A 144,179-nucleotide genomic window follows, 5' to 3' on the forward strand; every position below is an offset into this window, starting at 1 on the left:
AGTATCCCTCCCTAGAGTTGTTGACTGCTCGCGGATGATGGTAGCTCTCTAGCGCCCGACTATCCATCTGTATGTTACACACATCACAGCGTCCTATAGCTGTGCCTGCCAGTACGGCGCCGTGCGCTTGCCTTGCGCTTCCCATACCCAAGCCTGGGTGGTTAGTGGCGTCCGTCAGTGCGGCATCGCACGCACTCTTGTGCTCATTTATTACTAATAAGGTTCATTACACACACAGTTGCGGTGTTGTGCCAGCAAGGGTCTAATCGGACTTCAATCCCTTTCGGGGTTAAGTTCGCTGACTACTTGCTCGCGCTCTATGTGCGGTACCGCGGTCCTGTGACTTAACAGGATCGCTTTCTTCACGTTGGGTGAGGTTTAACCCACGTGTTTATACTTTTAGTACCGCCATATAGTCTGTCATTCACTAGCAGCGGGTTTCGCCTGCACGGTGGACCCCGGACTGCGAACGCATCTATATCATCTTACTTGGTGCGTTCCACCAGTCCTAACAACGTATGCCTGCGGAAATACGATTTTTCAAAAACAGATACACCAGCACTCAGCCTGACAGAACAGACTGTATTAATGTGTTTTTTGCTTTGGTGAGTTTAATGAAAAAAAAATTGACCAAGGCTAGCACACAGAACTATGCTACGTATGCCTTCCGAAATGCGATTTTTCAAACACAGAAACACCAGCCCTCAGTGTTAGGACTGGCGGAACGCACCCAATAATAATTTGAGATGATGTAAGGTGCGTTTGCAGTCCGGGGTCCACAGTGCAGCTAAGACACCTGCTGCTTGGCAATGACGGACTATATGGCGGTATTATGTGAGTACACACTGGCAGGGCCGGTTTTAGGCAAAGTGGGGCCCTAGGCAAAAGTTTAAAATGGGGCCCCAAATACTAACATATTGCACATCACACAGAAACATTTTGGTTGTAGCTACATGCGCTGATTTCAGGCCACTAAACGAGTGTGATCAACAATATTGAGGTCATTTGACACTTATTTCCCAGCCTCTGTACACCGGCTGAGGAATAATGATGGGGACCAATGTGGAATTGCATATTGTTCCAGAACATTTTATGGTAAAGTTAATATCATTCAAATCTACAATTCAATGGAACAATCAAAATGTTATGGCTCTTGGATAAAAAAATCAAAGTGCAAAAACAGAAAATTGCCAAGTCCTCTAAAGAGGTTTTCTGGTTTCAAAAATCCATGTCTCCAGGCGTTTTTTTTTTTTTTTTTTAATTTTGCCTTTCTCGCCGTAATCGGGTCCAGTGCTGAGTTTCTGCGGCTTCTCCCAGTGTCTGTTATTGCCGGCAGCACTGTGACATCACCTTGAAAGTAAAAACAATTTACCAAAAACCCTAGGTTACTCACCATATATAATAAGTTCTACTGTGCTGCCCATTATCTGGCAATCCTTATAGGCAGCTTTGCATTTATAATATAAATTAGTTCTTCTCCAGAAGTTGGCACTTCGATATGTGGCAACAGAGAGAAAGCTCTCATTCTTCTAATGTGCATACCTTTTTCCACGGATCATGACCCATCAGTCTCCCTTGAGCTGCACCAGGCAGTTCAGGACAAGAGACTGCTTTGGTAAAGTGCCAGAGTTTTGGTTTCCCTCCATGGTTATTCCGGGTGGCACAGCTCCTGTATTGTGTCCTGACACAGGCAGCTGCTGTGCAGCGTCAGGTTAACGTCAGTGGTCAGGTGTCACATAGGAAGTTCCTGCCGCTGAACAGCAGCTGCCAGCCCAGGACACAGTATAAATTATAACCCTGAAGCCTGCTGCAGAGTGAGGATGGACGGCCATAGCGGAAGAACACGAGATCATGCAGAGCGCAGGTCAGGTCAGTAGAACACGCCTGACTGCTTCTGCCTCGGGGATTGCAACCGACATTACAATAGATAACACAAGGCAGTGCAGGCTGCAGCACCACCAGGAAATGCTCACATTGCAGAACAGATAAGACAGATGCACTTATGTCCGCCCCTTCTGCAAAGCGAAGCACTGCCTTGTGCTATTTTAATTGTAAGCAAGCTCCATTGTAGAACCAGCAGGGGGCCCTTGGAGGAGCGGGGGCCCCAGGCAGCTGCCTGGTCTGCCTGTGCTTAACACCGGCCCTGCACACTGGTTAGCTTCACCCGTTATGAAGGAAGCAAACCCTGTTGCGTCACAGGGCTGCGATACCGCACAGAGATCGCAAGCAAGGTGACACACAACTCTGCGCCAAGACTCAGGGTAAGGGCTGTTTTCCACTTGCGAGATACACGTCCGTGTCTCGCATGTGGAAACGAAGCTCTGGCGCCGGCAATCCAGAGCGGAGTGTGCGGCTGCATAGCAACACATGGAGCCACACGATCCGCTCTGGATTACCGGCGCCAGAGCTTCGTTTCCACATGCAAGACACGGACGTGTATCTCGCAAGTGGAAAACAGCCCTAAGAGTCCCTCTAGATCTCTTGCGCTTGACACCACTACTGTGGTGCCAGGGAATCAATTAAACTAAACATTTACCGCACAAGAGTGCATGCAGCGCCGCTCTGGCGGACGCCACTAACCACCCTAACAAGGGCCGGGAAAGCGCACTATCTGCACACAGCGCCGCTCTGACAATCGCTGCTAGCTAGATTCAGTATCTTGTGCTAAGGGCCCCTTTCCACTTCAGAGATAAATGTCCGTGTCTCGCATGTGAAAACCAAGCTCTGGCGGTGGCACTTGGGAGCGGAGCATGCGGCTGCATGTGTTGCTATGCAGCTGCACTCTCAGCTCTGTAGTGCCGGCCCCACAGCTTGGATTTCACATGCAAGACACGGACGTAGGGTTGAGCGACTTTGACCTTTTTAGAGTCGAGTCGTATTTCGCGAAACCCGACTATCTTAGAAGTCGAGTCGAGTGGAATCGGCCGATTATGGCGAAAAGTCGGGTATCGCCTGAAACACGAAACCCAATGCAAGTCAATGGGGGAGCATAGTCGGCAGTGAGTGGAGGCCAGGAAAACACCTACACTGCCCAAAAACATCCATTCTTGTTACAGAAGCTTGTCAATCGTAATTTAGCTTATAATAATTGGAAGGCATTTGAAATTGGGGGTCATTTGGCTAAAGTTGTGGGGGATAGGGCTGGTTCAAGTAATTAGTGGGCCCAGTAAATCTGGACCACGTCACGGCAGTGGAGCAGGGAGAGGTAAGTATTTCAACTTTGCAAGTGCTGCGATCCTGAGCAAGCAGGGGGGGCCCACTCGTTGGCATTGGCACTGGCACAGGGCCCCTCAAAGTACAGCGGTGTGTTTGCACGGCGGGGGCGCCTCCCACCGGCAGCAACACTTTTGCGTACTATGAGAGGCCCTGTGCCAGTGACGTCGCCAACTAGTATTCCTCCCCCCACCTGATGTAGGAACCTGCACTTTCATCTGCACCTTCCTCTTTGTCCCCGTGTAAGGTGGTATGGTATGCGGGAAGAGGAACCTGACTTTCAGCAGGGTCACAATCTTGCTGTGTAGCGTGCACGGGGAATTTTGCGTTATGGGTCAATGTACCAGCAGACTCATCTATCACTGGCTGGGCAATGGGCAGGATGAGGAGGAAACACAGATATAGGCCCAAAGAATAAAGTTGGCTAAATGCAGTTCAAAATTGGTAACACAGGACTAACCAGGGGGCATTGCAGTGGAGGACAACTGGAATGAGAGGCTGACACAGAGAGTAGGCCCAAATCAGTAAGTAGTCGAAATGCAGTTCAAAATTGGCAACCGTAGTAAACAGGCGGCACAGCTTTGTTCAGTGGAGGAGAACAGCAAGGAGTGGCAGACACCGATAGTAGGCCCCAACCCAACTAGTAAGCCAAATGCAGTCTCACATTAACAACTACTTAACGAGAGCCTGAAAATGGAATTTCAGGACAGGAAACCAGGAGAACAGCAAGGAGTGGCAGACACCGATAGTAGGCCCCAAACCAACTAGTACGCCAAATGCAGTTGTTCCATTTAACCACAATTTAATGAGAGCCTGAAGATAGAAGTTCAGGAAAGGCAACCTGGAGAACACCTTGGAGTGTAACACACCATCTCTCTACACCCCATACCCAATTTGTAGGCCTAATGCAGTGTAGTTTTCAACAACTACTAAACGAGAGTCGGAAGATCGAAGCAATGTGGACGAAACCTGGGGAACACCTTGGAGTGTAACACACCGTCTCTCTACACCCCATACCCAATTTGTAGGCCTAATGCAGTGTAGTTTTCTACAACTACTAAACGAGAGTCGGAAGACCGAAGCAATGTGGACGAAACCTGGGGAACACCTTGGAGTGGAACACACCATCTCTCTACACCCCATACCCAATTTGTAGGCCTAATGCAGTGTAGTTTCCAACAACTACTAAACGAGAGCATGAAGATCGAAGCAATGGACAGGAAACCTGGGGAACACCTTGGAGTGGAACACACCATCTCTCTACACCCCATACCCAATTTGTAGGCCTAATGCAGTGTAGTTTCCAACAACTACTAAACGAGAGCATGAAGATCGAAGCAATGGAGAGGAAACCTGGGGAACACCTTGGAGTGGAACACACCATCTCTCTACACCCCATACCCAATTTGTAGGCCTAATGCAGTGTAGTTTCCAACAAATACTAAAAGAGAGCCGGAAGATCGAAGCTCAGGAAAGGCAACCTGGAGAACACCTTGGAGTGGAACACACCATCTCTCTACACCCTATACCCAATTTGAAGGCCTAATGCAGCGTAGTTTCCAACAACTACTAAACGAGAGCATGAAGATCGAAGCAATGGAGAGGAAACCTGGGGAACACCTTGGAGTGTAACACACCATCTCTCTACACCCCATACCCAATTTGTAGGCCTAATGCAGTGTAGTTTCCAACAACTACTAAACGAGAGCCGGAAGATCGAAGCTCAGGAAAGGCAACCTGGAGAATACCTTGGAGTGGAACACACCATCTCTCTACACCCCATACCCAATTTGTAAGCCTAATGCAGCGTAGTTTCCAACAACTACTAAACGAGAGCATGAAGATCGAAGCAATGGAGAGGAAACCTGGGGAACACCTTGGAGTGTAACACACCATCTCTCTACACCCCATACCCAATTTGTAGGCCTAATGCAGTGTAGTTTCCAACAACTACTAAACGAGAGCCGGAAGATCGAAGCTCAGGAAAGGCAACCTGGAGAACACCTTGGAGTGGAACACACCATCTCTCTACACCCCATACCCAATTTGTAGGCCTAATGCAGTGTAGTTTCCAACAACTACTAAACGAGTGCATAAAGATCGAAGCATTGGCGAGGAAACCTGGGGAACACCTTGGAGTGGAACACACCATCTCTCTACACCCCATACCCAATTTGTAGGCCTAATGCAGTGTAGTTTCCAACAACTACTAAACGAGTGCATGAAGATCGAAGCATTGGCGAGGAAACCTGGGGAACACCTTGGAGTGGAACACACCATCTCTCTACACCCCATACCCAATTTGTAGGCCTCATGCAGTGTAGTTTCCAACAACTACTAAACGAGAGCATGAAGATCGAAGCAATGGAGAGGAAACCTGGGGAACACCTTGGAGTGGAACACACCATCTCTCTACACCCCATACCCAATTTGTAGGCCTAATGCAGCGTAGTTTCCAACAACTACTAAACGAGAGCATGAAGATCGAAGCAATGGAGAGGAAACCTGGGGAACACCTTGGAGTGTAACACACCATCTCTCTACACCCCATACCCAATTTGTAGGCCTAATGCAGCATAGTTTCCAACAACTACTAAACGAGAGCATGAAGATCGAAGCAATGGAGAGGAAACCTGGGGAACACCTTGGAGTGTAACACACCATCTCTCTACACCCCATACCCAATTTGTAGGCCTAATGCAGTGTAGTTTCCAACAACTACTAAACGAGAGCCGGAAGATCGAAGCTCAGGAAAGGCAACCTGGAGAACACCTTGGAGTGGAACACACCATCTCTCTACACCCCATACCCAATTTGTAGGCCTAATACAGCGTAGTTTCCAACAACTACTAAACGAGAGCATGAAGATCGAAGCAATGGAGAGGAAACCTGGGGAACACCTTAAGGTGTAACACACCATCTCTCCACACCCCATACCCAATTTGTAGGCCTAATGCAGTGTAGTTTCCAACAACTAGTAAACGAGAGCATGAAGATCGAAGCAATGGAGAGGAAACCTGGGGATCACCTTGGAGTGTAACACACCATCTCTCTACACCCCATACCCAATTTGTAGGCCTAATGCAGTGTAGTTTCCAACAACTACTAAACGAGAGCATGAAGATCGAAGCAATGGAGAGGAAACCTGGGGAACACCTTGGAGGGGAACACACCATCTCTCTACACCCCATACCCAATTTGTAGGCCTAATGCAGTGTAGTTTCCAACAACTACTAAACGAGAGCCGGAAGATCGAAGCTCAGGAAAGGCAACCTGGAGAACACCTTGGAGTGGAACACACCATCTCTCTACACCCCATACCCAATTTGTAGGCCTAATGCAGTGTAGTTTCCAACAACTACTAAACGAGAGCATGAAGATCGAAGCAATGGAGAGGAAACCTGGGGAACACCTTGGAGTGGAACACACCATCTCTCTACACCCCATACCCAATTTGTAGGCCTAATGCAGTGTAGTTTCCAACAACTACTAAACGAGAGCCAGAAGATCGAAGCTCAGGAAAGGCAACCTGGAGAACACCTTGGAGTGGAACACACCATCTCTCTACACCCCATACCCAATTTGTAGGCCTAATGCAGCGTAGTTTCCAACAACTACTAAACGAGAGCATGAAGATCGAAGCAATGGAGAGGAAACCTGGGGAACACCTTGGAGTGTAACACACCATCTCTCTACAACCCATACCCAATTTGTAGGCCTAATGCAGTGTAGTTTCCAACAACTACTAAACGAGAGCCGGAAGATCGAAGCTCAGGAAAGGCAACCTGGAGAACACCTTGGAGTGGAACACACCATCTCTCTACACCCTATACCCAATTTGTAGGCCTAATGCAGCGTAGTTTCCAACAACTACTAAACGAGAGCATGAAGATCGAAGCAATGGAGAGGAAACCTGGGGAACACCTTGGAGTGGAACACACCATCTCTCTACAACCCATACCCAATTTGTAGGCCTAATGCAGTGTAGTTTCCAACAACTACTAAACGAGAGCATGAAGATCGAAGCAATGGAGAGGAAACCTGGGGAACACCTTGGAGTGGAACACACCATCTCTCTACACCCCATACCCAATTTGTAGGCCTAATGCAATGTAGTTTCCAACAACTACTAAACGAGAGCATGAAGATCGAAGCATTGGCGAGGAAACCTGGGGAACACCTTGGAGTGGAACACACCATCTCTCTACACCCCATACCCAATTTGTAGGCCTAATGCAGTGTAGTTTCCAACAACTAGTAAACGAGAGCATGAAGATCGAAGCAATGGAGAGGAAACCTGTGGAACACCTTGGAGTGTAACACACCATCTCTCTACACCCCATACCCAATTTGTAGGCCTAATGCAGTGTAGTTTCCAACAACTACTAAACGAGAGCATGAAGATCGAAGCAATGGAGAGGAATCCTGGGGAACACCTTGGAGTGGAGCACACCATCTCTCTACACCCCATACCCAATTTGTAGGCCTAATGCAGTGTAGTTTCCAACAACTACTAAACGAGAGCATGAAGATCGAAGCATTGGCGAGGAAACCTGGGGAACACCTTGGAGTGGAACACACCATCTCTCTACACCCCATACCCAATTTGTAGGCCTAATGCAGCGTAGTTTCCAACAACTACTAAACGAGAGCATGAAGATTGAAGCAATGGAGAGGAAACCTGGGGAACACCTTGGAGTGGAACACACCATCTCTCTACACCCCATACCCAATTTGTAGGCCTAATGCAGCATAGTTTCCAACAACTACTAAACGAGAGCATGAAGATCGAAGCAATGGAGAGGAAACCTGGGGAACACCTTGGAGTGTAACACACCATCTCTCTACACCCCATACCCAATTTGTAGGCCTAATGCAGTGTAGTTTCCAACAACTACTAAACGAGAGCCGGAAGATCGAAGCTCAGGAAAGGCAACCTGGAGAACACTTTGTAGTGGAACACACCATCTCTCTACACCCCATACCCAATTTGTAAGCCTAATGCAGCGTAGTTTCCAACAACTACTAAACGAGAGCATGAAGATCGAAGCAATGGAGAGGAAACCTGGGGAACACCTTGGAGTGTAACACACCATCTCTCCACACCCCATACCCAATTTGTAGGCCTAATGCAGTGTAGTTTCCAACAACTAGTAAACGAGAACATGAAGATCGAAGCAATGGAGAGGAAACCTGGGGAACACCTTGGAGTGTAACACACCATCTCTCTACACCCCATACCCAATTTGTAGGCCTAATGCAGTGTAGTTTCCAACAACTACTAAACGAGAGCATGAAGATCGAAGCAATGGAGAGGAAACCTGGGGAACACCTTGGAGTGGAACACACCATCTCTCTACACCCCATACCCAATTTGTAGGCCTAATGCAGTGTAGTTTCCAACAACTACTAAACGAGAGCCGGAAGATCGAAGCTCAGGAAAGGCAACCTGGAGAACACCTTGGAGTGGAACACACCATCTCTCTACACCCCATACCCAATTTGTAGGCCTAATGCAGTGTAGTTTCCAACAACTACTAAACGAGAGCATGAAGATTGAAGCGATGGAGAGGAAACCTGGGGAACACCTTGGAGTGGAACACACCATCTCTCTACACCCCATACCCAATTTGTAGGCCTAATGCAGTGTAGTTTCCAACAACTACTAAACGAGAGCATTAAGATCGAAGCAATGGCGAGGAAACCTGGGGCATACCTTGGGGAGGCAGACACCGTTAGTAGGCCCTACCAAAGTTGTACCCCCAATGCAGTTTTAAAATTCCTAGAGGCTGAAAACAATACTATTGACGCTCAGCTTTTTTCAAAGGAACACAGCTGAATTGAGTGGCGCAGACAGACACAGGTAGTAGGACTTAAACCAAAAATGTGGCTCACTGCAGCTTAAAAAAGTTACAGGGGTACACAAGCAGCAGTGCTCTGGGCAGTGGAGGACAATTTCAATAGTGGACCGCAGACAGACTTTGTACGCCTACTATTAAAAAAAGGATGCTCTACGCAATTAAAAATAGGTTCCAGGGGTCCACGGGCAGCAGTGGTGTGGTCAGTCGACGAGTATTGGAAGGAGGGACCGCAGACAGGCGTAGTAGGCCTAACATAACAAAATTAGGCTGTAGACACTGTAAAATTGGTTCCAGGGGTACACGGGCAGCAGTGGTGTGGTCAGCGGAGGATAATTGGAATTAGGGACTGCAGACAGACTTTGTAGGCTGTCCCCTGTGGACCATGCATCCAACACATTAACCCAGTGCGCCATAATGGACACGTAACTTTTTGTGGACATGCCTACTGGTCCATGCGTCTCTTGTCAGGTGCACCTTTCTACTGTTTGATTGCCTGAGTGCTATGACATTGCAGACTTTTTCATGCCGCTGGAGGGCTGGGATGGCTTTTCTCACAAAAGAAATGTCGACTGGGTAGCTTGAACCGTTGCAAAGCGTAGTTCATCTGGGCTTTCTAAATATAAAACAAAGAAAAAAAGGAGGCTACATGCACTTTCAGCTGGGTTCCAGGGGTACACGGCCAGCATTGGTCTGGTCAGTGGAGAACTATTGGAAGGAAGGACCGCAGACAGGCTTCGAAGGCCTAACATAATAACAGATGGCTGTAGGCAATTTTAAATTGGTTCCAGGGGTACACGGGCAGCAGTGGTGTGGTCAGTGGAGGCCTAGTGGAAGGAGTGACCGCAGACAGGCATCGAAGGCCTAACATAATAACAGATGGCTGTAGACAATTTTAAATTGGTTCCAGGGGAACACGGGCAGCAGTGGCCTGGTCACTGTAGTAGTAGTAGAAAGAACGGACCGCAGACAGGCTTCGAAGGCCTAACATAATAAAATTGGACTGGCTATAGGCAATTTTAAATTGGTTCCAGTGGTACAAGGGCAGCAGTACAATGGTCAGTGGAGGCCTAGTGGAAGGAGGGACCGCAGACAGGCTTCGAAGGCCTAACATAACAAAAATGTCAATACAATGGTATTGTCAGTGCCAGGCATTGAAGGATGTCAGCGCATAGACTAAACATTGGTGAAGCTGTGAGAGATAATTTTGCAAGTGGTAGAGCACTGTTTGAGCTGGGGGGGGGGGAACTGTCTTGTGGCCGGCGGTAAAGGCCCAGGGCCCCTCATATTACAACGGTGTGTCTGACGTTGGGTGCGCACCACCACCGCCAGAGACACTTTATTGTACTATGAGGGACCCAGTGGCAGTGCCGTCGACCAAAAGCGGGCACACCCACCTCTTCAGACAAACAGCACTCTCACGGGTGCTGGCGCCAAGTGGCGATACCACGGCCCCGTGTGGGGAGTTTGGCCATTTAGTGAGGTGTAAACAAGTCGTATGCTGGACAATCAGGTGCAGAAAATTACGAGATTGGAAAAGTCATTCAGAATAGTCCACAGGCAAGACCTTTTCATAGGAAAGCTAGGTGTCAGCCGGGCAAGGTGGGGCAAAAGATTTCGTAATCCAGTTGTGGTTCATTTTAATGAAGGTTAGATCATCTACATTTTGGGTAGCCAGACGAGTCCTTTTTTCTGTTAGTATTGAACCTGCAGCACTGAATACTCTTTCTGATAGGACACTAGCTGCCGGGCAAGCAAGCTCCTGCAATGCATATTCTGCCAATTCTGGCCAGGTGTCTAATTTGGATGCCCAGTAATCAAATGGGAATGACGGTTGAGGGAGAACGTCGATAAGGGATGAAAAATAGTTTGTAACCATACTGGACAAATGTTGTCTCCTGTCACTTTGAATTGATGCTGCAGTACCTGTCCTGTCTGCGGTCATAGCAAAATCACTCCACAACCTGGTCAGAAAACCCCTCTGGCCAACGCCACTTCTGATTTCTGCCCCTCTAACACCTCTGGTCTGCTGGCCCCTGCAGCTCGTGTGAGAACGATCACGGGTGCTGTGTGCAGGGAATGCCAGAAGCAAACGGTCAACAAGAGTTGATTGTTTGGTTGCTAATATTATTTCCAAGTTGTCATGTGGCATTATATTTTGCAATTTGCCTTTATAGCGAGGATCAAGGAGGCAGGCCAACCAGTAATCGTCATCGTTCATCATTTTAGTAATGCGTGTGTCCCTTTTGAGGATACGTAAGGCATAATCCACCATGTGGGCCAAAGTTCCAGTTCTCAAATCTGCGGTTGTGCTTGGTTGAGGGGCAGTTTAAAGCAAATCCACGTCACTTGTGTCCCTCCAAAAACCAGAACCCAGCCTTGCCGCACCAACAATTTCCAGTGGCCCCGGAAAAGCTTCCTCATTAAAAATATAATCATCCCCATCATCCTCCTCGTCCTCCTCCTCCTCTTCGCCCGCTACCTCGTCCTGTACACTGCCCTGGCCAGACAATGGCTGACTGTCATCAAGGCTTTCCTCTTCCTCAGCTGCAGACGCCTGATCCTTTATGTGCGTCAAACTTTGCATCAGCAGACGCATTAGGGGGATGCTCATGCTTATTATGGCGTTGTCTGCACTAACCAGCCGTGTGCATTCCTCAAAACACTGAAGGACTTGACACATGTCTTGAATCTTCGACCACTGCACACCTGACAACTCCATGTCTGCCATCCTACTGCCTGCCCGTGTATGTGTATCCTCCCACAAAAACATAACAGCCCGCCTCTGTTCGCACAGTCTCTGAAGCATGTGCAGTGTTGAGTTCCACCTTGTTGCAACGTCTATGATTAGGCGATGCTGGGGAAGGTTCAAAGAACGCTGATAGGTCTGCATACGGCTGGAGTGTACGGGCGAACGGCGGATATGTGAGCAAAGTCCACGCACTTTGAGGAGCAGGTCAGATAACCCTGGATAACTTTTCAGGAAGCACTGCACCACCAGGTTTAAGGTGTGAGCCAGGCAAGGAATGTGTTTCAGTTGGGAAAGGGAGATGGCAGCCATGAAATTCCTTCCGTTATCACTCACTACCTTGCCTGCCTCAAGATCTACAGTGCCCAGCCACGACTGCGTTTCTTTCTGCAAGAACTCGGACAGAACTTCTGCGGTGTGTCTGTTGTCGCCCAAACACTTCATAGCCAATACAGCCTGCTGACGTTTGCCAGTAGCTGCCCCATAATGGGAGACCTGGTGTGCAACAGTGGCAGCTGCGGATGGAGTGGTTGTGCGACTGCGGTCTGTGGACGAGCTCTCGCTTCTGCAGGAGGACGAGGAGGAGGAGGAGGGGGTGCGAACGGCTACAGCCAACTGTTTCCTAGACCGTGGGCTAGGCAGAACTGTCCCAAACTTGCTGTCCCCTGTGGACCCTGCATCCACAACATTCACCCAGTGTGCCGTGATGGACACGTAACGTCCCTGGCCATGCCTACTGGTCCATGCATCTGTTGTCAGGTGCACCTTTGTGCTCACAGATTGCCTGAGTGCATGAACGATGCGCTGTTTAACATGCTGGTGGAGGGCTGGGATGGCTTTTCTGGAAAAGTGTCGACTGGGTAGCTCGTAGCGTGGTACAGCGTAGTCCATCAGGGCTTTGAAAGCTTCGCTTTCAACTAACCGGTAGGGCATCATCTCTAACGAGATTAGTCTAGCTATGTGGGCGTTCAAACCCTGTATACGCGGATGCGAGGCTAAGTACTTCCTTTTTCTAACCATAGTCTCATGTAGGGTGAGCTGGACTGGAGAGCTGGAGATCGTGGAACTAGCGGGGGTGCCGATGGACATGGCAGACTGAGAGACGGTGGGAGATGGTATTGTTGCCGCCGGTGCCCTAGATGCAGTGTTTCCTACTACAAAACTGGTGATTCCCTGACCATGACTGCTTTGGCCTGGCAAAGAAACCTGCACAGATACTGCAGGTGGTGCGGAAAATGGTGGCCCTGCACTGCCGGAAGGGATGTTGCGTTGATGACTAGCTTCATTGGCCGAGGGTGCTACAACCTTAAGGGACGTTTGGTAGTTAGTCCAAGCTTGCAAATGCATGGTGGTTAAATGTCTATGCATGCAACTTGTATTGAGACTTTTCAGATTCTGCCCTCTGCTAAAGGTAGTTGAACATTTTTGACAGATGACTTTGCGCTGATCAATTGGATGTTGTTTAAAAAAATGCCAGACTGCACTCTTTCTAGCATCGGATACCTTTTCAGGCATTGCAGACTGAGCTTTAACCGGATGGCCACGCTGTCCTCCAACAGGTTTTGGCTTTGCCACGCGTTTTGGGCAAGATACGGGCCCGGCAGATGGAACCTGTTGCGATGTTGATGCCTGCTGCGGCCCCTCCTCCTCCGCTTCAGAACTGCTGCCGCCTGCACCCTGTTCCCCCAATGGCTGCCAATCGGGGTCAAGAACTGGGTCATCTATTACCTCTTCTTGTAGCTCGTGTGCAACTTCGTCTGTGTCACCGTGTCGGTCGGTGGTATAGCGTTCGTGATGGGGCAACATAGTCTCATCAGGGTCTGATTCTTGATCATTACACTGCGAGGGCAATGTTGTGGTCTGAGTCAAAGGACCAGCATAGTAGTCTGGCTGTGGCTGTGCATCAGTGCACTCCATGTCAGATTCAACTTGTAATGGGCATGGACTGTTAACTGCTTCACTTTCTAAGCCAGGGATGGTATGTGTAAAGAGCTCCATGGAGTAACCCGTTGTGTCGCCTGCTGCATTCTTCTCTGTTGTTGTTTTTGCTGAAGAGGACAAGGAAGCGACTTGTCCCTAACCGTGAACATCCACTAACGACGCGCTGCTTTTACATTTACCAGTTTCACGAGAGGAGGCAAAAGAGCTAGAGGCTGAGTCAGCAAGATAAGCCAAAACTTGCTCTTGCTGCTCCGGCTTTAAAAGCGGTTTTCCTACTCCCAGAAAAGGGAGCGTTCGAGGCCTTGTGTAGCCAGACGACGAACCTGGCTCCACAGCTCCAGACTTAGGTGCAATATTTTTTTTCCCACGACCACCTGATGCTCCACCACTACCACTACCCTCATTACCAGCTGACAATGATCGCCCCCGGCCACGACCTCTTCCACCAGACTTCCTCATTGTTTTAAAAACTTAACCAAACTAACGGTATTTGTTGCTGTCACACAACTTACACGGTGAGCTATAACTTCAGTATGATTTAGCTACCCCTTTACAGGTGGGTGAGACCACAACGAAAATCAGGCACAATGTTACACACTCTGTTTTTGGTGGCACCAAATGAGAGAGATGCCACACACGCAGGACTGTCACTGAAGCACAAATGTTAATATTAATCTCCCACTGTTTTTTTTTATTTTTTATTTTTTTTTTCAGAGAGACTTTAGAAACAAAATAAAATAAAATGATTTTTTCAGGAAGAATTTAGAAACCAAATAACATAAAATGATTTTTCCAATGACAATTTAGAAACCAAAAAAAAAAAAAAAAAGGCGTTCTATGCCCCACTGAGTGAGAGATGCCACACACAGGAGTCAGGAGTGGCACACAAGCCCAGAGGCCAAATATTTTTCTCCCAATGATTGATGTAGTGATTTTTTCAGGTAGATTTTGGAACCCAAATCAAGCAAAAAAAATAATAGGCTTTCTATGGCCCACAATTGGAGAGAGAGAGAGAGAGATGGCACACCCAGGAGTCAAGACTGGCACACAAGCAGAAAGGGCAATATTAATCTCCCACTGATTTTTTTTTTTTTTTTTTCAGGGAGACTTTAGAAAAAAAAAATAATAGAATAAAATGATTTTTTCAGGAAGAATTTAGAAACCAAATAAAATAAAATGATTTTTTCAGGGAGAATTTAGAAAACAAATAAAACAAAAAATAGGCTTTCTATGGCCCACTGAGTGAGAGATGACGCACACAGGAGTCAGGAGTGGCACACAAGCCCAGAGGCCAATATTGTTCTCCCAATGATTGATGTAGTGATTTTTTCAGGAAGATTTTGGAACCCAAATCAAGCTAAAAAAATAATAGGCTTTCTATGGCCCACAATTGGAGAGAGAGAGAGAGATGGCACACCCAGGAGTCAAGACTGGCACACAAGCAGAAAGGGCAATATTAATCTCCCACTGATTTTTTTTTTTTTTCAGGGAGACTTTAGAAAAAAAAAATAATAGAATAAAATGATTTTTTCAGGAAGAATTTAGAAACCAAATAAAATAAAATGATTTCTTCAGGGAGAATTTAGAAAACAAATAAAACAAAAAATATGCTTTCTATGGCCCACTAAGTGAGAGATGACGCACACAGGAGTCAGGAGTGGCACACAAGCCCAGAGGCCAATATTTATCTCCCACTGATTGATTTAGTGATTTTTTCAGGTAGATTTTGGAACCTAAATCAAGCAAAAAAAATAATAGGCTTTCTATGGCCCACAATTGGAGAGAGAGAGAGAGATGGCACACCCAGGAGTCAAGACTGGCACACAAGCAGAAAGGGCAATATTGATCTCCCACTGATTTGTTTTTTTTTTTTTTTCAGGGAGACTTTAGAAAAAAAAAATAATTAAAAAAAATGATTTTTTTCAGGAAGAATTTAGAAACCAAATAAAATAAAATGATTTTTTCAGGGAGAATTTAGAAAACAAATAAAACAAAAAATAGGCTTTCTATGGCCCACTGAGTGAGAGATGACGCACACAGGAGTCAGGAGTGGCACACAAGCCCAGAGGCCAATATTGTTCTCCCAATGATTGATGTAGTGATTTTTTCAGGTAGATTTTGGAACCCAAATCAAGCTAAAAAAATAATAGGCTTTCTATGGCCCACAATTGGAGAGAGAGAGAGAGAGATGGCACACCCAGGAGTCAAGACTGGCACACAAGCAGAAAGGGCAATATTAATCTCCCACTGATTTGATTTTTTTTTTTTCAGGGAGACTTTATAAAAAAAAAATAATAAAAAAAAAATGATTTTTTTCAGGAAGAATTTAGAAACCAAATAAAATAAAATGATTTTTTCAGGGAGAATTTAGAAAACAAATAAAACAAAAAATAGGCTTTCTATGGCCCACTGACTGAGAGATGGCACACACAGGAGTCAGGAGTGGCACACAAGCCCAGAGGCCAATAGTAATCTCCCACTTTTTTTTTTTTTTTCAGGGAAAATTTATAAACCCAATAAAAAAAATTATAAATAGGCTTTCTATGGCCCACTATCTGAGAGAGAGAGATGGCACGCTTAGGACTGGCACACAAGCCCAAAGGCCAATATTAATCTCCCTTTTTTTTTCAGGGAGAATTTATAAAACCAAAAAAAATAAATAAATAGGCTTTCTATGGCCCACTATTTGTGAGAGAGATGGCACGCTCAGGACTGGCACACAAGCCCAGAGGCCAATATTAATCTCCCACTTTTTTTTTTTTTTTTTTCAGGGAAAATTTATAAACCCAATAAAAAAAATTATAAATAGGCTTTCTATGGCCCACTATCTGAGAGAGAGAGATGGCACGCTTAGGACTGGCACACAAGCCCAAAGGCCAATATTAATCTCCCTTTTTTTTTCAGGGAGAATTTATAAAACCAAAAAAAATAAATAAATAGGCTTTCTATGGCCCACTATTTGTGAGAGAGATGGCACGCTCAGGACTGGCACACAAGCCCAAAGGCCAATATTAATCTCCCACTGATTGATTTATTGATTTTTTCAGGTAGAATTTAGAACCCAAATAAAGCAAAAAAAAAAAAAAAGGCTTTCTATGGCCCACTGAGTGAGTGATGATGCACACAGGAGTCAGGAGTGGCACACAAGCCCTGAGGCCAATATTTTTCTCCCACTGATTGATGTAGTGATTTTTTCAGGTAGATTTTGGAACCCAAATCAAGCAAAAAAATAAATAGGCTTTCTATGGCCCACTGACTGAGAGATGGCACACACAGGAGTCAGGAGTGGCACACAAGCCCTGGGGCCAATATTTTTCTCCCACTGATTGATGTAGTGATTTTTTCAGGTAGATTTTAGAACCCAAATCAAGCAAAAAAATAAATAGGCTTTCTATGGCCCACTGAGTGAGAGATGGCACAGACAGGGATGGCACTCTAGCAGAAATGCCAATCTTAATCTCCCACAAAAAAAAAAAAAAAAAAGCAACTGTCCTTCAATTACTATCTCCCTGCAGTAATCTCAGCCAGGTATGGCAGGCAGCAATAAGGAGTGGACTGATGCAGAAATTAAATAAAAAGTGTGGACAAACAAACAAGATAGCTGTGCAGAAAGGAAGGAACAAGAGGATTTGTGCTTTGAAAAAAGCAGTTGGTTTGCACAGCGGCGTATACACAGCAATGCAGCTATCAGGGAGCCTTCTAGGGCAGCCCAATGAGCTACAGCGCTGAGGAAAAAAAAAAGTAGCTTCCACTGTCCCTGCAAACAAAGGTGGTGTTGGACAGTGGAAATCGCTACAGCACAAGCGGTTTGGTGGTTAATGGACCCTGCCTAACGCTATCCCTGCTTCTGACGAAGCGGCAGCAACCTCTCCCTAAGCTCAGATCAGCAGCAGTAACATGGCGGTCGGCGGGAACGCCCCTTTATAGCCCCTGTGACGCCGCAGACAGCAAGCCAATCACTGCAATGCCCTTCTCTAAGATGGTGGGGACCAGGACCTATGTCATCACACTGCCCACACTCTGCGTTTACCTTCATTAGCTGAGAAATGGCGCTTTTCGCGTCATTGAAACGCGACTTTGGCGCGAAAGTCGCGTACCGCATGGCCGACCCCGCACAGGGGTCGGATCGGGTTTCATGAAACCCGACTTTGCCAAAAGTCGGCGACTTTTGAAAATGAACGACCCGTTTCGCTCAACCCTACACGGACGTTTAACTCGCAAGTGGAGGAGCCCTAATGTGCAGGATAGCACTGTCGGGCGCTAGGTAGCTCCACCATTTGCGAGCAGGCAACAAGACTAGGGATGGGAATAATTCGGAGCTTTCATCCATCGACAGGCATACATTCACACACACAAGTTTACACTAGCGCATGGCCGAGCGGCCATGCGAACCTTTTATAGTAGCAGGGGACCTTCCTGATGGTCCAATAGGAGTGGGAAAAGCAGAACTTAGTCGCTGAAATGCCTGATTGCTACTGATCAGTGCTGGCTACAGAGGCAGAGCCTGGAAAGCCAGCAGTAACCAAGCGCACAGTATCAGCCTGAGCCAGATGCTGGGATCGATGTCTTTGCTGAGCAGGTACCACTGTGGCTGGAGGAGAATGGGAAACCGCAGCGGACATGGTTCGAGATTCCCCCTATGCAGCGTTGGGACCTTGACACCTAACACTCAGACTGACATAACAGATTGTATTCAATTTTTTTTAACTTTTGGGTGAATTTAAAAAAGAGTGCCACAAGGCTAGCACCACCAAACTATGCTACGTATGTGTGAGGAAATACAATTTTTCAAAAACAGAAACACCAGCCCTCAGCCTGACATATTGGACTTTGTTACATTTTTTTGGCTTTTGGGTAAATCTAAAAAAAAAAAATAGTGGCAAAAGGCTAGTGGAGCGCCCCCACGTAAGGGCAATGGGGTACTCGGCACCGGGTCCTTCGGTTCAGGGGATGTCACGGTGGCCTGACCCGGTCCGTGGCCCTTTGAGGGACGTCCAGTAAAGAAAAGATTCTTTTATGGTTTTGGGAAAGGTCTTTAAAGGGTTAGTTCGTGACGCCACCTGTGGTATTCAGTCAGGGTGACCAACGCTGCTTAGGGGTCCGCTGGGGTGATGTGATTGCAGCTAGATGATATACCTTCCCACAGGTGAAGTGTATCTCCAGGGCTTCCCAGAAGTGTAGATGGTGGTGATTGGATGATGTAAGATGCAGTGAATAACAAGGACACAAGGTTGCAGTTTCTTTACCTCTTCAGCATCCACAGTCCAGGGTACAGACCACAGGGTAGGCAGAGTCCGAAGGCAAATCCAGAGTCCCCTTATCCAGGTGGAAATCAGTAGTCTTCCTCTAGCACCTGTGTGTTGTAGTACCTCCCTGCTGAGCTTCTCGGTAAGGTCCTCACAACTATTGTAGATGTTCTAGGTGTTATTTCTTCCTCTCTGTCCCCCAGATGGTGTGGATAGGACAAACCCGTGTGACTGGTGGCCTGAGGCTTTTTACAGGGACTCTAGAGATGCCCCAGCCCCCACAAGTTGCCACCGTGCCTCCTGGGTATATGGTCGGGCAGCCAACGTGGAATTGACTGTCCTGCTAGTCTCTGGAGCAAGGCTTGGAGACGATTGCTCCCTCGGTGTTCCGGCCACCGGATTCTGCGCCTCAGAAGGAGGCAGCCTTTTGCAGGGCAGAACTCCCTCTGGTTTTCTCTCCTTGTGCTATGACTTTGTTTCTCACCCGCTACAATATAATTCTCTTCGTGTCCTTTCTTAGGATGCTGCCGCACGTGGGGCAGGTGCAGCTCCTTGTCCCTCTATCTAGGCCTCTGACAGGATCCCACCCCTGTCAGGGACCCTCTGTCTGCAGCTCAGATGTTCCTCCTTTCCCCTGTCTGCCTGACAGGATCTTGCCTGGGCAAAGCCCAGTCAGCTTCTCCCTCACTTTCTATCCAGCCCACCAGTTTTACCTAATTGTGAGGAGTGCCCTAGTAGATAGGAGCAAGGCTCCCCCTGGTGGACTGGAGTGTGAAGTGTGGTGTATGGTTTGTGATACCTGGTAGGAAGATCTCCTTTATTGCCTTCAGACGTAACATCACTCCCCCTGGTGGAAGAACAACATTTCTGCAACGACCAGAACTCTGGGGCGCTGCACTAGCATACAGAACTATGCAACGTATGCCTGCAGAAATACAATTTTTCAAAAACAGAAATACCAGCGCTAAGCCCTTTTTTTGCCTTTGGGTGAATATATATATATATATATATATATATATATATATATAGTAGAGTAGAACAAGGCTAGCACACAGAACTATGCTACGAATGCCTGCAAAACTACGATTTTTAAACAGATACACCAGGCCTCAGTCTGGCATAACAGACTGTATTAAAAAAAATTTGGGTGAATTTTTGAAAAAAAAAAAACTGCAGCTAGGTATATAGTAAATAAGCAGCAGCAGCAGATAGTTATGGAGCTTTGGGAGGGATGCAGTGGGAGCTATGACAGTGCCTGCAGGCCTTGCAATGATGTGGATATGCTGTGACCTGCCTACCTAGTGCTGAAATCTCGGGACCCACGAATTAGCCCTAAAAAGGACTGTTGATTTCTCAGGAGTTGTGGACTGAACAGTTGCATACCTACACTAACTGTAAGGGCTCCTTTTCACTTGCGAGACATACGTCCGTGTCTCGCAGGTTAAAACCCTCCTCTGGCGCAGGCACTCCAGAGCGGAGCGTGCAGCCGCATAGCAACACATGGAGCTGAACGCTCCACTCCCAAGTGCCGGCTCCAGAGGAGGGTTTTAACCTGGGAGACACGGCCTTATGTCTCGCAAGTGAAAAGGAGCCCTTAAAAGCACGATTCTGACCCTATCTCGGCAGCAGCTCTCCCTACACTCGCTGAATCCGCAGCTGAATGCTGCGAGCAGGGCGGCACCAGGTCTCTTATACTCGTGATGATGCTGTGCAGCCAAGCCAATCACTGCCACAACCACAACAAAGATGGCTGCGGCCTTTCATGGCCCGGTAGACAATCCCTGCAGTGTGATTGGGTCTATAAAGTCTGCCAAAAATGCTGGGTGGAGACACCAGTTACCGCCGAGTAATCCCGGAAATGCTCAGTGCTCGCTGAGTTTGACGAGTACCGTGATACTCAGGCGAATAATGAGTAGTGGCGAGCGTGTTCGCTCATCACTAATAATACCTGTATGGGCAGGATTCAGAAAGGTATAGTGATAGACGCCGGTATAGTTGAATGCGACGGCAGGGGGGTGACTCGGCGGCGGCGGGGGGAGGCGGATCGAGCGGCCCATGACTGGCACCGGCCCTTCTGGTATTTGCAAGAAGTGCCCGATGGCCAGTCCGGCCCTGCTTGTATGTAGCTCAGTTTTAATTTATCACATTCATGACATTAATGTATGATATTTAAATATCCTTGTAATATTGTGTTTTTAAAATATTAACCCCTTTCTGCCATCGGACGGAATAGTACGTCCGATGGCAGATCCCCTGCTTTGATGCGAGCTCCGGTGGTGAGCCCACATCAAAGCTGGAACATGTCAACTGTTTTGAACAGCTGACATATGCCTGCAATAGCAGCGGATGCAATCACGATCCGTTCACCGCTATTAAAGGGACACTGTCACCTGAATTTGGAGGGAACAATCTTCAGCCATGGAGGCGGGGTTTTTTGGGTGTTTGATTCACCCTTTCCTTACCTGCTGGCTGCATGCTGGCTGCAATATTGGATTGAAGTTCATCCTCTGTCCTCCGTAGTACATGCCTGCACAAGGCAAGATTGCCTTGCGCAGGCGAGTACTATGGAGGACAGAGAATGAACTTCAATCCAATATTGCAGCCAGCATGCAGCCAGCAGGTAAGGAAAGGGTGAATCAAACACCCAAAAACCCCGCCTCCATGGCTGAAGATTGTTCCCTCCAAATTCAGGTGACAGTGTGCCTTTAACTAGTTAAATGCAGCTGACAGCAGCATTTAACAAGTGCTTCCGGCCATCCGACTGAAAATGAGCGCACCGGTGACCCCCGTCACATGGTCGGGGGTCATCGGTGAGTTGGCATAACAACCAGAGGTCTATTGAAGACCTCTATGGTTGTTGATGCCAGATTGCTGTGAGCGCCACCTTGTGGTCGGCGCTCATAGCAATGCAGTAAATCTGCTACATAGGAGCGATCTGAGCATCGCTCCTATGTAGCAGAGCTATTGAAGCATGGTAAAAGTAAAAAAAAAAAGTTTTAAAAAATGTGAAAAAAATATAAAAAATAAAAGTTTAAATCACCCCCTTTTGCCCCTTCAAAAATAACAATAAAAAAACAAACATACACATATTTGGTATCACTGCGTTCAGAATCGCCCGATCTTTCAAAAAAGGATTAACCTGATCACTAAACGGCATAGCGAGAAAAAATTCCAAATGCCAGAATTATGCATTTGTGTTCGCCATGACAGTGCATTAAAATGCAATAAGGGCCGATCAAAAGAACGTATCTGCACCAAAATGGTTTCATTAAAAACATCAGCTCGGCACACAAAAAATAAGCCTTCACCCGACCCGAGATCCCGAAAAATGGAGACTCTACGGATCTTGGGAAGTTGCACAATTTTTTTTTTTTTTAGCAAAGTTTGGAATTTTTTCACCACTTACATAAAAAAATAACCTATACATGTTTGGTGTCTATGAACTCGTAATGACTTGTAGAATCATAATGACAGGTCAGTTTTTGCATTTACTGAACCTGGCAAAAAGGCCAAAGAAAAAACAATTGTGGGATTGTTTTTTTTTTGCTTTTTCACCGCATTTGAAATTTTTTTCCCGCTTTCTAGTACACGACATGGTAAAACAATGGCGTAGTTCAAAAGTACAACTCACCCCACAAAAAATAAGCCCTCACATGGCCATATTGGCTGAAACATAAAAAAAAATTATGGCTTTGAAAAGGAAGGGAGCCAAAAACAAAAATGCAAAACCGAAAAAAGCTCCGGGGTTAAGGGAGTTTGCATCTCGGCTTTGGGAAAATGGCCGCCGCGATCTCTTCTGCGCACGCGCGGCATCCCGCGGCCATTTTCCTGAAGCCCCGTGCAGCAGAGCACTCCATCTGCGCACGCGCAGCCCCAGGAAGATGGCCGCCCCCACCGATGAAAGGGATGACAGCGCAGATCGCGCGCTGTGTCTTCACGTGGGCGCAGGGAATTCGGACCTTGGACATGCGCACACCACTACGCCACCAACGGAAAGCTGGGGAAGAAAAGAGCGCTGTGAACACGCCCACCCGACCTGACCAGCCTGATTGACAGGCGAAAACGGCGACTTTGGTAATGTATTTCTCAGCATACATGGGGAATCAGGGTACACTACATACACTATAGTAACACACAGCGCAGGCCCTATTTAACAGTATTTATAGCTCAATCTGAAAAAACGGGGTGACAGGTTCCCTTTAAAGTGTGAACATGTAAGCTTAATCAGAGCTGTATGATGCAAGCTGAATATACTAGCAATCCCATGCCACTTTCGTTTCAATGCTTCCTGGTCCCCAACCTGTCTCTGTTCTGTTGGGTCTATCGTTGAAGTTCTGAGACATAAATAACTACTGCTACCAATCACTTGCTGTGTGGGTAATGTAAAACCCAAGAGAAAAGCTGTCATGAACCAGGGGTGTTTGGTTGCCCCTAGTTTGTTCTGCAGGGATTTATTTAGATCCCACTTCCCAGTTCCAGTTTGGAACTTGCAGCTCTCTGGTGCCCCCCTTACCCTAAGGACAGTCAGGGAACTGCACCTAGGATAATTAGTCGCAAGAAACGCTGCCTGCTCATGTACTGGCTATAGGGCTCACTGCCATGTAGTAATATAATTATTCCCAGCCGCAGCTGAGCAATACACTTATAAACCCCGTGTTAGGGCTAGCGGAACGCACCGAGTAAATAGATGAAGTTATTGGTGCAATCGCAGCCTGGGGTCCACCATGCAGGAGGAACCTGCTGCTAGCAAATGGCACTATATGGCGGTATAAGTGAACTCTGTTACTTCACAGAGTCGCCGACAAAAGAAAGCACTGTGCCCTGTTAGACTCACAGGAGTACACAGGTAACTGCTAAGCTGATAGCAGTCAGTGGTCTTGCACACACACAAACTCCTCACTGGAGGTGCCGGTATACTAGGGGCTTATTTCAGCCAGGACCCTGAATACATACACACAAAACTTCTCACTGGAGGTGCCGGTATTCTAGGGGCTTATTTCAGCTAGGACCCTGAATACATACGCACAAAACTCCTCACCGGAGGTGCCGGTATTCTAGGGGCTTATTTCAGCTGCGGCCCTAAATACATACACACAAGACCACACTGGCGCAAGGCACATAGCATAGATTGATACTAGCACATGGCCGTGCGGCCATGCGAACCTTTTATAGCTGCAGCAACCTTAGAACCTTCCCAGAAGGACCAATGGGAGGCTGCCACAGAACTTGAGCAACTTCAGGACCTTCCTAGAGGACCTATGGGAGTTGCTGCAGTACCTGAGCATCTGACCCTTGATCTCCAATGAGAGATCTTACCCTAGGCATGCTCAGAAGGGGAAAAGTAGGACTTAGTCCCAAAGACATCTGCTCACCACTGACCAGTACTGGCTACAATGGCAGAAGCAGGAAACACAGCAGTAACCCTTTGCACAGTATTAGACTGAACGAGACGCTGGGACTGACACCTCCGCTGAGCAGGCTCCACTGCGGCAGGAGAAGAATGGGAGACTGCAGTGGAGATGGCTTGAGATTCCCCCTGTGCAGAGGCAGGAACTTGACCCCTAATAGGACCCCCCTCCTTGGACTTCGCTATTCTCGAAGGCAGCAATGAGCTGCGGAGCCTGAATGTGCTCAGCAGGCTCTCAGGACCATAACCCTTGCAGTTCATCAAGAAAAATGTATTGCCATGTACCACCTTGCACAACAAAATAGCGTTCCCCTCTTAATCATCCGTAGACGAACCCGATGTCCCAGTAGATGACTCGGAAAACCGGAACATGTATACGGGCTTCAGGAGGGACATATGAAAGGTGGCAGAAGGGCCAGACGGTAGACCACAGGGTCAACCTGTTCTAGGACCTTGAAGGGACCCAATTAGCGAGGTGCAAACTTAGTGGACTCAACTCGCAGCTTGATGTTACAGGCGGAGAGCCACACTAAGATGTCAGGAGCAAAGGTCGTAGTGGGGCACCGATATGCATCGGCGGAGAACCTCATTCTCTCGCTGGAGGCCCGAATGGCATCCTGAGTGCGGTCCCAAAAGTCCTGTGCCTCCACAGCCCAGTCTGCCACCCTGGAGTTGGCGGAAGACATGGGCATAGGCACAGGAACCCGCGGATGCTGACTGTAGTTAACCCCTTTACCCCCAAGGGTGGTTTGCACGTTAATGACCGGGCCAATTTTTCAATTCTGACCACTGTCCCTTTATGAGGTTATAACTCTGGAACGCTTCAACAGATCCCAGTGATTCTGACATTGTTTTCTCGTGACATATTGTACTTCATGACAATGGTAAAATTCTTTGATAGTACCTGCGTTTATTTGTGAAAAATTGGAAATTTGGCGAAAATTATGAAAATTTTGCCATTTTCCAACTTTGAATTTTTATGCAATTAAATCACAGAGATATGTCACACAAAATACTTAATAAGTAACATTTCCCACATGTCTACTTTACATCAGCACAATTTTGGAACCAAAATTTTTTTTTGTTAGGGAGTTATAAGGGTGAAAAGTTGACCAGCAATTTCTCATTTCTACAACACCATTTTTTTTTAGGGACCACATCTCATTTGAAGTCATTTTGAGGGGTCTATATGATAGAAAATACCCAAGTGTGACACCATTCTAAAAACTACACCCCTCAAGGTGCTCAAAACCATATTCAAGAAGTTTATTAACCCTTCTGGTGCTTCACAGGAATTTTTTGAATGTTTAAATAAAAATGAACATTTAACTTTTTTCACAAAAAATTTAATTCAGCTCCAATTTGTTTTATTTTACCAAGGGTAACAGGAGAAAATGGACCCCAAACATTGTTGTACAGTTTGTCCTGAGTACGCCAATACCCCACATGTGGGGGTAAACCACTGTTTGGGCGGATGGGAGAGCTCGGAAGGGAAGGAGCGCCGTTTGACTTTTCACTGCAAAATTGACAGGAATTGAGATGGGACGCCATGTTGCGTTTGGAGAGCCCCTGATGTGCCTAAACATTGAAACCCCCCACAAGTGACACCATTTTGGAAAGTAGACCCCCTAAGGAACTTATCTAGAGGTGTGGTGAGCACTTTGACCCACCAACTGCTTCACAGAAGTTTATAATGTAGAACCGTAAAAATTAAAAATCATATTTTTTCACAAAAATTATCTTTTTGCCCCCAATTTTTTATTTTCCCAATGGTAAAAGAAGAAATTGGACTGCAAAAGTTGTTGCACAATTTGTCCTGAGTACGCTTATACCCCATATGTGGGGGTAAACCACTGTTTGGGCGGATGGGAGAGCTCGGAAGGGAAGGAGCGCCGTTTGACTTTTCAATGCAAAATTGACAGGAATTGAGATGGGACGCCATGTTGCGTTTGGAGAGCCACTGATGTGCCTAAATATTGAAACCCCGCACAAGTGACACCATATTGGAAAGTAGACCCCCTAAGGAACTTATCTAGATGTGTGGTGAGCGCTTTGACCCACCAAGGGCTTCACAGAAGTTTATAATGGAGAGCCGTAAAAATAAAACAAAAATGTTTTCCCACAAAAATTATTTTTTAGCCCCCAGTTTTGTATTTTCCCGAGGGTAACAGGAGAAATTGGACCCCAAAAGTTGTTGTACAATTTGTCCTGAGTGCGCTGATACCCCATATGTGGGGGGGAACCACTGTTTGGGCGCATGGGAAGGCTCGGAAGGGAAGGAGTGCCATTTGGAATGCAGACTTAGATGGAATGGTCTGCAGGTGTCACATTGCATTTGCAGTGCCCCTAATGTACCTAAACAGTAGAAACCCCCCATAAGTGACACCATTTTGGAAACTAGACCCCCTAAGGAACTCATCTAGATGTGTTGTGAGAGCTTTGAACCCCCAAGTGTTTCACTACAGTTTGTAACGCAGAGCCGTGAAAATTAAAAAAAAAAATCTTTCCCCAAAAAATTATTTTTTAGCCCCCAGTTTTGTATTTTCCCGAGGGTAGGAGGAGAAATTCGACCCCAAAAGTTGTTGTCCAATTTGTCCTGAGTACGCTTTTATGTTGGGGGGAACCACCGTTTGGGCGCATGGGAGGGCTCGGAAGGGAAGGAGTGCCATTTGGAATGCAGACTTAGATGGAATGGTCTGCAGGCGTCACATTGCGTTTGCAGAACCCCTAATGTATCTAAACAGTAGAAACCCCCCACAATTGACCCCATATTGGAAACTAGACCCCCATGGAACTTATCTAGATGTGATGTGAGAACTTTGAACCCCCAAGTGTTTCACTACAGTTTATAACGCAGAGCCGTGAAAATAAAAAATCTTTTTTTTTCCCACAAAAATTATTTTTTAGCCCCCAGTTTTGTATTTTCCCAAGGGTAACAGGAGAAATTGGACCCCAAATGTTGTTGTCCTATTTGTCCTGAGTACGCTGATACCCCATATGTTGGGGTAAACCCCTGTTTGGGCACACGGGAGAGCTCGGAAGGGAAGAAGCACTGTTTTACTTTTTCAAAGCAGAATTGGCTGGAATTGAGATCGGACGCCATGTCGCGTTTGGAGAGCCCCTGATGTGCCTAAACAGTGGAAACCCCCCAATTATAACTGAAACCCTAATCCAAACACACCCCTAACCCTAATCCCAACAGCAACCCTAACCACACCTCTAACCCTGACACACCCCTAACCCTAATCCCAACCCTATTCCCAACTGTAAATGTAATCTAAACCCTAACTGTAACTTTAGCCCCAACCCTAACCCTAACTTTAGCCCCAACCCAAACTGTAGCCCCAACCCTAACCTTAACCCTAGCCCTAACCCTAGCCCTAGCCCTAGCCCTAACCCTAGCCCTAGCCCTAACCCTAGCCCTAACCCTAGCCCTAACCCTAACCCTAACCCTAGCCCTAACCCCAGCCCTAACCCTAACCCTAGCCCTAACCCTAGCCCTAACCCTAGCCCTAGCCCTAATGGGAAAATGGAAATAAATACATTTTTTTAATTTTTCCCTAACTAAAGGGGTGATGAAGGGGGGTTTGATTTACTTTTATAGCAGGTTTTTTAGCGGATTTTTATGATTGGCAGCCGTCACACACTGAGAGACGCATTTTATTGCAAAAAATATTTTTTGCATTACCACATTTTGAGAGCTATAATTTTTCCATATTTTGGTCCACAGAGTCATGTGAGGTCTTGATTTTTGCGGGACGAGTTGACGTTTTTATTGGTAACATTTTTGGGCACGTGACATTTTTTTATCGCTTTTTATTCCGATTTTTGTGAGGCAGAATGACCAAAAACCAGCTATTCATTAATTTCTTTTGGGGGAGGCGTTTATACCGTTCCGCGTTTGGTAAAATTGATAAAGCAGTTTTATTCTTTGGGTCAGTACGATTACAGCGATACCTCATTTATATCATTTTTTTTACGTTTTGGCGCTTTTATACGATAAAAACTATTTTATAGAAAAAATAATTGTTTTTGCATCGCTTTATTCTCAGGACTATAACTTTTTTATTTTTCTGCTGATGATGCTGTATGACAGCTCGTTTTTTGCGGGACAAGATGATGTTTTCAGCGGTACCATGGTTATTTATATCTATCTTTTTGATCACGTGTTATTCCACTTTTTGTTCGGCGGTATGATAATAAAGGGTTGCTTTTTGCCTCTTTTTTTTTTTTTTTCTTACGGTGTTTACTGAAGGGGTTAACTAGTGGGCCAGTTTTACAGGTCGGGCCGTTACGGATGCGGCGATACTAAATATGTGTACTTTTATAGTTTTTTTTTAAATTTAGATAAAGAAATGAATTTATGGGAATAATATATATTTTTTTTTCATTATTTAGGAATATTTTTTTTAATTTTTTTTCACACATTTGGAAAAATGTTTTTTTACTTTTTTACTTTGTCCTGGGGGGACATTACAGATCGGTGGTCTGACAGTTTGCACAGCACTCTGTCAGATCACCGATCTGATAGCAGTGCAGGCTGCTTCACAGTGCCTGCTCTGAACAGGCTCTGTGAAGCCACCTCCCTCCCTGCAGGACCCGGATCCGTGGCCATCTTGGATCCGGGTCTGGAGCAGGCAGGGAGGGAGGTATGACCCTCGCAGTAACGCGATCACATCGCGTTGCTGCGGGGGGCTCAGGGAAGCCCGCAGGGAGCCCCCTCCCTAAGCGACGCTTCCTTGCACCGCCGGCACATCGCGATCATGTTTGATCGCGATGTGCCGGGGGTTAATGTGCCGGGAGTGGTCCGTGACCGCTCCTGGCACATAGTGCCGGATGTCAGCTGCGATAGGCAGCTGACACCCGGCCGCGATCGGCCGCGCTCCCCCCGTGAGCGCCGCCGATCGCGCTGGACGTACTATCCCGTCGGTGGTCATAGGGGCCCACCCCACCTCGATGGGATAGTACGTCCAATGTCAGAAAGGGGTTAAGGAGGAATGGGGTCTGTCCAGTGGAGTCAGCTATGGTGTTGTTCAGCGCAAACTCCGCCCACGATAGGAAGGATGCCCAGTCATCCTGCCTGGTTGAGTCAAAATGTTGCAGATATGTGACCAAGGTCTGGTTGGCCCTCTCTACCAACCCATTCGTCTCGGGATGATATGCAGAAGAGAGATTCAACTCAATGCTGAGAAGACGACAAAGCTCTCTCCAGAACCGAGATGCAAACTGGGGACCCCGGTCACTGACAATTTTGTCCGGCATACCGTGTAGGCAGAAGATGTGTTTTATAAACAATGCTGCCAAGGCCCGTGGAGAAGGTAGCCGTGGAAGGCGCACCAAGTACACCATTTTAGAAAAATGGTCGGTGATAACCCAAATGATGGTGCAGCCATGAGACTTGGGTAAGCCCACCACAAAGTCCATCCCAACCATCTCCCAGGGCCTGTCTGCCACCGGAAAGGGATAAAGCAACCCAGCTGGCCGTTGTCAAGGAGACTTATTTTTGGCGCAGGAGACACATGCCCGAATATAATCTCCAATGTCCGGTTTCGCTAGAGTCAGTGCCTCCGGGCAAGACTTTTATACCTACTAATTTGCGACCAGAGGTTCTCTCTTGGGCTCATTCGTCCAGGGTGGTTGGACATTTTGGGACAAAGAGGACATCTGAGCTGCTGGCGAGGACATACTGGTGGCCGCATATGCTCCGAGATGTCAGAGATTACGTTCTGGCGTGTGCCTCATGCGCCAAAAATAAGTCTCCTCGACAACGGCCGGCTGGGTTACTCTATCCCTTGCCTGTGGCAGAAAGGCCCCGGGAGATGGTCGGGATGGACTTTGTAGTGGGTTTGCCCAAGTCTCGCGGCTGTACCATCATTTGGGTTATTACCGATGATTTCTCGAAAATGGTGCATTTGGTGCCGCTTCCACGGTTACCTTCTGCACGGGCCTTGGCAGCGTTGTTCATAAGACACATCTTTCGCCTACTCAGCATGCCAGACAAAATTGTCAGTGACCGGGGTCTCCAGTTTGCATCTCGGTTCTGGAGAGAGCTTTGTCGTCTTCTCAGCATTGAGTTAAATCTCTCTTCCGCATATCATCCCGAGATGAATGGGTTGGTAGAGAGGGCCAATCAGACTCTGGTCACATATTTGCGACATTTTGTTTCTGCCAGGCAGGATGACTGGGAATCTTTATTACCATGGGCAGAGTTCACCCTTAACAACGCTGTAGCCGACTCCACTGGTCAGACTCCTTTCCTCCTTAATTATGGCCAGCATCCGCGTGTTCTCTGTGCCTATGCCCGAGTCCTCTGCTGACTCCTGGGTGGCAGGCTGGGCAGTGGAGGCACGGGACATTTGGGACCGCACTCAGGATGCCATTCGGGCCTCCAAGGAGAGAATGAGGTCCTCCACCGATGCACATCGGTGCCCTGCCCTGACTTTTGCTCCTGGCGATTTAGTGTGGCTCTCCGCCCGTAACATCAAGCTACGTGTAGAGTCCACTAAGTTTGCACCTCGCTACTTGGGTCCCTTCAAGGTCCTTGAACAGGTTAATCCTGTGGTCTACCGTTTAGCCCTTCCTCCATGCCTTGGTATCACCAACACCTTTCATGTGTCCCTCTTTAAGCCCGTATACATGTCCCCGTTTTCTGAGTCATCTGCCGGAACATCAGGTTCGTCTACGGACGATTTCAAGGTGAATGCTATTTTGGGGTGCAAGGTGGTACGTGGCAAAAAATTTTATTTGGTGGACTGGAAGGATTATGGCCCTGAGGATAGGTCCTGGGAGCCTGCTGAGCCCATTCGGGCTCCGTAGCTCATTGCTGCCTTCGAACGTAGCGAGGCCCAAGGCGGGGGTCCTAGGAAGTGGGGTAATGTTAGGGGTCGAGTTCTTGCCTCTGCACAGGGGGAATCTTGGGCCATCTCCGCTGCAGTCTCCCATTCTTCTCCTGCCGCAGTGGAGCCTGCTCAGCGGAGACGTCCATACTAGCGTCTCGCTCAGTCTGACTCTGTGCTGAGAGTTACTGCTGCATTTCCTGCTTCTGCCATTGAAGTCAGTGCTGGACAGCGGCGAGCAGACGTTTCTGGGTCTGAGTCCTGCTTTTCACGTTCTGAGCATGCCCAGAGTAAGATCTCTCAGTGGAGATCGAGGGTCACATGATCAGATACTGTAGCTAAGGTCCTTGTAGGTGCTAGGACTAAATCCTTCTTTGCACTCTGAACATGCCCAGGGTAAGATCTCTCAGTGGAGATCTGGGGTCACATGCTCAGGTACTGCGGCAACTCCATTGGTCCTTCTTTGGAAGGTCCTAAACGTGCTGCAGCTATTTAAGGCTCGCATGGCCGCACGGCCATGCGCCAGTATCAATTCTAATATGTGCTTTGCGCCAGTGTGGTTATGTATGTTTGTGTTCAGGGACCTGGCTGAAATAAGCCCCTAGAATGCTGGCACCTCCGGCGAGGAGATTGTGTGAACGTGATTCAGAGACCAGGCTGAAATAAGCCCCTAGAATACTCACCTCCGGTGACGAGATTGCGTGTGTGCATAACCACTGACTGCTATCAGTCCGGCAGTAAGCTTGTGCTCCCGTGAGGCTAACAGGGCGCAGTGCTTTCCTCTCGAGGCTCCTCTGTGAGGTAACAGAGCTAGTCTATACCGCCATACAGTGCCGCCATTCACTAGCAGCAGGTTCCTCCTGCACGGTGGACCCCAGGCTGCGAACGCACCATTCATAATAAACATCTATTTTACTCGTGCGTTTCGCTAGCCCTAACACAATTGCTCCTGTTACCTTTGGGAAAATAAAAAAAAATAGGGGGTTAAAAAAATCATTTTTTGTGGAAGAAATTTTTTATTTTATTTTCACAACTCTGCATTATAAACTTCTGTGAAGCACTTGGGCATTCAAAGTGCTCACCACACATCTACATAAGTTCCTTAATGAGTCTAGTTTCCAAAATGGTGTCACTTGTTGGGGGGTTTCCACTGTTTACTCACATCAGGGGCTCTTCAAACGCGACATGGTGTCCGATCTCAATTCCAGCCAATTCTGCATTGACAAAGTCAAACGGAACTCCTTCTCTTCCAAGCTCTGCCATGCGCCCAAACTGTGGTTTACCCCAACATAAGGGGTATCAGCGTATTCAAAACAAACTGGACAACACATTTTGGAGTCCAATTTCTCCTGTTACTCTTGAGAAAATAACAAATTGCGAGCTAAAAAATAATTTTTGAGGAAAAAAAAGTATTTTTATTTTCACAACTTTGCATTATAAAGTTCTGTGAAGCACTTGGGCGTTCAAAGTGCTCACCACACATCTAGATAAGTTCCTTGGGAGGTCTAATTTCCAAAATGTGGGGTCACTTGTAGGGGGATTCTACTGTTTAGGTACATCAGGGGCTCTGCAAATGCAACATAATGCCCGCAGACCATTCTATCAAAGTCTGCATTCCAAAACGGCGCTCCTTCCTTTCTGAGCTCTGCCATACGCCCAAACAGTAGTCCCCCCAACATATGGGGTATCACCGTATTCAGCATAAATTGCACAATACATTTTGTGGTCCAATTTCTCCTGTTACCCTTGTGAAAGTCAACATTTGGGGGTGATAAGATCATTTTTGTGGAAAAAATATGATTTTTTATTTTCATTGCTTTACATTATAAACTTCTGTGAAGCAGTTGGGGGTTCATAGTACTCACCACACATGTAGATAAGCTCTTTTGGGGGTCTAGTTTCCAAAATGGGGTCACTTGTGGGGGTTTCTACTGCTTAGGTACATCAGGAGCTCTGCAAATGCAACATGATGCCCACAGACCATCCCATCAAAGTCTGCATTTTAAAACATCATTACTCCCCTTCCGAGTCTTGATGTGTGTCCAAACAGTGGTCCCCCCCACATATGAGGTATCAGCATACTCAGGACAAACTGTACAACAGATTTTGGGGTCCAATTTCAACTGTTACCCTTGAGAAAATAACAAATTGCGAACTAAAAAAAATCATTTTTGGGGAAAAAAAAGGATTTTTTATTTTCACGGCTCTGCATTGTAAAGTTCTGTGGAGCACTTGGGCGTTCAAAGTGCTCACCACACATCTAGATAAGTTCCATGGGGGGTCTAGTTTCTAAAATGGGGTCACTTTTGTGGGGTTTCTAGTGTTTAGGTAAATCAGGAGCTCTGCAAATGAAACATGATGCCCGCAAACCATTCCATCAAAGTCTGCATTTTAAAACGTCACTACTTCCCTTCCGAGCCCCAATGTGTGCCAAAACAGTGGTCCCCCCACATATGAGGTATCAGCATACTCAGGACAAACTGGACAACAAATTTTGGGGTCCAATATCTCCTGTTACCCTTGAGAAAATAAAAAATTGCCAGCTAAAAAATCATTTTTGAGGAAAAAAAAGGATTTTTTATTTTCACGGCTCTACGCTATAAATTTCTGTGAAGCACTTGGGGTTTCACAGTGCTCACCACACATCTAGATAAGTTCCTTAATGGGTCTAGTTTCCAAAATGGTGTCATTTGTGGGGGGTTTCCACTGTTTAGGCGCATGAGGGGTTCTCCAAACGAGACATGGCGTCCAATCTCAATTCCAGCCAATTTTGCATTGAAAAGGTCAAACGGAACTCCTTCTCTTCCAAGCTCTGCTTTGTGCCCAAACTGTGGTTTACCCCAACATATGGGGTATCGGCATACTCAGAACAAATTGTACAACAACTTTTGGGGTCTAATTTCTCCTGTTACTCTTGTGAAAATAAAAATTTGGGGGCGAAAATATCATTTTTGTGGAAAAAATGCGATTTTTTATTTTCATGGCTCTACATTATAAACTTCTGGGAAGCACCTGGGGCTTTAAAGTGCTCACCACACATCTGGACAAGTTCCATAAAGAGTCTAGTTTCCAAAATGGTGTCATTTGTGGGGGGTTTCTACTGTTTAGGCATATCAGGGGCTCTCCAAACGCGACATGGCGTCAGATCTCAATTCCAGCCAATTCTTCATTGAAAAAGTCAAACTGTGCTCCTTCTCCTCCAAGCCCTGCCGTGTGCCCAAACAGTGGTTCACCCCCACAGGACAAATTGCACAATAAATTTTGTGGTTCACTTTCTATTTTTACACTAGTGAAAATAAAAAAATATTGGTTCTGAAGTAAAATTTTTGCAAAAAAAAGATAAATGTTCATTTTATCCTTCCACATTGTTTCAGTTCCTGTGAATCACGTAAACAGTTAATAAACTTCTTGAATGTGGTTTTGAGCATCTTGAGGGGTGTTGTTTTTAGAATGGTGTCAAGTTTGGGTATTTTCTGTCATGTACACCCCTCAAAGTGACTTTAAATGTGAGATGGTCCCTAAAAAAATGGTTTTGTAAATTTTGTTGTAAAAATGAGAAATCGCTGGTCAACTTTTAACCGTTATAACTTCCTAACAAAAAAAAATGTTGCTTCTAAAATTGTGCTGATATAAAGTAGACATGTGGGAAATGTTATTTATTAACTATTTAGTGTGACATATCTCTCTGATTTAAGGGCATAAAAATTCAAAGTTTGAAAATTGCAAAATTTTAAACATTTTCGCCATATTTCCGTTTTTTCATAAATAATCTCAAGTAATATCGAAAAAATGTTACCACTGACATGAAGTCCAATATGTCATGAAAAAACAATCTCAGAATCAGCAGGATCCGTTAAAGCATTCCAGAGTTATAACCTCATAAAGTGAGAGTGGTAGAATTTAGTGGTAGTAAAGTGACAGAATTGTAAAAATTAGCTCGGTCATTAGGGGTTAAACCAAGCTCAATTTTTGTGATTTTTCTTAATTTATTTGCTTATTATGCTTGGAGATCTCCTGATACCATAATAAAAGTAGGTAACAAATTAAACAATTAGATCCACCTTATTCCACTCCCCACATATTGAGTGGACCTCTGGGAGGATATTGGGTTGGAGTGAATCCTGTAAGGGTAACAGGAGAAACTTGACCCCAGAAGTTGTCCAATTAGTTCTGAGTATGCTGATGGCCCATATGTGGGGGTAAACCACTGTTTGGGCGCACGGCAGAGCTCAGAAGGGAGGGAGCACCATTTGTTTTGAGCGCAAAATTGGCTGTCGCGCTTGGAGACCCCTGATGTTCCTAAACAGTGGAAACCCCCAATTCTTACTTCCTAACCCCAAAACACCCCAAACCCTAATCCCAACCCTAACCCTAATCAAAACCCTAACCCCAACAAACCCCTAATCATAATCTCAACCCTAACCTCAAACCTAACCCTAATCCCAACCCTAATCCCAACCCTAATCCCAATACACCCCTAACACTAATCCCAACCCTAACCTTAACCCTAATCCCAATCCTAACCCTTATCCCAAACGTAACCCTAATGCCAAACCTAACCCTAATTCCAACCCTAACCCTAATTCCAACCCTAACCCTAATACCAACCCTAACCCTAATCCAAACCCTAATTCCAACCCTAACCCTAATCCCAATTCTAACCCTAACTTTAGCCTGAACCCTAAGCCTAACTTTAAGCCCCAACCCTAACTTTAGCCCCAACCTTAACCATAACTTTAGCACCAACTCTAACCCTAATCCTAGCCCTAACCCTAACCCTAGCCCTAACCCTAACTCTAACTTTAGCCCCAACCCTAACCCTAACCCTAATTTTAGCCCCAACCCTAACCCTAACTTTAGCACCAACACTAACCCTAGCCCTAACCCTAACTCTAACTTTAGCCCCAACCCTAACCCTAACTTTAGCACCAACCCTAATCCTATCTTAACCCTAGCCCTAACACTAACTTTAGCCCCAACCCTAACCTTAACTTTAGCACCAACCCTACCTTTAGCCCCAACCCTAACCCTAACTTTAACCCCAACCTAACCCTAACCCTAATTGGAAAATGGAAATACATACTTTTTTTATTTTAGTGTATTTATAATTTTTTCTATTTTGATCACTGTGATAGAATCTCACAGTGACCAAAATAAAACAAGAGGAAGAATCTTCCTCTGCCGGCCGGCAGATCACGTCGGCGCACTGCGCATGCACCTGCCATTTTCTTCCCGGAGGAAGAAGCCGGCAGCCAGGAGGGGACACAGGAGGACCCAGGGACACCAGTAAGTATAACAGGGTCCCTCATCCCCCTATTTCTCTGTCCTCTGATGTGCGATCACATCAGAGGACAGAGAATGACACAGTTGTTTTTTTTGTGGTCGCCAGTAAACGGTTAATTACTGGTGATCACAAAACAGAGGTCAGTAAAAACCGACCCTGAACATGTTCTTTGGGGTCTCGGCTGCCAGGGGTAGCAGAGACCCCAAAGATCTGCCGGGTGCCAGCCGGCGGGTACATTGCACATGCACCCACCATTTTTTTCCTGGAAGAAGATGGCATCGCCCATCGGGAGCAACAAGGAGCGTTGGGGGACTTGGGTAAGTATTGGGGGTGATTGGGGACCCCATTTCTCTGTCTTCTGATGTGTGATCACATCGGAGGACAGAGAAATTAAATGGGAAATCGAGTTGGTTTTATTTTGCGACCGCCGGTAAACGGTTAATTACCGGCGATCACAACCCTGGGTCAGTAAAAACCGACCTGAGTCATGTTCTCTGGGGTCTTGTAGGTTTTGTTTGCTATATGGCCAATGTGAACATGCGTTTATGTGCTCCATGTCTACCAACTTAAACAAAGCTCAATTTTTGTGTTTTTTCTTTTATATTTTTGCATTCTGTGCAAGCTGGGGTGTGGCCTCCCTCTCCTGAGCTGGAAATTACATTTAAAGGCTTCCCCAGATTGGTGTCCACAGGTTGGGACCCAATCCTTTTGTCTGCCCTTATTCACACACTGAGGTAAATGTTGACACACGGTAAGGTTTGTAATATTAGACAGCGTAGGACTGTCCTGATCAGGGTCATCTTGTCGATGGTGAGATGGTTTTTATCCTATTTTTTATCAAAAATAATATTACTAAGAACCCTGTGCTATTTAGATGCATTTTTGCTTTTTACTTATTTAGTTACTGCAGGGTTTTTGCTCATTTTGTTTCTTGTAGGTTTTATTTGCTATGTGGCCAATGTGATAATGCGCTTATGTGCTGCATGAATACCAACTTAAACCAAGCAACAGTTTTGTGTTTTTTCTTCGTATTTTTGCATTCTGTGCAAGTCAGGATGTGGACTCCCTCTCCTGAGCTGGGAATTACATTTGAAGGCTTCCCCAAACTGGTGTCTACAGGTCAAGACCTGGTCCTTTTGTCTGCCCTTTTTCCCCTTTATGATGTCCGCCGTACTAGTACTGCGGAGGTCGCTTCTCTCACTTTGATGTGGGCTCCGGAGCTGAGCCCACATCTTTCCAGGGACATGTCAACTGTTTTGAACAGCTGACACGTGCCCAGAAGAGTCTTGGCTGGAATCGCGATCCACCCACAGCTATTAACTAGTTAAATGCGGCTGTCAAACTTTGCATTTAACGGCATTTAATGTCTGCTTCCAGCCATCGGGTGACCCCTGTCACATGATCATGGGTCACGGGTGGGTTGCCTTGACAACCAGAGGTTTCCTGGAGACTTCTATGGTTGTCAGTGCCGGTTTGCTATGATCACCGCCCAGTGGCGCTCATAGCAAGTCAGCAATTCTACTACATACAGGTGAAATGATCATCACCTCTATGTAGCAGAGGCAATCGGGTTATGGCAACTTCTGGTCTCCCATGAAGACTATTGAAGCATGCCAAAAGTAAAAAAAAGTTTTTAGAAATATAAAAAAAATAAAAATATATAAAAGTTTGAATCACCCGCCTTTTTCCATTCAAAATAAAACAATGAAAAAGTCAAACATACACATATTTGGTATCGCTGCATTCAGAATGGCCCGATCTATCAATAAAAAAAATATTAATCTGATCGCTAAACGACGTAGTGAGAAAAAAAGTCTAAATGACAGAATTATGTTTTTTTGGTTGCCACGACACAGCATTAAAATGCAATAATGGGCGGTCAAAAGATTGTATCTGCACCAAAATGGTATCAATAAAAACATCAGCTCAGCATGCAAAAAATAAGTCCTCACTGAACCCGAGATCACAAAAATCGGAAATGCTACAGGTCTCGGAAAATGATGCAATTTTTGTTTTTAACAAACTTTGGATTTTTTTCACCACTTAAAGGGAATCTGTCACCAGTTTTTTTGGGCTACCAGATAAAAATACCATTCAATTCAGTGCCCCTATACCCTGTAACTCCGCACGTATGATCCATAAATAGCTTTTTTATTCCTCCTGCACTGTATGTTAATATGGTCGGTTTGGTCCCATGGTCGGAGCTTAGTGTCCATCTCTCCCCCCTCACTTGCTTCTACCCATTCCTTCCGGTGAATTTCGGCGATTGCGTAGTTTTCATACATGCGCATTCCAAAGGCATCTTGCGCATGCGCAGTATGCTTTGCCCAACAGTGGGCAAAGCAGAAAAGCTGTATTGCGCATGTGCCGGCATACACGATTGCTTTCTATAGCCCGGAACACAGAAATGGAAGCAAAATACTTCCGGTACATAGAAATCAATCGCATATGCCGGCACATGGACAATACAGCTTTTCTGCTTTGCCCACTGTTGGGCAAAGCATACTGCGCATGTGTGAGATGCCTTTGGAATGCGCATGCATGAAAACTACGCAATCGCCAAAATTCACCACAAAGAACGCGTAGAAGCAAGCGAGGAGGGGGGAGAAAAGAACACTAAGCCCTGCCCAAGCGACCGACCATATTAACATACAGCGCGGGAGGAATAAAAAAGGTATTTATGGATCATACGTGGGGAGTCAGGGGGTATCAGAAGTATTTGTGTAACGCATAAGGGGCACTGAATTGAATGGTATTTGTACCTGGTAGCCCAAAAAAGTGGTGACAGAATCCCTTTAAATAAAAAAGAACACACTGAGGTCAACTCTGACACATGCTAAGGTTTTTAATATTAGACAGTGTAGGACTGTCCCGATCAGGGTCACCTTGTCAACGGTAGAATGGCTTTTCTGCTATTTTTGATCAAAAACAATATTACTAAGAGCCCTGTGTTATTTAGATGCATTTTCGCTTTTAACTTATTTAGTTACCGCAGGGTTTTTGCTAATTTTGTTTTTTGTAGGTTTTGTAAGCAAATAAGTTAGATGCAATTTTCCTGGTCAAATTCTATTCGAACTACCATATGGAATTTCAGCAGATTCAAAACTAAATTGCTGCAACTTAACAAGAGTCTGGTTTCTTAAACAGAAAATGCAGTTAGAGAAAGGGGTACAAATTTTATCTAATAATTCTGTCTCTTTACCAGTATAGGGTACATGGGGAAACATCAACCAGCATCCTTGCAATTTCCTCTATGCAATGGCATCTAAGAGTTAATGTTTATTAAATCAGTCTGCAAGTTTCATACCTGACCGTTGCTGGGACTATGGAAACAATGGACAGTTACACAACATCCTGTTTACATATGATTGGGAGGAACTGATGAAGGTGTTAACCACAGAACAGTAAAATTGATATTAAATATAGAAAACGTTAATTACTTATTTATAGTGTTGGCATTCGTGTGTTTTGCAAGTTTGGGTTTTTCAAACAGGAAGAGGAATTAACCTAAAATCAAGTTGCTGCCACAAAAGTATGTTTTTCATGGGGCTATTAAAGGGCTTTTCAAATGTTTAATTTTACATCTGTAGGATGTGTCATTATTGGAGCCCCTTACCAATCTATAGAATGTGATTGACTTTTCTTTTGTTTCTGGTGGAAGGTTGATTAATTTGCAAATGCAATGGCGAAGTGCTGAGAAAAAAACAGCTGAGGAAGCTCGTAATTCCCAGAATAAGTAGTCATCTACCTTATCAAAACAATTTCAATGTATCTCCAAGCAAAAACTATTCAGCACTTAGTCACAATGTTGTATCCTTGGATATATCCTGAATTATTAAATTTGGAACTCAGTGGGAAGTTGAATAGAGCATCTGCTTACTTTTTGATTTCTTACACCCTGCTTTTGTAACTATTTTTGATGTGATCATTTTCTGAAACCTCTCTCTAAATAAATACATTTCTGTTTTTCTAATGGCAACCTATATTATTAACATGTAAAGTATTTTTGCTCCTCATGGGCGGGACAAACAAAAGCAGGAAAAAAGCAAACAAACATTCTAAAATAACTTTTTAATGAATATGTAAAAATAAAACGTATAAGTTTAAAATTATTCCAGGTTATTGGATAGCTATTCGTTAGACAAGACATGAAAAACTAATTAATCTGACCATTTCAATAGATTTTCTCAGGTCAACTATGGAGTGGTATGGGTTCTTTTTTTTCATAATTTTGGCTAGCTTAGGGTAGCTGAAGCATGTGATGGCCATGGAAATTGGACAGCCGAGTAGGAAATATTCCAAGCATTGGTCACATATGGGAATAGGAAGGCATCAGAACATTCAAAGGAAGATATGAAGGGATAATTCATATCATAAAAAGACAAGGTATTTTATTTCTTGTGCATTACAATTTTTTTCATATGCCATTAGCCAGGTCCACTTCAATGCAATATGCTCAGTTGTTGGAGCTGGGGGTGGATGTAGCTGTCATGTGTGTGATTTCCCCTTTCCACTTTTATATACTACTATTTTACACACTCTCTGCACTTTATAAGTCACACAGATCTCCAACATAACCTTTTTGGACATTTTTGGAATGACCTTCCATTAACAATTCATGAACTTTTGAGAGAAGGAAACTCCTGCCATTTTGTTATGTGTGGATTAGGCTCCTATTTTGTAAACTTGAAAAAATCCAAAAAGTTATGGCCACAAATAGAGTTTTCTGTTACTCGTTATCTCTGACTTGTAGAATTTTTGGACTACAGGATCTCCATGGAACACAGTAAGTCACATAATTGTCTCATGTACCTGATCTGGTCCAACATGGATTAAATTTGACTAAGCCCATAAAATCACTGCAAGTTTTGTCCCCAGTACTGAGAGCGCCCATAGTTCTTCAATTAGAATCAGTTGCCCAAATATGAATCAGCTGGTTCTTCAGAACTAAACCTAAATTACTATTGTAATGTACTGAACTGAACCTACACCATCAAATAACTGTTGACTGAAATTAGTTCACATTATAACTCTACTCAACTGAACTTAGACCACTCTACAACTCTGCAGAACTGAACTTAGATCATCATAAAACTCTACTGAACTGAATTAACTCATAAAGACATACCAGAACCAATGTAATAAAACAAGATTAAGGATTACTCTCAAAAAGACTATAGAACATACAGTACATAAAGTCAAAAGGGAGCTTTAAATGTCCTATTGTTTGGTATGGATAAATCCTGATAATAATAGTCCCAACTTTCACATCATAAAAATACAAAATATCTTTATTAATCAAAAAAGTTTGACACACAAACAGTTAGTGCACATAAAATCCATACCATAGTGCATAGTAAAACAGGCAGGCAGCAATGTAGCTATAGAGCAAGGGATAACATCATATGCAACCACATGGTCAAATCAGAGGGCAATCAAACATTAAAGTGCATAGTGCATGAAAAAAAGATATACATGTGCTTAGGTAAAAACACCACAGGTCGCATAATGGGCTAGAGGACAATAAGAATTATTATTTAAATAGTGTCTGTGAGCCAGTATGGCTATCATTCAAAAATAACCATCAGCCATAAAGATAATGACCAGTAGTGGCCAAATTAAGTGCCATAGAGGTTAATACAATTGAAAAAGTCAAAGTTCCTTACCCATTTGGATGCCAAACCACTTGCACAGTGCCCCGATGCGCGTTTTGCTTGTTGCTTCCTCGGGGGGCAGTGTACATGTGTCTCAAATGCAGCTTTATATATCCCATGGTGAACATTACTACCCAATGGCAGCAGTGGGTGGGAAAAACCTCCGACCACATTCATCGTGTGCATGGAGGCGGGACCTCCGCCACTACCACGTCACATCCAGCATCACAGGAGCCGTAAGTATAAGGAACAAGTGTCCCGTCTGACATCAGTGGAACGCACCCTCCCATACAGATGTCTTCTGACATGCAGGCTGAAAGGAAGCACCGCAAACATGCATCACTCATGGTAGGTTAGAGGTGACCCATCCACAAATATATGCAAAAAGGGGTGGTCATATTTGTGGGCAACACATAGGGCAAATACATGGAAATACATATAAATAGCACTAGTCATTGCATAATACACAGACTAGTAATTAGTATTATCATCTGTAAAGCCAAACCATAAATCCAAGGTTGGGACACACAAATCATCTCTTATAGACCGTGCTGAGTGCATAATTAATAAATCCTATACATTCAGTAATCAAATCCATATTTTAGCCAGCTTGGTGGATCCTCAAAAATGGGATATTCACTTAGAGATTATAAAAAAGGCACACATTTCATTTGCTGGAAAAGATCCGCTACATAAAATAAAAGGAAAAAACAAAAAAGAGAGAGACACACATTAAAAAGAATGAATTAAAAATATATCAGCATTCCAGAGGCATGAATTTCACTACAGGGTCAAATAAATCTGTACACATTATAAAAAGAATGAAAAGCTCAACTTTTCATTTAGACCCAAAGGGGTCAGAGTGTCCAGCTTTAGAATACAATGACACTCAAGCTGCGCCAGCCTGCACTTCAGATCACCCCCTCTAATACCACCATGTAACCTATCAATACCATGTATCTTCAATAGATATGGATTGCAGGCTAATCATGTGTACAGATTTATTTGACCCTGTAGTGAAATTCATGCCTCTGGAATGCTGATATATTTTTAATTCATTCTTTTTAATGTGTGTCTCTCTCTTTTTTCTGTTTTTTCCTTTTATTTTATTTAGCAGGATCTCTTTCAACAATTGGAATGTGTGCCTATTTATATTCTCTAACTGAATACCCCATTTTCGAGGATCCACCAAGCTGGCTAAAATATGGATTTGAGGATTGAATGCATAGGATTTATTAATTATGCACTCAGCACTGTCTATAAGGGATTATTTCTGTGTCTCAACCTTGGATTTATGGTTTGGCTTTACAAATTGTAATAATAATTAATAGTCTGTGTTTTAGGCAATGACTAGTGCTATTTATATGTATTTATATGTATTTGCCCTATGTGTTGCCCACAATAAATATGGCCACCTCTTTTTTGCATATATTTGTGGATGGGTCACCTCTAACCTACCATGAGTGATGCATGTTTGCGGTGCTTCCTTTCAGCCTGCATGTCAGAAGGCATCTGTATGGGATGGTGCGTTCCACTGATGTCAGACGGGACACTTGTTCCCTATATGCACCGCTCCTGTGATGCCGGATGTGATGTGGTAGTGGCGTAGGTCCCGCCTCCATTCACACGATGAATGTGGTCAGAGGTTTTTCCCACCCACTGCTGCCATTGGGTATTAATGCTCGCCATGGGATATATAAAGCGGCATTTGAGACACATGTACACCGCCCCCCAAGGAAGCAACAAGCAAAACGTGTGTCGGGGCACTGTGCAAGTGGTTTGGCATCCAAATGAGTAAGGGACTGTGACTTTTTGAATTGTATTAGCCTGTATGGCACTTTATTTGGCCACTACTGGTCATTATCTTTATGGTTGATGTTATTTTTGAATGATAGTCATACTGGCTCACAGATACTATTTAAATAATAATTCTTATGATCCTCTAGCCCATCATGCGACCTGTGGTGTTTTACCTGAGCGCATGTATATCTTTTTTTCATGCACTATGCACTTTAATGTTTGATTTCCCTCTGCTTTCACCATGTGGTCGCATGTGATGCTTTCCATTGCTCGATAGCTACAATGTTGCCCACCTGTTTTACTATGCACTATAGTATAGATTTTATGTGCACTAACTGTTTGTGTGTCAAACTTTTTTTTATTAATAAAGATATTTTGTATTTTCATGATGTAAAAGTTTAAACTATTATTATCAGGATTTATCCATACCAAACAATAGGATATTTATAGCTCTCTTTTGCCTTTATGTATGCACAATACAACTCAGCATAACTGAACGTAGGTAACCATATAACTCTACTGAGCTTAACTTTGAGAATAGGAGTACACTAGGAGCATATAGGTAATTTAGATAATAATAATACTTTATTAATTCACATATAATTTACATATTAATTTTGAAGTGCAGACAATATATAGAAAATATACAATTAAATACAGTGCTCAAGGATGATAAAAAGTAAGTGGGTATCCCCCGGTGTGCGCCGTCTAAGGAGCCAACATGCATACCAATAGTGGAAGAGACCTGCTACTATGAATCCATGTCAAGCTATACATATAAAATGCCTAACGGCGTGAAGTGACAGGTTTGTGAAAGCAGCTCTTACCAATGCGAGGCACCAGGACGGGGCACACCGGATGGGATCCACAAGCACAACCCCCGACGCGTGTTTCGCCCACAGATGAAGTTGCTTTTTCAAGGGGAGATGCCCCTGAGTATATGTGGCACCCATAAATATTGCCGGGCGGCAGCCAAGGGACCGATCACCTGCTCGGTATCGGCCAGTAAACGCTGGGTATGTCGGCGCATGTGCGCTGCACGCCGAGTCCAGCGTCACAGAAGGCGTCATGCATCGCGGGGGCGCCTGGGAAAGAGGACCCAGAGCGCACGCGCAAAGCAAGTGAGACGCTGCTGTGACGGGGGACAGGGAGAGAAGCACAGCGCATGTGCACTCCCACGGAAAGCCGGCCCCAGATTGTGATAACAGGAACTCTTAGAGTGAGAGTCCCGCTCCGAATAAGAGGGATGGATCGGCCCAGGAATAGTCCAGCCCATAATAACAACTTGACAGCAGGGTGTATAACAGGACATAAATAAGAACGGCTGGTATACAAAACTGACACGGATTTCCAGCCACAACAGTAATGCGATCAAAGCAGCATGAATCATAATAAGTAGAAGACTTGGAGATCATGTTCGTGTTGTTGTAGGGAGATGAAAATTGCAGCATGGTGGAAAAACTCTGCTACGGCTGGCAACGATGTAAAAATAAGGGGATGCCAGTGACTCGGACATCAATGGATTACAGCTAAAAAAACATACAAAGGAATAAACATTAGTAAAATACATAAAAACAAATTATAAAATAAAACAAGAGATCCCGGATGGGAACCCACTCAGGGGGGAAGATGGTCCGGAGGGCAAGGGATGAACAAGGGCAGAGGAACCATCACATAAATATAACAGAGAGAATATATATAAGAGGATCAAGGAGATCAAGATAGTCAAATGCCTGATAACAAAGGAGGTACCACAATAGGGCACCAGAATGCGTACAGAGAGATCAAAGGAAGGAGGAGAAACTTAAGAACTCATTCAAACCTTTGGGTGTCATAGTGTCCTCCCGAACGATCCAACCCGCTTCACGTTGGGCAAGGACCTTTTTATAGTTACCCCCTCTCACTCCAAGGTGAATGCTCTCGATACCCCTGACCTGAAGGGTCCCCGCATCACCATCATGAAATTGCTTGAAATGACGGGGGATTGTCTTCAGGTCAGAGGCATCGTCCACAGCCCTAGCAGCACGTAGGTCCCTAACGTGTTCACGGACATGTATCCGTAACTCCCTGGATGTTAGTCCAATATAAATTAGAGAGTATCCACACATAGCATAATACACGACGTTGGACGTGCCACACGTGATGCGCTGCCTAATAGAAAATTCTTTTCTACCATCAGAAGATTTAAAGGTTGTGGCCCGCACAATATTTTCACATGCTACGCAGTGGCCACATTGAAAGGAGCCCAACATTGGACATCTAGTACTGAAGGGATTGGTTATAGATGCGACATAATGACTGCGGACAAGCAAACTACCCAAGTTCGGAGATCTTTTAGCGGTCATTAGTGGGAAGTCACCCAATGCCTGATCCAGAGAGGGTTCGGTCTTTAGAACTGACCAATGCCTTTTCAATATATCTCTCATGTTAGACTATTCGTGGTTATATGTTGCAATAAACCTATCTGTCCCTCTCCTCCATCCACTGTTGTGAGTGTATAGAAGGTCTCTACGGGGCGTCCTCCTGGCCCTTACGAGACCCCGCCTCACACTTCTACAACTGCATCCACGGTCTTTAAAGCGCCCCTCAAGGTCAACCGCCTGCGCAAAAAATCTATCATCAGTCGAGCAAATCCGCCTCATTCTAAGGAACTGTCCAACCGGGATGGCCCCAATGGTGGTGGGATTGTTTGCGGAGTCAGCATGCAGTAAAGCGTTAACTGCTGTCGACTTCCTGAAGACATCAGTCTGGATCCGGCGAGTATTGTCGATTTCCAGCCTGACGTCCAGAAAGTCGACGTGCTGCATATCAAAATTGTATGTCAATCTAATATTGAAAGGATTCTCATTAAGTTGGCCCATGAAATCCCCGAGCTGCTGCGCCGTCCCCCCCAGAAAAAGAGAACGTCGTCTATATATCTGAACCAGCACAGCACATGGTCCGGGGCTCACACCCCCCATCGCCGAAAATGTATCTCTCCCATGAGCCCAGGAAGAGATTGGTGTATGAAGGGGCACAGGCCGCGCCCATGGCTGTGCCTCGTTTCTGCAGATAAAATGCGTCCTTGAAGGTGAAAAAATTATGGGTCAGGGCAAAACGCAGCAGCTCGAGGATTAAACCACACATGGGGCCACCCAAGTCAGAGGCCCCCAAGAAGAGGCGGACTGCAGTTAAACCGTGTTCATGATCAATACACGTGTATAAAGTTTGTACGTCGGCAGTGACCAAGAGGACGCCAAGTTAAGCTTGAGCTGAACTTCGCCTGCTATAGATCTCTACTGAACTGACCTTAGATTACCATAGAACTCTACTGAAATGACCTTAGACCACTATGGAACTCTACTGACTTGATCTTAAACCACCATACAACTCTATTTAACTAAACTTAGAACAGCATAAAACTCTGCTGAACTGAACTTAGACCATATTATAATGCTAATAAATTGAACTTAGAAGACAACCATAGAACTCTACTGAATTACCAATGGATCACCATAAAAATCAACTAAATTCAGCCTAGATCATGATTGAACTTTACAGAGCTGATCTTAAATCACCAAAGGACCCCATTGAACCAAAATTAAATCACTATAGATCCAAACTGAAGCTAGCCCACCGGAGAAACCTACTGAATTGAACTTAACTGACAATACAACTCTACTGGACTAAAAGTAGATATAGATCACCAAATAATTCTACAAAAACTGAGTGTACGTCCCCATACAAGGCTTCGCAACTGAAAATTAAATACAGTAGAATCGTAGATCATGTTCTTAAGGTTGTAATAAAAACCTTGAAAGAAACAACATTATGGACAACTGAAGCTAGCCTTAAAAGGGTGTTCTGGCTTTATGGTATTGATAATGTAGCTTTCAAATGGGTCATCAGCATAAGTTTGAGGGATCTGACATCAGACACCCCCAAAAGCATCAATTAAATAGGAACTAAACTGCAGTTCTCGGCAACAATCACAACCTAGGAAATGGAGCCATGTCGTTGAGATTCTGTTTACTGTGTCGGAGCTGAAAACAGTAGATTGGTGAAGGTTCCAGGTATCGAAACAGCTATTTTAATCCTGGCATTTCAATCTTTTAACTTTTCAAATCATATTAAATCCATAATTTTGTAAGATATTTCTATTTATGTTATGTTTTTGAAAAACCACCGTAGGGGATTTGCCAAGAATATATTAGTTGTGCCCATATTTCTTTAAATAATTTTTAGATCTGTCCCTCGTGGTGCACCATTTAAAAAAATCTACATGTTTTTGCTTAAAAATGATGAATCCTTTAATTCATTTTTAAAGTTTGAAAAATATTCATTGCATTGGAGGTGCCTGAGAAGAGATAAGCATGTATTTGCCAGTACCTTTCGTGGTGGGACAGGAGGAGTCAGAGTTATCAACATTTCTATAAATGGACATAAATGGGGAGCATATACTTATACAATGTACAGTAATATCCAGTGTGTACAGTACCCCTGTGCTGAGTAGCAGATATGACCGTAATCTATATTCTTCTATTTATTCAAGGTAAGAACATTATATTTCCGTTCTTATATCCAATTAATATGTTTCTTTCTACCAATAATGAGCATTTACATATGATTATGATGTTTGTTCTGTATTTTATACCTTGTCAGTGACAGTATGCTGAATGACTAGCTACCTGGCTCGGAATTATAATTGTATGAAAAGAAAAGCATCATATGTATTGAGTTATTTTGCTTCTTAAGAACCATACAACTTTTCTTTATTTCTTATTGTTATCATCATATTCCAAAAAGTTTTATTCTTTTAGGCCATTATTGCTTGTGTTTGGTAGCAGGGTTTTATTTTTCTAAGTCACTCTGGGGTGTATATAATTTTGTGTTTTTTAAGAGTAACGATGGTGCAATAAAATTAAAAAAGAGCAATTCGGTGTTTTTGGAGGATTTTGTGTTTAGGATTTGGGTTGCTTTAGCAGTCAACGTATCTTAAATGACACATTAATTTATACAAGCCAGTACGAAGATGGCAAAATGAAATTAATAGTAGTTAAGTTAAACTACTTCTGTGAAATCATAATAAATATGGTTTTTGTCACCATTTTCTTTGAACTTTTTAATATTTCATCAGATGGAGATTTTTGGGGGGAAAGTTTACTTTTTATTGTGACCATTTTGGCTTACTTAGGACTTTATTTTTTAAATGGTATGAACAGAAAACAGAAATTCTGCCATTTTTCTTTTTCATGTCTGTTTTTATCAAAAATAAGTTACCATAATTATATAGCTCAGGTTGTTAAATGCAAAGTAATATATTTACTTTCCTTTCATATACCTTTTTTATATAATAAAGTAATGTTAATTTGGAAAATGCATTTCTTTTTTCCTTTTCCTATTTTTCTATTAAAAAATGAAAATATTGTGAAACTTTTTTAGATAATAGGCTTTACATAATACGCCCCCTTCAGCCCCTACTGCAAGTTTGAGCACTTGTGAGTTGCTATTGAATACTTCTGTGCTGTAGGGTACCTTGCTTGGGGTGCAATAAAAAAACAAACTGGACAATAAAAGATATTCTTTCATGGAAACCTGGAAAACAGTACCTAAAAACTGATATCACTGTACAATTATCGAGCAAAATATATGTAATTTTTTCAACGTGAATATCTATAAATATAATTTTATTTCCATATTCTTAAAGTTTTTAATTAATCACTTTTAACACTAATTAAATTCTTAAATTAAATAATTAAATACATATTTTTTAAAATTTCCAAAGCATTTTCATAGTCAATTAAACTATAAAATTCCCACAAAAACCTCCAAAATCTTGAAGAAATCTTTTCCAGAATAGAGGAAGCTGTAAGAGGCCAATACCAAATTAATGTCTATGAAAGGAGAATAGCGGATCAGAAAAGCTAATATAGGTGGGATGTGGAGGGAACACAATATTTTTCTCCATATGGTTTATATTGTTCATATCTGCAGGTCCATTTGTGTAGGTTTCTTCTCCAGTGACCCAGTGAGCCATTCAATATTATTTTTGTACTATGCTATAACTTTTTATTAGTGGGTTGACTCTTGTGTCTTTCAGTGATCCCCGGTCACTTGGTCCTGTATCAGCCACTGAATGTTATCTCAGCTGAAATTAATGCCACCGCAGTCATTCCCTGTGTGTCCAGTGAAGATTCTGATGAAGGCCGTCAGATCTCTTGGCTTCAAAGGAAATGGATCTTTGATAAACGTCCTGTTTTTATTAAATCGTGCTCTATTTATAATAACAAACAGAAGTATACATGTAAATATGATAAAGGCATTTCTGAATTATACATATCTAATGGTCAAACCAATGACTCGGGCGTTTATTTCTGCGCTTTTATATTTGTTGATAATTACATTTTTGGAAACGGAACATATCTGAATGTTGGAGGTAAGAAATGGAGAGAACTTTACAGGTTGTATATTATACAAATAGTACAATATGGGGGCTTTAGTTTTAAGTTTAGATCAATGATACTGCAGGTTATCAATATTAGATTAGTGAGGGTCCAACTTTTGGCACAGCCATGATCCTCTGATTGAAGGTTTCACACTGTACTGTACTTGGTAGAGCTCAATAGATTATGTAATGACTGAGAATGATACTACCATCTCTCCCAAAGACAAGTCATGGACATTTCAAAAAGTACAATGTTGTGCCACGCTGGCACTTTGGTGGGGGTGCTGGAACCTGGATGAAAAATATTATTCATAGCTCATGAATAGTAAAATCCAGGAAAAACCCATTACCCTAACGTTTACATGCCTAGTCACAATGACAACATTGGTACCAAGTGACTGTCCAATTCCTGTCCAAAAGTCACATTAGATGAAGACGCTGTTAGGTCTCGAGTTCCCGCTTCTGCACAGGGGGAATCTTGAGCCATCTCCGCTGCGGTCTCCCATTCTTATCCAGCCGCAGTGGAGTCTGCTCAGCAGGGACGTCGGTCCCAGCGTCTTGCTCACTCTCACTCTGTACAGACAGTTACTGCTGCTTCTTCAGCTTCTGTCATTAAAGCCAGTGCTGGTCAGCAGCGAGCAGACTTCTCTGGGACTAAGTCCTTGTCTGCACACACTGAGCATGCCCAGGGCAAGATCTCCCGTTGGAGATCGAGGGTCATGTGCTCAGGCCCTGCAGCACATTCCATTGGTCCTCTTGGCAGGTCTTTGAAGGGCAAAGTTTCTGTGGCCACTTCCTGTGCTGCAACTATATAAACTGCGCATGACCGCACGGCCATGCGCTAGTGTACATTTGCATATGTGTGTTTGTTGTGAGTGCAAGTCGTCCTTGGATACCCCTTCCCTACTGAATGTCTGTTCGCGGAAGGTGTATGGTTGCTATCTAGCGCCCGACTTATCCTACAGCATGAATCACACATTACAGCGTCCAGTTGCTGTGACCGCCAGTACGGCGCCGTGCACATCCTCTGTGCTTTCCTTACCCAAGCCTGGGTGGTTAGTGGCGTTCGTCAGTGCGGCACCGCATGCACTCTTGTGCCCTAATATTGTTATTTGGCTTCCTTACACACCCAGTTGCGGTGTTGTGCCAGCAAGGGTCTAATCGGACTTCAATCCTAGTTGGGGTTGAGTTCGCTGACTACTTGCTCGCGCTCTATGTGCGGTACCGCGATCCTGTGACGCAACAGGATCGCTTCCTTCACGCTGGGTGAAGTTTAACCCACGTGTGTATTCTTATGAGTACCGCCATATAGTCCGTCATTACTTGGCAGCAGGTTCCATCTCTGCACGGTGGACCCCGGGCTGCGAATGCACCATACTCTATCTGTCTTATTATTTGGTGCGTTCCGCTAGCCCTAACATTACACTAGCGCCAGGGTCTGGCTAGTAATGACGGACAAACAGCAATCCTTGCGGTAAATCCAGCAGCTGGAGGGTAGGTTGGCGGCTCTTGAGAGCGCAACCTCAGCTGTAAATGTTACCGCAGTTGCTGTGCAGGCTGCTAGCGTGGCTGCAGCAACCCTGTCCATTGCCACCCCTGCTCCGACATTTTCTCGCCTCCCGCTGCCAGAAAAATTTTCTGGTGATAGCAAATTTTGTAGGGGATTTGTGAGTCAGTGCTCTATTCACCTCGAGCTCCTGGCTGCACGTTTTCCCACAGAGCGGGCTAAGGTGGGATTTATAGTGTCTCTCTTGTCGGACAGGGCGTTGGAATGGGCTATGCCGCTGTGGGAGCGTGGCGATCATGTGGTGCAGAGTGCTCCGCTGTTTCTGAGCACTCTGAAACAGGTCTTTTTAGGACCTCAAGTCACCCATGATACTGCGCTCCAACTGCTGGCATTAACTCAGGGTGAGTCCTTGGTCAGTCATTTTGCCGTCCAATTCCGCACTTTAGCTTCTGAGCTGGATTGGCCGGATAAAGCTTTTATCCCCATATTTTGGAGGGGCCTGGGTGACCATGTTAAGGACGCTCTGGCCACTGGGGAGATTCCTGCCACACTGGAGGAGTTAATAACTGTCTCCACTCGAATTGACCTCCGTTTTAACGAGCGGAGGTTAGAGCAAACCCAGTGTAGGCAGAGGTTTCGGCTGGCTCCTACCTTCGCCAAACCTCTGGAACCTCCGGTCCTGGTTCCTGAGTCACATGAGGCCAGGGAAGTGTCACAAGCGGGATCTAAGTCCCGGACCGCTTGTGCACTCAAGGTCTGTCATGTTTGCCAGCAGTCAGGACATATAGCCACCAGATGTCCTCAGCGGTCGAGGAAACGTCAGCGTCTAGTGGTAGTAGGTGGAGGTACACTAGACACGGCGACGTTTGCCTCTAAATTGTCCTTTAAGGGGACAATTACTATAGGCTCATTCTCCCACTCGGTAGAGCTCTGCGTGGATTCTGGGGCGGAGGGCAATTTTATGTCTTCTGCCTTCGCCCAACGTCACGCAATACCCCTGGTTATGCTAGCTCAACCAGTTACGGTACGAGTGGTGAATGGGTCGACACTGCCCTCACAGATAAAACACCAGACCATCCCTTTTACTCTGTCCATGTCGCCATCTCATCAGGAGATTATATCTCTGCTCGTCATTCCTGAGGGAATTGATGAGGTCCTGTTGGGAATACCTTGGCTACGGTACCACTCTCCTCATATCGAGTGGTCCTCTGGCAGAATCCTGGGATGGGGCGAATCTTGTGGGGGTAGGTGTCAGAGGGGGTGCTTACAACCTGATTCGCATCCGTGAGGGGGATGAATGGAAGACGGCTTTTAACACCAGGGATGGGAACTATGAATATCTGGTGATGCCCTTCGGGCTCTGTAATGCCCCAGCCGTTTTCCAAGACTTTGTGAACGATATCTTCCGGGATATGCTTTCCACCTCGGTCGTAGTCTATCTGGATGATATTCTCATCTACTCTTCAGATATTGACTCCCACCGGAGAGATGTTTGCACAGTCTTCGAACTCCTACGGGCAAACTCCCTCTATGCCAAGTTGGAGAAGTGTATGTTTGAGCAGGAGTCCTTACCTTTCCTAGGCTACATCATCTCTGCCCAGGGATTGGCTATGGATCCTGCCAAACTACAGGCTGTGATGGACTGGCAGGAACCCCATTCTCTTAAAGCGGTGCAGCGCTTTATGGGGTTCATTAATTATTAACGCCAGTTCATTCCGCACTTCTCAACTTTGGTAGCTCCCTTGGTTGCCCTCACCAAGAAGGGGGCGAATCCCAAATTGTGGTCTGAGGAGGTCTCCAAGGCCTTTAACTCTATAAAGTCACACTTCGCTAGCGCTCCCATCCTACATCACCCCGATGTTGATAAGCCATTTATCATGGAGGTGGATGCCTCTTCTGTTGGTGCTGGAGCAGTCCTCTTCCAAAAGGATGCTCAAGGTCGGAAGCATACTTGCTTCTTTTTCTCCAAGACCTTCTCACCAGCAGAGAGGAATTATTCCATCGGGGACAGGGAGTTGCTAGCCATGAAGTTGGCTTTCTCGGAGTGGAGACATCTCTTGGAGGGAGCACGTTTTCCCTTCCAAGTCTTCACAGACCATAAAAATTTGGTGTACCTGCAGACAGCCCAGCGGTTGAATTCTCGCCAGGCCAGATGGTCCTTATTCTTCTCCCGGTTTCATTTCACCCTCCATTTTCTTTCTGGGGAGAAAAACATTCGGGCCGACGCTCTCTCTCGCTCCGTTGTGTCATCTGCGGAGGAGGAGGAGGAGGGTCCTCGGCTTATTGTCCCCACCGAGAGCTTGAGAACTGTGGCCCTGGTTTCGCTAGAGTCTGTGCCTCCGGGCAAGACTTTTGTACCATCCAGTTTGCGACCAGAGGTTCTCTCTTGGGCACACTCGTCCAGGGTGGGTGGACATTTTGGTACCAAAAGGACATCTGAGTTACTGGCGAGGACATACTGGTGGCCGCATATGGCTCGTGATGTCGCAGAGTATGTTCGGGCGTGTGTCTCTTGCGCCAAGAACAAGACTCCTCAGCAACGGCCAGCTGGTTTGCTTTATCCTCTGCCGGTGGCGGACAGGCCCTGGGAGATGGTCGGGATGGACTTTGTGGTGGGCTTACCCAAGTCTCGTAACTGCACCATTATCTGGGTGATCACCGACCATTTTTCCAAAATGGTGCACTTGGTGCCTCTTCCACGGCTACCTTCTGCATGGGCGTTGGCTGTCTTGTTCGTCAAGCATATCTTTCGCCTACACGGTATGCCAGACAAAATTGTTAGTGACCGGGGTCCCCAGTTTGCGTCTCGATTCTGGAGAGAGCTTTGTCGTCTACTCAGTATTGAGTTGAATCTCTCTTCGGCATATCATCCCGAGACGAATGGGTTGGTAGAGAGGGCCAACCAGACCTTGGTCACATATTTACGACATTTTGTTTCTGCCAGGTAGGATGACTGGGCATCCTTGCTACCGTGGGCAGAGTTTGCACTTAACAATGCCGTAGCCGACTCCACCGGTCAGACTCCATTCCTCCTAAATTACGGCCAGCATTCGCGTGTTCCTGTGCCCATGCCTGTGTCTTCTGCTGACTCCAGGGTGGCAGACTGGGCTGTGGAGGCACGGGACATTTGGGACCGCACGCAGGATGCCATTCGGGCCTCCAAGGAGAGAATGAGGTCCTCCGCCGATGTTCATCGGCGCCCCGCTCCGACCTTTGCTCCTGGCGACTTGGTGTGGCTCTCCGCCCGTAACATCAGGCTGCGAGTTGAGTCCACTAAGTTTGCTCCTCGCTACTTGGGTCCCTTCAAGGTTCTCGAACAGGTTAATCCTGTGGTCTACCGTTTGGCTCTTCCTCCACGCTTGGGTATCACCGACACCTTTCATGTGTCCCTCTTGAAACCCGTATACATGTCCCGGTTTTCCGAGTCATCTGCCGGGACATCGGGTTCGTCTACGGACGATTACGAGGTGAACGCTATTTTGGGGTGCAAGGTGGTACGCGGCAAAAAGTTCTATCTGGTGGATTGGAAGGGTTATGGCCCAGAGGACAGGTCATGGGAGCCTGCTGAAAACATTCGGGCCGCACAGCTCATTGCTGCCTTCGAACGTAGCGAGGCCCAAGGAGGGGGGGGCCCTAGGAGGGGGGGTAATGTGAGGTCTCGAGTTCCCGCTTCTGCACAGGGGGAATCTCGAGCCATCTCCGCTGCGGTCTCCCATTCTTATCCAGCCGCAGTGGAGTCTGCTCAGCAGGGACGTCGGTCCCAGCATCTTGCTCACTCTCACTCTGTACAGAGAGTTACTGCTGCTTCTTCAGCTTCTGCCATTAAAGCCAGTGCTGGTCAGCAGCGAGCGGACTTCTCTGGGACTAAGTCCTTGTCTGCACACACTGAGCATGCTGTTGTGGATTCTGTTTTTGGGCTCCCTCTGGTGGTTACAGATGGTACTGGGTGACTTGTGTTCTCTGCGGTCTCTGGTGTCCACCTGTTCTATCAGGATATGGGAGTTTCCTATTTAACCTGGCTTTCTTGTCATTTCCTCGCCGGCTATCAATGTAATCAGTGTATCTTGTTACCTCTGCTTCCCGCTTCTGTATTCTTCAGGACAAGCTAAGTTTTTGATTTTCCTGTTCCACGTTTTGCTTAATTTTTGTCTTAGTCCAGCTTGCAGATATGTGATTTCTTTTTGCTGGTTGCTCTAGTGGGCTGATATTACTCCTCATGTTCCATGAGTTGGAACATGAGTTCAAGTAATTTCAGGATGGTTTTTTGTAGGGTTTTTCGCTGACCGCGCAGTTCACTTTTGTATCCTCTGCTATCTAGCTTTAGCGGGCCTCATTTTGCTGAGTCTGTTTTCATAACTACGTATGTGCTTTCCTCTCATTTCACCGTCATTACATGTGGGGGGCTGCTATTTCTGTGGGGTGTTTCTCTGGAGGCAAGAGAGGTCTGTGTTTCTTCTAATAGGGAAAGTTAGTTCTTCGGCTGGCGCGAGACGTCTAGAATCATCGTAGGCACGTTCCCCGGCTACAGCTAGTTGTGTGTTGAGGTTCAGGATCGCGGTCAGCTCAGTTTCCATCACCCTAGAGCTTGTTTTGTTTTTTGTGCTTGTCCTTTTGTGATCTTCTGCCATTGGGATCATGACAGTATAGCTGGCCAAAAAGTGGTAATCGTATTGGCTGAAGTAGGAGGAAAAGTAGTCTGAGGAAGTTTTTTTTTTTTTTTCCCCTCAGAGTTTGCTGCATAGCCTTAATTGCAGCCTGGCTGCGTCTTACCTCCTCTTAATCCTTGAATGGCTCTGACCTCAGCTGTTTATCATGGACGTCCAGATTTTGGCTTCCAGCCTGAATAATATTGCTGCTAAGGTTCAAAATATACAAGATTTTGTTGTACATGCTCCTATGTCTGAACCTAGAATTCCTATCCCAGAGTTTTTTTCTGGAAATAGATCTAGTTTTCTGAATTTTAGGAACAATTGCAAGTTGTTTCTTTCTTTGAAATCTCGCTCTTCTGGAGACCCTGCTCAGCAAGTCAAGATTGTTATATCTTTCCTGCGGGGTGACCCTCAGAATTGGGCATTTGCATTGGCACCAGGGGATCCTGCGTTGCTCAATGTGGATGCGTTTTTTCTGGCATTGGGTTTGCTCTATGAGGAACCTAACCTAGAGATTCAGGCTGAAAAAGCTTTATTGGCTCTCTCTCAGGGGCAAGATGAAGCAGAAATATATTGTCAGAAATTTCGGAAATGGTCGGTGCTTACTCAGTGGAATGAGTGCGCCCTGGCTGCAAGATTCAGAGATGGCCTTTCTGAGGCCATTAAAGATGTCATGGTGGGGTTCCCTGCGCCTACAGGTCTGAATGAGTCTATGACTATGGCTATTCAGATTGATCGGCGTTTACGGGAGCGCAAACCTGTGCACCATTTGGCGGTGTCTTCTGAACAGGCACCTGAGACAATGCAATGTGATAGAATTCAGTCCAGAAGTGAACGGCAAAACTATAGGCGGAAAAATGGGTTGTGTTTTTATTGTGGTGATTCAGCTCATGTTATATCAGCATGCTAAAAAAGGTAGATAAGTCTGTTGCCATTAGTACTTTAAAGTCTAAGTTCATTCTGTCTGTGACTCTGATTTGTTCATTATCAGCCATTTCCGTCGATGCCTATGTGGATTCAGGCGCTGCCCTGAGTCTTATGGATTGGTCATTTGCCAACCGCTGTTGGTTTAGTCTGGAGCCTCTGGAAGTCCCTATTCCTTTGAAAGGAATTGACTCTACACCTTTGGCTATGAATAAACCTCAGTACTGGACACAAATGACCATGCGTATGACTCCCGTTCATCAGGAGGTGATTAGCTTCCTGGTACTGTATAATTTACATGATGTCTTAGTGCTTGGTCTGCCATGGTTACAAACTCATAACCCAGTCTTGGACTGGAAAACGATGTCTGTGTTAAGCTGGGGATGTCAGGGGGTTCATGATGATGCACCTCCGATTTCTATCGCTTCATCTACTCCTTCTGAGGTTCTGGTATTTTTGTCTGATTATCGGGATGTTTTTGAGGAGCCTAAGCTCAATTCGCTTCCTCCTCACAGGGATTGCGATTGTGCTATAGATTTGATTCCTGGCAGTAAATTTCCTAAAGGTCGTTTGTTCAATCTGTCAGTGCCAGAGCATACTGCTATGCGGGATTATGTTAAGGAGTCCTTGGAAAAGGGACATATCCGTCCATCTTCGTCCCCTTTGGGAGCAGGTTTTTTTTTTGTGGCCAAAAAAGATGGTTCCTTGAGGCCTTGTATAGATTAACGTCATTTGAATAAGATTACAGTTAAATATCAGTATCCTTTGCCATTGGTGACTGATTTGTTTGCTCGCATTAAGGGGGCTAAATGGTTCACTAAGATTGATCTTCGGGGTGCGTATAATCTTGTGCGGATAAGGCAGGGTGATGAGTGGAAAACCGCATTTAATACGCCTGAGGGCCATTTTGAGTATTTGGTGATGCCTTTTGGACTTTCTAATGCTCCTTCTGTCTTCCAGTCCTTTATGCACGATATTTTCCGTGAATATCTGGATAAATTTATGATTGTGTATTTGGATGATGTTTTGGTTTTTTCGGATGACTGGGAGTCTCATGTTCAGCAGGTCAGGAAGGTGTTTCAGGTCCTGCGGGCCAATTCTTTGTTTATAAAAGGTTCAAAGTGTCTCTTTGGAGTCCAGAAGATTTCTTTTTTGGGGTATATTTTTTCCCCTTCTACTATTGAGATGGATCCCGTCAAGGTTCAGGCTATTTGTGACTGGACGCAGCCTACATCTCTTAAGAGTCTACAGAAGTTCTTGGGCTTTGCTAATTTTTATCGTCGTTTCATAACTAATTTTTCTAGTGTTGTTAAGCCTTTGACGGATTTGACTAAGAAGGGTGCTGATGTTGCTGATTGGTCTCCTGCGGCTGTGGAGGCCTTTCAGGAACTTAAGCGCCGGTTTTCTTCTGCTCCTGTGTTGCGTCAGCCAGATGTTTCGCTTCCTTTTCAGGTTGAGGTTGATGCTTCCGAGATTGGAGCGGGGGCGGTTTTGTCACAGAGAAGCTCCGATTGCTCAGTGATGAAGCCATGTGCGTTCTTTTCTAGAAAGTTTTCGCCCACTGAGCGGAATTATGATGTTGGTAATCGGGAGCTTTTGGCCATGAAGTGGGCATTTGAGGAGTGGCGTCATTGGCTTGAGGGTGCTAGACATCGTGTGGTGGTCTTGACTGATCACAAAAATCTGATTTACCTTGAGTCTGCCAAGCGTCTGAATCCTAGACAGGCTCGTTGGTCACTGTTTTTCTCCCGTTTCGATTTTGTGGTTTCATACCTGCCAGGTTCAAAGAATGTGAAGGCGGATGCTCTTTCTAGGAGTTTTGTGCCTGACTCCCCTGGAAATTCTGAGCCCACTGGTATCCTTAGGGATGGGGTGATTTTGTCGGCTGTCTCCCCAGACTGGCGACGTGCTTTGCAGGAGTTTCAGGCGGATAAACCTGATCGTTGTCCGCCTGAAAGACTGTTTGTTCCGGATAATTGGACCAGTAGAGTCATCTCCGAGGTCCATTCTTCTGCGTTGGCAGGTCATCCTGGAATATTTGGTACTAGAGACTTGGTGGCCAGGTCTTTTTGGTGGCCTTCCTTGTCGAGGGATGTGCGTTCTTTTGTGCAGTCTTGTGAAGTTTGCGCTCGGGCTAAGCCTTGCTGTTCTCGGGCCAGTGGATTGTTGTCACCTTTGCCTATTCCGAAGAGGCCTTGGACGCACATTTCCATGGACTTTATTTCGGATCTCCCTGTCTCTCAAAAAATGTCCGTCATCTGGGTTGTGTGTGACCGCTTTTCTAAGATGGCTCATCTGGTACCCTTGCCTAAGTTACCTTCCTCCTCTGAGTTGGTCCCTCTGTTTTTTCAGAACGTGGTTCGTTTGCATGGGATTCCGGAAAACATCGTTTCTGACAGGGGATCCCAGTTTGTGTCTAGATTTTGGCGGACGTTCTGTGCTAAGATGGGCATTGATTTGTCCTTTTCGTCTGCATTCCATCCTCAGACGAATGGCCAGACGGAACGAACTAATCAGACCTTGGAAACTTATTTAAGGTGTTTTGTTTCTGCTGATCAAGATGACTGGGTTACCTTTTTGCCGGTTGCCGAATTTGCCCTTAATAATCGGGCTAGTTCTGCTACCTTGGTTTCTCCTTTCTTTTGTAATTCGGGGTTTCATCCTCGTTTTTCCTCTGGTCAGGTGGAGCCTTCTGATTGTCCTGGAGTGGACATGGTGGTGGATAGGTTGCATCAGATTTGGAGTCATGTGGTGGACAATTTGAAGTTGTCCCAGGAGAGGGCTCAGCAGTTTGCTAATCGCCGTCGCCGCGTGGGTCCTCGACTTCGTGTTGGGGACTTGGTGTGGTTGTCTTCTCGTTTTGTTCCTATGAAGGTCTCTTCTCCTAAGTTCAAGCCTCGGTTCATCGGTCCCTATAGGATCTTGGAAATTCTTAACCCTGTGTCGTTTCGTTTGGATCTCCCGGCATCGTTTGCTATTCATAATGTGTTCCATCGGTCGTTGTTGCGGAAGTATGAGGTACCTGTTGTTCCTTCGCTTGAGCCTCCTGCTCCGGTGCTGGTGGAGGGAGAATTGGAGTATGTTGTGGAGAAGATCTTGGATTCTCGTGTTTCCAGACGGAAACTCCAATATTTGGTCAAGTGGAAGGGTTATGGTCAGGAGGATAATTCTTGGGTGGTTGCCTCTGATGTTCATGCTGCTGATTTGGTCCGTGCATTTCATAGGGCTCATCCTGGTCGTCCTGGTGGTTCTCGTGAGGGTTCGGTGACACCTCCTCAAGGGGGGGTACTGTTGTGGATTCTGTTTTTGGGCTCCCTCTGGTGGCTACAGATGGTACTGGGTGACTTGTGTTCTCTGCGGTCTCTGGTGTCCACCTGTTCTATCAGGATATGGGAGTTTCCTATTTAACCTTGCTTTCTTGTCATTTCTTCGCCGGCTATCAATGTAATCAGTGTGTCTTATTACCTCTGCTTCCCGCTTCTGTATTCTTCAGGACAAGGTAAGTTTTTGATTTTCCTGTTCCACGTTTTGCTTAATTTTTGTCTTAGTCCAGCTTGCAGATATGTGATTCCTTTTTGCTGGTTGCTCTAGTGGGCTGATATTACTCCTCATGTTCCATGAGTTGGAACATGAGTTCAAGTAATTTCAGGATGGTTTTTTGTAGGGTTTTTCGCTGACCGCGCAGTTCACTTTTGTATCCTCTGCTATCTAGCTTTAGCGGGCCTCATTTTGCTGAATCTGTTTTCATAACTACGTATGTGCTTTCCTCTCATTTCACCGTCATTACATGTGGGGGGCTGCTATTTCTGTGGGGTGTTTCTCTGGAGGCAAGAGAGGTCTGTGTTTCTTCTAATAGGGAAAGTTAGTTCTTCGGCTGGCGCGAGACGTCTAGAATCATCGTAGGCACGTTCCCCGGCTACAGCTAGTTGTGTGTTGAGGTTCAGGATCGCGGTCAGCTCAGTTTCCATCACCCTAGAGCTTGTTTTGTTTTTTGTGCTTGTCCTTTTGTGATCCCCTGCCATTGGGATCATGACAGCATGCCCAGGGCAAGATCTCCCGTTGGAGATCGAGGGTCATGTGCTCAGGTCCTGCAGCACATTCCATTGGTCCTCTTGGCAGGTCTTGGAAGGGCAAAGTTTCTGTGGCCACTTCCTGTGCTGCAACTATATAAACTGCGCATGACCGCACGGCCATGCGCTAGTGTACATTTGCATATGTGTGTTTGTTGTGAGTGCAAGTCGTCCTTGGATACCCCTTCCCTACTGAATGTCTGTTCGCGGAAGGTGTATGGTTGCTATCTAGCGCCCGACTTATTCTACAGCACGAATTACACATTACAGCGTCCAGTTGCTGTGACCGCCAGTACGGCGCCGTGCACTTCCTCTGTGCTTTCCTTACCCAAGCCTGGGTGGTTAGTGGCGTTCGTCAGTGCGGCACCGCATGCACTCTTGTGCCCTAATATTGTTATTTGGCTTCCTTACACACCCAGTTGCGGTGTTGTGCCAGTAAGGGTCTAATCGGACTTCAATCCTAGTTGGGGTTGAGTTCGCTGACTACTTGCTCGCGCTCTATGTGCGGTACCGCGATCCTGTGACGCAACAGGATCGCTTCCTTCACGCTGGGTGAAGTTTAACCCACGTGTGTATTCTGATGAGTACCGCCATATAGTCCGTCATTACTTGGCAGCAGGTTCCATCTCTGCACGGTGGACCCCGGGCTGCGAACGCACCATACTCTATCTGTCTTATTATTTGGTGCGTTCCGCTAGCCCTAACAGACGCTATGTGGTAATAGCAAGATATTAAATCGGTAAATACAGATTACGATTTTTTAAAATCTCATTTGAAGTTGTTTGTATTCCATATTTACAGACATGTCCACTACCAGAAACAGCTCGGTCCGTATTCTTGCTCCTCTTCAGCCTCTGAATACTCACAGCTTACTACAATTGGCTTGTGTGGTACATGAGGCTCATGATACAGTTTATATAACCTGGAACATTTCTGGAAGACAACACAATGGCCAGACAATCTCTAAAAAGGAATCAAGTAGGACATGGGCGATAATTAACTTTATCTCACTACCTGGGGACCAATGGAACCATGGGGAGAAGGTCACCTGTGAAGTTTGGCTTAGTTTATCTCCTAGCAGTGTCAACTGGGTAATACCAAAAAAAGGTACAGTAATAATGTGTCCTGGATCTGGAATTCCTTACAAAATAATTAAAGTGTTTCAATCTGAATTTTATATCTTAGGATCTAAGAGGTAGCCTTTATCCTTGTGTAGAGTGGTAAGCCTGGACTAGCATGCCAGAGTGAAGAAACATATATTTAGTAGCATCTTAAGGGGTGCACGCGTGTGGTGTCAGGCACGCGCATCCCTGCAGCAAAGCATCACGAAGCTAAGCATAGAGACGCCGCAGTTATTTCAACGGCCGGGAATTAACATCCATCTCCTCTCTTCACACGGGTACAATCTCTGCTTGCTGTCATCTATTGCTTATCATCCTGCAACAAGTCTTTTAATGGTACAATCTCTGCTTGCTGTCATCTATTGCTTATCATCCTGCAACAAGTCTGTTAATGGTACAATCTATGCTCGCTATCTTCTATTGCTTATCACCCTGCAACAAGTCTTTTAATGGTGCAATCTCTGCTTGCTGTCATCTATTGCTTATCATCCTGCAACACGCATGCCTGCAGCAAGGCATCACGCAGCTTAGTATAGAGATGCCGCAGTTATTTCAATGCAGTTAGTTATGGCAGGAGTCAGGACCCCACACTATGTTTCTGTCTCTTTTTGGTATGTCTGCAGAGTAAGCACTTCTTATTACTTGGACTTAGCTTTTCTATTAACCCATCTTACTTCCTCACCATGTTTGTTTTGCCCTTACAGTGTTTGCTCCACTAATCCTCTCTCTCCTTAGCTATCCCCAAACCCCAGCACCCTCTAACCAAATAATCATCTCTCCTTCCCTCTTTCCTCCCCACCTGTTCTCCTCTGCTGACCTGCTCCTCAACCTCAAATATGTCCTAATAAAACATAAAACAAGCCGCCCACTCTCCTTCTCCCACCTGCTTTCCCTTTCTTTGCTTCTCCTCACTGCTGGCAACATATCTCCCACCCTGGACCTCCCACAGCTCATACCTCATACCTCATACCATACTATTACTACCCCCTCCTACCGTTCCCCATCTAATGTGAACTACCACAATCTTTCCATAAAACCCATGCCTCTGATGCCCACCCCCCTACTCTCCCTCTCTGGAGCACTCTGGAATGCGCGCTCAATCTGCAATAAGCTTCATGTAATTGATGACCTTTTTTCTCTCTCACAAGCTTGCCTTCCTCGGCCTCACAGAAAAATGGCTAACACCCTCTGACACCGCCTCCCCTGCTGTGCTCTGTTATGGCGGCCTCCACTTCACCCACACCCCTTGCCCCGGCAACAGATATGGTGGAGGAGTGGGTCTTCTCCCTTCTTCCAACTGAAACTTTAACCCAATCTCACCTCTACCCTCCGTTATCCTCCCCTCTTTTGAAGTCCACTCTGTCCGCATCTACTTTCCCTCCAACCTCCAAGTGGCAATCATATACTGACCTCCGGGCCCGGTCACTGCCTTAATTAACCAATTCTCCACCTGGCTTCTTCACTTTCTCTCTTTTGACATTTCCACCATCATCATGGGTGACTTCAACATACCCACTGATACCCTTTAGTCAACAGCCTCCAAACTTGTGTCCCTTACTTCATATTTTGGACCTACTCAGTGGTCCTCCGCAGCCACACACACAGACAGACATACACTAGACTTGGTCTTCACCCATCTCTGCTCTTTGTCTAACTTCGCCACCTCCCCCTTCCCTCTATCCGACTAGCATCTGCTCACCTTCTCATCCCTGTCCTCCTCACCGGTCACCCATGTCCAGCAACATGCGCACCCCTGCAGAATCCTTGCACACTTAGACACCCACACACTCTCTGACTCTATCCTACCACTGGCATCCATATCCTCACTCCACGACACAGACACTGCCACTGCTTTTTCCAATGCCACTGTTGCATCAGCTATTGACACGGTTGCCCCTCTCGTTCGTGGCAGAGTGCGACGTATCAATAGACAACCTTGGCACAATAACACCACTAAAAAGCTCCAACAAGTGTCCAGGGTTGCAGAGTTGCATTGGAAGAAAACACATTCGCAAGATGACTTCACTGCATTCAAACAGACAACACTCACTTTTAAATCTGCTCTCACCTCTGCTAAACAGGCCTACTTCACAACCCTCGTATCTTCACTATCCTACAACCCAAGCAGTTATTCAAAACCTTTAACTCCCTCCTCCAGCCCCCACTGCCCCCTCCAACCTCCCTCATCTCTTCTGAGGACTTTGCCACACACTTTAAAAATAAGATCATCTAAACAAGACAAGTCTTCATTGTTCAAACACCACAACCCCTTTGTATACCAATCCAATGCCCAAACCCCACAACCTCCCTATCCAATGTCACTGAAGGGGGGCTTAATTGTCTCCTCTCCAAATCACACCTCACCACTTGTGCGCTCGACCCCATCCCATCCCACCTCCTCCCCAACCTCACCACCACACTTATCCCATCCCTAACCCACCTCTTCAACCTATCACTAACTTCTGGCACCTTCCCTTCTGCTTTCAAATATGCCACAATCATGCCTATGCTTAAAAAGCCAACCCTCGATCCAACAGCTATGTCCAGCTATCGCCCAATATCACTGCTCCTATTCGCTTCCAAACTCCTGGAGCAGCACGTCCACGCTGAACTTTCCTCCCACCTCTCATCTAACTTGCTATTCGACAATCTACAATCTGGTTTCCGCCCCATCACTCAACTGAGACAGCCCTGACCAAAATCACTAACGACCTACTTACAGCCAAAGCTGACGGACAATACTCTGTACTCCTTCTTCTATATCTGTCCTCTGTTTTCGACACAGTTGACCACTGTCTCCTACTACAGATCCACTCTTCCTTGGCATCAAAGACCTCGATCTATCCTGGATATTCTCATAACATTCCAACCGCACATTCAGCGTCTCCCACTCCCACACTACCTCCTCATCCCACCCTCTCTCTGTTGGAGTCCCCCAAGGCTCTGTTCTAGGACCCCTACTCTTCTCAATCTATACAGTTGGCCTGGGCACCTCATAAAGCCTCATGATTCCAGTACCACTTTTGTGCTGATGACACTCAGATCTACCTTTCTGGCCCAGATGTCACCTCCCTGTTGTCCAGAATCCCGGAGTGCGTATCAGCCATATCCTCCTTCTCCTCTCGCTTCTTCAAACTTAATGTGGACAAATCTGAACTCATCATCTTTCTTCCATCTCATAGATCTTCCTTACCTAACCTATCTATTGCAATTAACGACATCACGCTTTCCCCCGTACCAGAAGTCCGCTGCCTCGGAGTAACCTTTGACTCTGCCCTGTCCTTCAAACTGCACATCCAAGCTCTTTCCACCTCCTGTCGCCTGGAGCGCAAAAATATCTCCAGAATCCATCCTTTCCTCAACCCTCAATCTACTAAAATGCTTGTGCATGCCCTCATCATCTCCCGCCTTGACTACTGCAACATCCTTTTCTGTGGCCTCCCTGCTAACATCCTTGCACCTCTCCAGTCCATCCTTAACTCTGCTGCCCGACTAAATCATCTCTCTCCACGCTACTCCTCCCTTTCCCCTGTCTGCAAATCTCTTCACTGGCTCCCATTCCCTCAGCGTATCCAGTTCAAATTACTAATACTGACCTACAAAGCCATCCAGAACCTGTCTCCTCCATATATCTCTGACATAATCTCCTGATATCTTCCCTCACGTAATCTCCGTTCCTCCCAAGACCTCCTTCTCTCCTCCACACTTTTTCACTACTCAACCAACCGCCTCCAAGACTTCTCCCGAATATCCCCCATCCTCTGGAATTCTTTGCCCCAACACGTCAGACTATCAACCACATTCGGACCCTTCTGACGAAACCTGAAAACCCATCTCTTTAGGAAAACCTACAGCCTGCACTGACCCAGCTGCCTCCTCACCACTACCGAAGCTACCGCCTCACCAACACCCGAGCTCCTGCAACCCTCAACCTATTGTCTCCTTCCCCATCATCCTGTAGAATGTAAGCCCGCAAGGGCACGGTCTTCGCCGCTCTGTTATCAGTCTGTAATTGTTATTTTGGTTAATGTAAGTGATATCTGTAATTTGTATGTAACCCCTTCTCATGTACAGCACCATGGAATCAATGGTGCTATATAAATAAATAATAATAATATATGCCATGAATGCACCTCTGTGAAACTAAATATGCATATTGCCTCTTCAGATAGGAAGAAGACTAGAACTCTAGTACCACTTATTGGAAGTAGCAATCCTAAAAGTCAATATTGACCTTTTAACTAGCCTTACCAGGCTGGCTTGTCACTCTCCACAAGGAGATACATTACCACTTAGGTCCCAGTCTTAAGCCTCTCACATAGCCAAATCAGATCTCATATTTTGTATTGTCGAGAGGCAAGATTCTGAAACACCATATCTGTAAATTGAGATTCTGGTTTTCATTTTATACTAAGTCATATTGCAAGGTTCATCAAATGGTTGACATAAACTCTTAGTATTGCTACTTCCAATAGTTGGCACTAGAGTTCAAGTCCTTTTACTCTTTGAAAAGGCAATTAGCATATTTAATTTACTAGAGGCGCATTCATGGAGTATTATTCCCCTCCCTTTGACATGCCAGACCTGGCTTGTCACTCTCCACAAGAAGAAACATTACCCCTTAGATCCCGGTCTTAAGCCTCTCACCAAGCCAAATCAGATGATGAGAGGCAACATCCAGAAAAACATTTGTGTTTGCAAATTGAGATTCTGATTTGGCTTTTATTATAAGTCATAATGCAAGGCTTGTCAAAGGGTCACTATAAATTTTTAGGAGTGCTACTTCCAATAGGTGGCACTAGAGTTCAAGTCCTCTTCCTCTCTGAAGAGGCAATTTGCATGTTTATAAAAGTTAAACCAATTTAGGTGTCATTTCCATCCAGTACACCATCCATTCCTAACTATCTGGAGAAATAATTTATAGAATATAATGCTGATAAAGTATAAATTTTACCTATCAGGGTGTGATCTAAGTCTGAGTTGTTTCATTATAGATTAGATGTATATTTGCAGATGTCCCATGGCCATGGTTATCCATTTTCCTTTACAAATCGTTGCTTACATTTCGTACAGGATTTATTTCATTGTTCTTTCTTTGAACTCATTTTCTAAGTAAGAAAACATATAAAGGTCACTATGCATAATAGAATAAAGTTGGATAAACCCTTAGATTTCACAAGGACTGGCTCACCATGAAACGTTTTTAACAAGTTCCTGACCTATAGATGATTTTGGAGATAAGAATCATATAGATAAAGATTTTATCATCTAAAACAAGTGAACACTTAGCTCAACTTTTTAAAGGGGATATCCGGGACTTTAAAACACAAGGCATGTAGTTGCTAACAGAGGCAACTATCTTTGTGTTGTACCTGGAACTAGTCATTGAATGCTCCTGCCAGAGATTCAGCTGCTCCCTATCAATAGAGCATTAGTTTCCCATGCTGTTGACTGGACGAAACTACTGGCATCATGCTATTCACAGCAGGCTTCCCCAATTAGGCAGATAAGAGCCAGCTGTCAATCAGCATGACACCAGTAGTCCTGCCCAGTCAACAGGAAGACAAAGTGCTGCTCTGTTGATGTAACATCAGCTCAAGTCTTTGACTGCTCTGTGACGGCGGAGAAAGGCCAAACATAACAGATAAGTAAGTAGCAACTACCTGCCTGTTAGGCTGGGGTCACATTGCGTTATGTGACCCCGTTTAACGGACTACGTTAAACCGCGGCATAACGCGGTGTAATGTAGTCTGTTAATGCCGCCATTGCTAGTAATGGTGAACGCATCGCTAGCGCACAACCACATTGGCCGTCATTTGAGTGACGGACCGCGAACGCTGCTTGCAGCGTTCATGGTCCGTTCCTTGCTAGCGCAGATCGGGGATCTGCACTAGCGGGATCGGGGATCTGCGCTAGCGGGATCGGCTAACGCGATCCCTTTTGGGACATTGCGTCAGCGCAGTCCGTAGCGCTATGCGCTAAACGAACTGCCCTAACGCAATGTGACCCTAGCCTTAGAGCTTGGACAATTTTATTTTTTTAAGTCATGGTTATCCACTTTAAGGGGATCCTTTTTGCACAGATCATACTTGTTCTTTAATCATTGAATGTCTTAGAGATAATGTCTTGGGTGAAGACTATAGTGTTTTCCTAATCATAGCCACCAATGATCAGATGCTTTTTGATGACAGAGCTTTATATGCAAACATATGTGAAAGCAAGCCATGTACCAATAATGTATCTTGCATATTAATAAAATTATTTATCAAAATCCTCCTTTATAGAGAAAATGTATGGATATCTAACTCATAAATGTCAAGACTTCCTGATACCTGTGGTGATTGCTGGAATTTTATTACTGCTGACATTGTCTGGTCATCTCATCAAGATCTTCAAGCTCAGAGGTAACAAATACATAATTATGGGAATATGGGAACTACTTTAGCTAATGCTCCTTCCTTTATTTTTCAGGTACTAAAGTTCAAGTTTCTAAAAACAATGATATTGTGACTAAGGTAAATATAATAGACCAGAAAAGGGAACATTTAGCAGTTTGATCCAAGATGAGCTTGTTGCAGTTTTTGAGGAGTAGCTAGATACTGTATGTAATGATAAAGATTTCATGGATTGGTTCATGATAAAAAAAAGCTGATCGTGTTTTAATTGCTTCTCCTTCTGCAGAGTTTTTATTTTTATCGTTAAAATTGATTTTAGACTACTGCCATGATTCAGGATAGCTGTTCTTGCAAGCATTGTGTGTGCTCTAGGTTACATGTCCTGATACTGTAGATCTTCAACCACAGTTTAACTATGTATAGGCACCATACAACACTACTATTCTTACACCATGTGTAGACATCAGCAATTGTTAATGCTGAAATTTTCCATCTGTCAAGCCCACAGCAATGGACTGTTCAACGGTCAGATAACCACTTCATGTTCAAAATGAGTTTTCCATTCTTCTGCTGAGAATTTTATAGAGGTTCTCTTATCAAGGTAACCCCTGCACATATGCCACATAGGTTTTTTGTAATATGCACAAAAAGAAGGAGGTGCCTGGTCATAAACCTATCCATGAGCCTGAAGATTCCATCTACAGTATAAGAGTGGCACTTACAATGGTGCATTTGACCATTCCATATATCAAACTCTCTAATTAGAAAAAAATGTAAATGGTTGCGGTTGGGGAAATGTTTAGCCAGAAAGAGTGTGGCCCACTGTTAGGACATGCGGAATGCACCAAGTACAAGATGAAATGGAACTAGGTGCGTTCGCAGTCCGAGGTCCACTGTGCAGGTAAAAACCCTGCTGCTAGTAAGACGGACTATATGACGGTACTACAAGTATACACGCATGGGTTAACTGCACCCTGCGTGAAGGAAGCGATCCTGTTGCGTCACAGGACCGCAGTACCGCACATAGAGCGCGAGCAATAAGTCAGCGAACTCAACCCCAACTAGGATTGAAGTCCGATTAGACACTTGCTGGCACAACACCGCAACTGGGTGTGTAAGGAAACTAAATAATAATATAAAGGCACAAGAGTGCGTGCGGTGCCGCACAGACGGACGCCACTAACCACCCGGGCTTGGGTCAGGAAAGAGCAGAGCAAGCGCACGGCGCCGTACAGGCGGACACAGCAACTGGTAGCTGTAATGTGTGTTACGTGCTGTTGGATAAGTCGGGCGCTAGATAGCAAACATACACCTTCCGCGAACAGACATTCAATAGGGAGGGTATTTAAAGAGCGAGTTTCACTCACAACACACACACATATTTACGTGTTCTCCGCCGCCTTTTTGGAGAACACGTCTGCATAAGACCAATATTGCTTGGGGAGAGAGGATAGATCTGCGGGTACCTCTGTAGTAGCAACCTGAACGCACTCTCGGTGACACCTACCCCCACAAGATTCACCCCATCCCAGAATTCTGCCTGAGGACCACTCGATGTGAGGAGAGTGGTACCGTAGCCAAGGTATCCCCAACAGGACCTCATCAATTCCCTCAGGAATGATGAGCAGAGATATAATCTCCTGATGGGATGGCGACATGGACACAGTAAAAGGGATGGTCTGATGTGTTATCTGTGAGGGCAGTGTCGACCCATTCACCACTCGTACCGTTACTGGTTGAGGTAGCATAACCAGGGGTATTGCATGACGTTGGGCGAAGGCAGAAGACATAAAATTGCCCTCCGCCCCAGAATCCACGCAGAGCTCTACCGAGTGGGAGGATGAGCCTAATGTTATTGTCCCCTTAAAGGACAATTTGGAGGCAAACGTCGCCGTGTCTAGTGTACCTCCACCTACTACCACTAGACGCTGACGTTTCCTCGTCCGCTGGGAACATCTGGTGGCAAGATGTCCTGACTGCTGGCACACATGACAAACCTGGAGTCCACGAGCAGTCCGGGACTTAGATCCCGCTCGTGACACTACCATAGGCTCATGGGACTCAGGGGCCTGGACTGGAGATTCCAAAGGTTTGGCGAAGGTGGGAGCCAGCCGAAACCTCTGCCTACACTGGGCTCGCTCTAACCTCCGCTCGTGAAAACGGAGGTCAATACGAGTGGATACTGTTATTAATTCCTCCAGTGTGGCGGGAATCTCCCTAGTGGCCAGAGCGTCCTTAACGTGGTCAGCCAGCCCCCTCCAAAATATAGGAATAAGGGCTTTATCCGACCACTCCAGCTCAGATGCTAGGGTGCGGAAGTGTACGGCAAAATGGCTGACCAAGGACGAGCCCTGAGTCAATGCCAACAGTTGGAGCGCCGTATCATGGGTGACACGAGGTCCTAAAAAGACCTGTTTCAGAGTGCTCAGGAATAACGGAGCACTCTGCACCACATGATCGCCACGCTCCCACAGCGGCGTAGCCCACTGCAACGCCCTGTCCGACAGGAGAGACACGATAAACCCCACCTTTGCCCGCTCTGTAGGGAAACGAGAGGCCAGAAGCTCGAGATGTATAGAACACTGACTCACGAAACCCCTACAGGACTTACTGTCACCAGAAAATTTCTCTGGTAGCGGGAGGCGAGATAGAGTCGGAACAGGGGTGGCAGTGGACAAGGTAGCTGCAGCCACGCTAGCAGCCTGAACAGCGACAGCAGTGACATCCACAGCTGAGGTTGAACGCTCTAGAGCCGCCAACCTTCCCTCCAGCTGCTGGATGTACCGCTGTAAACGCTGATCGTCCGCCATTTACTAGCCAGACCTTGGCGCTAGTATTATGTTAGGACTGGCGGAACGCACCAAGTACAAGATGAAATGGAACTAGGTGCGTTCGCAGTCCGAGGTCCACTGTGCAGGTAAAAACCCTGCTGCTAGTAAGACGGACTATATGGCGGTACTACAAGTATACACGCACGGGTTAACTGCACCCTGCGTGAAGGAAGCGATCCTGTTGCATCACAGGACCGCGGTACCGCACATAGAGCGCGAGCAGTAAGTCAGCGAACTCAACCCCAACTAGGATTGAAGTCCAATTAGACACTTGCTGGCACAACACCGCAACTGGGAGTGTAAGGAAACTAAATAATAATATAAAGGCACAAGAGTGCGTGCGGTGCCGCACAGACGGACGCCACTAACCACCCGGGCTTGGGTCAGGAAAGCGCAGAGCAAGCGCACGGCGCCGTACAGGCGGACACAGCAACTGGTAGCTGTAATGTGTGTTACGTGCTGTTGGATAAGTCGGGCGCTAGATAGCAAACATACACCTTCCGCGAACAGACATTCAATAGGGAGGGTATTTAAAGAGCGACTTTCACTCACAACACACACACATATTTACAAGACAATACTAGCGCATGGACGTGCGGTCATGCGCAGTTTATATAGCTGCAGCACAGGAAACAGCTACAGAAGTTTTGCCCTTTCAAGACCTGCCAAAAGGACCAATGGGATGTGCTGCAGTACCTGAGCATGTGACCCTCGATCTCCAACAGGAGATCTTGCCCTGGGCATGCTCAGTGTGTGCAAATAAGGACTTAGATCCAGAAACGTCCACTCGCCGCTGCCCAGCACTGGCTTCAATGGCAGAAGCAGGAAAAGCAGCAGTAACTCTTCGCACAGAGTCAGACTGAGCGAGACGCTGGGATCGACGTCCCTGCTGAGCAGACTCCACTGCGGCTGAAGGAGAATGGGAGACCGCAGCGGAGACGGATCGAGATTCCTCCTGTGCAGCAGAGGAAACTCGACTCCTAACACACACATTTCCAGAATCCTGAAATTTGACGTATAATCATTTGTTTTCCCAAAACAAAAATTAATGTTTGATTTTCTGTTTTAGGATGACGTTTTCTACACGGAGCTGAATACAACCTATCTTACTAGACACCGAAAGTAGTGACATTAAATAATATGTACATGAGGGAGAAAACAGAACAAGCCCCTGAGGAGCATTCTTTTACAGAAAAGTGGAGATCATCAATCTGTTGCACAGTCAATGTGTGAATCTATTTTACTTTTCCTAAAAAAGATTTGAAATTGTAAACTGTGAACCATGTTCCTATTGTATCCTGCCACAGTAATAACATATCCATCCTTTCAGTTGGGGATCATTATTTTATGTTTCTTAGTTTCTTCCTAAATGGTGTAATCAAAATGTTAAGCACCATATATGTAAGCAAACTAGGTGATCTTTCTAGAAAGCAGATGACACTATGCTGGAAACCCATGTGGCCTTCATGGTGCCAACATACAATGCAGTACTCAATATACTGGGACAAAACACTGGAACAGACCTTTTCTTATCCTTTCTAAAACTTATCGATCACATGACCTTTATGTATTAGATGAGTACTAGTGTTGAGCATTCCGATACCGCAAGTATCGGGTATCGGCCGATATTTGCGGTATCGGAATTCCGATACCGAATTCCGATACTTCCCGCATATCGGATAACGGAATAGGAAGTTCCCAGAATTCAAACTGAACGCAGCAGCCAATGAGGAATGATTGGAAGTGTGGGCACATCCTGTTTAGCATGGTGGGCATGTAAGTACTGGCAAGGCTGTGATTGGCTGCTGAAATGATGTCACTCTGCACTATAAAAAACGCTGCCGCCATTTTGCGCTCACTCTGCTGTGATTTCAGTTAGGGACAGGACGCTGTGTTCTAACTGAGGGCCAGTTGAGCTAGCTAATTGCTTTATTTTCCTTTCCAAAGGCTAATTTAGCAAAACGCTGTGTGTTCTTCACTGTTCACCTTGCTCTTGCCTTGCAGCGCTGTTTTAACAGCGTTCTGCAAGGTCTCTGTGTGTGTGTGTGTGTGCAGCTCACTCTGTAGTCTGTGTGCAGCCATATACCCGGTTGTATTCAGCTCAGGGGGGGTTCACACTGCCTCACACAGTTGTCCTTTTTTGCTCATAGTGCAGCCTGCTGCACATTTTTTCTCAAATTTCCTATTAGTGTTTTTCCACCAGTCTCCAGCTAAATTGTGGAAAAACACTACATAGGATAACCTAGAGGGGGTTTTTTGGGCCTTGCAGTGCCGTTTACGGCTGTCTGCACGGTATCCGTGTGAGCCCAGCTCGCCCTGTAGTCTGTCTGCAGCCATAGCCGGTTGGATTCAGCTCAGGGTTCGTTACTGGCTCATACCTTGAGAAAAATTTTCCTTTTTTTCAAATAGTGCTGCCTGTTTAAAAATTAAAAAAAAAATTCCCTATTAGTGTTTTTCCACCTGTCTCCAGCTAAATTGTGGAAAAACACTACATAGGATAACCTAGAGGGGGTTTTTGGGCCTTGCAGCGCCGTTTACGGCTGTCTGCATGGTCTCCGTGTGAGCCCAGCTCGCCCTGTCGTCTGTGTGCAGCCATAGCCGGTTGGATTCAGCTCAGGGTTCGTTACTGGCTCATACCTTGAGAAAAATGTTCCATTTTTCAAATAGTGCAGCCTGTTTAAAAATGTTATAAAAAATTCCCTATTAGTGTTTTTCCACCCGTCTCCAGCTAAATTGTGGAAAAACACTACATAGGATAACCTAGAGGGGGTTTTTTTGGCCTTGCAGCGCCGTTTACGGCTGTCTGCACGGTCTCCGTGTGAGCCCAGCTCGCCCTGTAGTCTGTGTGCAGCCATAACCGGTTGGATTCAGCTCAGGGTTCGTTACTGGCTCATACCTTGAGAAAAATTTTCCTTTTTTTCAAATAGTGCAGCCTGTTTAAAATTAAAAAAAAAAAATTCCTATTAGTGTTTTTCCACCCGTCTCCAGCTAAATAGTGGAAAAACACTACATAGGATAACCTAGAGGGGGTTTATTGGGCCTTGCAGCGCCGTTTACGGCTGTCTGCACGGTCTCTGTGTGAGCGCAGCTCACCCTGTAGTCTGTGTGCAGCTATAGCCGGTTGGATTCAGCTCAGGGTGCGTTACTGCCTCATACCTTGAAAAACAATTTCCTTTTTTTCAAATAGTGCAGCCTGTTTAAAATTAAAAAAAAAAAATTCCTATTAGTGTCTTTCCACCCGTCTCCAGCTAAATAGTGGAAAAACACTACATAGGATAACCTAGAGGAGGGTTTTTTGGCCTTGCAGCGCCGTTTACGGCTGTCTGCACGGTCTCTGTGTGATTTAAACTAGCTCTGTAGCCCGATCTGCACAAAAAAAAAGTAAAGTTCACCAAACACAACTTAACACTTGTGTAGGCCACATTTGAAAAATAATAAAGTTTAGTCCACACTTTACAACATTAGTGTTTCTTACACCTGTTAGGAGGAGCATTTCAGGAATAAGCACACTAAGGCCTTAGTACTTTTCTGCTTATCTTTATCTGTCAACCAAGATGAAGAGGGCAGGGAGTAAGGCACGTGGGCGTGGGCGCGGAGCAGGGAGAGGAGCAGGGAGAGGACGTGGTGATTCTGTGCCTGCTGCGGGCGCCGGTGACTCGTCGTCACTCAGTTTCAGCAGGGAACAGTCCTTCATGCGCAGGTTTGTCGGAGAGCGCCGTGCACCGCTGCTGCGTGAAGACCAAATTGAAGCCGTTGTCGGGTGGATGGCAGCTAACGCCTCGGCATCAACTTCAGTTAGTGCCACATCCTCTCAGGCACAGAGCACTGGAGAGCAGCCATCTGTCTCTTCACCACCTGCCAAATTGGCCAGGCAGTCAGAGAGCCCAGGACAGGAGCCGTCTCTACTTCTGTTCTCTGAATCTCTTGGCTTGGAAACAGGGGGCCAGCCAAGCAGCATTGGAGAAATGGAAGAAGAGGCAGTGTGCAGTGATGCCCAACAGCTTTTTCTCTCTGACTCTGAAGAGGCAGGTGGGCCAGTGCCTCCGGTGACCACAGCGCAGTACGCATCTGATGATGAAACTCAGGTGCCGCTTTCTGATGCGTACTGTGCTGCCGAGACTACCCAGGAGGAGCAGTTGGTGGCAGAGGGTAGTGGAGATGATGAGGTCCTTGACCCATCATGGCGTGAGGAACAGGAAGGTGGTGGGAGCAGCTCTGAGGAAGAGCTTCCCCTTACGGGCCAAAGAGGGAGAGGGAGGGGGAAGACTGCGGAGCCTGTAGCCTCCACTTTGGCACCCGTTAGGAGCCTGTCTCTTTCCAAAGCCAAAAAGGGCGCTCCCAAGACTTGCAGTGCCTGGTCCTTTTTTGACACAGTTGCAGATGACATTTGTTTTGTCAAATGCAAGCTGTGTCATCAGAAAGTAAAAAGAGGGAAAAATGTCAGCAACCTCAATACCACAAATATGTGGAAACATGTGCGGACCAGGCACGCGGTGGAGTTACAGAAACAGACTGAAGATGTAGGCCAACCAACAGCGGCAGCTACCACCTCTTCAGCTCGTGTTGCCTCTTCCTCCAGCTCACGCACAGCTGGTTTGGCTTCCTCCCAGGATCGCCATGGAAGAACCTCTGGCACTGTTGTCCAGAGACCTTGTGTAATTCCACCCACAGCACCACCTTCCCAGTCATCCTCACACTCCCAGTCTACTCTACAGCCATCGGTAGTACAGGCATGGGAGAAAAGGCGGGCATTCTCGGCCAACCACCCCCGAGCACAGGCTCTGAATGCAGGCATTGCCAAACTGTTGTCCCTGGAAATGCTCTCGTTCAGGCTGGTGGAGACTGACAGCTTCCGTGACTTGATGGCATTGGCAGTCCCACAGTACAAGGTGCCCAGCTGCTTTTACTTCAGCAGGCAGGCTGTCCCTGCCCTGCACAGGCATGTTGAGGCAAACATAAAACATGCGCTACTGAACGCCGTCAGTAGCAAGGTCCACCTCACCACCGATGCGTGGACCAGTCAGCATGGACAGGGGCGATACGTTTCCCTCACTGCCCATTGGGTTAATGTTGTTGAGCCAGGTACAGATCGTGCGAGTGGCGCAGGACGTGTACTGCCCACTCCAAGGATTGCAGGAATCCAGTCTGTACGCATCGACTCCTCCTCTAAAACCAGTTCCTCAGATTCCTCTCTGCAGGATCCGTCACAGTCCACCTCCACATGGACCCGTGAACGTTTACCTATGACCGACATGAGCACAGCCGTGGCCAAACGTCAGCAGGCCGTCTTGAAACTAGTTTCATTGGAGCATCGAAGCCACACAGTGCAGGAGCTCTGGAATGCCATCAAGCAGGAGAGCGATGTGTGGTTACTGCCAGCGAATCTCCAGCCAGGCATGGTAGTGTGTGACAATGGCCGAAAACTGGTGGCAGCTTTGGCCCTTGGCAACCTCACTCACATCCCATGTCTGGCACATGTGCTCAATTTGGTTGTGCAGTGTTTTCTGAGGGACTATCCGGATCTTGATGCCCTGCTGCACAAGGTCCGCCTAGAGTGTGCTCACTTGCGGCGTTCCAGCTTGGCAAGATCCCGCATTGCTGCTCTGCAGCGCCGATTCCGGCTTCCGGAACACCGCATCATATGTGACCTACCTACCCGGTGGAATTCCACGTTACATATGTTGGAGCGGTTGTGTGAGCAGCAGCAAGCAGTTATGGAGTACCAGCTGCATCAGGCGCAAAGAAGTTGCAGTCAGCGCCGATCAGACTTCACAACCACAGAGTGGGCCACTATGAAGGACATCTGCCAGGTTTTGCGTCCTTTTGATTATTCCACGCGGATGGCAAGTGCAGATGATGCACTAGTCAGCATGACTGTCCCCCTTATCTGCCTGCTTCAGCAAACTTTGCAAGGGTTAAGGGATGAAGTTGTGGAAGAGGTGGAGGATGAGGAGTCACCTTTTCCATCAGCTTCTGGAGAGTCAGCGCCACGTGGTTCCTCACAAAGGGGTACGCAGGGGCCAATTTGTGAGGAGGATGAGGAGGAGTCAATGGAGGAGGAAGAGCTCCGTCCAGAGGAGGGAGCAACACAATTGTCCAGTGGTCAGTGTGTACAGCGAGGGTGGGGTGATGACGAGCGGGCAGAGATCATGTCTCAAGCAGGGGACAGCGTTTCTGGGCCAGTTGGCACTCTGCAGCACATGGTGGATTTCATGCTGCAGTGCCTGAGAAACGACCGCCGCATCGACCACATTCTCAACATGCCTGATTATTGGGTGTTCACCCTCCTCGATCCTCGCTACCGGGACAACGTCCAAAACCTCATCCCAGCGTTGACCCGGGAGCGTAAATTGCGGGAGTACCACGACACACTGGTGAATTCCATCATCTTCTCCTGTCCAACTGAGAGGAGTGCTGCTAGTGCTTTACAAAGCAGCTCAGTGCGTCGAGGCAGTGGGGGAGGCTCTGCCCAAAGAGGGAGCAGAAGCAGTGCCTCTGCCCAAGGCAAGCCCAGTATGGCACAACTCTGGCACACTTTTGTGTGCTCGCCCCAAATGTCTACACCATCACCGGCGGCTCCAGTCAGCAGGAGGCAACGGTTCCGTCAGATGGTGACAGACTACATGGCTTGCCCTCTTACTGTACTCCCAGACGGCTCTTCCCCGTTCAAGTTTTGGGTCTCTAAGCTGGATACATGGCCAGAGCTAAGCCAGTATGCATTGGAGGTGCTGGCTTGCCCTGCGGCTAGTGTCTTATCGGAACGTGTCTTTAGTGCCGCAGGTGGTGTACTAACAGACCGTCGCATGCGACTGTCCTCCGATAACGTTGACCGGCTTACTTTCCTGAAAATGAACCAGGCCTGGATCTCGCAGGAATTTGCCACTCCTCTGCCTGATTAAGTAATTGGGTGTCATCCAGGTCTCCTGCTGTGTTCATCTTTCTACCACCTGAACTGCTATTCCTGGGCTCCAACACCGCCAGTTGCGGCTCAGAAGTGCAGGCTGCACATTAAAAACATACGACCCAGTGTTATTGGGTTTCAGTAACGTCAGCTGATCCCCAGCTGTGTAGCCGGCAATGTGTCCTGCGACCACCACGCTGGCACAACAACCTAAATGTAAGGGAACCTGTCCCCCCCCACCCTGTCATTTGTTACTGAAAGAGCCATCTTGTGCAGCAGTAATGCTGCACAAGGAAAAGGTAGCTCTTTTGGTTTAGCTCCTTGCACACGCAGAACTTAACACTTATAAAATGTGTTCACTGATACCGTTATACCGTCCCGGAGCTGGGACTTTCCTTCGTAATGTGACGCAGCACAGCCGTCATTCCTACCCCCTTGGTGCCATGCGCTGCCTCCTCAGCGTTGTTTTAAGCTGTCACGGAGCCTGCGCTGTTCTGTTATCCCTTGGGCATGCCCTATTTGCGCTGCCTGTCTTTTGACTTAATTTGGTGTCAGGCTGGCTGCGCCTGTGCGGCCGCGCTGCCCGAGATCCCGCCTCGCAGTGTCTTCTGATTGAGTCACACTGTGGGCCTGGGATCCATGGGCATGCGCAGTGCATATACTAGCCTCTCACTCCCCTTCTTCACGCTTCTTCAGACTAGGCGGCGTCAGCTGATCCCTAATAGCATGCCACGGCCGTGACGCCGCACAGTCTGAAGAAGCAGGAAGGAGGTGAGTGAGAGGCGATGATATGCACTGCGCATGCCCATGGATCCCTGGCCCGCAGTGGGACTACATTAGATGACACTGCAAGGTTGGATCTCGGGCAGCTTGGACGCACAGGCACTGCCAGCCTGACACCTACATGATGTCAGAAGACGGGCACCGCTAACTGTGCATGGCCAAGGGATAACATTACAGCGCGGGCTCCGTGACAGAACCAAACAACGTTGAGGAGGTGGCGCACGGCACCAAGGGGGTTGGAATGACGGCTTTGCTGTGTCACATTACAAAGGAAAGTCCCACTTCCAGGACGGTTTGACAGTGTGAGGGGACACATAATATGAGTGTGTACTTCAGCGTTTGCAAGGAGCATAATTTTCGGAGCCACCATTTTCCATGTGCAGTATTACTGCTGTACAAGATGGCTCTTTCAGCAACAAATGCCAGGGGGGGGGGGTTAAAGGTTTCCTTTTCAACTTGCTCCACTGCAGGCTTCGGCCTACACTCTGCTCCTCTTTGATTCACTGGGTTTCAACACTGTCAGTTGCCACCTGGAAGTGTTGTCTACACAGAAAAAACACTAAGTGATGTGTCAGTGGGGTTCAGCACCGCCAGCTGTTCCCCTGCTGTGTAGTCGGCAACGTGTCCAGCACAAGCCACGCTGGCACAACAGAACAAAAGCTGCCACCAGTGCAGGCTTCGGCCTACACTCTGCTCCTCTCCTCCTCCTGCTGACCCTGGGCTTAAACACCGCTAGTTTTTGCCCGGAAATGCGAGCTTCACAGAGAAAAACACCAGCCAATGTGTTAGTGGGGTTCAGCAACGCCAGCTGTTCCCCTGCTGTGTAGCCGGCATCGTGTCCAGCACAAGCCACGCTGGCACAACCGACCAAAAGCTGCCACCAGTGCAGGCTTCGGCCTACACTTTGCTCCTCTCCTCCTCCTGCTGACCCTGGGCTTTAACACCGCCAGTTTTTGCCCGGACATGCGAGCTGCACAGAGAAAAACACCAGTCAATGTGTTAGTGGGGTTCAGCAACGCCAGCTGTTCCCCTGCTGTGTAGCTGGCAACGTGTCCTGCAAACGCCACGCAGGCACATGAACTGAAATTAAAGGGAACCTGGCCCCACCCCCCCAGGTGTTTCTATGTATAACAGCCACCTAGTACAGCAGTACTGCTGCATTTGTACAAGGTGGCTGTTTTTTTATCCTTGCCCACGTAGAATTAAACACGTAAAATATGTGTCTCATTACAGACCATTACAATGTCCCTGAGGGGTGACTTTCCTTTTTAATGACACGCACCACGCCCCTTGGTAGCGCTGCCCGTCTTCTGACATCATTGGTTGGCTGCCTGTGCCTGTGCGTCCGCCCTGCCCGACACAACCCCCCTCGTTTCATATATTTTGGCTGCGAGGGTGTGATTGATGGGCATGTGCAGTGCGTATGTTCACCTGTCTTAACTCATCTCCTTCCGCCTTCTTCAGACTGTGCGGCCTCCTGGCTGTGGTAGGCGATAAGGGATCAGCTGAGGCCGCCCAGTCTGAAGCAGGTGTAAGGACATGTGTGAGCGGCAAACATATTTACTGCACAAGGCCACGAATCCCAGCCACGCAGTGTTATTTTTTGAAAAACACACTGTGGGCCTGGGATTCATATCCATTGCTAACCGCAACGGCCAACATGAAATGAGGTGAGAAGACAGGCAGCGCTCACAGCGCATGGCCAAGGGATCACAATAGCGCAGACTCCTGTACAGCTAATAACAACGCTCAGGAATCTGCGCCCACCACCTAGGTGTAAATTTTGACACCTGTTCTGCGTCTCCTTAGAAAGACAAGTCACGACTCCACTACTGTTTGACAGTATAATGGGCTAAATAGTCTACGTGTTTTATTCAGCGTGTGCAAGGAGCAAACTAAAAAGAGCAACCTTTTACTTGTGCAGCATTAATGCTGCACAAGGTGTGGCTCTTGTACCTTGCAACACCTGAGGGGGGGTTAAAGGTTACCTTTGAAATTGGTTCAACTAGGCTTCGGCCTACACTCTGCTCCTCTCCTCCTCCTGCTGACCCTGGGCTCTAACACCGCTAGTTTTTGCCCGGAAATGCGAGCTGCACAGAGAAAAACACCAGTCAATGTGTCAGTGGGGTTCAGCAACGCCAGCTGTTCCCCTGCTGTGTAGCCGGCATCGTGTCCAGCACAAGCCACGCTGGCACAACCGACCAAAAGCTGCCACCAGTGCAGGCTTCGGCCTACACTTTGCTCCTCTCCTCCTCCTGCTGACCCTGGGCTCTAACACCGCCAATTTTTGCCCGGACATGCGAGCTGCACAGAGAAAAACACCAGTCAATGTGTCAGTGGGGTTCAGCAACGCCAGCTGTTCCCCTGCTGTGTAGCTGGCAACGTGTCCTGCAAACGCCACGCAGGCACATGAACTGAAATTGAAGGAAGCCTGCCCCCCACCCCCAGGTGTTTCTATGTATAACAGCCACCTTGTACAGCAGTACTGCTGCATTTGTACAAGGTGGCAGACTTTTTCTCCTTGCCCACGTTTAATTAAACACGTACTAAATGTGTCTCATTGAGACCATTCCACTGTCCCTGAGGTGTGACTTTCCTTTCTAATGATACGCAGCACCACCCTTGTTAGCGCTGCCCGTCTTTTGACATCATTGGTTAGCTGGCTGCGCCTGTGCGTCTGCCCTGCTCGAAACAACGCCCCTCGGTGTCTTATTTTTTTGGACAACGAGGATGTGATTGATGGGCATGTGCAGTGCATATGTTTGCCTGTGTTCACTCATCTCCTTCCGCCTTCTTCAGACTGGGTGGCCTCATGACCGCGGCATGCGATAAGGGATCAGATGAGGCCGCCCAGTCTGAAGCAGGTGTAAGGACATGTGTGAGCGGCAAACATATTTACTGCACAAGGCCACGAATCCCAGCCACGCAGTGTGATTTTTAGAAAACACACTGTGGATCTGGGATTCATGTCCATCGCTAACCGCATCGGCCGACATGAAATGAGGTCAGAAGACAGGAAGTGCTCACAGCGCATGGCCAAGGGATAACAAGAGCGCAGACTCCTGTACAGCAAATAACAACGCTCAGGAAGCTGCGCCCATGCACCAAGGTGTTATTTTCGACACCTTGGCTGCTTTTCTTTAAAAAGACAAGTCACGCCTCCACTACTGTTTTACAGTAGAATGGGCTACATAGTGTACGTGTTTTATTCAGCGTGTGCAAGTAGCAAAATTAAGAGAGCAACCTTTTACTTGTGCAGCATTAATGATGCACAAGGTGTGGCTCTTGTACCTTGCAACACCTGAGGGGGGGGTTAAAGGTTACCTTTGAAATTGGTTCAACTAGGCTTCGGCCTACACTCTGCTCCTCTCCTCCTCCTGCTGACCCTGGGCTCTAGCACCGCCAGTTTTTGCCCGGACAAGCTAGCTGCACAGAGAAAAACACCAGTCAATGTGTTAGTGGGGTTCAGCACCGCCAGCTGTTCCCCTGCTGTGTAGCCTGCATCGTGTCCAGCACGAGCCACGCTGGCACAACTGACCAAAAGCTGCCACCAGTGCTGGCTTCGGCCTACACTCTGCTCCTCTCCTCCTCCTGCTGACCCTGGGCTCTAACAACGCTAGTTTTTGCCCGGAAATGCTAGCTGCACAGAGAAAAACACCAGCCAATGTGTTAGTGGGGTTCAGCACCGCCAGCTGTTCCCCTGCTGTGTAGCCGGCAACGTGACCTGCAAACGCCACGCAGGCACATGAACTGAAATTGAAGTGAGCCTGCCCCCCACCCCCAGGTGTTTCTATGTATAACAGCCACCTTGTACAGCAGTACTGCTGCATTTGTACAAGGTGGCTGACTTTTTCTCCTTGCCCACGTGGAACTCAACACGTAAAAAATGTGTCTCATTAGAGACCATTACAATGTCCCTGAGGTGTGACTTTCCTTTTTAATGACACGCAGCACCCCCATTGTTAGCACTGCCCGTCTTCAGACATCATTGGTTGGCTGGCTGTGCCTGTGCGTCCGCCCTGCCCGACACAACGCCCCTCGTTGTCTCATATATTTTGACTGCGAGGGTGTGATTGATGGGCACGAGCAGTGCATATGTTCGCCTGTCTTCACTCCCCTCCTTCCGCCTTCGTCAGACTGTGCGGCCTCATGGCCGTGGCAGGCAATAAGGGATCAGCTGAGGCCGCCCAGTCTGAAGCAGGTGTAAGGACATGTGTGAGCGGCGAACATATTTACTGCACAAGGCCACGAATCCCAGCACCGCAGTGTGACTTTATGGAAAGGCACTGTGGGTCTGGGATTTATGGCCATCGTTAACCGCACCGGCCAACATGAAATGAGGTCATAAGACGGCCTGCACTAACAGGGTATTGCCAAGGGATAACACAAGAGCGCACTCTCCTGTACTGCAAATAACAACGGTAAGGAGTCTGCGCCCATGCACCTAGGTGTAAATTTTGACACCTGTGCTGCGTCTTCTTCAAAAGAAAAGTCCCGCCTCCACTACTGTTTGACAGTATAAAGGGCTAAATAGTGTATGTGTTTTATTCAGCGTGTGCAAGGAGCAAAATGAAGAGAGCAACCTTAGACTTGTGCAGCATTAATGCTGTTCAAGGTGTTGCTCTTGTACCTTGCAATACCTGAGGGGGGGTTAAAGGTTTCCTTTGAAATTGGTTCAACTAGGCTTCGGCCTACACTCTGCTCCTCTCCTCCTCCTGCTGACCCTGTGCTCTAACACCGCCAGTTTTTGCCCGGACGTGCTAGCTGCACAGAGAAAAACACCAGTCAATGTGTTAGTGGGGTTCAGCACCGCCAGCTGTTCCCCAGCTGTGTAGCCGGCAACGTGACCTGCAAACGCCACGCAGGCACAACAGAACAAAAGCTGCCACCAGTGCAGGCTTCGGCCTACACTTTGCTCCTTTTCTCCTCCTGCTGACCCTGGGCTCTAACACAGCTAGTTTTTGCCCGGAAATGCGAGCTTCACAGAGAAAAACAACAGCCAATGTGTTAGTGGGGTTCAGCACCGCCAGCTGTCCCCCTGCTGTGTAGCTGGCAACGTGTCCTGCAAACGCCACGCAGGCACATGAACTGAAATTGAAGGAAGCCTGCCCCCCACCCCCAGGTGTTTCTATGTATAACAGCCACCTTGTACAGCAGTACTGCTGCATTTGTACAAGGTGGCTGACTTTTTCTCCTTGCCCACGTGGAACTCAACACGTACAAAATGTGTCTCATTGAGACCATTCAACTGTCCCTGAGGTGTGACTTTCCTTTCTAATGATACGCAGCACCACCCTTGGTAGTGCTGCCCGTCTTCTGACATCATTGGTTGGCTGCCTGTGCCTGTGCGTCCGCCCTGCCCAACACAACGCCCCTCGTTGTCTCATATATTTTGGCTGCGAGGGTGTTATTGATGGGCATGTGCAGTGCATATGTTCGCCTGTCTTAACTCATCTCCTTCCGCCTTCTTCAGACTGTGCAGCCTCATGGCCGCGGCATGCGATAAGGGATCAGATGAGGCCGCCCAGTCTGAAGTAGGTGTAAGGACATGTGTGAGCGGCAAACATATTAACTGCACAAGGGCACGAATCCCAGCCACGCAGTGTGATTTTTTCCAAACACACTGTGGGTCTGGGATTCATGTCCACCGCTAACCGCATCGGCCAACATGAAATGAGGTCAGAAGACAGGAAGCGCTCACAGCGCATGGCCAAGGGATAACAAGAGCGCAGACTCCTGTACAGCAAATAACAAAGCTCAGGAAGCTGCGCCCATGCACCAAGGTGTTATTTTCGACACCTGGGCTGCTTTTCTTTAAAAAGACAAGTCACGCCTCCACTACTGTTTTACAGTAGAATGGGCTAAATAGTGTACGTGTTTTATTCAGCGTGTGCAAGGAGCAAAATTAATAGAGCAACCTTTTACTTGTGCAGCATTAATGCTGCACGAGGTGTGGCTCTTGTACCTTGCAACACCTGAGGGGGGTTAAAGGTTACCTTTGAAATTGGTTCAACTAGGCTTCGGCCTACACTCTGCTCCTCTCCTCCTCCTGCTGACCCTGGGCTCTAACACCGCCAGTTTTTGCCCGGACGTGCTAGCTGCACAGAGAAAAACACCAGCCAATGTGTTAGTGGGGTTCAGCACCGCCAGCTGTTCCCCAACTGTGTAGCCGGCAACGTGACCTGCAAACGCCACGCAGGCACAACATAACAAAAGCTGCCACCAGTGCAGGCTTCGGCCTACACTCTGCTCCTCTCCTCCTCCTGCTGACCCTGGGCTCATAACACCGCCAGTTTTAGCCTGGAAGTGCTAGCTGCACAGAGAAAAACACCAGCCAATGTGTCAGTGGGGTTCAGCAACGCCAGCTGTTCCCCTGCTGTGTAGCCGGCATCGTGTCCAGCACAAGCCACGCTGGCACAACCGACCAAAAGCTGCCACCAGTGCAGGCTTCGGCCTACACTTTGCTCCTCTCCTCCTCCTGCTGACCCTGGGCTCTAACACCGCCAGTTTTTGCCCGGACATGCGAGCTGCACAGAGAAAAACACCAGTCAATGTGTCAGTGGGGTTCAGCAACGCCAGCTGTTCCCCTGCTGTGTAGCTGGCAACGTGTCCTGCAAACGCCACGCAGGCACATGAACTGAAATTGAAGGGAGCCTGCCCCCCACCCCCAGGTGTTTCTATGTATAACAGCCACCTTGTTCAGCAGTACTGCTGCATTTGTACAAGGTGGCTGACTTTTTCTCGTTGCCCACGTGGAACTCAACACGTACAAAATGTGTCTCATTGAGACCATTCCACTGTCCCTGAGGTGTGACTTTCCTTTCTAATGATACGCAGCACCCCCCTTGGTAGCGCTTCCCGTCTTTTGACATCATGGTTAGCTGGCTGCGCCTGTGCATCCGCCCTGCGTGAAACAACGCCCCTCGTTGTCTTATTTATTTTGTCAGCGAGGGTGTGGTTTATGGGCACGAGCAGTGCATATGTTCGCCTGTCGTCACTCATCTCCTTCCGCCTTCTTCAGACTGTGCGGCCTCATGGCCGCGGCATGCGAAAAGGGATCAGCAGAGGCCGCCCAGTCTGAATCAGGTGTAAGGACGTGTGTGAGCGGCCAAAATATTTACTGCTCAAGGCCACGAATCCCAGCACCGCAGTGTGACTTTATGAAAAGGCACTGTGGGTCTGGGATTTATGGCCATCGTTAACCGCAGCGGCCAACATGAAATGAGGTCATAAGACAGGCAGCGCTAACAGGGCATTGCCAAGGGATAACACAAGAGTGCAGACTCCTGTACAGCAAAAAACAACGCTCAGGAAGCTGCGCCAAGCACAAAGGCGTTATTTGGGACACCTATGCTGCGTCTCCTTAAAAATACAAGTCACGCCTCAACTACAGTTTGACTGTAGAATGGGCTAAATTGTGTACGTGTTGCATTCAGCGTGTGCAAGTAGAAAACTTAATAGTGCAACCTTTTACTTGTGCAGCATTAATGCTGCACAAGGTGTGGCTCTTGTACTATGTAACACCTGAGGGGGGGTTAAAGGTTACCTTTGAAATTGGTTCAACTAGGCTTTGGCCTACACTCTGCTCCTCTCCTCCTCCTGCTGCCCCTGGGCTATAACACCGCTAGTTTTTGCCCGGAAGTGCTAGCTGCACAGAGAAAAACACCAGCCAATGTGTTAGTGGGGTTCAGCACCGCCAGCTGTTCCCCCGCTGTGTAGCCGGCAAAGTGTCCTGCAAACGCAACGCAGACACAAAGCTGACTCCAGTGCAGGCTTCGGCCTACACTCTGCTCCCCCTGCTTACCCTTTGCTCCAACACCGCTAGTTGGGGCTGTAGGAAGACAATCTTTGATAGGCAACGCATCCGGTTTCCAGCACCGCCAGCTGGTTCTCGGCAGTGTTTTTGTCACAGGTACTCCCTCATGCCAAACCTGGTTTCAGCACCGTCAGCTGTTTCCGGGTTGTGTCAAGCTCACTGAGACGCCTATGCTTGCCCCGTCGTGGTGCGGTCGGGTTAGCCAACTCCAGGGTGCCTCCAGTTTAGGAGCTTCCTATGTGGGCTGCGTGAACTGGTAGTCAAGGCTGGTTCTGTAGTGCCAGTAGGCCCAGCTCCCCCTGTAGGACTGTTGGGGTTCGGTAACTGCGGCTGCCTCGCGGCCTAGCTGTTCTCTCCTCTCCTGTGGGCCTTGGGGTCCACCACCTGGTTCCAGCACCGTCAGCTGGTTCCGGGCCGAGCATTTGGCTTAGGTGCCTCCTCCTGGGTATCCGAGTTCCGCCAACGTCAGGCGGTCCTTGGTAGTGCTTTTATGCGCGGGCACCTACAGCTTAGTAACCGGGTTCCAGCACCGTCAGCTGGTCCTCGGTCGTGCCATTGGCTCTTGCACACTGGGGCAACGCATCTGGGTTCCAGCACCGCCAGCTGGTTCTCGGCAGTGGTTTTGTCACAGGTACTCCCTCGTGCCAAACCTGGTTTCAGCACCGTCAGCTGTTTCTGGGTCGTGTCAAGCTCACTGAGACGCCTATGCTTGCCCCGTCGTGGTGCGGTCGGGTTAGCCAACTCCAGGGTGCCTCCAGTTTAGGAGCTTCCTATGTGGGCTGCGTGAACTGGTAGTCAAGGCTGGTTCTGTAGTGCCAGTAGGCCCAGCTCCCCCTGTAGGACTGTTGGGGTTCGGTAACTGCGGCTGCCTCGCGGCCTAGCTGTTCTCTCCTCTCCTGTGGGCCTTGGGGTCCACCACCTGGTTCCAGCACCGTCAGCTGGTTCCGGGCCGAGCCTTTGGCTTAGGTGCCTCCTCCTGGGTATCCGAGTTCCGCCAACGTCAGGCGGTCCTTGGTAGTGCTTTTAAGCGCGGGCACCTACAGCTTAGTAACCGGGTTCCAGCACTGTCAGCTGGTCCTCGGTGCCATTGGCTCTTGCACACTGGGGCAACGCATCCGGGTTCCAGCACTGCCAGCTGGTTCTCGGCAGTGTTCTTGTCACAGGTACTCCCTCGTGCGAAGCCTGGTTTCAGCACCGTCAGCTGTTTCCGGGTTGTGTCAAGCTCACTGAGACGCCTATGCTTGCCCCGTCGTGGTGCGGTCGGGTTAGCCAACTCCAGGGTGCCTCCAGTTTAGGAGCTTCCTATGTGGGCTGCGTGAACTGGTAGTCAAGGCTGGTTCTGTAGTGCCAGTAGGCCCAGCTCCCCCTGTAGGACTGTTGGGGTTCGGTAACTGCGGCTGCCTCGCGGCCTAGCTGTTCTCTCCTCTCCTGTGGGCCTTCGGGTCCACCACCTGGCTCCAGCACCGTCAGCTGGTTCCGGGCCGAGCCTTTGGCTTAGGTGCCTCCTCCTGGGTATCCGAGTTCCGCCAACGCCAGGCGGTCCTTGGTAGTGCTTTTAAGCGCGGGCACCTACAGCTTAGTAACCGGGTTCCAGCACTGTCAGCTGGTCCTCGGTGCCATTGGCTCTTGCACACTGGGGCAACGCATCTGGGTTCCAGCACCGCCAGCTGGTTCTCGGCAGTGTTCTTGTCACAGGTACTCCCTCGTGCCAAGCCTGGTTTCAGCACCGTCAGCTGTTTCCGGGTTGTGTCAAGCTCACTGAGACGCCTATGCTTGCCCCGTCGTGGTGCGGTCGGGTTAGCCAACTCCAGGGTGCCTCCAGTTTAGGAGCTTCCTATGTGGGCTGCGTGAACTGGTAGTCAAGGCTGGTTCTGTAATGCCAGTAGGCCCAGCTCCCCCTGTAGGACTGTTGGGGTTCGGTAACTGCGGCTGCCTCGCGGCCTAGCTGTTCTCTCCTCTCCTGTGGGCCTTGGGGTCCACCACCTGGCTCCAGCACCGTCAGCTGGTTCCGGGCCGAGCCTTTGGCTTAGGTGCCTCCTCCTGGGTATCCGAGTTCCGCCAACGTCAGGCGGTCCTTGGTAGTGCTTTTAAGCGCGGGCACCTACAGCTTAGTAACCGGGTTCCAGCACCGTCAGCTGGTCCTCGGTGCCATTGGCTCTTGCACACTGGGGCAACGCATCTGGGTTCCAGCACCGCCAGCTGGTTCTCGGCAGTGTTCTTGTCACAGGTAGTCCCTCGTGCCAAGCCTGGTTTCAGCACCGTCAGCTGTTTCCGGGTTGTGTCAAGCTCACTGAGACGCCTATGCTTGCCCCGTCGTGGTGCGGTCGGGTTAGCCAACTCCAGGGTGCCTCCAGTTTAGGAGCTTCCTATGTGGGCTGCGTGAACTGGTAGTCAAGGCTGGTTCTGTAGTGCCAGTAGGCCCAGCTCCCCCTGTAGGACTGTTCGGGTTCGGTAACTGCGGCTGCCTTGCGGCCTAGCTGTTCTCTCCTCTCCTGTGGGCCTTGGGGTCCACCACCTGGCTCCAGCACCGTCAGCTGGTTCCGGGCCGAGCCTTTGGCTTAGGTGCCTCCTTCTGGGTATCCGAGTTCCGCCAACGCCATGCGGTCCTTGGTAGTGCTTTTAAGCGCGGGCACCTACAGCTTAGTAACCGGGTTCCAGCACCGTCAGCTGGTCCTCGGTGCCATTGGCTCTTGCACACTGGGGCAACGCATCTGGGTTCCAGCACCGCCAGCTGGTTCTCGGCAGTGTTCTTGTCACAGGTAGTCCCTCGTGCCAAGCCTGGTTTCAGCACCGTCAGCTGTTTCCGGGTTGTGTCAAGCTCACTGAGACGCCTATGCTTGCCCCGTCGTGGTGCGGTCGGGTTAGCCAACTCCAGGGTGCCTCCAGTTTAGGAGCTTCCTATGTGGGCTGCGTGAACTGGTAGTCAAGGCTGGTTCTGTAGTGCCAGTAGGCCTAGCTCCCCCTGTAGGACTGTTGGGGTTCGGTAACTGCGGCTGCCTCGCGGCCTAGCTGTTCTCTCCTCTCCTGTGGGCCTTCGGGTCCACCACCTGGTTCCAGCACCGTCAGCTGGTTCTCGGCAGTGTCTTTTGCTCTTGTACCTTCTGCTCCCCATCCTGGTTCCATTAAACCTACAGAAAGGGCATCGGAGATGAAAGCTCCGCCACAATATATCAAATAGAAACCCAAAAGAAAAATGGACACTACGAGCTAAAATATAACACTTTTATTAGAGAACCATATAACTAGAATACAAGAAAATGCATAGATAAAAACCAAGTAATGGGATGCAATGAAACAAGATAAAAGAGGCGACACTAGTACCACACAAGGAACAAATGACACACATATAGAGCCAAAATCAAGAGAACTATTTCAAAATTATGGGCAGTAACACTGATACCAATAAATGCACAATATCATACGCAGATCACTGAGATTGATGTGTATTGCGTAATGCACATAATGAGATCATATTGGTGTTTTATAGAGGTAACTAAGAATACAATATAGAACATATAATAATTGCTCTCAGATAAAGTGCCAATGCAGGGAGATACCCAGTATGCAAGAGGATATAAAGTAAAGTGCCTAATGCAGGAGATTGTATATAATTGCTATCCATAAAGTGCATAATACGGGCTTAGATGTATATTATGTGGCATACACAATGCTAAGGCTAAAGGTAAGAGTCAGATATAAAGGGAAAGTCCCATATGATAAAGTAGATAAAGCCTATAGTCTGCCTACATACTCCTGATGAAAGGGTACACATAAAGAGTACCAACCTGCTGCCGTGTGCGGAGAGAGGAGCCCCTTCTTCCTGACTCTTACCTTTAGCCTTAGTATTGTGTATGCCACATAATATACATCTAAGCCCGTATTATGCACTTTATGGATAGCAATTATATACAATCTCCTGCATTAGGCACTTTACTTTATATCCTCTTGCATACTGGGTATCTCCCTGCATTGGCACTTTATCTGAGAGCAATTATTATATGTTCTATATTGTATTCTTAGTTACCTCTATAAAACACCAATATGATCTCATTATGTGCATTACGCAATACATATCAATCTCAGTGATCTGCGTATGATATTGTGCATTTATTGGTATCAGTGTTACTGCCCATAATTTTGAAATAGTTCTCTTGATTTTGGCTCTATATGTGTGTCATTTGTTCCGTGTGTGGTACTAGTGTCGCCTCTTTTATCTTGTTTCATTGCATCCCATTACTTGGTTTTTATCTATGCATTTTCTTGTATTCTAGTTATATGGTTCTCTAATAAAAGTGTTATATTTTAGCTCGTAGTGTCCATTTTTCTTTTGGGTTTCCATCCTGGTTCCAGTACCGTCAGCTGGTTCCGGGCAGAGCCTTTGGCTTAGGTGCCTCCTTCTGGGTATCCAAGTTCCACCAACGTCAGGTGGTCCTTGGTAGTGCTTTCAGGCACGGGTACCTCCTGCTTAGTAACCGGGTTCCAGTAACGTCAGCTGGTCCTCGGTAGTTCCGTTGGCTCTTGGACCTTCGGCTACCCATCCGGGTTCCAGTACCGTCAGCTGGTTCTCGGCAGTGTCTTTTGCTCTTGTACCTTCTGCTCCCCATCCTGCTTCCAGTAATGTCAGCTGGTTCTGGGCAGAGCCTTTGGCTTAGGTCCCTCCTTCTGGGTATCCGAGTTCCGCCAACGTCAGGCGGTACTTGGTAGTGCTTTTTAGCATGGGTACCTCCTGCTTAGTAACCGGGTTCCAGTAACGTCAGCTGGTCCTCGGTAGTTCCATAGGCTCTTGAACCTTCGGGTAGCCATCCGAGTTCCAGTTCCATCAGCTGGTTCTTGGCATTTTCTCAGCCTTCTTGTACCTTCTGCTACATTTCCAAGTTGAAGACCCTAAAGTCGACGACCCGGAAGACCACCCCGATGACGACGACGACGACGACCCGGAAGGCCACCCCGATGACGACGACGACGACGGCGGAGACGACGACGGCGGAGACGACGACGGCTGAGACGACGACGGCGGAGATGACGACACTGGAGACGACGACCCTGGAGACGACGACATGGAAGACCGAGAAGCAGAAGAACAAGAGGCTGCAGAACAAAGAGCAGAAGAACATTAAGCATAAGACTTAATATCAGAGCAAAAGATATTATCTAAATTATATGCAGAAGAAGACTAAGCAGTGTATGGGGGTGAGTCCGTTCCTCCTCGTGGTGCCCCTGGATAAAGCCTGATGCTGCAGGCCAAACTGAACGCGGACAAATGTAACTTTTGTGACTGGCAGAACGGAAGGTGTAATCTTCAAACTTTTATAGATAACAACTACAGGAATGCCTCTGTCACAAATGAGAATACGATGAAGAAGTAGAATAGGAAGAATAATAACAGTGGAATAAAAAGAATATGTAGAATAGGAAGAATAATAATAGTTGAATAAAATGAATATGAAGAATGTAATCAAAAAAAAAAAAAAGGTAAAGGATGAAGAAGAAGATGAATAAGGTGAAGAAGAAGTTGATGTCAAAGATGCTGATGATGATGATGAAGATGAAAGTGTGGGAAAAGTAAAAAAAAAAAGAAAAAAAAGAAGGGGAAGGGCGTGGAATAGTGAAACATCAATATCTGACAAAATAAAAAAAAAAATTTACATAGTCAATATCTTTGTCACTCCGAACATCTTAAAACAAAAAAAAAAAACATGCTATTCTATTTGATTGGGATAAACCTCTATGACTTTAATGTCTCCGCCACCTCCCCAAATACATCCGGCATTATTCTTAGTTGTTTTCCTTCATGTAGAATGAACCTACAAGGCAAGAAAGGGTTTATTTTAATTCCGATATTTTGGTCCCATTGACTTGCATTGGGATCGGGTATCGGTATCGGCGATATCCGATATTTTTTGAATATCGGCCGATCCTATCCGATACCGATACTTTCCGATATCGGAAGGTATCGCTCAGCACTAATGAGTACTCTTTTTAGATATTTTAGCTTTGCCCATGAACATACTGGAACATGATCACATTTCCCCTAGGACTAAACAGAAGAGGTCAACTTAGCTGGGCCATTTCTCTCAAGAGTGTACACAAATAAATGAAACACAATTTTCATCCGATTGGCCAGCATTTTGTTGGATTTGAGATAATCAGTTTTGCAAAAATGTAAATTTGTCACAGTCCATAAATTCTGCAAAATTAAAAACAAATTTTGGTTAATTTAAAATCGATCTATTCACCTTATACAGACATGCAAATTAAAGGAATTTAATTTGATAATTATATATTTGGTAATATTATTTGTTATGAAAAACAAAATCATGTTTTGGTGTCAGGATGTTTCTCTTACTATTACAAAAATTTCTATTTCTGTGATGTGAATGTGTTTGTCAGTCTCTTCTGTCGTCAGATGGGAGGAGACCATAACATTTCCATGTAGGTTGAGTGTATACCTTTACAACGTGCAGTAATATCCAGTGTGTACAAAACTCCTGTGCTGAGCAGCAGATATGGATGTAGTCTATATAATTCTGTTCTTACAAGGTAAGGAAGAGTGACTTTATCCTTATTATGTCATAAAGTACAATTGGGATTACTATGTATCGGCCACAGAACATTGTATTTGAAAAAGTTAATGGCACTACCATCACTACCAAGGCCAGTGAGGACTTATACAATAGTTATAACTTTATCTAGCATCATAGGAAATGGAGAAGTGGGGAAGCCCCATTTGCTTCTCCAAACTGATTGTGCAAAACTGTTTTCAGAGGCAAATCAGAAGGCCACATTTCCGCTTAAAAATCATTAGTTGTATATGTTGTTCAGGCACACTACCTTAGAAAATAAATACTGATTGTTAATTTAGCGACAGGTGATTAAAACGTCTTTGCCTAGGGTTATGAAACAGCTGGTTAAAATAGAGGAAGGGTACATCCAACCTGACTGGGAAAAAGCGAGGGCATGGTGGAAGGGGAAATAGGCTTGGTGTTCAAGTTAATGAAAGCTCTACTGAACAAACACTGTATTGTCCTATCCAAAAACAAATGACAACATCTGTTACTAGACAGGCTACTCCACTCCTTTTTATTTTAGCAGCCACACAGCAGTACGCCTTGGAGATGAGGGCCAGAGAAAGCATGTGCTCCAGTCGATGGCAAGAGCTGCATCAATTGGACTCTCCTCCTCTTTCTTAACCTTAGCATCACACACAGTAAAATCCTCAGAGGTGGCACCCAAATACCCTTGTTTCCCCCTACATCTTAACTCTCCAATCGCTCAACTGACTGTGGGGGACCACAGATGGATGAGTCGACAGAGCTGTTCACACATTCTATTCCATAGACATTAGAGGTCTGCAACAAAGATTCACAGAAATAAGAGGAAGAAAGTATCTGCACTGATGACAATATTTTTTCCATTGGATCCGGAGTCTTATGAAGTAGAATCAGGGCAGAATCATGACCCTCGTCATCAGACAATAACCCCTGGGGGTGGAGGTGATCCTGATAATACTCAGATAGCCAAGGTGCACGCAGACTGTGCTGTGCTCTCAATGCAGGAAGAGGAGGAGGGTGACTCTCAGAGCGAGGAGTTGGAGAGCAGTGAGGATGATGATGAGGTTGTAGATCCCACTTAATGTGAACCCCAGAGGTTCTCAGCTGAGTAGCTCTGTGGCCTTCAGTGGTCACGAGTCTGCAGTTCGCAGGTGCAGCAAGGGTTGCCTCACCTGGGCCTTTTTTTGAAACCCCAAAGCATGAACCAGCTCACATTATCTCCAAAGTTTGCAAAAAACTACTCAGTAGAGGGAAAAATTGCAATAATTTGAATACTACTTGCATGAACCTGCTCATGGATGATCAACATTCGTTAGTCTATGAATCTCAATGCTCTAAAATGTAGACAAGTAGGCCTCATCAACCACAGGCTGTCCTGTCAACTGCATCTGCTTCTTTGTCCTCCTCCTGTTGCAAGTGTTCTTACACAGGTCTTCATCCACAGAACCCCCAATTGTTTAACTCCAATAGTAAGGGTGAGAGAGAGCCGCTCAGCTGTTAAGGAAGTGGAAATGAATGCTGTTTCTTTTTCACCAAGCACACCAAATCTTCCTCAACTCACCATAACATCTCTGCATGCACCTCACTCAAAGTCCAGCAGTTTGTCCTGTTCACCCTACTCCACCCTCTCTCGGCACAGCAGCCAGCCAACGGTCCCACAGTTGTGCTCAAGTAACACAAGGTTTTGTTCTACACATGTCAAGGCTAAGAGATTTAACTCCACCTTCTCCAATCTGTTGGTCATGGAATTGCTGCCTTTCCCCCAGGTGGATACAGATTGGTTCCGAAAAGCTGAAGGCTGTCACAGTCTCCCAGTACAAGTTGCCGAGGTGCCATTACTTCTCTAAGAAAGCTGTGACGGCACTACATTAGTATGTCGCAGACAACATCACCCATTCCTTGAAAAAATCTGCCTGCCAGGGTGCATTTTACCACAGACACCTGGACGAGCAAGCATGGGCAGGGGTGTTACATCTCACTGACTGGGCACTGGGTAACTTTGGTGGCTGTAGGGGTAGGCAAGGGGATGCTCTACAAGTCTTGGAATCCCCATCACTTGTGAGACAAACCTCTGTATCTAACACTTCTTCCATGGCACCTCCTCTAAGGACTCCACCTGCGCCCTCAACTTTTAATGAGGCACGCGTTCCAAGAGTGTAGACAGATTCCCCCCACCTCCGTACTGCCCAGCTAGGGCTCACCCCAATAAGGCAGTGTTTGTATTAATATGCTTTGGAATACACAGTCACACAGCTCAAGAGTTGTGGACAGCTATCCAGACCAAGTTTGAGCAATGGCTGTCTCCACTGAACCTGGAGCCAGGAAAGGCCATGTGTGATAATGGTGCACATCTGGTGGCAACCCTACACCAGAGTAGCCTCACACACGTGCCTTGAATGGCTTACATCCTCAACCTGGTTGTACAGCAATTTTCTCCTCCAGTGTCCCAGTTTGAATGCGCTGCTGCAGAAAGCTCAGTCTCTGTGTGCTCATTCCCGCTGTTCGAACCCAGCAGATCATCGACTTCCATCGCTGCAGATGTCTTTCGGCCTAATGGCTAACTGTTTGATATGCGATGTGCTGACATGGTAAAATTCCACTCTGCACATGTTGCAGCAACTGTGGCAGCACCGATGAGCCCTAGTGCAGTTTGCATAGCCTGGCCAACACAGTACAGACGTGATGCAAAACACTTGTTAATTTTGCTCATATGGAGGACCTCCACACCCTTCTGCACAGTTTAAAAATGGCTACTAAGATGGGTACCGCTGACAATGCCATCATCAGCATCAATATTCTGGTCATATACAGTACATGCTGGAGAACACTTTGAATAGTCTGTGGGAGGATGTGGTGGTCCCAGGGGACAAGTTGGTGACATAGGAGGATGTTTAACAATATCATTGCATTGGAAGGGTGGATTACAGCAATCAAGGGCAGCTCTTGGTACTAGCTAAACTGTTAGTGAAGGTGCAGGAGCCGAGGAACAAATAGAGGAGAACGAGGAGGAAGAGGTGATGGACATGAAACAGGAGATGAAGAGAATAATGATCACCATTCTTTTGTCCGTGGTTTGGGGGAGGGAATGGACGAAGCAAGATTGAGTGTTACCATGTCACCAACACATCATGGACTTGGACCTCATGGAAGTGCCTGACATATGAGCGCCTTCTTGATGCACTATTTGCCACATGATCCCCTTATTCTTAAGGTTAGAAATAGTGCTGACTACTGGGTTGCCACGCTGTTAGATCCATGGTGCAAGAGAAAATGTTGCCAGATCCTTCCCCCCTGGAAAGGGACGAGTGCATGCTGGAGTATCAAAACACGCTTGTAGGCAATCTTGAGAGTGGTTTTCCCCAAGACAGCAGTGAAGCACGCCGTGTGCATCGCAGTTGTAGACTTCCAACCCTGGGAATATTGAGTCATCAATGCAAAAACATTAGCAGCAGCAGCAGTGTAAATGGCAGAAGTAATTTCTGTGCATATTTTTTAAACCAGCCCATGCACCAGCAGAACAGAGTAAAGATCTAACACGTTGTGAACTACTGGCAAGGATGCTGCAGGAAAATCTTGAGCTCGATATCATTGCCATTAGGGGGAGTTTGGAAACTTTTGCATTTTGGTCTTCAAAAATGGAAGAGTGGCCTGAGCTCTTCTGTCATGCCTTGGAAGTTTTGTCATGTCCAGCAACCAGCGTTCTCTCAGAACATTTCTTCAGCACTGCTGGTGGTATCCTAATAGATTGAGACTCTTTCGCCCGGGGCCCTCAAAAACCTGGAGGTGGCCCTGGCTTCACTGATTGGTCACGCCCGGCCGGCCGCGAACAATCAGGGACAGGCGCAGTCTGGCTGCCATTGAGTATTTAAGGGTATGAGGGAAAGATGTGATGGTCTACATCAGTTCAGAGTGTGTGAGCTGAACACTGGGGATATACTTGATCCAAAGGTCCCTCCAACTTAACCTCTAATTTCTGAACTGTTAATTTTTTTTAATTAAAATAAATGTGACTATTAATTGGAAAAGTCATAGTAATGGCCATCTATGATGACAAAAGTTCCCAGATTCCAACAGCGTCCCCATCAGATACTGGTTCATACCACCACATTTATGCAGGGAAGATATATATCTTTCTACCGTTATAGCCAGTAGATAGAAAAATATTTAAAATTGAGAGTCCTCAGTGGTTGATACCTTTCAGTTAGCCATTAAAAGGTATCAACCACTGAGGACTCTCAATTCTAAATATTTTTCTACAACCACATTGTCACCCATCTTTGGACTTTTCTATTGACCCATTTGCTGTTTCGCTGTGGAATAATTAGAACGGTGACCTGTGTGTTTTTTCCTCTCTCCATTATTCATTGTGACTAATAATATTAATAATCTTTTTATTTATATAGCGTCAACATATTCAGCAGCGCTTTACAGTTTGCACAAATTATCAGGAACTAGATTTGAGCAAACAATGGGCTCAACCATATTGTGCCTATTTCCTTGCAGATTGTAAGCTTACGAGCAGGGCCCTCACTCCTAATGCAAGTCTGAACTGTATTACCTTGTATTTAATTTATTGTCTATATATATGTCACCACTTAATTGTAAAGTGCTGCAGAATATGCTGGCGCTATATAAAATAAAATTATTATTATTATTATATTGATGGTGTATCCAGCCATTTATACCTCCAAGTGGGTGATCAGTGGCTGCTTGGGGTTTGGCCGGTCATCCTCTCTCTACTGGTATGAGGTGGACACTGGATTGGGAAGAGTAATAATATCCACCTTGGTCATTGTGTGGAAAAAAGATCCTTGAATCAATGGTTCTTCAGGCTCCAGAAAAAGATGCAGGAATTGCAGAAATGCTTTGTTCAGCTTATAACCATAATGAAGAACAATATGCGCTGAGGCAGATAAAGGTTTTTTTTGTTGAGATTATTGCAGGAATTCATTATTGTAAGGCTCATTTCTGAGAATAAAGTGCATTTTTCTTAGTAGTACTGTACATTCTTATTTGCTTATGGTTCCTCATTCCAAGTTTATAACACTAGTCAAAGCCCGAAGGTTGATGGACAATAAATGGTCAATTTTGTTTTGCAGTTGATACCAAACATAATGCTTTGTAATTTCATAAGTCTCTAAATCTTTAGCTTTGTATCCAGGAAAAGTCAGTCTCTGCCTTTAACATGTGGACACCCATATTTTCCTCTAAGTGTGGTTGGAACACTACACGTTTTATAGAAAGAAGCAGTAGCCACAGAGCAGGTCTCATTCACTTCCTGTTAAGTTTTAAGTACTATATATAGTTGGACATCTCGGTCTTGCAGATAAGGTTTTTTTCATAATTTAATACAATATGAATGTGCAGAAGGTACTTACTCATGAAGACAAAGAATAAATTGTGTCAAGGACCAGGGAGAAATAGAGATTAATACTAGAGATTTTTAACAAATCAAATTCTCTAACGAATTTCCCAAAATGGTGAACATGGTGTGAAATATAAACAAGTTTACTAATCATTAATAGTGTTGGCATAAGGGACGAGCAAATACATTCAAATGGAATTGAATTCTACTTTAACTTTACAAAAATCCACATGTGACAAACTGGGCTTTTGGTATTTTACCTCTATGTGAATTAAGCAAAATGGCGACCAAGGCCACCATTTTTCTAAACTAAGAGTCCTGTAGATTAACACTATCTGCAGGTTAATAGTATTATCCAAGCTGACAGATTCTTCAAAATTCAAATTCGTTGACTTCAACAAATTTCCCCCCAAAAATAGATTTTCTTTAAATAAATTTGCATAAATCTCAATACTAAAAAGCTTGTAATTGCACATTTGTGGGAAAAAGAGAGAGAACCCCGTGGGTGATATTCTCATCTCCTGCGGCACATTACATGTAGGTGGGGGTCCTTGCTGGGTGTGTTGACTCTTTCTGTGAGGGCATTACACCTGTGCAGGCAGCCGAAGGCTAGGGTCACATTGCGTTAGCAGCAGCAGCCCGTTCAGCACATACGCTAACGGGCTGCTGCTAGCGCAAGTGCCTGCGCTACATCACGCTAGCACAGATGGAGCTTCTGCTAGCTCCATCTGCGCTAGCAGTGACGGACCCTGTTCTGATAGGCAATTCAGTATCACTATGGACATGGAGGTCAGAGCACATACAGTGATCTGATAATAACCCAAAATAATAGAACGAGCTCTGAGACGTGGGAACTCTGCAGACCGCAATCCCTGATCCTCTCCAAACACAACTAGAGGCAGCCGTGGATTGCGCCTAACGCTCCCTATGCAACTCGGCACAGCCTGAGAAACTAACTAGCCCGAAGATAGAAAAAATAAGCCTACCTTGCCTCAGAGAAATACCCCAAAGGAAAAGGCAGCCCCCCACATATAATGACTGTGAGTAAGATGAAAAGACAAACGTAGGGATGAAATAGATTCAGCAAAGAGAGGCCCGATATTCTAGACAGAACGAGGATAGGAAAGATAACTTTGCGGTCTACACAAAACCCTAAAGAAAACCACGCAAAGGGGCAAAAAGCTATTAGCTATGCAGAGCAGCAGGCCACAGGAATGATCCAGAGAAACACAAGTCCAACACTGGAACATTGACAGGAAGCATGAATCAAAGCATTAGGTGGGGTTAAGTAGAGAAGCACCTAACGACCTCACCAGATCACCTGAGGGAGGAAACTCAGAAGCAGCAGTACCAGTTTCCTCCACAAACAGAAGCTCCCAGAGAGAATCAGCCAAAGTACCACTTGTGACCACAGGAGGGAGCTCTGCCACAGAATTCACAACAGTACCCCCCCTTGAGGAGGGGTCACCGAACCCTCACCAGAGCCCCCAGGCCGACCAGGATGAGCCACATGAAAGGCACGAACAAGATCGGGAGCATGGACATCAGAGGCAAAAACCCAGGAATTATCCTCCTGAGCATAACCCTTCCATTTAACCAGATACTGGAGTTTCCGTCTTGAAACACGAGAATCCAAAATCTTCTCCACAATATACTCCAATTCCCCCTCCACCAAAACCGGGGCAGGAGGGTCAACAGATGGAACCATAGGTGCCACGTATCTCCGCAACAATGACCTATGGAAGACGTTATGTATGAAAAAAGAATCTGGGAGGGTCAGACGAAAAGACACAGGATTAATAACCTCAGAAATCCTATAAGGACCAATGAAACAAGGTTTAAACTTCGGAGAGGAAACCTTCATAGGAATATGACGAGAAGATAACCAAACCAGATCCCCAACACGAAGTCGGGGACCCACACGGCGTCTGCGATTAGCGAAACGTTGAGCCTTCTCCTGGGACAAGGTCAAATTGTCCACTACATGAGTCCAAATCTGCTGCAACCTGTCCACCACAGTGTCCACACCAGGACAGTCCGAAGACTCAACCTGTCCTGAAGAGAAACGAGGATGGAACCCAGAATTGCAGAAAAATGGAGAGACCAAGGTAGCCGAGCTGGCCCGATTATTAAGGGCGAACTCAGCCAAAGGCAAAAAGGACACCCAGTCATCCTGATCGGCAGAAACAAAGCATCTCAGATAGGTTTCCAAGGTCTGATTGGTTCATTCGGTCTGGCCATTAGTCTGAGGATGAAAAGCCGAGGAAAAAGACAAGTCAATGCCCATCCTACCACAAAAGGCTCGCCAAAACCTCGAAACAAACTGGGAACCTCTGTCAGAAACGATATTCTCTGGAATGCCATGCAAACGAACCACATGCTGGAAGAACAATGGCACCAAATCAGAGGAGGAAGGCAACGTGGACAAGGGTACCAGATGGACCATCTTAGAAAAGCGATCACAGACCACCCAAATGACTGACATCTTTTGAGAGACGGGAAGATCTGAAATAAAATCCATAGAGATATGTGTCCAAGGTCTCTTCGGGACCGGCAAGGGCAAAAGCAACCCACTGGCACGAGAACAGCAGGGCTTAGCCCGAGCACAAATCCCACAGGACTGCACAAAAGAACGCACATCCTGCGACAGAGATGGCCACCAAAAGGATCTAGCCACTAACTCTCTGGTACCAAAGATTCCAGGATGACCAGCCAACACCGAACAATGAACCTCAGAGATCACTTTATTTGTCCACCTATCCGGGACAAACAGTTTCTCCGCTGGACAACGATCAGGTTTATTAGCCTGAAATTTTTGCAGCTACCGCCGCAAATCAGGGGAGATGGCAGACACAATTACTCCTTCCTTGAGGATACCCGCCGGCTCAGATAAACCCGGAGAGTCGGGCACAAAACTCCTAGACAGAGCATCCGCCTTCACATTTTTAGATCCCGGAAGGTACGAAATCACAAAGTCAAAACGGGCGAAAAACAGCGACCAACGAGCCTGTCTAGGATTCAAACGCTTAGCAGACTCGAGATAAGTCAGGTTCTTATGATCAGTCAATACCACCACGCGATGCTTAGCTCCTTCAAGCCAATGACGCCACTCCTCGAATGCCCACTTCATGGCCAGCAACTCTCGGTTGCCCACATCATAATTCCGCTCAGCAGGCGAAAACTTCCTGGAAAAAAAAGCGCATGGTTTCATCACTGAACAATCAGAACCTCTCTGTGACAAAACAGCCCCTGCTCCAATCTCAGAAGCATCAACCTCGACCTGGAACAAAAGAGAAACATCAGGTTGACACAACACAGGGGCAGAAGAAAAACGACGCTTCAACTCTTGAAAAGCTTCCACAGCAGCAGAAGACCAATTGACCAAATCAGCACCCTTCTTGGTCAAATCGGTCAATGGTTTGGCAATACTAGAAAAATTGCAGATGAAGCGACGATAAAAATTAGCAAAGCCCAGGAACTTTTGCAGACTTTTCAGAGATGTCGGCTGAGTCCAATCATGGATGGCTTGGACCTTAACAGGATCCATCTCGATAGTAGAAGGGGAAAAGATGAACCCCAAAAATGAAACCTTCTGCACACCAAAGAGACACTTTGATCCCTTCACAAACAAAGAATTAGCACGCAGGACCTGAAAAACCGTTCTGACCTGCTTCACATGAGACTCCCAATCATCCGAGAAGATCAAAATGTCATCCAAGTACACAATCAGGAATTTATCCAGGTACTCTCGGAAGATGTCATGCATAAAGGACTGAATCACTGATGGAGCATTGGCAAGTCCGAATGGCATCACTAGATACTCAAAATGACCCTCGGGCGTATTAAATGCAGTTTTCCATTCAACGCCTCGCCTGATTCGCACCAGATTATACGCACCACGAAGATCAATCTTGGTGAACCAACTAGCCCCCTTAATCCGAGCAAACAAATCAGATAACAAAGGCAAGGGGTACTGAAATTTAACAGTGATCTTATTAAGAAGGCGATAATCTATACAAGGTCTCAGCGAACCATCCTTTTTGGCTACAAAAAAGAACCCTGCTCCTAATGGCGACGATGACGGGCGAATATGCCCCTTCTCCAGGGATTCCTTCACATAACTGCGCATAGCGGTGTGCTCAGGCACGGATAAATTAAACAGTCGACCTTTTGGGAATTTACCACCAGGAATCAAATTGATAGCACAAACACAATCCCTATGCGGAGGTAGGGCATCGGACTTGGGCTCATCAAATACATCCCGGTAATCAGACAAGAACTCTGGAACCTCAGAAGGGGTGGATGACGAAATTGACAGAAATGGAACATCACCATGTACCCCCTGACAACCCCAGCTGGACACCGACATGGATTTCCAATCCAATACTGGATTATGGGCTTGTAGCCATGGCAACCCCAACACGACCACATCATGCAGATTATGCAACACCAGAAAGCGAATATCCTCCTGATGTGCAGGAGCCATGCACATGGTCAGCTGGGTCCAGTATTGAGGCTTATTCTTGGCCAAAGGCGTAGCATTAATTCCTCTCAATGGAATAGGACACTGCAAGGGCTCCAAGAAAAACCCACAACGCTTAGCATATTCCAAGTCCATCAAATTCAGAGCAGCGCCTGAATCCACAAACGCCATGACAGAATATGATGACAAAGAGCAGATCAAGGTAACGGACAGAAGAAATTTTGACTGTACCGTGCCAATGGTTGCAGACCTAGCGAACCGCTTAGTGCGCTTAGGACAATCAGAGATAGCATGAGTGGAATCACCACAGTAGAAACACAGCCCATTCAGACGTCTGTGTTCTTGCCGTTCAACTCTGGTCAAAGTCCTATCGCACTGCATAGGCTCAGGTTTAAGCTCAGGTAATACCGCCAAATGGTGCACAGATTTACGCTCACGCAAGCGTCGACCGATCTGAATAGCCAAAGACATAGACTCATTCAAACCAGCAGGCATAGGAAATCCCACCATGACATCCTTAAGGGCTTCAGAGAGACCCTTTCTGAACATAGCTGCCAGCGCAGATTCATTCCATTGAGTGAGCACTGACCATTTTCTAAATTTCTGGCAATATACCTCTATCTCATCCTGACCCTGACAAAGAGCCAGCAAATTCTTTTCTGCCTGATGCACTGAATTAGGCTCATCGTACAGCAATCCGAGCGCCAGGAAAAACGCATTGATATTACTTAATGCAGGATCTCCTGGCGCAAGAGAAAATGCCCAGTCCTGAGGGTCGCCGCGCAAAAAAGAAATAATAATCAAAACCTGTTGAACTGGATCACCAGAGGAACGAGGTTTCAAGGCCAGAAATAACTTACAATTATTTTTGAAACTCAGAAACTTAGTTCTATCTCCAAAAAACAAATCAGGAATAGGAATTCTTGGTTCTAACATAGATTTCTGATCAATGGTGTCTTGAATCTTTTGTACTCTTGCCGAGAGCTGATCCACAAATGAAGACAGACTTCGAATGTCCATCGCTACACCTGTGTACTGAAGCACCCAAATGTCTAGGGGAAAAAAAAGACAAAACACAAAGCCAAGAAAAAAAAATAGTCTCAGAACTTCTTTTTTCCCTCTATTGAGAATCATTAGTACTTTTGGCTTCCTGTACTGTTCTGATAGGCAATTCATTATCACTATGGACATGGAGGTCAGAGCACATACAGTGATCTGACAATAACCCAAAATAATAGAACGAGCTCTGAGACGTGTGAACTCTGCAGACCGCAATCCCTGATCCTCTCCAAACACAACTAGAGGCAGCCGTGGATTGCGCCTAACGCTCCATATGCAACTCGGCACAGCCTGAGAAACTAACTAGCCTGAAGATAGAAAAAATAAGCCTACCTTGCCTCAGAGAAATACCCCAAAGGAAAAGGCAGCCCCCCACATATAATGACTGTGAGTAAGATGAAAAGACAAACGTAGGGATGAAATAGATTCAGCAAAGAGAGGCCCAATATTCTAGACAGAATGAGGATAGGAAAGATAACTTTGCGGTCTACACAAAACCCTAAAGAAAACCACGCAAAGGGGCAAAAAGACCCTCCGTACCGAACTAACGGCACGGAGGTACACCCTTTGCGTCCCAGAGCTTCCAGCAAAACAAATAGACAAGCTGGACAGAAAAAATAGCAACAAATAGCAAAAAAGCACTTAGCTATGCAGAGCAGCAGGCCACAGGAATGATCCAGAGAAGCACAAGTCCAACACTGGAACATTGACAGGAAGCATGAATCAAAGCATTAGGTGGGGTTAAGTAGAGAAGCACCTAACGACCTCACCAGATCACCTGAGGGAGGAAACTCAGAAGCAGCAGTACCAGTTTCCTCCACAAACGGAAGCTCCCAGAGAGAATCAGCCAAAGTACCACTTGTGACCACAGGAGGGAGCTCTGCCACAGAATTCACAACAGGACCCGGAAACGCTGCAGCAATCGTCTCGGGTCCGTCACTCAATGATGGCGCATCACTAGCGCACTCCCATTCTTGGCGTGCGCTAGGCGATGCGTCCGACATTGCATTCAATGGCGGCGTTAACGGAGTACGTTACACCGCGTTATGCCGCGGTGTAACGTACTCTGTTTAACGTTGCCCCTGAACGCAATGTGAACCAAGCATAACTGATGAGTCTGGTTTGCCAGAAACAGATGTTTCACCGTTTAGTAGGGGAGACAACCATTTAAACATAAACTTTTTACTGAACTGGAACTTGGTAGGGATTATATACAGGAGATAGCAGGCACATATCTTGATGAACGTTTCTCTTGCAATACAAAGCATTTTCCATACCAAGATTCCTTCCTATTTTTTTCACCACAGCCCAGCTCAGTATTACAGTCCACTTTGTAAACATCCAAAGCTCAACTTGCGGTTCTGCATCCTTTTCCCCTTATGGGAGATACTTTGTCAATATGGCTGTTACTTATCTCTTCTGTCTCTGACGCTCTGCAACTCCCGCCCGAGGCACTTTCTTTCTCTCTGAGTTATTAATTCTAGGCCGTACTGCTAGGCATCCTGAACCAGGAAACCTCTCCAATCACTCTGTTCTGTCAGTCGCTTCACTTCTTCTCCTCTGCTCAAGTCCTTGCTATCCTATGTCTCTTCACTCTCAATAGGGAAACTCACTTCATGCAGCACAGATCACACTAGACTTTAGGTCTTTCTTATAGACACACTTGGCCCTTTATGAAGGTATAACAAGAACTTGTCTCTTTCCCTTCAGCTTAGCCCCTCACACTCTGGGCTAGTCCAAGACAGTAACCCTCACTGTCCCTCCTATCAAACTGCAAAAATTAACATATCGTACAATTCACATTATACAACAAAGCAATTTACTTGTTTATCAAGGGGGAACGTGGGCAGTATGCTCATCTCCTTACAATCATATGAGATTTTAGACAGCACAGGATAGAGAGAGAGACCCTGCTGATTATAAAAGCTTTCACTCTAAAGGTTAAAGTGCTGACCAAAAGAACTTAAAATCAACAGGCGAGAGAGTGCCCCACTGACCATAACAGCCTGCACTCTGAAGGAGAGAGAGACTTACCTAGTGACTCAGGAAATGGAAAATGACTTTGCATTACAAATTGTGGTCAACTGAGAATCGCTGATCTGTGATGGCCCAGGGAAAGAGGATCCCGCTGACCATAAGAGCTTACACTTTATTGGAGAGAGAGAGGAACCAGTGACCATAAGAGCTCACACCCTACAGGAGAGACAGGACCTCTCTGACCATAAGAGCTTACACTCTACATGAGAGAGAAAAGACCCTGCTGACCATAAGAGCTTACATTCTACAGGACAGACTGGACCTCGCTGACCATAAGCGCTTACACTCTACAGGAGAGAGAAAGGATCCTGCTGACCATAAGATCTTACACTGTACAGGAGAGACAGGACCTCTCTGACCATAAGAGCTTACACTGTACAGGAGAGACAGGACCTTGCTGACCATAAGAGCTTACACTCTACAGGACAGACTGGACCTCGCTGACCATAAGAGCTTACACTGTACAGGAGAGAGAGTTGGCCCTGCTGACCATAAGAGCTTACACTGTACAGGAGAGACAGGACCCTACTGACCATAAGAGCTTACACTCTACAGGAGAGAGAGATGGCCCTGCTGGCCATAAGAGCTTACACTGTACAGGAGAGACTGGACCTCGCTGACCATAAGCGCTTACACTCTACAGGAGAGAGAGAGGATCCTGCTGACCATAAGAGCTTACACTGTACAGGAGAGACAGCACCTCGCTGACCATAAGAGCTTACACTGTACAGGAGAGACAGGACCTCGCTGACCATAAGAGCTTACACTCTACAGGAGAGAGAGATGGCCCTGCTGACCATAAGAGCTTACACTGTACAGGAGAGACTGGACCTCACTGTCCATAAGAGCTTACACTCTACAGGAGAGAGAGTACCCCACTGACCATAAGAGCTTACACTCTACAGGAGAGAGATGGCCCTGCTGACCATAAGAGCTTACACTGTACAGGAGAGACTGGATCTCGCTGACCATAAGAGCTTACACTCTACAGGAGAAAGAGTACCCCACTGACCATAAGAGATACATTCTACTGGAATCTACTATATAATTGTCTAAGGGTCACTTCCGTCTTTCTGTCTGTCTGTCTGTCTGTCCTTCTGTCTGTCACGGATATTCATTGGTCGCGGCCTCTGTCTGTCATGGAAATCCACGTCGCTGATTGGTCGCGGCAAAACAGCCACGACCAATCAGTGACGGGCACAGTCTGGAAGAAAATGGCCACTCCTTCCTCCTCGCAGTCATGGCCCGGCGCCCGCATACTCCCCTCCAGTCACCGCTCACATAGGGTTAATGCCGGCATTATGCCGTGGGTAACTCACTCCGTTACCGCCGCTATTAACCCTGTGTGACCAAGTTTTTACTATTGATGCTGCCTATGCAGCGTCAATAGTAAAAAGATCTAATGTTAAAAATAATTTAAAAAGAATAAAAAATCATCATATACTCACCCTCTGGCGCCTTTCTCGCTGTTTGCAACGTTCCGGTGCTAACGATGGTATGCGACAAGGACCTTCCATGACGTCACGGTCATGTGACCGAGATGTCATCACAGGTTCTGCGTGCTTGCGTGAGAAGGACCTTCCATAATGTCATGGTCATGTGACCACGACGTCATCACAGGTCTTGCGCGCCTGCGAAAGAAGGACCTTCCATAATGTCACGGTCATCTTACCGCAATGTCATGACAGGTCCTGCGCGCTTACGCGAGAAGGACCTGCCATGACATCACGGTCATGTGACCGCGACGTCATCACACCCTGGGACCGGAAACTGGCGACAGAACTACAAGGGGCCCTCGGATCGGAAGGTGAGTATATGTTTATTTTTTATTTTTTAACCTGTGACATACGTGGCTGGGCAATATACTACGTAGCTGAGCAATATACTACGTGGCTCTGTGCTGTATACTACTTTGCTGTGCAATATACAACGTGGCTCTGTGCTGTATACTACGTCAATGGGCAATGTACTATGTAACTGGGCAATATACTACGTAGCTGGGCAATATGCTCTGTGCTGTATACTACGTCGCTGGGCAATATACTACGTGACTGGGCAATATACTACATGACTGGGCAATATACTACGTGGGCTGTGCAATATGCTACGTGGCTCTGTGCTGTATACTATGTCGCTGGGCAATATACTACGTGGCTCTGTGCTGTATACTACGTCGCTGGGCAATATACTATGTAACTGGGCAATATACTACGTGGCTGGGCAATATGCTCTGTGCTGTATACTACGTCGCTGGGCAATATACTATGTAGCTGGGCAATATACTACATGGTTGGGCAATATACTACATGGCTGGGCAATATACTAAAAGGACATGCATATTCTAGAATACCCGATGCATTAGAATCGGGCCATCATCTAGTATACTATATAACCATCAGATCTGGATTTTATCTGTGCTACTGATTCCATTTTGGATCAGAAACCATGATTGTTAGTATGAGTGTCATGTGTAGGTACACAATATGACCATTAATGGACAAACCTTGACACTTTTTTGATCAAAAGAGTGCAAAAACCCTCCCACTGTGACAAGGAGCACCAATCAGCATGATCCCTAATTCTAGTGTTTCACCTTGCTATGTTTAGGCATTTGTATGAGAGCTTTAGTGGGATCCAGATTCCTGCGTTCATAGCAGCAATTATAATAACTTTGTTATCAGGAATATTCTAATAAAATCGTGTTTACTATGTTGCATTTCTTTCTGAAAAAATATGTATTCAGAAAATGAGAGTTGTGAGGAGAAACATGTCTGGCTGTAGCCATGAGATAAGTGATAAGAAGTCATGTAGAAACCCTATTAAAAAGATACAAACTTTATTCCTTATCTTAAAACCCACCCTTTGGTGGTCCGTGCACATCAAACCAACACACTGTGCAAAAAAAACACACAACAAAAAACCTTGCGATTTTGTGCTGTAGATCCCTAATGATTTACTACACTTTTACCTGCCTGAGTGCGGAAGTTGGCACTTTAGGGGGGTAGCATTGTGGTGCCCCAGCTCAACGATGGCTGCCCCTATTATTCCCTAGATGCACCCTATGTACTAATATTAATTCCGCACCCTCAATAGGGAACCACTAATTCTAGACATATATCACATCTGAAGATAAAGGGATACTGTTGCCCAAGGTAGAATTTAGAGCAGGCTATTTAAGTAGAGGCTGATATCTTAATCTGCACATCATTTTTTATCAAGATGCACCATTTGGCATCGGGCCTCCTGATGAGCTATGAGGGCGAAACGCATTGAGGCAATGGAAGGCGGCTGGCATATACTTCAGATGACTACAGTGACATCTAAATGAAATCTATAATAAGACTCTTGTATTGTTTAATGGGGGTGATGGTCTGAATTGATCTGGTTTTCATCTGACCATTTTTGTGCACATGTGGCAAGTGAATCATGGTTTCAATTGTTTATATATTGTACACATGTGCCAAAATCCCATACATTTTTTAATGATAGTCATATATACTATATATGGGATAGAAAATCATGATCTGAATTGATTTGTCTTCATTTGGCCGACATTGTACATATGTGAAAAAATCCCACATAATCTGATGAAATTTATATACACTTTATATGGGAAATAAATCATGTACCTTTTTGGCTGGTATGAGCATATTATGTTTGGCCAAAAGGATTTTTGAAATGGATATCTAGTGATGTCTTAGGATATTCCTCTATGTTGTTTTTGAATAAGGCAATCAGCTTCAATTGATCCACATTTATTTAGCCAGTGTTATCTGCATATATGTTGTTAAGGTACCTTCACACTGAACGATATCGCTAGTGATCCGTGACGTTGCAGCGTCCTGGCTATCGATATCGTTCAGTTTGACAGGCAGCAGCGATCAGGATCCTGCTGTGCCATCGTTGGTCGGCGCAGAAAGTCCAGAACTTTATTTCGTCGATGGACTCCCCGCAGACATCGCTGAATCGGCGTGTGTGACGCCGATTCAGCGATGTCTTCACTGGTAACCAGGGTAAACATCGGGTTACTAAGCGCAGGGCCTCGCTTAGTAACCCGATATTTACCCTGGTTACCAGTGTAAATGTAAAAAAAACAAACAGTACATACTTACATTCCAGCGTCTGTCCTCTCCGGTGCTCTGCTTCTCTGCACTGTGTAAGCACAGCGGCCGGAAAGCACAGCGGTGATGTCACCGCTGTGCTTTCCGGCTGGAGCTCACAGTCAGTGCAGAGAAGCAGAGCACCGGAGAGGACAGACGCCGGAATGTAAGTATGTAGTGTTTGTTTTTTTTTACTTTTACGCTGGTAACCAGGGTAAACATCGGGTTACTAAGTGCGGCCCTGCGCTTAGTAACCCGATGTTTACCCTGGTTACCAGGGGACCGGCATAGTTGGTCGCTGGAAGGCTGTCTGTGTGACATCTCTCCAGCGACCAAACAGCGACGCTGCAGCGATCAGGATCGTTGTCTGGATCGCTGCAGCGTTGCTTAATGTGACGGTACCTTTAGGAGTCGAGTTTTCTCTGCTACACAGGGGGAATCTCGATCCGTGTCTGCTGCGGTCTCCCATTCTGCATCGGCCGCAGTGGAGCCTGCTCAGCTGAGACGTCGGTCCCAGCGTCTCACTGAGACTGATACTGTGCAAAGGGTTACTGCTGCCTCTCCAGGCTCTGCTATTGTACCCTGCACTGATCTGCGGTGAGCAGGCTTTTCTGGGACTAAGTCCTGCTTTGCACACACTGAGCATGCCCAGGGTAGGATCTCTCAGTGGAGATCAAGGGTCACATGCTCAGGTACTACAGTCAAATCTATTGGTCCTTCTAGGAAGGTCCTGTAGGTGCTGAGGCTCTGTAGCAGCCTCTCATTGGTCCTTCTAGGAAGGTCCTGAATGTGCTGCACCTATTTAAGGCTCGCATGGCCGCATGGCCATGCGCTAGTATCTTCTTAAGTTATGTGCTTTGCGCCAGTGTGGTCATGTGTTTGTATGTGGTCAGGGACCCGGCTGAAATAAGCCCCTAGAATGCTGGCACCTCCGGCGAGGAGATTGTGTTTATGTGTATTCAGGGACCTGGCTGAAATAAGCCCCTAGAATGCTGGCACCTCCATCGAGGAGTTTTGTGTGCATGCATGACCACTGACTGATCTCATTTGGGTAGTTAGCCTGTGCCTCTGTGAAGCTAACAGAGCTGGTTCATACCGCCATATAGTGCCGCCATTTACTTAGCAGCAGGTTCTTTCCTGCACGGTGGTTCCCGGTTTGCGAACGCACCAATCCCATCTAATAAATATATTCGGTGCGTTCCGCCAACCCTAACATATGTGTTCCTAAATATTACAATTGTCTAGATTCGGATCATATACAGGACACTGATTTGCATTATCTGATTCATTAGATGCATCATTGTGGATTGAAAATGATTTATGGATGAATCTTATTAATTTTCTGTACTCTCTACAAGCTACCAAGCCGTGTAACCGTGTGTGCTTGAATGTTTTTAAATTCTACCTTGGGCTAAAGTATCCTTTTATCTGCAGGTGTGATCTATGTCTAGAATTAGTGGTTCCCTATTGAGGGTGTGGGGTTAATATTAGTAAATATGGTGCATCTAGGGAATAATAGGGGCAGCCAACATTGAACGGGGGTGCCACGTTACCCCCCTAGGGTGCCAACCTCCGCAGTCAGGCAGATAAAAATATAGTAAATCATTAGGGATCTACAGCACAAAATCCCAAGGGTTTTTGTTGTGTTTTTCTTTTCGCAGTGTGGTGGTTTGATGCGCACGTACCACAAAAGGGTGGGTCTTTAGATAAGAAATAAAGTTTGTATCTTTTTAATAGTGTGTATACAACATGATTTCCTCTAAACTGATGCCCTAGGAATAGACATTTAAAATACTTAAGTGAAAAGAACTCCTGGATCGGGATCCCACCAAAGCTCTGATACAAATGCCTGCACATATTGAAGCGAGATACTAGAATGAGGGACCATCCTGATTGTATCTCCTTATTGTGGTGGGATTGATTTTGCACTGCTTTGATCAAAATAATGTCAAGTTTTAAATATAGTAAATCATTAGGGATCTACAGCACAAAATCCCAAGGGTTTTTGTTGTGTTTTTCTTTTCGCAGTGTGGTGGTTTGATGCGCATGTACCACAAAAGGGTGGGTCTTTAGATAAGGAATAAAGTTTATATCTTTTTAATAGTGTGTATACAACATGATTTCCTCTAAACTGATGCCCTAGAAATAGACATTTAAAATACTTAAGTGAAAAGAACTCCTGGATCGGGATCCCACCAAGCTCTGATACAAATGCCTGCACATATTGAAGCGAGATACTAGAATGAGGGACCATCCTGATTGTGTCTCCTTATTGTGGTGGGATTGATTTTGCACTCCTTTGATCAAAATAGTGTCAAGTTTTGTCTGTTAATTGCCAAATTGTAAACATACATATTGCACTTATATTAAAAACCTGGTTTTGGATCCTTGTTGGAATCATCAGCGCAGATTAAATCCATATTCCATAGTTATATAGTATATTTCATAGTGTGACGCCCAGGAGACCGGGGTACCCAGCACCGGACCAATGGGGTCTGTCTCTTAAGCAGGATGTCACGGGTGGCTTGACCCGGTGCTGTGGCCTCAGGCAATGCACAGTGTAAGGGGTATCGTGAGGGGACAGGCACTTACTTGATCAGCAGCAGGTTCTCCCAGCGGTGACGATCCTGATCCTGGATAGATGGCTATTGTCCAAATGAAAGACTGAGGCGTTGAAACGTTTAACCAGTTTACTTTAACATAAAGGGATTTACAACCAGTCCTGTCACCGGAGTCTGTATGGGAACTCTGAATTACTTTGACCCTGCCGGGGTCTTCGCCTCTTATTGTACGCAATTTCTGTGTGGCCCTGCTGCTGTATGTGAACTGGCTGCCAGCCCAATCTGTCCCCTCCGGGTCCTGGTTCGACGGGCAACCCGAGTCCTTTTATCGACTTACCCCCTCCGGGAGTACCGCTGAACTCTGTGTCTGTTGCTGCGTCCGGCCCTAGTGAAGCTGATATCACCTCACGTTTTTCCGGTTGCTGTATTATATATAATGAATACAGCCACGGATCCGGTATCCGTCTTTGCGCCTGTTCTGGGTAGTGATTAATGCTACCCGGTTCTCACAATGTCCTTTTTCTCTATCCCTCTTCTCCTCAGGCCGGTGATTTAGGCCTGGTAACAGTCACAGGGCTGTTAGAAATTCAGCTGTATGACCTCTCACTTTCAGCTCCTTAGCCCAACTGCCATTTCTTCTCTCAGACCAGAATGGATCAAGGGAAGTCTCTGGAGCTCCCCCTTCTGGCCGGAGGTGGTAGTGCAGTTTTGCTATCTTAGTATTTGTATTTATTGTCAGTAACTATTTTTGTGGCAAATACCCCTAGGGGTGCCACATTAGCGTTACACAGAACCCTAATGGGGGAGCGCATCACTATTGTTCAACCACTGTAAAACTTGGATAACACTTTATTGCTCTTTGCATTATTTACCTACACTATACAGGAGAGAAAGAAAAAACTGCCACTGGTCATAAAAGCTTACACTCTACAGGAGTGAGAGAGGACCCCTCTGAGCATTAGAGGTCACAATCTACAGAAGAGAGAGGACCACACTAACCAAAGGAGCTTACACTTTATAGGAGAGAGGGAGAGAGAACCCCGCTGACCATAACAGCTTACACTCTACAGTAGAGAGAGAGAGAGGACCTCGCTGACTATAAGAGCTTACACTCTACAGTAGAGAGAGGATTCCGCTGACCATAAAAGCTTACACTCTACAGGAGAGAGAAGGTAATCTACTCTACCATGAAATCTTACACTTTACAGGAGACAGAGGACTCTGCTGATCATAAGAGCTTACACTCTATAAGAAGTAGAGGACACCAATGACCATAAGAGCCTATACGCTACTGGAGAGAGGAATGCACTCTACCATAAAATCTTACACTTTACAGGAGAGAGAAAGGAATCAACTCTACCATATGTTCTTACACTTCTCAGGAGACAGAGGACTCCGCTGACCATAAGAGCTTACAGTCTATGAGAAGTAGAGGAATCTGCTAATAACAAATTACACTTCACAGATGAGTAAGAGTACCCCCTGACCACAAGAGATTACACTTTGTAGGAGAGAGAAAGAAAGGGGACCCCGCTGACCATAAGAGCTTACAGTCTACAGAAGACAGCGAGACTTACCCTCGCTCATCACTATACCCTAAAGTGTTGTGTGTTTCTCCAATCTCTAAGTTAATTGATTTGCACAGAATAATTTTGGGTTGCCTTTAGTATCCACCCTGTTATATGTTAGTTGTGGGACACTTTTCTTTATATATTTTGTAAATCTGTGTGTTATTGAAAAAAAAATCTAAATCTTTTTTCTAAAAAAAGATTAGGCTATTTTATTTATTTTCAGGGTCTGAGAAAAATACATGTATCTCTATATAGACTATGCCTGAGATGAGATGAGGACGAGTTTGGTAGTGCCTCCTGTGGTCAGGTGGGAGGGGCCAATTACATTTCCATATACGGTTATATACGTGTACAATGTGCAGTAATACCCAGTGTGTGCTGAGCAGCAGATATGGCTGTAGTCTATATACTCTTCTTCATACAAGGTAGGAAATGTGCCTTTATCCTTATTATATTATATGCATTTTTTTTTTTACTAACACTGATGTATTTTATATATTCTGTGTGACAATTTGGTGAATGACAATGTATCTAGGTCATAATAACACGATTTTAAAAAGAAAAATTTAGACAAATAGAGATTACTTTAGACCCTTAAAGATCCACAGATTTTGCATCTTAAGGATTCCACATTTTTCCAAATTTAGTTTCTATTTTTTTATCGTCATATTCCAAAAGCCATAACATTTTTACATTTATATTGATACAGATTTATAAGGGATTGTTTTTTTGTGAGACAAATTATATCTTTTAACGTCACCATTTGAGGATTTGGGATACATATAATATACAGTAAGTGATTAGGATTTGTTCATTTTGGGCTTATTATTATTTATTGTTATAGCGCCATTTATTCCATGGCACTTTACATGTGAGGAGGGGTATAAATAATAAAAACAAATGCAATAATCTTGAACCATACACGTCACAACTGGTACAGGAGGAGAGAGGACCCTGCCAGCGAGGGCTCACAATCTACTTAATTTCATGTTAATTTTTGTATGTTATGGTATTATAATTATGGCAATTCAAAATGTGTAAAGTTATTTATTTTTATATATATATTTTTTTTTGTGTCACCATTTTCTGAGATCCTTAACTTTGGAATGCTGAGGGCTCATTCAGACGCCTGATTTTTTTTTGCGTACAAATGCTATCAGTGGTTTCCGCAAATATCACTTGTATGTGTAATAGGCTATGGAGCAATTCACATCCTTGATTTTTCGCAGACCGAGCAGTGCTTGGAAAATCACAGGGACATGTTCAATTTACATCTGAGGGTTGGATGAAAATTGGCAATGCAAGTCTATACATCCGTGAATAAATCGAACTGCACTTGGATGCTATCGGAGAGCAGTTCGATTTTCATAGATTATCCGGAGAAGGTAAAAAAAACGATGACACATGGAAAACACTGATCAATGTCTGATCAAAGTACAATCAAAATAATCGCTCCGCTTTTCTTCTACTTGAGGAAAGCGGGCATGTGAATGAGGCATTGGAAGGATTGCTTTTTGCACGAGAAGCAGAATTTACATTTGTTCCATTTTGGCCTACATAAGACTTATTCATAGTTTTTTATGGAATTAAACAAAAAATGAAATTATGAATTGTCCTTATTATGGCATTTAATAAAATTATCATCATCTATCTCGTGTCATTATAAACATAGTGATATATTATGTATCCCTTTAAGGTTTTTCTTAGTTTTTTAAATAAAGTCATTTTAATGGGGTTTTCTGGGCATTTTTTTTCTTTTTGAATTTTTAAATATTTCTAAAAACGTTTTAAACCTTTCACTTCCATTTGTCCCACTTTAGTACTTGAACATGTATGAGCCTGATTAGTTGTATAATATTCTGAAATACTTCTGTACTGTTGTGTAATTTTTTTTTCGAGTGCAGCAGGAGCATAAGGATGGAGGACAAACAGGATGTATAAAAACAGGATCTGAAAAATAATTTTTCTTGCAAATATGAAAAAAAAAAATCTCAAGTCCTTAATGACTGGCCTTCTTTGCTTCTCTGTAATTCATAAAAACAAAGACAACAATAGATGTATATCACTAATTATGGCGTGAATAAAATTGTCAGGCTATGTGCACACGTTGCGGATTTCCGTCCAGAAATGCTGCAGATCGGCAAGTGATTTACAGTACAATGCAAATCAATGGGAAAAAAAATTGCTGTGCTAATGGTGCGGAAAATTCCACAAGGAAAACGCTGCAGATCAAAAGGAGGAGCATGTCATTTATTGGTGTGGATCTGCAGCGTTTCTGCTCCCATTGACTTGCATTGAGTCGGGCACATCCGCAGCAAAACTGCAGATGTAAAAACGATCTGCGGTTTAGCTGTGGATGAAATGCTGCAGACCGGGAGGAGGGAAGTGTGTGGGTGGAGTCTGGGTGGATTGTGGGTGGAGACTGTGCATGTCTGTGTATGCGGCTGGGCTGTCCATGGGTCTTCGGGGGTCTGCCAGGGCATCTGCGGAGCTGTTGGGGGTCTGTGTGGGGCTGCCGGGGGTCTGTGCGGGCTGCCAGGGGTCTGTGTAGGGCTGTCGTGGGTCTGTGCGGGCTGTCAGTGGTCTGTGTGGGGCTGTCGGGAGGGGGTCTTTGCGGGGGTGTGTGTGTGTGCAGGCATCGTCCAATGGGACTACAAGTCTCATCGGGCTATGCCTGCTACAGTGACATTGAGAGACACATTAGCCAATGATGGGACAGTAGTAGTCCCATCATTCGGCTAATGTGTTAAATGTAAAAACAATACACACACACATACAGTACATACAACATACCGTACATGCAACATACAACATATGACATACAGTACATACAACATACAACAGAACATACAACATACAACAGTACATACAACATACAACAGTACATACAACATATGATATACAGTACATACAACATATAACAGACTACATACAACATACAACAGAACATACAACAGTACATACAACATATGATATACAGTACATACAACATATAACAGACTACATACAACATACAACAGAACATACAACATACAGTACATACAACATACAGAACATACAGTACTTACAACATATAACAGAACATGCAATAGTACATACAACATATGACATACAGTACATACAACATACAACAGTACATACAACATATGACATACAGTTAGTGTTGAGCATTCCGATACCGCAAGTATCGGGTATCGGCCGATATTTGCGGTATCGGAATTCCGATACCGAATTCCGATACTTCCCGCGTATCGGATACCGGAATCGGAAGTTCCCAGAATTCAAACTGAACGCAGCAGCCAATGAGGAATGAATGGAAGTGTGGGCACATCCTGTTTAGCATGGTGGGCATGTAAGTACTGGCAAGGCTGTGATTGGCTGCTGAAATGATGTCACTCTGCACTATAAAAAACGCTGCCGCCATTTTGCGCTCACTTTGCTGTGATTTCAGTTAGGGACAGGTGTTTTAACTGAGGGCCAGTTGAGATAGCTAATTGCTTTATTTTCCTTTCCCAAGGCTAATTTAGCAAAACGCTGTGTGTTCTTCACTGTTCACCTTGCTCTTGCCTTGCAGCGCTGTTTTAACAGCGTTCTGCAAGGTCTCTGTGTGTGTGTGTGTGTGTGCAGCTCACTCTGTAGTCTGTGTGCAGCCATATACCCGGTTGTATTCAGCTCAGGGGGGGTTCACACTGCCTCACACAGTTGTCCTTTTTTGCTCATAGTGCAGCCTGCTGCACATTTTTTCTCAAATTTCCTATTAGTGCCTTTCCACCAGTCTCCAGCTAAATTGTGGAAAAACACTACATAGGATAACCTAGAGGGGGGTTTTTGGGCCTTGCAGCGCCGTTTACGGCTGTCTGCACGGTCTCCGTGTGAGCCCAGCTCGCCCTGTAGTCTGTGTGCAGCCATAGCCGGTTGGATTCAGCTCAGGGTTCGTTACTGCCTCATACCTTGAAAACAATTTCCCTTTTTTTCAAATAGTGCAGCCTGTTTAAAAATTAAAAAAAAAATTTCCTATTAGTGTTTTTCCACCCGTCTCCAGCTAAATTGTGGAAAAACACTACATAGGATAACCTAGAGGGGTTTTTTTGGGCCTTGCAGCGCCGTTTACGGCTGTCTGCACGGTCTCTGTGTGAGCGCAGCTCGCCCTGTAGTCTGTGTGCAGCCATAGCCGGTTGGATTCAGCTCAGGGTGCGTTACTGCCTCATACCTTGAAAAAAAATTTCCTTTTTTTCAAATAGTGCAGCCTGTTTAAAATTAAAAAAAAAAAATTCCTATTAGTGTTTTTCCACCCTTCTCCAGCTAACTTGTGGAAAATCACTACATAGGATAACCTAGAGGGGGTTTTTTGGGCCTTGCAGCGCCGTTTACGGCTGTCTGCACGGTCTCTGTGTGAGCGCAGCTCGCCCTGTATTCTGTGTGCAGCCATAGCCGGTTGGATTCAGCTCAGGGTGCGTTACTGCCTCATACCTTGAAAAAAAAATTTCCTTTTTTTCAAATAGTGCAGCCTGTTTAAAATTTTAAAAAAAAATTGCCTATTAGTGTCTTTCCACCCGTCTCCAGCTAAATAGTGGAAAAACACTACATAGGATAACCTAGAGGAGGGTTTTTGAGCCTTGCAGCGCCGTTTACGGCTGTCTGCACGGTACCCGTGAGAGTTAAACTTGCTCTGTAGTCCGATCTGCAGAAAAAAAAAGGAAAGTTCACCAAACACAACTTAACACTTGTGTAGGCCACATTTGAAAAATAATAAAGTTTAGTCCACACTTTACAACATTAGTGTTTCTTACACCTGTTAGGAGGAGCTTTTCAGGAATAAGCACACTATGGCCTTAGTACTTTTCTGCTTATCTTTATCTGTCAACCAAGATGAAGAGGGCAGGGAGTAAGGCACGTGGGCGTGGGCGCGGAGCAGGGAGAGGAGCAGGGAGAGGACATGGTGATTCTGTGCCTGCTGCGGGCACCGGTGACTCGTCGTCACTCAGTTTCAGCAGGGAACAGTCCTTCATGCGCAGCTTTGACGGAGAGCGCCGTGCACCGCTGCTGCGTGAAGACCAAATTGAAGCCGTTGTCGGGTGGATGGCAGCTAACGCCTCGGCATCGACTTCAGTTAGTGCCACATCCTCTCAGGCACAGAGCACTGGAGAGCAGCCATCTGTCTCTTCACCACCTGCCAGATTGGCCACGCAGTCAGAGAGCCCAGGACAGGAGCCGTCTCTACTTCTGTTCTCTGAATCTCTTGGCTTGGAAACAGGGGGCCAGCCAAGCAGCATTGGAGAAATGGAAGAAGAGGCAGTGTGCAGTGATGCCCAACAGCTTTGTCTCTCTGACTCTGAAGAGGCGGGTGGGCCAGTGGCTCCGGTGACCACAGCGCAGTACGCATCTGATGATGAAACTCAGGTGCCGCTTTTTGGTGTGTACTGTGCTGCCGAGACTACCCAGGAGGAGCAGTTGGTGGCAGAGGGTAGTGGAGATGATGAGGTCGTTGACCCATCGTGGCGTGAGGAACAGGAAGGTGGTGGGAGCAGCTCTGAGGAAGAGATTCCCCTAACGGGCCAAAGAGGGAGAGGGAGGGGGAAGACTGCGGAACCTGTAGCCTCCACTTTGGCACCCGTTAGGAGCCTGTCTCTTTCCAAAGCCAAAAAGGGCGCTCCCAAGACTTGCAGTGCCTGGTCCTTTTTTGACACAGTTGCAGATGACATTTGTTTTGTCAAATGCAAGCTGTGTCATCAGAAAGTAAAAAGAGGGAAAAATGTCAGCAACCTCAATACCACAAATATGTGGAAACATGTGCGGACCAGGCACGCGGTGGAGTTACAGAAACAGACTGAAGATGTAGGCCAACCAACAGCGGCAGCTACCACCTCTTCAGCTCGTGTTGCCTCTTCCTCCAGCTCACGCACAGCTGATTTGGCTTCCTCCCAGGATCGCCATGGAAGAACCTCTGGCACTGTTGTCCAGAGACCTTGTGTAATTCCACCCACAGCACCACCTTCCCAGTTATCCTCACACTCCCAGTCTACTCTACAGCCATCGGTAGTACAGGCATGGGAGAAAAGGCGGGCATTCTCGGCCAACCACCCCCGAGCACAGGCTCTGAATGCAGGCATTGCCAAACTGTTGTCCCTGGAAATGCTCTCATTCAGGCTGGTGGAGACTGACAGCTTCCGTGACTTGATGACATTGGCAGTCCCACAGTACAAGGTGCCCAGCCGCTTTTACTTCAGCAGGCAAGCTGTCCCTGCCCTGCACAGGCATGTTGAGGGAAACATAAAACATGCGCTACTGAACGCCGTCAGTAGCAAGGTCCACCTCACCACCGATGCGTGGACCTGTCAGCTTGGACAGAGGCGATAAGTTTCCCTCACTGCCCATTGGGTTAATGTTGTTGAGCCAGGTACAGATCGTGCGAGTGGCACAGGACGTGTCCTGCCCACTCCAAGGATTGCAGGAATCCAGTCTGTACGTATTGACTCCTCCTCTTACACAAGTTCCTCAGAATCATCTCTGCAGGAGCCATCACAGTCCACCTCCACATGGACCCGTGAACGTTTACCTATGACCGACATGAGCACAGCTGTGGCCAAACGTCAGCAGGCCGTCTTGAAACTAGTTTCATTGGGGAATCGAAGCCACACAGTGCAGGAGCTCTGGAATGCCATCAAGCAGGAGAGCGATGTGTGGTTACTGCCAGCGAATCTCCAGCCAGGCATGGTAGTGTGTGACAATGGCCGAAATCTGGTGGCAGCTTTGGCCCTTGGCAACCTCACTCACATCCCATGTCTGGCACATGTGCTCAATTTGGTTGTGCAGAGTTTTCTGAGGGACTATCCGGATCTTGATGCCCTGCTGCACAAGGTCCGCCTAGAGTGTGCTCACTTGCGGCGTTCCAGCTTGGCAAGATCCCGCATTGCTGCTCTGCAGCGCCGATTCCGCCTTCCGGAACCCCGCATCATATGTGACCTACCTACCCGGTGGAATTCCACGTTACATATGTTGGAGCGGTTGTGTGAGCAGCAGCAAGCAGTTATGGAGTACCAGCTGCATCAGGCGCAAAGAAGTCGCAGTCAGCGCCGATCAGACTTCACAACCACAGAGTGGGCCACTATGAAGGAAGTCTGCCAGGTTTTGCGTCCTTTTGATTATTCCACGCGGATGGCAAGTGCAGATGTTGCACTAGTCAGCATGACTGTCCCCCTTATCTGCCTGCTTCAGCAAACTTTGCAAGGGTTAAGGGATGATGTTGTGGAAGAGGTGGAGGATGAGGAGTCACCTTTTCCATCAGCTTCTGGAGAGTCAGCGCCACGTGGTTCCTCACAAAGGGGTACGCAGGGGCCACTTTGTGAGGAGGATGAGGAGGAGTCAATGGAGGAGGAAGAGCTCCTTCCAGAGGAGGGAGCGACACAATTGTCCAGTGGTCAGTGTGTACAGCGAGGGTGGGGTGATGACGAGCGGGCAGAGATCATGTCTCAAGCAGGGGACAGCGTTTTTGGGCCAGTTGGCAGTCTGCAGCACATGGTGGATTTCATGCTGCAGTGCCTGAGAAACGACCGCCGCATCGACCACATTCTCAACATGCCTGATTATTGGGTGTTCACCCTCCTTGATCCTCGCTACCGGGACAACGTCCAAAACCTCATCCCAGCGTTGACCCGGGAGCATAAATTGCGGGAGTACCACGACACACTGGTGAATTCCATCATCTTCTCCAGTCCAACTGAGAGGAGTGCTGCTAGTGCTTTACTAAGCAGCTCAGTGCGTCGAGGCAGTGGGGGAGGCTCTGCCCAAAGAGGGAGCAGAAGCAGTGCCTCTGCCAAAGGCAAGCCCAGTATGGCACAACTCTGGCACACTTTTGTGTGCCCGCCCCAAATGTCTACACCATCACCGGCGGCTCCAGTCAGCAGGAGGCAACGGTTTCGTCAGATGGTGACAGACTACATGGCTTGCCCTCTTACTGTACTCCCAGACGGCTCTTCCCCGTTCAAGTTTTGGGTCTCTAAGCTGGATACATGGCCAGAGCTAAGCCAGTATGCATTGGAGGTGCTGGCTTGCCCTGTGGCTAGTGTCTTATCGGAACGTGTCTTTAGTGCCGCAGGTGGTGTACTAACAGACCGTCGCATGCGACTATCCTCCGATAACGTTGACCGGCTTACTTTCCTGAAAATGAACCAGGCCTGGATCTCGCAGGAATTTGCCACTCCTCTGCCTGATTAAGTAATTGGGTGTCATCCAGGTCTCCTGCTGTGTTCATCTTTCTACCACCTGAACTGCTATTCCTGGGCTCCAACACCGCCAGTTGCGGCTCAGAAGTGCAGGCTGCACAGTAAAAACATACGACCCAGTGTTATTGGGTTTCAGTAACGTTTGCTGATCCCCAGCTTTGTAGCCGGCAATGTGTCCTGCGACCGCCACGCTGGCACAACAACCTAAATGTAAGGGAACCTGTCCCCCCCCCCGTCGTTTGTTACTGAAAGAGCCATCTTGTGCAGCAGTAATGCTGCACAAGGAAAAGGTAGCTCTTTTATTTTAGCTCCTTGCACACGCAGAACTTAACACTTATAAAAAGTGTTCACTGATACCGTTATACCGTCCCGGAGCTGGGACTTTCCTTCGTAATGTGACGCAGCACAGCCATCATTCCTACCCCCTTGGTGCCATGCGCTGCCTCCTCAGCGTTGTTTTAAGCTGTCACGGAGCCTGCGCTGTTCTGTTATCCCTTGGCCATGCCCTATTTGCGCTGCCTGTCTTCTGACATAATTTGGTGTCAGGCTGGCTGCGCCTGTGCGGCCGCGCTGCCCGAGATCCCGCCTCGCAGTGTCTTCTGATTGAATCACACTGCGGGCCTTGGATCCATGGGCATGCGCAGTGCATATCTTCCCCTCGGGCTTTCGCTCATCTCCCTCCGCCTTCTTTAGACTGTGCACCATCAGCTGATCCCTAATAGCATGCCACGGCCGTGACACCGCACAGTCTGAAGAAGAGGGAAGGAGGGGAGTGAGAGTCGAGAATATGCACTGTGCATGCCCATGGATCCAAGGCCCACAGTGGAATTACGTTAGATGACACTGCGAGGTGGGATCTGGAGCAGAGTGGACGCACAGGCACTGACAGCCTGACACCAAATTATGTCAGAAGACAGGCAGCGCTAATTGGGCATGGCCAAGGGATAACAGAACAGCGCAGGCTCCGTGACAGCTTAAAACAACGCTGAGGAGGCAGCGCACGGCACCAAGGGGATAGGAATGACAGCTGTGCTGTGTCCCATTACGAAGGAAATTCGCACCTCCGGGACGGTTTTACGGTATAAGGGGACACATTTTTAGTGTTTACTTCTGTGTTTGCAAGGAGCATAATTAAAAGAGCAACCTTTTCCTTTTGCATCCTTAGTGCTGCACAAGATGGCTCTTTCAGCTACAAACGTCTTGGGGGGGGGGGTTAAAGGTTCCCTTTCAACTTGCTCCAATCAGGCTTTGGCCTACACTCTGTTCCTCTGCTCCTCCTGCTGTCTCTGGGCTCTAACACCGCCAGTTGGTGCCTGGAAGTGCTGTCTGCACAGTCAACAGTCGCTCCTCTGTTATTGGGGTTCAGTAACGTCAGCTGATCCCCAGCTGTGTGTGCGGCAATACCTCCAATCTGCTCCTCCTGCTGTCCCTGGGCTCTAACACCGCCAGTTGGTGCCTGGAAGTGCTGTCTGCACTGTCAACAGTCGCTCCTCTGTTATTGGGGTTCAGTAACGTCAGCTGATCCCCAGCTGTGTGTGCGGCAATACCTCCAATCTGCTCCTCCTGCTGTCCCTGGGCTCTAACACCGCCAGTTGGTGACTGGAAGTGCTGTCTGCACAGTCAACAGTTGCTCCTCTGTTATTGGGGTTCAGTAACGTCAGCTTATACCCAGCTGTGTATCCGGCAACGTGTCATGCGACCGCCACGCTGGCACAACTAAAATGTAAGGGGACCTGTCCCCCCCCCAGGCGTTTGTTACTGAAAGAGCCACCTTGTGCAGCACTAATACTGCACAAGGAAAAGGTCGCTCTTGAAATTATGCTCCTTGCAAACGCTGAACTACACACTCATGTAATGTGTCCTCTCACACCGTCCAACCGTCCCGGAGGTGGGACTTTCCTTTGTAATGTGACGCAGCACAGCCGTCATTGCTACCCCCTTGGCACCGTGCGCTGCCTCCTTAGCGCTGTTTGATTCCGTCATGGACCCTGCGCTGTTATGTTATCCCTTGGCCATGCACAGTTTGCGCTGCCCATCCTCTGACATCATTTGTTGTCGTCCTGGCTGCGCCTGTGCGTCCACGCTGCCCGAAATCCCACCTCGCAGTGTCGTCTAATGTGATCCCACAGTGGGCCTTGTATCCATGGCCATGCGCAGTGCATATACTAGCCTCTCACTCCCCTTCTTCACGCTTCTTCAGACTAGGCGGCGTCAGCTGATCCCTAATAGCATGCCACGGCCGTGATGCCGCACAGTCTGAAGAAGCAGGAAGGAGGGGAGTGAGAGGCGATGATATGCACTGCGCATGCCCATGGATCCCTGGCCCGCAGTGGGATTACATTAGATGACACTGCGAGGTTGGATCTCGGGCAGCTTGGACGCACAGGCACTGCCAGCCTGACACCCAAATGATGTCAGAAGACGGGCACCGCTAACTGTGCATGGCCAAGGGATAACATTACAGCGCGGGCTCCGTGACAGAACCAAACAACGTTGAGGAGGTGGCGCATGGCACCAAGGGGGTTGGAATGACGGCTGTGCTGTGTCACATTACAAAGGAAAGTCCCACTTCCGGGACGGTTTGACGGTGTGAGGGGATACATTATATGAGTGTGTACTTCAGCGTTTGCAAGGAGCATAATTTTAGGAGCCACCATTTTCCATGTGCAGTATTACTGCTGTACAAGATGGCTCTTTCAGAAACAAATGCCTGGGGGGGGGGGGGGGTTTAAAGGTTCCCTTTCAACTTGCTCCACTGCAGGCTTCGGCCTACACTCTGCTCCTCTTTGATTCCCTGGGTTTCAACACTGTCAGTTGCCACCTGGAAGTGTTGTCTACACAGAAAAAACACTAGGTGATGTGTCAGTGGGGTTCAGCACCGCCAGCTGTTCCCCTGCTGTGTAGTCGGCAACGTGTCCAGCACAAGCCACGCTGGCACAACAGAACAAAAGCTGCCACCAGTGCAGGCTTCGGCCTACACTCTGCTCCTCTCCTCCTGCTGCTGCCCCTGGGCTCAAACACCGCTAGTTTTGGCCCGGAAGTGCTAGCTGCACAGAGAAAAACACCAGCCAATGTGTTAGTGGGGTTCAGCACCGCCAGCTGTTCCCCTGCTGTGTAGCCGGCAATGTGACCTGCAAACGCCACGCAGGCACATGAACTGAAATTAAAGGGACCCTGCCACCCACCCCAAGGTGTTTCTATGTATAACAGCTACCTTGTACAGCAGTAATGCTGCATTTGTACAAGGTGGCTGACTTTTTATCCTTGCCCACGTGGAACTCAACACGTACAAAATGTGTCTCATTGAGACCATTCCACTGTCCCTGAGGTGTGACTTTCCTTTCTAATGACACGCACCACCCCCCTTGGTAGCGCTGCCCGTCTTCTGACATCATTGTTTGGCTGCCTGTGCCTGGGCGTCCGCCCTGCCCGACACAACCCCCCTCGTTGTCTCATATATTTTGGCTGCGAAGGTGTGATTGATGGGCATGTGCAGTGCATATGTTTGCCTGTCTTTACTCATCTCCTTCCGCCTTCTTCAGACTGTGCGGCCTCATGGCCGTGGTAGGCGATAAGGGATCAGCTGAGGCCGCCCAGTCTGAAGCAGGTGTAAGGACATGTGTGAGCGGCAAACATATTTACTGCATAAGGCCACGAATCCCAGCCACGCAGTGTGATTTTTTGAAAATACACTGCGGGCCTGGGATTCATGGCCATTGCTAACCGCACCGGCCAACATGAAATGACGTCAGAAGACAGGCAGCGCTCACAGGGCATGGCCAAGGGATCAAAATAGCGCATACTCCTGTACAGCAAATAACAACGCTCAGGAGGCTGCGCCCAGCACCAAGGCGTAATTTATGTGCACCTGTGCTGCGTCTCCTTAAAAAGACAAGTCACGCCTCCAATACAGAACTGAACTACTGTTCAATGGGCTAAATTGTGTACGTCTTTCATTCTGCGTGTGCAATGAGCAAAACTTAAAGAGCAACCTTTAACTTGTGGAGCGTTACTGCTGCACAAGGTGTGGCTCTTCAACATTGTAACACCTGAGGGTGGGTTAAAGGTTACCTTTGAAATTGGTTCAAGTAGGCTTCTGCCTAAACTCTGCTCCTCCTGCAGACCCTGGGCTCTAACTACGCCAGTTGGGGCCCGGAAGTGCTGGCTGCACAGAGAAAAACACCCACCATTGTGTCAGTGGGGTTCAGCACCGCCAGCTGTTCCCCTGCTGTGTAGCCGGCATCGTGTCCAGCACAAGCCACGCTGGCACAACAGACCAAAAGCTGCCACCAGTGCAGGCTTCGGCCTACACTCTGCTCCTCTCCTCCTCCTGCTGACCCTGGGCTATAACACCGCCAGTTGTAGCCTGGAAGTGCTAGCTGCACAGAGAAAAACACCCGCCAATGTGTTAGTGGGGTTCAGCAACGCCAGCTGTTCCCCTGCTGTGTAGCCGGCAATGTGACCTGCAAACGCCACGCAGGCACATGAACTGAAATTAAAGGGACCCTGCCACCCACCCCAAGGTGTTTCTATGTATAACAGCTACCTTGTACAGCAGTAATGCTGCATTTGTACAAGGTGGCTGACTTTTTATCCTTGCCCACGTGGAACTCAACACGTACAAAATGTGTCTCATTGAGACCATTCCACTGTCCCTGAGGTGTGACTTTCCTTTCTAATGACACGCACCACCCCCCTTGGTAGCGCTGCCCGTCTTCTGACATCATTGTTTGGCTGCCTGTGCCTGGGCGTCCGCCCTGCCCGACACAACCCCCCTCGTTGTCTCATATATTTTGGCTGCGAAGGTGTGATTGATGGGCATGTGCAGTGCATATGTTCGCCTGTCTTTACTCATCTCCTTCCGCCTTCTTCAGACTGTGCGGCCTCATGGCCGTGGTAGGCGATAAGGGATCAGCTGAGGCCGCCCAGTCTGAAGCAGGTGTAAGGACATGTGTGAGCGGCAAACATATTTACTGCACAAGGCCACGAATCCCAGCCACGCAGTGTGATTTTTTGAAAACACACTGCGGGCCTGGGATTCATGGCCATTGCTAACCGCACCGGCCAACATGAAATGAGGTCAGAAGACAGGCAGCGCTCACAGCGCATGGCCAAGGGATCAAAATAGCGCATACTCCTGTACAGCAAATAACAACGCTCCGGAGGCTGCGCCCACCACAAAGGCGTAATTTATGTGCACCTGTGCTGCGTCTCCTTAAAAAGACAAGTCACGCCTCCAATACAGAACTGAACTACTGTTCAATGGGCTAAATTGTGTACGTCTTTCATTCTGCGTGTGCAATGAGCAAAACTTAAAGAGCAACCTTTAACTTGTGGAGCGTTACTGCTGCACAAGGTGTGGCTCTTCAACATTGTAACACCTGAGGGTGGGTTAAAGGTTACCTTTGAAATTGGTTCAAGTAGGCTTCCGCCTAAACTCTGCTCCTCCTGCAGACCCTGGGCTCTAACTACGCCAGTTGGGGCCCGGAAGTGCTGGCTGCACAGAGAAAAACACCCACCATTGTGTCAGTGGGGTTCAGCACCGCCAGCTGTTCCCCTGCTGTGTAGCCGGCATCGTGTCCAGCACAAGCCACGCTGGCACAACAGACCAAAAGCTGCCACCAGTGCAGGCTTCGGCCTACACTCTGCTCCTCTCCTCCTCCTGCTGACCCTGGGCTATAACACCGCCAGTTGTAGCCTGGAAGTGCTAGCTGCACAGAGAAAAACACCCGCCAATGTGTTAGTTGGGTTCAGCACCGCCAGCTGTTCCCCTGCTGTGTAGCCGGCATCGTGTCCAGCACAAGCCACGCTGGCACAACAGACCAAAAGCTGCCACCAGTGCAGGCTTCGGCCTACACTCTGCTCCTCTCCTCCTCCTGCTGACCCTGGGCTATAACACCGCCAGTTGTAGCCTGGAAGTGCTAGCTGCACAGAGAAAAACACCCGCCAATGTGTTAGTGGGGTTCAGCAACGCCAGCTGTTCCCCTGCTGTGTAGCCGGCAACGTGTCCTGCAAACGCCATGCAGGCACCTGAACTGAAATTAAAGGGAACCTGGCCCCACCCCCCCAGGTCTTTCTATGTATACCAGCCACCTAGTACAGCAGTACTGCTGCATTTGTACAAGGTGGCTGATTTTTTCTCATTGCCCACGTTGAATTAAACACGTAAAATATGTGTCTCATTACAGACCATTACAATGTCCCTGAGGTGTGACTTTCCTTTTTAATGACACTCACCACCCCCCTTGGTTGCGCTGCCCGTCTTCTGACATCATTGGTTGGCTGCCTGTGCCTGGGCGTCCGCCCTGCCCGACACAACCCCCCTCGTTGTCTCATATATTTTGGCTGCGAGGGTGTGATTGATGGGCATGTGCAGTGCATATGTTCGCCTGTCTTAACTCATCTCCTTCCGCCTTCTTCAGACTGTGCGGCCTCATGGCCGTGGTAGGCGATAAGGGATCAGCTGAGGCCGCCCAGTCTGAAGCAGGTGTAAGGACATGTGTGAGCGGCAAACACATTTACTGCACAAGGCCACGAATCCCAGCCACGCAGTGTGATTTTTTGAAAACACACTGCGGGCCTGGGATTCATGGCCATTGCTAACCGCACCGGCCAACATGAAATGAGGTCAGAAGACAGGCAGCGCTCACAGCGCATGGCCAAGGGATCAAAATAGCGCATACTCAGCGCAAAATCAGCGCCCAGCACCTAGGTGTAAATTTTGACACCTGTGCTGCGTCTCCTTAAAAAGACAAGTCACGCCTCCACTACTGTTTGACAGTATAATGGGCTAAATAGTGTACGTGTTTTATTCCGCGTGTGCAAGGAGCAAAATTAAGAGAGCAACCTTTGACTTGTGCAGCATTAATGCTGCACAAGGTGTGGCTCTTGTACCTTGCAACACCTGAGGGGGGGTTAAACGTAACTTTTGAAATTGGTTCAACTAGGCTTCGGCCTACACTCTGCTCCTCTCCTCCTCCTGCTGACCCTGGGCTCTAACACCGCTAGTTTTTGCCCTGAAGTGCTAGCTGCACAGAGAAAAACACCCGCCATTGTGTTAGTGGGGTTCAGCACCGCCAGCTGTTCCCCTGCTGTGTAGCCGGCATCGTGTCCAGCACAAACCACGCTGGCACAATTGAACAAAAGCTGCCACCAGTGCAGGCTTCGGCCTACACTCTGCTCCTCTCCTCCTCCTGCTGACCCTGGGCTATAACACCGCCAGTTGTAGCCTGGAAGTGCTAGCTGCACAGAGAAAAACACCCGCCATTGTGTTAGTGGGGTTCAGCAACGCCAGCTGTTCCCCTGCTGTGTAGCCGGCATCGTGTCCAGCACAAGCCACGCTGGCACAACAGACCAAAAGCTGCCACCAGTGCAGGCCTCGGCCTACAGTCTGCTCCTCTCCTCCTCCTGCTGCCCCTGGGCTCAAACACCGCTAGTTTTTGCCCGGAAGTGCTAGCTGCACAGAGAACAACACCAGTCAATGTGTCAGTGGGGTTCAGCAGCGCCAGCTGTTCCCCTGCTGTGTAGCCGGCAACGTGACCTGCAAACGCCATGCAGGCACATGAACTGAAATTGAAGGAAGCCTGCCCACCACCCCCAGGTGTTTCTATGTATAACAGCCACCTTGTGCAGCAGTACTGCTGCATTTGTACAAGGTGGCTGACTTTTTCTACTTGCCCACGTGGAACTCAACACGTACAAAATGTGTCTCATTGAGACCATTCCACTGTCCCTGAGGTGTGACTTTCCTTTCTAATGATACGCAGCACCAGCCTTGGTAGCGCTTCCCGTCTTTTGACATCATTGGTTAGCTGGCTGCGCCTGTGCGTCCGCCCTGCTCCAAACAACGCCCCTCGGTTTCTTATTTATTTTGTCAGCGAGGGTGTGGTTTATGGGCACGAGCAGTGCATATGTTCGCCTGTCGTCACTCATCTCCTTCCGCCTTCTTCAGACTGTGCAGCCTCATGGCCGCGGCATGCGAGAAGGGATCAGCAGAGGCCGCCCAGTCTGAATCAGGTGTAAGGACGTGTGTGAGCGGCGAAAATATTTACTGCTCAAGGCCACGAATCCCAGCACCGCAGTGTGACTTTATGAAAAGGCACTGTGGGTCTGGGATTAATGGCCATCGTTAACCGCACCGGCCAACATGAAATGAGGTCATAAGACGGGCAGCGCTAACAGGGCATTGCCAAGGGATAACACAAGAGCGCAGACTCCTGTACAGCAAATAACAACGCTCAGGAAGCTGCGCCAAGCACTAAGGCGTTATTTGGGACACCTGTGCTGCGTCTCCTTAAAAAACCAAGTCACGCATCCACTACGGTTTGACTGTACAATGGGCTAAATTGTGTACGTCTTTCATTCAGCGTGTGCAAGTAGACTAATTAATAGAGCAACCTTTCACTTGTGCAGCATTAATACTGCACAAGGTGTGTCTCTTGTACTTTGTAACACCTGAGGGGGGGTTAAAGGTTTCCATTGAAATTGGTTCAACTAGGCTTCGGCCTACACTCTGCTCCTCTCCTCCTCCTCCTGCTTCACCACGGGCTCTAACATCGCTAGTTTTTGCCCGCAAGTGCTAGCTGCACAGAGAAAAACACCCGCCATTGTGTTAGTGGGGTTCAGCAACGCCAGCTGTTCCCCCACTGTGTAGCCGGTAAAGTGTCCTGCAAACGCAACGCAGACACAAAGCTGCCTCCAGTGCAGGCTTCGGCCTACACTCTGCTCCCCCTGCTTACCCTTTGCTCCAACACCGCTAGTTGGGGCTCTAGGAAGACAATCTTTAATAGGCAACGCATCCGGGTTCCAGCACCGCCAGCTGGTTCTCGCCAGTGTTTTTGTCACGGGTACTCCCTCGTGCCAAACCTGGTTTCAGCACCGTCAGCTGTTTCCGGGTTGTGTCAAACTCCCTGAGACGCCTATGCTTGCCCCGTCGTGTTGCGGTCGGGTTAGCCAACTCCAGGGTGCCTCCAGTTTAGGAGCTTCCTATGTGGGCTGCATGAATTGGTAGTCAAGGCTGGTTCTATAGTGCCAGTAGGCCCAGCTCCCCCTGTAGGACTGTTGGGGTTCGGTAACTGCGGCTGCCTCCCGGCCTAGCTGTTCTCTCCTCTCCTGTGGGCCTTCGGGTCCACCACCTGGTTCCAGCACCGTCAGCTGGTTCCGGGCCGAGCCTTTGGCTTAGGTGCCTCCTCCTGGGTTTCCGAGTTCCGCCAACGCCAGGCGGTCCTCGGTAGTGCTTTTAAGCGCGGGCACCTACAGCTTAGTAACCGGGTTCCAGCACCAACAGCTGGTCCTCGGTCGTGCCATTGGCTCTTGCACACTGGGGCAACGCATCCGGGTTCCAGCACCGCCAGCTGGTTCTCGGCAGTGTTTTTGTCACAGGTAGGCTACGTTCACATTAGCGTCATGCGACGCAGCGTCGCCGACGCAACGCACGACGCATCGGAAACGCACGCAAAAACGCACCTTTTTTGACGCAAGCGTCGGACAGATGCGTCGTAAAACGCAGCGTTTTTGGTGCGTTTTTGGTGCGTTTTTACAAAAAACGCAGCGTTTTACGACGCATGCGTTGTCAAACACTGATTAGATCTTTACACACATTTTAGTGTCTAGACACTAGATAACACCACCAATGAATAGAAGAGGGTGGGTCTAGTGTCTAGACAATCGATAATGCCACCAATGGGTAAATGGAGGTGGGTATTAATGTAATAGTGGTATATATACCCCGGCATAGATTATTTCCAACCATAGAGCATCAAGATGGATCGTTCCATGGAGAGTATTAACCTCAATTTTCAGCTGGAATTAGCCCTTGCTATTGCTTATGCTATTGCCTGTCATGAACAGAGGAAAAGAGACAAACTACGGAGAAGGATTCGTCGGCGTTTTTGGCTACACCCTATAGTGGAAGTCCGAGAGAGTCGTGGAGCCTACCATTGTCTGTTTGGCAAATTAAATGAGAACCAGGACAAATACTTTGAATACACCAGGATGTCAAAAGACAGCTTCCGATATCTGCTGCGTCTGGTGGAAGGAACCATTTCCATGCAGGACACGCAGCTCCGTAAATCGATTTCCCCTGAGGAACGTCTGCTGGTGACTCTACGGTACGTAATGGAATGTGAAGGATTTATATGTTCTTGCCATTTTTTAAAGTAACGTGTTTTTGTTTTGTGGGGTGGGGGGATTGTTATTAAAAATGAAAAATTCTTTCATAACAATTTTATTAATTATATTTATTTATTTTTCTTCTTGTCAGTTTCCTGGCTACCGGAGAGACATTGAGATCACTGCATTTCCAGTTTCGGATTGGAGTCTCAACACTGTCGGGTATTATTGCCGACACTTGCCGCGCATTGTGGGACAACCTCCGGGAGGAATTTTTACCCATCCCTACAAGAGAAATATGGCTTGCCAACGCCCAAAAATTTGAATAAGTGTGTTCTTTCCCTAACTGTATTGGAGCCGTGGATGGGAAGCACATTAGGATTACCAAGCCTTCAAGAAGTGGATCTCTTTTTTTTAATTATAAAAAATACTTTTCCACCGTGCTGATGACAATTGCAGGTGCGGACTGCAGGTTTCTCGCTGTGGACATTGGAGCGTTTGGTCGTGCAAATGATTCACGGACATTTAAGGAGTCTGATATGGGCCGAAGATTGTACAATAACAATTTTAATTTCCCCCATCCACGACCTCTTCCCAACACCGACGGCCCGGCCCTGCCATTTGTTGTTGTTGGTGATGAGGCTTTTCAAATGAGTGGCAACCTACTTAAACCTTACTCAAGTCGTGGGTTGGACTGCACCAAAACTATATTTAATTATAGACTGTCCAGGGCCAGAAGAACTGTGGAGTGCGCCTTTGGCATCCTGGTCTCCAAATGGCGTATCTTAGGATCCGCCATAAATTTGAAAATTGAGACAGTGGATGAGGTGGTGAAGGCGTGTGTGGTTCTCCAATATTTTATTATTGATAAAGAGAGAGTCAACGTGGAACTCGATGAACCCATACAAAATCCATTGCCTGATTATCAAGCTCATCCTCTGCGGACAACTGTGGAGATTGCTCATATGAGGGACCAATTTGCTGCATACTTTGTTTCTGATGTTGGCCGTGTTTCATGGCAAGATCAAATGGTTTAATTCTTCGTGTTATTATGATGTCATGTAGTCCGTGTCATTTAACCATACTATGTATGGTTATTGTTAATGTCCCCTGATTGTATAATGCGTTGTGTTTTGAAATAAAGTTCTTGTGCCTTTCCGTTTTCACCAAACAAATCTCCCATACGTTTTTCCATAGTAATAGAATTGTAAAATCCAATTTTATTGAAAGTAATGTGTGTCACACAAAGTTTGTGTGTTCCATAGTTTTGACGTATAATTACATAATCGGCTCCCACCTTGTCAACCATTTTTAATCCTGCAGACTATTTGCATATGGAACCAGGCTAGACAAGGAGGGAGACGATCATGTTTGCAAAACTCTACAGAGTTAACACTATTGTACTCAGGATGATAGAATTTGTCCAGAGTCAAATAGTGGCGACACTGTGAACATTGCTTCCACCTCACCTGACCAATATTCTTAAGGTACATTAATAAAACTATTACCCAACGATACCGACCAGTGATACGACTGGACCGAGATCGTTGTTTAGTTGTCGCGTGGTTGCTGGAGAGCTGTCACACAGACAACTCTCCAGCGACCAAAAAAGAGCAAGTCCCGTGTAATCTGGGTAATGTTATGAAGCGCTTTGCCACACTCACGATGTTTACCATTGTAAATGTAATTTTAAAAAATACAAAAAACCCTTACACTCCGGTGTGTGAAACGTCCATCGCCGTCAACTTCCCATACTGTGGCAGCCCTAAAGCACAGCACAGCGTTTATTATTAAGTCAACGGTGTGCTCAGCTTTACGGGCGGGAATCACAGTGTCAGTGCGGAAAGATGACGGCGAGGGACGTGGTAGACACCTTTTTATATTTGTGGGGTATTGTTCACTTTTTATTTGAGTGTTTAAAACAGTGCGCTAGAAAAACCCAATATTCCCTTGTTTAAAACAAAGACATCGCTGGATCGGTCTAAACTCGCCGATCCAACAATGACAGCGTTTGATCAGTTACCCAAAAAAAATTCCAAATCATTCGCTGACACCAAAAAACTCACAGCAGGGGCTCAATCGTTTTACGATTTCAGAAAAGATAACGTTGGTTACACACAAAAACCAACTTTATCTATACTGAAATTGTTGTGTGATGGTACATTGTAAACTTGACATACTGAGCAATGCTGTTTGTGTTTGTAACATCTGAGTACAATGAGCGACAGCCCTATAAAACAATGAAAAAAACAAATTGATAAATATTGTCAGACATTGCACATCAGGTGTTACAAAGACAAGATTTGTGTATACGGCGCAAGGTGTGATTTGGTGCAAACTTTATTTGAGACAATAAAAACTAAATTTTTTTTAAAAAAATAACATTTATTTAGGGTACAAAAAAAAAAAATTGGGAAATGTTATTAGGGGGTACCAACATCCGCAATTAAAGGGGATTGATATCCCACACTTTTTGGGGGTGTTGAGGAGACCGAGGAGGAGGACGAGGGGGAGGAAGCAGCATACTCTATGACACTAGACGGGATGCCGACATCAATCCAGGCAGTGGATGGTGGCGAGATTAGCAAAGCAGGAGGTGAGGGAGGAGGAGGGACGACCAGTGTCCTTGGCTGGCTACTCCGGCTCCGGGTAGACCCAGGCTGTGATGGTGTACTCCTTGTAGACCCAGGCTGGGTACTGGGTGTACTCCGTGTAGACCCAGCCTGGGTACTTGGTGTGCTCCGGGTCGACCCGGGGTGTTTTCTGGTGGTACTTTTGGGAGCAGCCATAGCCAAGGTCGTAGTACTTGTCGTCGTCTTCTTCTTCTTTTTCCTCCTCTCTCCCTCTGGGTGTGGGTCGGCATCCCATCTGTGTCCCCTTGAAGGCCTGTCAGGTTCTGAACTTTGGGGCTCTGTTCTGTGGTGGCGGTGGCGGTGGCCCTCGGCACGCGGAGCTCTGTGGTGGTGCTCTGCAGCAGGAGTTGGAGTCATGGCAGCCAGCGATGGTACTGCGGGCATATTTGTCGCTGACTGCATGACCCGAGCCTGCTGCAGAGCACTGACATATACATTGTTGCAGCCCTGCATGACTGAAATCTGGAGTTCCGGCGTAAGATGTTCAACCATGCCGTTGTGAATGGCAGTAAAAAAATGTTTGGCCGGCCTCGAGAGATCCGTTTCGATGTTTTCAAGACGCCGTTCGATATTGCACATTTTATCGCACAGCGCCTTGAAACCATTCTGAAATACGGTGCTAAGATGTAAAAATTCTGGCATGGGCGCCCTGTCCAAGGCCCGCTGACGCTGTCGGGAAGACCCAAAGGAAGGAGCGACAGAGGCCTCGGCCAGGGGAACATCTGATGGACCGGCTGCCGGTTCACCAGATTGTGGTGGTGCAGACCTGCTCTCGCTGTTGGATGGCTGCGACTGTTCAGATGGCGCTTCACAAAGGACCGCTCCAGAGGGTCAGACAGTCTCGCGGGTGCTGCTATGTGTTCTGTGAAAACATAAGGAAACCATTAGTATACTAAATATCACATTTCACATGCGTCATTAATTAACTTTACCGCCAGGTATCCATTGCCGCCATTAATATTAACCTATTTTTAATATTGACACTGCATATGCACCATCAATATTAAAAAAAGGTATTTATTTAATTCACAATATTCACCCATGGTTGTGGTTTGCAACGCCAGACAATTATGCTTACGTTGGAACTGCCATGACGTCACGGTCATGTGACCGAGACGTCATCACAGGTCCTGCGAGCTGAGCAACCATGGGAACATAACCTGCTTTGCAGTGGAATGTATGCCGTATCTATTATATTTTACTTTTTTGTGTATAAAAAATCGGGGATACACCTGGATAGCCACTATACTACTACACTATTAAATATTGGCTGGGCATGGCCAATCTACTATTTTTCTGTGTTCTGTATACTTCAGATTTCAGTGAAATTGCTAGTAAGTCAAGCTCAACATTGTAGTAATCCCAGAAGGCTCGGAGCACGGAGCCGCTGTGTCAAGTGTGAGAAGACCAGAAATGAATAAAAAATTCTAGGTCAACGAGGCGTGAAAAGTAAAAACAAAATACTTTATTCACTTCAATCATAAGCAGAGGATGAAACGTCTGCACAATACAATAAAAACACTATCTACGCGTTTCAGGTCTCATGTTCCCTGTCTCCTGAAACGCGTAGATAGTGTCTATTGTATTGTGCTGATGTTTCATCCTCTGCTTATGATTGAAGAGGATAAAAGTATGTATTTTTTACTTTTCACGCCTCGGTGAGCTTTCCTTTTTTTCTTCATTTCTATACTTTGTACTAGCCAAAATAACTGGCTGTGCAATAAGCTACGTGGCTGGAATGTAGTATGTGAATATGCATGTTGTAAAAACTAGGTGTGTGCATAAGTACTATACTTACTCTCTGCTTTCAAGGACCGGTCGCAAGAACTGCAGTATACGGTTGTACTTATACACCGAGGTCCTTGAAGCGGCAGCACCACTACGAGTCTGTCCCTCCTTTTTCAGGCCCCTCCGGAAGCGGTCCTTCATGGAGCGCCATCTGGTCTTCAATTGTTTAACTGTGTATAAATTGAAAAAATAAAAAAGGTATTAGATAATATATTGAAAACGATTACGCAACCGTGTGCAATCCCAATAGAAGACATCACAGACGGTTGTGTAATCCTGGCATGATGGGTCACAGCAGCATTTTGTAAATACTTACGGAAACTAGTTTTGGCCTTTGGTGAAGCGCTGTCGAAGCCATCCCACAGCGATTGTGCCACCTCTATCCACAGACGCCGCAATATGCCCTGGTCCGCGTGCCGGGGGTCACGGCTGTCCCACAACGGGCCCCGTGCTTCAATGGATGCCACCATCATGTCAATATTGAGTGGTTCATCCAGGGCCCGTTGTGAAACCTAGAAAAAATGGAAAATATTAATGTTTGAAAGATAAAAACAATGGTCCCTACCTCCTCCACCGCCACCTACTACACACAACACCACAACCTCCCACCACCCCCCATAACCGCAAAAACAAAAAAATTAAACAAAAAAAATGATTAGGTTTGAAATAAATACTTACTCTCCGTCCTGCAACCACAGCTTGGCCCCGTGGTCCCTGCTCCTGCTTCCTCTGTTCCTCCTGGTCCTCCTCCTCACTTGAAGAAGCCTGCAAAATAGTTTACCAAAAAGTTGAGTGACCCATCTACTAATGACAGCGAATATAAACAATAGTAGATTATGTACTCACCGGACTCCTCAGCGGTGGGGTGTGACTCGAGTCGCTGCCGCTGGCCATGACTAATGCAATTCTGAAATAAAGAACAAAATAACATTGATACTATGCTCCTATGCACAATCCAGCAATAAATAAAAAAAAAAAATTCATTTAAACCACAAAGAACATTGCACTCCAACTGAACTAACGCTGAGCAAACAACACTGCCACATTGATTAAATTAAAGAAACAATGGCAGAGACAACCCAATGCCAGAGTACAAAAGCCTAAAGATAAGAAAACTAATCTACAACAGACCCTATGTAGTAATCCCAAAAGAGTGTTTTTTTTTTGTTTTTTTTAAAGTACAGTATGCATGGAGCAACCCAAAAAACACAATAGTTTTTTGAAAATAAAAAATTAACAACCCCCAAAAATTAAGGGCAGAAACATTAATAACACACCATACTTCACAATAAAACCGACAGGGACGGAGACAATAAAAGGGCCATACAACGCCATACATCACAACCATAAACATACAATGTCTTTACACAACCACAGTGCTGAACATAATACACAACTTGCAATATAAATTATTACATTTAATAAAAGGGCGCAGAATCATTCTATACTACCATAATTTACAATAAAACCGACAGGGACGGAGACAATAAAAGGGCCATACACCGCCATACATCACAACCATAAACATACAACGATGTCTTTACACAACCACAGTGCTGAACATAATACACAACTTGCAATAAAAAATTAATAAATGTAATAAAAGGGCGCAGAATCATTCTATACTACCATACTTTACAATAAAACCGATAGGGCCGGAGACTATTAAACGCCATCATATAACGCAAGAATAAAACATCACAACTGAATACAAAAAACACCACCAAACCAAAAAATGGAAACGAAAAATCTATCCTGTAACAATAATCAAGGCCGCAGACAATGAAACGCCATCCTATACCACGCCATACATCACAACCAGACTAAAAATATCACAATATCTTTAACCACAGTGCAGAATATTGAACACAACTTGCAAAAATAATTTTAAAAAACATGTAGAAAATGCACAGAATCATTCTATACTTACATCTCTGGACAGCGGATGAATAGTAGAAGTCGTCTGGTTTTCTGGTGTGATGCCTCTAGATATTCTGGAGATGTGCCTCTGGTGTCTTGCCTCAAGATGCTGCAGCAGAAGTGACAAACAATCCAACATTTTCTTTATATATGGGGGATGTTTTTCTCACTGTTTGCACTGTCTAGACACTGTCTAGACACTTTTTTGTTTTATTTTATCTAACGACGCATGCGTCGCACAACGCACGCACGACGCACACCCGCGACGCAACTGCGTTGTCAATAGGTTTCAATGGGAAATTGAACGCATTGACGACGCACGAGCGACGCAAGTGCGACGCGTGCGTTTTTTGGACGCTAGAAAAATGCAACAAGGTAGCGTCTCCGACGCCACCCAGGTGCGGTGAAACGACGCATGCTGTTTCCGGGTTGTGTCAAACTCCCTGAGACGCCTATGCTTGCCCCGTCGTGTTGCGGTCGGGTTAGCCAACTCCAGGGTGCCTCCAGTTTAGGAGCTTCCTATGTGGGCTGCATGAATTGGTAGTCAAGGCTGGTTCTGTAGTGCCAGTAGGCCCAGCTCCCCCTGTAGGACTGTTGGGGTTCGGTAACTGCGGCTGCCTCGCGGCCTAGCTGTTTTCTCCTCTCCTGTGGGCCTTCGGGTCCACCACCTGGTTCCAGCACCGTCAGCTGGTTCCGGGCCGAGCCTTTGGCTTAGGTGCCTCCTCCTGGGTATCCGAGTTCCGCCAACGCCAGGCGGTCCTCGGTAGTGCTTTTAAGCGCGGGCACCTACAGCTTAGTAACCGGGTTCCAGCACCGTCAGCTGGTCCACGTTCGTGCCATTGGCTCTTGCACACTGGGGCAACGCATCCGGGTTCCAGCACCGCCAGCTGGTTCTCGCCAGTGTTTTTGTCACGGGTACTCCCTCGTGCCAAACCTGGTTTCAGCACTGTCAGCTGTTTCTGGGTTGTGTCAAACTCCCTGAGACGCCTATGCTTGCCCCGTCGTGTTGCGGTCGGGTTAGCCAACTCCAGGGTGCCTCCAGTTTAGTTGCTTCCTATGTGGGCTGCATGAATTGGTAGTCAAGGCTGGTTCTGTAGTGCCAGTAGGCCCAGCTCCCCCTGTAGAACTGTTGGGGTTCGGTAACTGTGGCTGCCTCGCGGCCTAGCTGCTCTCTCCTCTCCTGTGGGCCTTCGGGTCCACCACCTGGTTCCAGCACCGTCAGCTGGTTCTCGGCAGTGTCTTTTGCTCTTGTACCTTCTGCTCCCCATCCTGGTTCCAGTACCGTCAGCTGGTTCCGGGCAGAGCCTTTGGCTTAGGTGCCTCCTTCTGGGTATCCAAGTTCCACCAACGTCAGGTGGTCCTTGGTAGTGCTTTCAGGCACGGGTACCTCCTGCTTAGTAACCGGGTTCCAGTAACGTCAGCTGGTCCTCGGTAGTTCCATTGGCTCTTGGACCTTCGGCTACCCATCCGGGTTCCAGTACCGTCAGCTGGTTCTCGGCAGTGTCTTTTGCTCTTGTACCTTCTGCTCCCCATCCTGGTTCCAGTACCGTCAGCTGGTTCCAGGCAGAGCCTTTGGCTTAGGTGCCTCCTTCTGGGTATCCGAGTTCAGCCAACATCAGGCGGTCCTTGGTAGTGCTTTTTAGCACGGGTACCTCCTGCTTAGTAACCGGGTTCCAGTAACGTCAGCTGGTCCTCGGTAGTTCCATAGGCTCTTGAACCTTCGGGTAGCCATCCGAGTTCCAGTTCCATCAGCTGGTTCTTGGCATTTTCTCAGCCTTCTTGTACCTTCTGCTACATTTCCAAGTTGAAGACCCTAACGTCGACGACCAGAAAGACCACCCAGATGACGACGACGACGACGGCGGAGATGACGACGGCGGAGACGACGACGGCGGAGACGACGACACTGGAGACGACGACCCTGGAGACGACGACATGGAAGACCGAGAAGCAGAAGAACAAGAGGCTGCAGAACAAAGAGCAGAAGAACATTAAGCATAACACTTAATATCAGAGCAAAAGATATTATCTAAATTATATGCAGAAGAAGACTAAGCAGTGTATGGGGGTGAGTCCGTTCCTCCTCGTGGTGCCCCTGGATAAAGCCTGATGCTGCAGGCCAAACTGAACGCGGACAAATGTAACTTTTGTGACTGGCAGAACGGAAGGTGTAATCTTCCAACTTTTATAGATAACAACTACGGGAATGCCTGTCACAAATGAGAATATGATAAAGAAGTAGAATAGGAAGAATAATAACAGTTGAATAAAATGAATATGTAGAATAGGAAGAATAATAATAGTTGAATAAAATGAATATGAAGAATGTAATAAAAAAAAAAAAGGTAAAGGATGAAGAAGAAGATGAATAAGGTGAAGAAGAAGTTGATGTCAAAGATGCTGATGATGATGAAGATGAAAGTGTGGGAAAAGTAAAAAAAAAAGAAAAAAAAGAAGGGGAAGGGCGTGGAATAGTGAAACATCAATATCTGACAAAATAAAACAAAAATTTACATAGTCAATATCTTTGTCACTCCGAACGTCTTTAAAAAAAAACAAAAACATGCTATTCTATTTGATTGGGCTAAACCTCTATGACTTTAATGTCTCCGCCACCTCCCCAAATACATCCTGCATTATTCTTAGTTGTTTTCCTTCATGTAGAATGAACCTACAAGGAAAGAAAGGGTTTATTTTAATTCCGATATTTTGGTCCCATTGACTTGCATAGGGATCGGGTATCGGTATCGGCGATATCCGATATTTTTTGAATATCGGCCGATCCTATCCGATACCGATACTTTCCGATATCGGAAGGTATCGCTCAACACTACATACAGTGCATACAACATACAACAATACATACAACATACAACATATGACATACAGTAGATACAACAGAACATACAACAGTACATACTGTACAACATATAACATACAACAGTACATACAACATACAGTACATACAACATTACATACACTATATGACATACAGTGCACACAACATACAATAGTACATACAACATATGAAATACAGTACATACAACAATAAAAAATTCACTCCCTGTGTCCGCAGATATCCAATTAAAATGAGTGTCCTATGATGATCTCCCGTGGAGAGCAGCCACATCAGCTGATGCGACCTCTCTCCAGGGGCTCCAGCAATACAATGACGGAAGGTATCCTTCCGCAATGCATTCCTCCGCCGCTGTGAGAATGGTCCCTATTCTCACTTGTGGCACTGCTGTGTGGGAAAATTCCCACGCAGCTTTGCCATAAAGTGAGACCCTGAACTCAGGTAACCTCTTCAGTGATGCACTGCAGGAGCCATTGTCTCCTGTCAGTGTGTCACTGGAGGCCCTATAGAGCAGTGACATCACCCGCAGCCGGGTCCGGCAGGGAGGTGGCTTCACAGCGATCTTACACTATAACATGATTCCCCCCCCTTCCCTCCCCCTCCCCCCCCGGGGCAATGTTATAGTGAAAAAAAAATATTCACATGTGTAAGAAATATAAAAAAAAAAATCCTAAAAAAAATATATATATATTGTTTCTATAAATACATTTCTTTATCTAAATAAAACAAAACAATCAAAGTACACATATTTAGTATTGCCGCATCCTTAACGACCCAACCTATAAAACTGTCCCAGTAGTTAACCCCTTCAGTGAACACCGTAAAAAAAAAACAAGGCAAAAAACAACACTTTATTATCATACTGCCAAACAAAAAGTGGAATAACACGCGATCAAAAACGTGGATATAAATAACCATGGTACCACTGAAAACATCATCTTGTCCCGCAAATAATGAGCTGCCATACAGCGTCATCAAAGAAAAAATAAAAAAGTTATAGTCCTCAGAATAAAGCGATGCAAAAATAATTATTTTTTCTATAAAATAGTTTTTATCGTATCAAAGCGCCAAAACATAAAAAATGATATAAACGGGGTGTCGCTGTAATCGTACTAACCAGAAAAATAAAACTGCTTTATCCATTTTACCAAACGCGGAACGGTATAAACGCCTCCCCCAAAAGAAATTCATGAATAGCTGGTTTTTGGTCATTCTGCCTCACAAAAATCGGAATAGAAAGCGATCAAAAAATGTCACGTGCCCAAAAATGTTACCAATAAAAATGTCAAATCTTCCCTCAAAAAACAAGACCTCACATGACTCTGTGGACCAAAATATGGAAAAATTATACAACAACAACTTATGGGGTCCAATTTCAAGTGTTACCCTGGGAAAAATACAAAACTGGGGGCTAAAAAATAATTTTTGTGGAAAAAAAAAAGATTTTTTATTTTCATGGCTCTGCGCTATAAACTGTAGTGAAACACTTGGGGGTTCAAAGTTCTCACAACAC

The 144,179-nt window shown here is 46.6% G+C and overlaps 1 protein-coding gene across 2 annotated transcripts; it reads left to right on the forward strand.

Annotated features, from left to right (window-relative positions):
- Positions 1-1,762: 1,762 nt before the first annotated feature.
- Positions 1,763-73,426, forward strand: LOC138638855 (uncharacterized). Of its 2 annotated transcripts, XM_069728543.1 has the most exons (6): positions 48,174-48,519; positions 50,068-50,271; positions 62,364-62,669; positions 68,968-69,087; positions 69,155-69,198; positions 72,979-73,426. In XM_069728543.1, the coding sequence occupies exons 1-6, from the start codon at positions 48,486-48,488 to the stop codon at positions 73,033-73,035; spliced, it is 765 nt and encodes a 254-aa protein (XP_069584644.1). In that variant the 5' UTR covers positions 48,174-48,485; the 3' UTR covers positions 73,036-73,426. The 2 variants fall into 2 exon arrangements, with proteins under 2 accessions (XP_069584653.1, XP_069584644.1); XM_069728552.1 differs by lacking the exons at positions 48,174-48,519; positions 50,068-50,271 and adding an exon at positions 1,763-1,869.
- Positions 73,427-144,179: the final 70,753 nt, after the last annotated feature.

The sequence above is a fragment of the Ranitomeya imitator genome, chromosome 1 (assembly GCF_032444005.1).
Source record: "Ranitomeya imitator isolate aRanImi1 chromosome 1, aRanImi1.pri, whole genome shotgun sequence".
Classification (NCBI taxonomy): domain Eukaryota; kingdom Metazoa; phylum Chordata; class Amphibia; order Anura; family Dendrobatidae; genus Ranitomeya; species Ranitomeya imitator.

Coding starts and splice junctions, on each gene's coding strand:
- LOC138638855 (XM_069728543.1), top strand. CDS start 48,486: ATGACCGTAATCTATATTCTTCTATTTATTCAAG. Junction 48,520..50,067: donor TATTCTTCTATTTATTCAAG/GTAAGAACATTA, acceptor TGTGTCTTTCAG/TGATCCCCGGTCACTTGGTC. Junction 69,088..69,154: donor CAAGATCTTCAAGCTCAGAG/GTAACAAATACA, acceptor TTTATTTTTCAG/GTACTAAAGTTCAAGTTTCT.